Raw genomic sequence first — 131,882 nt, 5'->3', positions numbered from 1 at the left:
TTCACATCGTCAATTTTCCCCGACTTGCAACAAAGAGGTCGTGTCACATCCTGAGAATGAGTAGAATCCTCTTTAAGCAACTGCTTTTTGTTGACCGAATTTGTGAGCAAAATCTTGGACTAGTATTAGTCGAAAGTGTTTTCCAGCTACAAATGTAAGCCCCATCTTCTTTCTCCCCTTTTTGTACAACTCATGGAAGTATGATATGCCTAAAATGACAGCGGGCGCCAACAGTTCTTACTCATATGCTTCTGTATCCTCTTTCTGCAGCATCCAAAACATGTCCGAAGATCCTACAATCAGCTTCCTCGTGATTTGATGGAGCTAGAGGTGTCATATGAAATGAAAATCTCCGTCGAATCTTTAAGAGCAAATCAAGATGCTATAGGCAGTGCAATCATGGAAAACAATTCAGTCTTCTTATCTGCATTCCGGAGGAAACTGATCCAGTTCTCTGGAAACAAACCATTTTCTCCAAAATGATATATTTCTCCCAGTGGCGGCTCGTGCCTTGAAAAGGTGAGAGGGCCAGATCACGGGTGCACTCGCCTCGCCCCCCCCCCCTTTGGTTTTTGAAAAAAAAATTGAAAAATATATATATTTTTAATATTAAATTTTTTTTGTTAAATTAATAAAATTAATTTTCGCAACTAAATTAAAAACATGAAGAAGTAATAACTTTTAAGGTATATTCAAAACTAATATGAAAATAGTCTAAAAAATAATGATTACTTCTCTAAATTGTCGTTATAGTAAGCTAATTACTTGAAGACAAAGAGTCAAGAAAGGAGCAAACGGTCTAATCTTATGCAAATGAAGGCTTCTTCCTTTACTGTTGTTTATTTTACATAGCCTGAATCGCTTAAGAACATTCAAACTGTGTAAAATAAACAGCATACAGGTAGGGTAACGGTCTCTGCGAATCCTGCTGTAAATATTGAAGTTCAATGCATTGGTGTTGAGGAGAAAAACACACACACACACGCGACAACGTATAATCCGCACCTCATTAATTTTACACTTTTTAACAGATAATCTGCGGATTATATGCAGGATAATACGATACAATCTTTTTTTTTAATTTCAAGCACGAATGCACAAAAAAAAAGGAAAATAAATAAAAATTATAAATAATTGTCTTCTGAAAAAAGTGAGGGGGCCCGGGCCCCCTCTGGCCCCTTCCACGAGCCGCCACTGATTTCTCCTATTCCTCTTATATGTCTTGCATCTGTATCCTAAATAGACTTCAGATACTAAAACAAAAAAATTTCGGTCCTATTTCGTTTTATGTGAACGATGAAAGAACCATCATAGACAATAGCATCACAATGTATCTCAGCACTTATTCTAAAATTAGGATTCATAATTTTCATCTTCAGCATCCTTTCTCAAAACGTTTTCATCTTCTCCCGAGTAGTCTTCATCAGTAGGAATACTATTACTTAATTCATTGAGCAGGAATGTTAATAACTAGACTTATTTCACGTTCAAAGAGCTCCATTTATTGAAATCGATGGAGGGTGAGGTTGATTTTCATAAAGGAGAAATTCATCCAGGTTTAAATGTACGATATCGCAAATAATGAAAAGCTCTGAAATTGAATCTCCATCGAATTTTAATCTTTTCACTAAACAGACTTACTGGTTTTTCTGTAAAAATGAAAGACTAAAAAGTTTCCTTTTCTACCCGTGAATATGAAGTGACTTTTGAGTCACAATTCCTTTCTCTATGAATTTGTTGTAACTTTTTTTCCCCAACTTGCCCAATCTTCATGAGTTGCTCCACATATTCTTCGTCTACTGCTATATTCCTCTCTAATGAGAACAATTCTTTCGATGTTTCAAAAAATGGATTTCTATGTTCAGCTATTGCTCTTCAAGGCCTGACTCTTCAAGACCTTTCTTGAAAACAGACTTTGGAAACTTAACATTTCTTCATTGCGTATATACAGCGTTTCTTTAAATGAGCCAAAGTAACTTTTTCAAATTGGGTAAAAAATCGATAACTTCAAGACCAACCAACATCCATCTTCTTAACGCAGTTGGATCTGTGATAAACCAATTATACCCCCGTCTCCTTTCACCACCGCATTGTTTTGCTTTTGCATGTTAGCATGGTACAATCCAATTACAGAAAACAAGTTTATTGTCTTTTTTACAACAAACCTTCCTTCTTCGAAGGCTTTGTGTACGTCTGGAAGGTTTGTGGGTTAAAGAAGAAGATATTTCATGAAAAATGGTAACAATCGAGCATACTTACTAAAAAATATATGTACATCGTTTAGTATAGGAATAAAATAGGAAAAAAACACAGAACACCTTTGAATTGAAAAAGGGGTTCCTTGAAACCTCGAAACACGTGTATTCTGAAATCTGTTTATTTGTGCTAAACAATGTTGGATCCTGTTACACTTTAGGTATGTCTTTTTTCCCATAAAATGAGTAAAAGCTTACTAGTGATCAATCGGGTAACGGAGAATTAACAACAGCAACAATAGTAATGATAGAAATAAGAAGACATTTCTTTCTATTAAAATTATGTTGTCTTGACATTAATTTCACCTGTTTTCCTTCAAATCTTTTTTCTCTTATACTCTTTGGAATAGTTTCGATTATGACAGCTCGGTCATAAAAACGAGGTGCATCATGACCGGATAATTGGACAGTTCGGGCAATTAGAGTTCGGATAACTGGAACCCTAGTTTGATATAACCCTAATTAAATTTAGAAACCAGTAATTATGTAATGAGGGGAGAAAATTCACGTCAGAGAATTTACAAATTAAAAATATCGATTTTTTTTTTTAAATAACCACTTTTTGTGAAATTATTTCGGAAATCAGAAGTTTAATGGAGCTTTAAACGGTAAAAAATATAATTAACATCTATGGAGTGATACAAGCAATAATTTAAAAAATTATAACAATTTGTTTTTAAAAAAATCACTATTTTTGGTTTTCGATCAAAAATGGCCGCCAAGAGGGCTTTGGGGGGGGGGATTTCGGAATGCCTCCCCTTCCTAAAATATTTATATATACAATGTCTACAAACATGCCAAGTTTCAAAATTTTATCACAAAATGCAGTTTCTTCCCCCGTAGCCCCCTGACTATAGCTAATATAGAATTAGCGCAGACCAGACGAGTGACAGAAGCAATGGTTCGGTTCACCTCGAGGATTGAAGGCAAGGCATGGTATGTTCGGTAAATTAAGAGGTTTTTCCATCTCCAGCTCAGTCACTTTCCTATGCTTGGCTGATGAGTGCTAATAAGCACGAAACTGCAGTCCTCGGCTGGAAATGACTGAGCTGGCGATGTATTTCTGCTTTAGCCCAGGCTATTGGGCGGAAATTTACTGAATATACCACACTTAAACTAGGCTAACAGTGTTTTGTTCACTATCTTCAAAAGTTCATTTTTATTAGAAAACTTGTAGAAATTTGGCGATAACGTTTTTATCCCTTCTTAAATTTCAAAAAAAAAAATTTACTTCCATAACTCAAAAAAAAGAGAGAAAGAAACGTAAGAAATGAAAAACAAACAAGAGCTCTGAAAAACATACAGAACAATGAATAAATAAATTTAAAGGAAAAAAGTGTAAAAATATATTAGAAAAAAAAATAGATCTAACTGTGACAATTTTTTTTTTTTTTTTTTGCGCTCGCAATGAGCGGGGGGGGGGGGGGGGCGCGAAGTTTGTAATTCTTTCGTAGGGGCTCCGAGGAGGTCTGAAGTTTGGGAAACTCTGTTTTAGACCAAAACCAACCCACCCATAATACAGTGAAGAGGTGCTAGTTTCCCTGCATTGACACTGCGCTTGCACGGAAACAACTTTTACAGCAATTGTTTATCTTTACTTGGAGATTCAAAAAAAAAAAAAAAACAGTTATTGAGTTACGGGATTAATTTCGGGTATTTTGTAGAATAAAAGAGGAAGTTTGGGGAACATCGGAAATTTCGGAAGTAAACAAATTTCATGTTTCCCCACATTCATTCTAGGATTAAAACCCGATTATGTAAAATTTTTCAGATGGTATCATTGCTAAAAAATCTTCCCTGCTCTCACTATGGAAAAAATTATTTAAAATGAAATCGAATCAAAACTAAAAATATACTTGTTGAACAAGTTTTTTTTTCTTTTTGAAAGAAATTTAAACTGTTGGTTGATGTCCAAAAATAACTACATAATGCTGTTTGTATTAATGTGATAAGTTTTTAAAGAGAACTAAATATACAAATAAATCATTTAAATGTTTAATTACAAATTGGTATAGTGTTCATAAAAATAATAATAAACATTCAAATAAATCAAACCTCTGCGAGCACTGAGGTGCCCACCTGGGGGGGGGGGGTCATGCCGCAGACTGCGGCATTGAAAAAAAAATGGGGGAAGGGGAGTGTTTTTAGGGGTTTTTAACCCTGGCGAGCATGTCCCTCCTCCTGGGCGGTGGTGTGTGTGTGTGTGTGTGTGTGTGTGTGTGTGTGTGTGTGTGTGTGTGTGTGTGTGTGTGTGTGTGTGTGTGTGTGTGTGTGTAATATATAACAATAAACATTCGCAAATAATAAACATTCAAATCTTCCCTGCTCTCACTATGGAAAAAATTATTTAAAATGAAATCGAATCAAAACTAAAAATATACTTGTTGAACAAGTTTATTTTTTTTTTCTTCTTGAAAGCAATTTAAACTGTTGGTTGATGTCCAAAAATAACTACGTAATGCTGTTTTTATTAATGTGATAAGTTTTTAAAGAGAACTAAATATACAAATAAATCATTTAAATGTTTAATTACAAATTGGTATAGTGCTCATAAAAATAATAATAAACATTCAAATAAATCAATTAAACATTTAATTGCAATCCAATAGAAAATTCGTCGGTTAAAGGTAGTTATAATGCTCGTAAAACGCTTCTTTGGGCAGTTTTTATCTACTCCCAACGAGGAATCTAGCTGCGCAGAGTTTGTGCAGTTTTGTGACACCCTGTATAAAAAGAAATATAATTTTAAATCGTGTAGGTAAAATATTTAAATATGTATATAAAGTTTTCCTTCTTTAAATTACCGAAAAATTCCCGGGAATTTTCAAAATTTCCTTCCCAAAAAAACCCGGTTTATTCCTTCATTTGCAACACTACTTGCAATTGGTAATCAAGAAGCTTAGAAACAAAAGCTTCTTGATATAGTTTGATATAGCTTCTTGATATAGTTTGTAATATAGCCAGTACAAACGCATTAGAACTTTCTTACCCCAAAATGCGTAACGATTTCTAGAAGCTTTCAGGCTGCTTTTGTGTTAGTATTTGTTCCTGTAAATAGTTTTTGCATTATTAAGTTGTTCCAATGTCAAAACCATGACAAACATTGATTTTGTAGCTCTAAAGAGGGGAGAAAAGCTTATGACCAGTTTTCTATCTTAATACAGTAAAACCTGTCTACAACGGTACTGTTGGGACCTAAAAAAATATCGTAATAGAGAGGTTATCATTATAGACAGTTTGATTATTCATGCTGACATTTTGCTGGGGCCAAAAAAAAAAAAATATTGTTATAGACAGGTTATCGTTATAGACAGTATCGTTATACACAGGTTTCACTGTATAATAAAAATCTTCTATGTGGACGTTTATCACCATAAGGCTTTTAAACGGTTGGACCGATTTTGATCAAATTTTTTGTGTGTAATTAAGTTGTGGTGAGCATGGTTTAGTAGCGCGATGGATCGAATTGGAAAGGTTTTCATAATTAATTAATTAGTTTAAACATTGAATGGTTATATCTCCCAAATGATTAATATTTATTTTAACCTATTGTTGAGACTCGACGTTAAATCCCGGTTATCACAAATTTGCCATTTCAACTGCGCTTGCGCACGGACTTTGCTGATTTCGAAACTCTTGCTCAAACTAATGAAAAACATTTAAATTTGTTAATATGAGATAAGAACAGATAAAAATTAGAAATTACAAAGCTTTCTTTGATTTAGTTTTTACGCCTCGGTAAAGATTGAGTTTTACGTCTTAATTATTAATGGATTCGGAGTCTGATTTTTCTATCAAACAAAGGCCCTTTTCAGGGCCAAATTTTTAACCTCAGAAGAGCGTACACGATCTGCAGCATCACTTCCAATATGAAGCCGAACCCTCAACCTAAATACAAATGTATGATACTAAGCTGTTTACGCCTAACGTAAAATATCCGCAAAAGACGGATATTTGTAATATTCCGATCATTTTTGAAGTACATAACGTGTTTTACGTTTACGTTAAATAAATATTTCCAAACCAATAAATATTGAAGTGTCATTTTTCTCTTTTCTTTATAAAGATTTTCAGTTTTTCATATCCATAGTTTCATATAATATATCCCGAAATTGTTGTGAAAATACTCTAATCGCATTCATTAATTTGTTGGGACTCTAGCACAGCCTAAATATAAACAAGCAACACGAAATCTCAAAACAGAAAGCCCAAAAGTCCGTGCGCAAGCGCAGTTGAAATGGCAAATTAGTGATAACCGGGATTTAACCTTGAGTATTGTTGAGCGAGAACTGAAATAAATATTTAACCCGTTGCCAAAGGACAATAAGAAAGCCAGCTCTGCTTTTTGTAATGAAATTTCCTACTGTGATATATGTCAATTGAGAATAGATAAACGTAGAGAGAGAGAGAGAATGAAGCCTTCATTTATCTCTTGAAAGCAACTATTTTGGGTTCCATGATATATTTTGTGCGTGTGTTCTGTCGTCGTAGTTGACCCATGTGACCGAATTAGTGCTTTAGGTTTTCCTAACCAAATGATCAGAAAGTACCTAACCTAGCAACATTTGTCTCTCGTCTGAAATCCATCTGAGTTTTGGCACCAATGTCAAGAATACTTTAGGAATTATTTAACTAATCAGTACATTATTAAAGGAAAAGATGATGGAATTTAAAGACGAAACAAATTTTATTTTTGTCCAGATAAATTACAACAGGGAAGTTCTGTACACGAAAGATCAGTGCAGTGGAAGATCTTTATCTTTGGTGGAAAGAACAAATTAGACAATATATGAAGTTTAAAAAGTGTTCATTCAAAAGATCGGACTGCTAATTGGTCGGAGTTGGCTTCGCTCACTGATCGGCTGGATTACAGTAACGTGATGGTTTGGCGACTTTGGCTATAAACAATCGAGTTGCGTGATCATACGTTTTAAAGCTACTGTTAATGTAATTTATTGTATTTTTTGTTTATTTGGCGAAATATTTCAAATTGCAAAGAACTGTTTTTTGTTTGTAGTTTTTAGTCATTTTAGTTGAAGAATGTTTACTTTACATCGGGAGGGGGGAGGATGAGTGATTTTCGCTTATTCAGGGAACTGTTTTACCTTTATCAAGTTTTTAAACGATATCCTTTCGACTGTTTATTCTTTTTCATATGGGGGATGCTGCAGCGAGATTTCCCGTTTGTTCTAGATGATTAGTTTCTTACACTTAATATCTGAGGACGCTTTTTATCCTTTGAGTATGGTTGAAGGAACAAATCATCAAGTACGGGAGAAAAAATATTTAGTAAAACAACTGCTCAGTGGGCATTAGATAAATCACGTTGTAATAAATATACGCATTCAGGGCCGATCCTAGCAGGTGTGCAGAATGTGCGCCGCACAAGGGCGACCAAAGCAAGGGGCGGCCGCAGGCCGCATCGTATAGTTCTTATAATCAAGCAAAATTTCTCAAGAATTTTTCAAAAGATAACTTATAATAAATAGAATAAATATGCTGATTTTTAAATGTTCAATTGTCAAAGTATGTGTCGATTTCCTGGCAGCTTAGCATACATAGTTTAAGAAAAATAGAATGTTAGGGAACATTGTGTTGGTTCATTGTCCATTAATATTCACTCTTAACACACATGCTTCATTTGGTTGCAAAGTTTGTGACAGAACCGGTAATTAGGCATGGATACAGGGGAGGGGAAAGGCCCCCTTCTAATGCATGAAATGGTGCCGTCTAAAAGGAGCACCGAGGGCGGCCACTAATGTTTACCCCCCAAGCTTTTATAGACCTAAACAATGAAGGCATATTTTATTTATTAAAAAAACGCTATACTGATCAGATACTCTCGCAAGCATTTCAAACAACAAACTATGTAACAAACTCTGCGTTTAACAATCGTGGATGCGTGGAGAGAAAGTGGAAAATTGCGACTCCCTTGAGAGTAACAATGAGGAACTAAAATGTTGTACTTTTCCCCCTTTACGTCAATTTTTCTGATTAAAATCTTGAATGAACTGCCCGGTTTCAGATCATCTAGGAGGACAGGGCCCTTGCCCCGGGAAGAAAATTTAAACTTTGCTCCAAAACGAAGATCCAAAAGGATGCCATGACCTCCTTGACGAAACTAAAGAGGCTTAAAATTGCGTTTCTAGGACTTTACTTTCGGAAAATTTTGCTGATTGAACCATCGATCTTAAGGACCCAATTAAGTCTCTGATTCACCTCTTCCACCTTAACTTAATCAAACATAGCCTAAAAATGTTGGCTCCAAAATCCAAAACGAGTTTTCAGACGACAACCCTTCCTATCATCAAACATCATATAAAATTGCTTTGACATTTTTCTAAATTTTTACAGTGGAGGACCCCGAAATCCATTCGCAAAAATTACTACCAAAGACAGTCTCAATTAGCGTCTTTAGAGAAGCCTCTAATTCCACCCCCTCTCACTTAGCGTATTGAAAAACAAATCAAAATTGCGTTTTTCAAACAACAGTTTCAAGAGTTTTCGGGAAAAGACCCCGGATCCCCCTTTTCTCCAACGCAATCACTGTACCTGAAAATTTCGTTTTTAGACGGTTCCCTGGAGCCATAACTTCCTGCCTAAACTAGCCTGAAATTGACTTCAGTTTCATAAACACAGTTCGTGAGGACACACTGAACCCCGCCCGCTCTTAGTCCCATCGTTATCAAACAATGTTTAAAATGCGATTTTGGGACTTATATTTCTAAAGAATTCCGGAGGCGAACTGCCAGGCTTATGTAACTTTTTACGGCGCTAGGGCCATCAATCGTCGAGGTGAGGTGGACAAAAGTCTATAGTTATATTTTTCAGATATTAATGTTGAAAAATATCCGAAAGATCCGTAGAAGCTTCCCAGTTTTGTTAACGTCACCAAAGATAATATAAAATTGCGATTTTAGAAATATCCGCTTAAGCCCCAGAATCCTTCCTTCCCAAAAATAGCCTACAATGGATTTCAGTTCCGAAAAATATTTTGGTTCGGAATGTTTTCACGTTTCCTCTACTGTTTTCAAATCCAGCTAAAAACGGGTTTTTGAAAAATAAAGTGCCGAGAAATTACCGGAGGATAGCCGCCAGATCCCCTACCGTCACCAAAGACGGCCTATATTTGCGTTTTAAATTTACATTTCGAAATCTTTCGATGGGAGACGATTGAATCTCCCTCCCTCTTGCAACGTCAATAAAGGTAACCCAAAATGGCGGGTTTAAATTTTCAGTTTCGGAGATTTTTCGGGAAGAACGCCGATCCTTCTGAAGCTACGGTCTTAAAAAATAGCTTCAAATTGATTTCAATTTTGAAAGAATTTTAGGAAAGAACTGCAACATTACTTTCACCTAAAATCTCGAAAAAGTTCTTAAAATTGCGTTGTTTGACGTCAGTTTCGAAAATTTCTTCATGCACTTTGAATATACTTGACTCTTTTCTCCTTGCAACCAAACACAACTAAAAATTAACTAAAAATATTTTTATATGCCAATTTTGATAATTTTCTTGGAGCAATCCTCCTCCCCTGAACCCGACACCTCCCCCTACGCTTCCCCTTCCTCCGTCCCTTCTCTGATGTCATCGAAGAAAGACTATAAAATTAGTTTTTACGACTAGTAAATTTAGGTATCTATTACTTTCTTTTAAGATATTAATTATACCTAAGGAGTTTCTTACTATAAAAAATTTCTTCCTTTTTATAAAATAATTCTTCTGTTTCCTCCTCCCCTTTTTTTTTTTTTTTTTAAATTCGAATTTGGCATAGAAATTTAAAGAAAGATTTATATAGACGTCAAATATTAGTCAAAATATGCAAATTGCTCTTGAGGGGCGGCACATTAGGTCTTTGCACACGGGCGGCCGACACCCTAGGATCGGCTCTATACGCATTCTGACACCAAGCAGCTTAAGAGCCATTATTTTGAAATTCAGACAAAAAACGGAAATTTTGGCAGTGACCATTTTTGATTTTCCTAATTTTTTTATATGTCAAAGTAGGTCATAAGAAGTGAACATTCTGAAATTTTTAGCTTTCCAAAAATTTTAATTATTATTTTAAAATTATATATATATATATATATATATATATATATATATATATATATATATATATATATATCGATTTATCGTTTTCTGATTTACCTGCACTTAAAATGCTTAAAATACCATCGATTTGTAAAAATCAGAAAAATAAAGTATTGCTAGTCTTTTTCTCTTTCTCTATACACACATATATACATTCATACTACATCCTTTAAGTTTTAGCAGATCTAATCTGCATACTAGACACACGTTTTACGCACGAGAAAACGCATAAAATGAGCTACAAAAAAATTATTTTCTAGAAAACAAGAAGAGATCCCATGCTATTTTCTTTTTCATGATGTTTTACACATAGCCAGGTACCATAATACACTGTAAAAAAAATCCGGAAACGTTTCTGAGTATATCGTGCAGCTGTGGTTCATGAAAGTTTCAAAAACGTTTCTGAGTATTTCGGAATCCTCTTTCTGTAATGTCCAGAAACGTGTCTGAGTATTTCGGAATCCTTTTTCTGTAATGTCCAGAAACGTGTCTGAGTATTTCGGAATCCTCTTTCTGTAATTTTCAGAAACGTTTCTGAGTATTTCGGAATCCTCTTTCCGTAATTTCCAGAAATGTTTCTGAGTATTCTGTGCAGCTGTGGTTCATGAAAGTTTCGAAAACGTTTCCGAGTATTTCGGAATTCTCCAAACAATTTTCAAAAACGTTTCCGAGAATTTCGGAATCCTTTTTCCGTGATTTTTTCTAAAACATAATTCTTTATTATAGTATTGCATACCATATCAGTTTCAATTCTTTCATATCTAAGAGCAATAATACAAGCAATTTTAGAATTATTCGTGGATTTTTTTTTTTTTTTTTTGGAATTTCTAATGACAAATAGCATGGTTAACAGCATAACATATGCACAGTTATAAATTTTTGAAAAATTATGAAATAATCTAGTAGTTTCATTCCTAATCACAAAGTCGTCGGGGAAATGGAGTGGGGGTACCTTCTGAAAAGTGGGGATTGTTTGTTAAACAATCTTAAACTTCAGTTTTTCTCTCAGTATTTTCAAGACAAAACTATCAACATATTGTATTTTTAATGCAGAACTTAAAAACATATTTTGTATCAAACTTGATAGCTTTTATCTTCGGATAAAATTTGACAGGACTTACCTACCCTTCGCGTTCCGGAATTCGTTCACCTCAAGTCAATTTCTCTGACGAACAAAGTGTACCGAAAAGTACCAACAGAGAAATTGATGAATTTAAATATGACACCAAGTCCCCCTGCTGGAACCATTCGGGTTGATTCTTCTGTTCTTGCCCTTTTCCAGCTCATCACAAATATAAATACTTATTCAAAATAGGTTACTGATTTTATTTTTACAGTGTGCGCAAAATGCATTATATATTTTATTTATTAAAACATTGAACTCGATTACATGATTATTCCATTTCATATATACGAGAATAACCCCTCCCCCACCATAAAAGTGATGGTGCACCCATAAAATGCTATGAAGCGCCCCCCCCCCCCTTGAAAAAGCAACATCATATACATTATAAATCAAAGTATCACATACATTATAAATCAAAGTATCATATAAATTATAAGTCAAATACTTTAATATGGTGTAAAAATACAAAATTATTTTATTAAGTCTTTTTTTTTTTCTTTTTTCTTTTTTTTTTTTTTTTTTTTTTTTTTTTTTTTTTTTTTTGCTTTTGGTAAAATTGAGGCTCGTAAAACGAAAAAAATGAAGACACTTTTAAATACATATATGTATCTATTTGTTAAATAAATTAATACACATTTAACTAATTTAAAGCGTTTCGCTAATGCAAATATTTAAAGAGATATCGTCATTTAGATAATACTGAAGCACTATGTTCCTAATTACAAGAGATAGTTTTTTTTTTTTTTTTTTTTTACTTCATACAATCTAGGTACACTGTTTACAAGAGAATGAAAACATGCAACCTTAAAGACGAACTATCAAACCTGACAATTTGCATTTATAACATTTAATTCATAATGCTTGATACATAGCCAAATATTAACTGAGATTGACACATAAAAACAAAGTACACAATAACACATATTTAAATTTTTTTATAATCTTCAATTCATAAATTTTACAGAATAAAACTAGACACACTTGCACTTTAAATATGTGTTCTATGTAATGTAAAATATTTTCAAATTGCAATAGTTCACAACGAAAAAATAATACTGAAGAAAATAGTTTTTTTTTAACGAGATTTATATGAACTAAATCTCTTTAAAGTAATAGAGTTGCAAAGCGACTTACCTATTCGTCGGCGGTGGTCTTTTGCAGGCTTTGGTCACCAAAAAGGTGATTTTTATGACAGAATAAAATTCTGCCAACAAAAATTACCCATTTGGTAGAAAGAAGAAAAGTATCCAAGAAAAAAGTAAATTACCTACACAAGTTATGCGACGCAATGAATTTACATGGCGTCCTCTCGGTAGTTATTTGGTTTTCAATTTCAGTTTGTATTCCTTCCGCGTGCATGCGTCGAGAATTTGCACTTCGTACTTAAAAATAAGTGACATAGCTTCAAATTCAATCTTATGACGATACATATGCAAGAAAATATAAGACTTTAGAATTATCTTCAGTGAATTCATGCGAGGAACAAAACTTCTACTAATCCCCTTGATGAGTGTTACTTCGCATACATGAGTCAGCACTTGTTTTCATTGCGTGCTTTCGAAAGTTTCAGTTTAGATTTGCTGCTGGACTATAAAATTGTGAGCTGCGCATGCGTCGACTCTTACTTTCTTGCTATACGGGAAACGTTTTTGATTATAGCAGAAAACTGCGGAGGGCGTACGAATCTGTGTATTACGGAAAACTTTTTTATATATTCAGAGAGTTTTCCGAGATTTTTTACAGTGTATATAAAAGGTTTTTTTCCTAGTGATGCTGTTTTGAGTTAATTGCGATCAAAAAAGCACAATTTTTGAAAATTTAAAAACTATCAGGGCATTTTTCTCCTTAAAAAAATTAAACCTTAAAACAAATTTTGTGCTATTTATTCTCTTCATACTATAAATTTTCAGTATATGTTAAATTTTTTTCGGGGCGCGGCTTTTTGGGGGGAAATAACGCAGGTTAAACTTGCGCGAAAACGGATAAAATCCATACTTTGCGACCCCTTTTCTGGAGAAAGCAACAACCCTCAACCAAAATAACTATGAAGTCGTCATCACCAGATACAGTACAACAAATAAATATAAACATAACCGTGAGGTAGTGTTTCTGTAAAGAGCTAAAGCGCACTGAAATGCGACTTTTAGAATTTTTCTAAAAAAGCGCTGCAAAACCTCAAACTTTGGAAATTTTTAACGAGCGAAAAAATTTTTTTGGAAGGCTAAAAATTTCAGAATGTTCACTTCTCATGACCTACTTTGACAAATAAAAAATTTAGAAAAATCAAAAATGGTCACTGCCACACCTTGTCTGAACTTCAAAATAATGGCTCTTAAAACATTTTCTTTTTCGGTTCAAACACTTGGTAGTTTATTGAATTTTTTTAACTTTTCAATTTACAAAGTTTGAACAGAACAACATCCTTCGGGTTCCTCTAGTTATCCATATATTTCGATATATTCAATTTGTTTTTTAATGTTTGTATTATTTTTCTAGAAATATTTCAACATTAAAAAAGCGTCATTTGATTTCAAATGGTGCATTTGAATTTTAATTAATTTCCAATTTATGTACTTTTTTTTCCAATGACTTCAGTTTAGAGCATAAACTGTAGCGTAAGCGGCGGTGTTTTAAGTACATTTTATTTTACCTTGTCCTTCAATAAACTAGTATGTTGTGGCCATCACGAAACTTTCTTCTATATTTTTCTTTTTTTTTTTCTGATCCCTCCCCATGCTTGACGAGGAAGCAATATTCACAACAAAAACAAAATTACACATGAAAAAACTTGACGACCATCCCAATGTCTGCATTATTGCAAAAGCAAAGCAAAGAGCGAAAATTGAAAGTTATTTTAAAAGCCTTGCTTGAATTAATTACAATTATTTTATTTGTTAACAAACATAAGATGGCAACAGTTAAAAATTTTAAATCATTGAAATAATATTTCCGATCATTTCCATACAATTAAAATCACGAGAAATGAGCAGACGATAATCTATTACGATTTATCTTTCTTATTGTTGCACTAATAAAGCTACTTTTATTCGCTAAAAAATAATGATAATAAAAATAAATCAGCACCTCTTGGCGCGATTGGAGCCAAAATTGAACCAAAGCCTGTTTACATATGGATTCACATATATTCCAAATTTCAACCAGAACGTAGCATTACTTCTTGAGATAGGGCACTCACAATGGAAAAAAAGAACGGGCGATTGCGCTACCCCCTTTTTACTTTCTTCTATATCTAATATATAGAAGAAAGTATTGGATTCGTGCAAATTTTCGAATTTCGACGGATTCGAACGTTTTGAGGTGTGCTGAGTCCATTTCGACCATTTTTGGAAAATGTCTGTCTGTCTGTATGTGTGTGTGTATGTGTGTGTGTGTGTGTGTGTATGTGTGTCACGTCTGTGTGTGACCAGTTTTTTGTGGCCGCTCTACAACAAAAACTACCGCATGAAATCGAACGAAATTTAGTACACATATGTACCCCTATGTGAACTTGTGCCCATTAGTTTTTGGCGCGAATTCCTCCAAGGGGAGTGGAGAAATGGGACGTTTTTCGAGTTACGCGTGCTTGCTATTCCTCAGGAAGTAACTGGCGGAATCAAACAAAATTTGGTCCATATGTTGGTATTAACAGGAACAGGTGCTGATTCAATTTTGGTGTCAATAACTCAAACGGGGGTTGAGCTATAGAACGTTTTTTGTCGTCAATTGTGACTGCTGTTCCTCAAGAAATAATGAACGGAATGAAAGAAAAATTTATCGGCAAGTAGCCCTTAGTGGGTATAAGAACTGATTTTATTTTTGTGTCAACAGCTAAAAAGGGGGTAGCGCAATCACCCGTTCTTTTTTTCCATTTTGAGTGCCCTATCTCAAGAAGTAATGCTACGTTCTGGTTGAAATTTGGAATATATGTAAATCCATATGTGAACAGGCTTTGGTTCAATTTTGACGCCGATCGCTCCAAGAGGTGTTGATTTTTTTTTTTTTTTTTTTTTTTTGCGAATAAAAATATTTTTATTAATGCAACAGTAAGAAAGATAAATCGTAATAGATTGTCGTCTGCGTATTTCTCGTGATTTTAATTGTATGGAAATGATAGGAAATATTATCTCAATGATTTAAAATTTTTAACTGTTGCCATCTTATGTTTGTTAACAAATAAAATATTTGTAATTAATTCAAGCAAGGCTTTTAAAATAACTTTCAATTTTCACTCTTTGCTTTGCTTTTGCAATAATTCAGACATTGGGATGGTCGTCAAGTTTTTGCATGTGTAATTTTGTTTTTGTTGGGAATATTGCTTCCTCGTCAAGCATGGGGAGGGATCAGAAAAAAAAATATATAGAAGAAAGTTGCGTAATGGCCACAACATACTAGTAATTGTATGGAAATGATCGGAAATATTATCTCAATGATTTAAAATTTTTAACTGTTGCCATCTTATGTTTGTTAACAAATAAAATATTTGTAATTAATTCAAGTAAGGCTTTTAAAGTAACTTTCAATTTTCGCTCTTTGTTTTGTTTTTACAATAATTCAGACATTGGGATGGTCGTCAAGTTTTTGCATGTGTCATTTTGTTTTTGTTAGGAATATTGCTTCCTCGTCAAGCATGGGGAGGGATCAGAAAAAGGAAAAATATAGAAGAAAGTTTCGTGATGGCCACAACATACTAGTTAGCTGTTGACACCAAAATAAAATCAGTTCTTATACCCACTAAGGGCTACTTGCCGATAAATTTTTCTTTCATTCCGTTCATTATTTCTTGAGATACAGCAGTCACAATTGACGACAAAAAACGTTCTATAGCTCAACCCCCGTTTGAGTTATTGACACCAAAATTGAATCAGCACCTGTTCCTGTTAATACCAACATATGGACCAAATTTTGTTTGATTCCGCCAGTTACTTCCTGAGGAATAGCAAGCACGCGTAACTCGAAAAACGTCCCATTGCTCCACCCCCCTTGGAGGAATTCGCGCCAAAAACTAATGGGCACAAGTTCACATAAGGGCACATACGTGTACTAAATTTCGTTCGATTTCATGCGGTAGTTTTTGCTGTAGAGCGGCCACAAAAAACTGGTCACACACAGACGTGACACACATACATACACACACACATACATACATACACACACACATACATACACACACACACAGACAGACAGACATTTTCCAAAAATAGTCGAAATGGACTCAGCACACCTCAAAACGTTCGAATCCGTCAAAATTCGAAATTCGAAAATTTGCACGAATCCAATACTTTCTTCTATATATTAGATATAGAAGAAAGTAAAAATAAAAAAGTTTGAATAAATGTTCACTGCATATGGGTACTGTATTGTTCATTTTATAATTCAGAAGCATTCTTTATGAACTATGAATTTCGATTTTCATACTATGAGTTAAAAAAACGGAGTTCCCCAACTTGATTTTCAATTTATTTAAAATAATTCTTTATCTTGAAAAATATTGTTTAGTTTTTATTAACGGTCGGAAATGTGCTTCTCTTTTTCAGGAACCCAATGCAAAGATGCGACTCTATCCAAGGGATAGATTTGACTAAATGGCGGGAATGATGTGGGAGAAAAATAGTTTAGGCAAGAAATTTGGTAAGTATGGGCAATTTTATCCTCAGTTTCAAAATATACATATCCTGATATAAATAACAACCGATGATCGAGTAACCCGCGTGTTTCAACAATGAAACTCGCTCCACGGCATGATAATATGTTTTGGCCATGTTTAACATGCAGGGAAAGGCTTTATTGGACAAGGCTGAACTCGATCCGGTAACCTAACTGTTTTATTGGTAAGACAGTCATTTCAAAGGAATGAAGAAACTAACAAGAAGTTCCGTCTAGAACTAGACGAGCCTACTTTCCCGTATACCCATACTACTTTCTAGTACCTGATCAATATTCTCAAAAATAGCTAAAATCGCAAATTTTTTCAGACATATTTTTTTAAATATTTTAAGCTGATTTCTAGGAATAAAATATTCCTTACTTTTCTTCAAAAAAACGAACAAATAAAATAGCAGCAACTTTTAAACAAAGCAGCTAATACACTTCTTTCCATTGCAAAAAATTTTTTAACAGCTTTCAAAACGAAAAAAAAAATAAGTTCATTAAAATAAATACATCATATAAAAAAAAAAAACGTTTCTTTTTCCCCTGTTGCCAAAAATAATTTTTTAAACGAATTAATGCACTTACCAAAATAAAAAAAAAAACAATAAAATGTCAACTTAAAGAAATAATTTTCATTGTCAAAAAAAAAAAAAAATGTCTGCGCATATTTTTCGAGTTTATTCACCGAAAACTAAATACCTAAATTAAAAATTTAGCGTGAAAATAAAAACAAATCATATCAACAATAATTATTTCACAGTTAAAACCACAGCAGCGGAGTCGGAGTCGGAGTCAATCTCATTTTGGGATAAAAGAGTCGGAGTCGAATATCCAAGAATCGGAGTCAGTCATTTGTCCTCCGTGTATAAATGTTTGCCAAAGCTACGAAGTCAGAGTCGAAGTTGGGAGTCGGAGTCCGATTAATTGTCAGGAACAGGAGTCAGAGTCGGTGTCAGGTGCCCCTAAATTCTCGGAGTCGGAGTCGGGAGTAAGTCGTCAAGAGCTATTTCCAACAAAGTTTGTTTGAAGTAAATCCGCCTTTAAGTTCGGAATCTATATTGACTTTCAGTTTCCCCTTAGGCGCTAATGTTAAGAGATTTGAACTGTTCAAAATTGAACGAAAACTTGTTAAAATCAAAAAGATATTTTCGATACATGTTTTTTATCCAAAGTTTTTCCCTACAAAGTTTGTTTGAAGCCACTTCGCTTCTAAGTTCAAGATTTATTTTTAATTTGAATTTCCCCGTAGGCGCTAATGTTAAGTTTTTTTGAACTGTTTAAAATTGAACGAAAAATTGTTCAAATCAAAAAATGAATTATGAGAATGAGATGTCCTCGCCGAGATCTTTCTAACAAAAAAAAATTTGTTCGAATCGGACTATTCATTCAAAAGTTATTAGGGGGGGGGGGACAGACAGACAGACCGACAGACATTTTTCCCCATCTCAATACCCTACTTTCCAATTTTTAATTTTTCAATATTTATCTAACTATTTTATTTATTTTTGACTTTTTTTTGTTTTTCGGATATTTTTAAGATGTATTAAGCCTTCTTTCATGCTTTTTTCTTCTTTCTCTGATTTTTACTGGGAAAGTAGGCTAAAAAATGGTTAACAATGAACGCTATCTACTGGAGTTTCAGAGTTCATCCACTGGAGTTAAGGTTAAAATTTCAAGTATCAAAATATCACCAAACAGGCAATTGCTTCGTTCAAATGTAGAAGCAATTTTCATCCGTCATACCTTGACGGGCAACTTTCTAGCATATAAATACCAATGAAAGAATTGCTACAATGCAATCTGCCGATCTTAAATCGAATTGGTGTTGCGACTGCACTTAAACTTGCAAAATTATTTTCGGTCCAACTATGCTAAGAGCTAAAATAATAAATAAGCATATTTCAGAAATGGAAAACCTTCAGTTACGCACTTCGGACTGCTTCAAGTTAAGCATTTGGTACTGAGGCCACATTTCAAATTTATTTTTTTCTACTATTTGTAGGCAAAGATCACAAAATTTTTCTTTTATGTAATGATGTTTAATGATGAAAAATAAAACTTTTCAAAGTGTTGGGAAAGTTTGTACGTCATAAACATCGAATGAGTCTAAATTGTTATGGATTTCAGTTTTAGTCGAAAATTACTTTTCGTATCAATTGAATTTATATTACCTTTATTTTGATGAATTGAATCCTGAGGACGATCACTTTCTATTAAATAATCGCTTACCAAGGGAAACAAAACTAATGGAAATAGTTTTTTCTTTACGCATTTAATGCCAACTTTCCCTCTTTTTTAAGCGACAACATTCCAGGAACACTCCTTTTAAAACAACTTAATTTCCCTCCACAATTTATTGAGCAAACACGAATTGCTTTTGCTCTCACTTGAACGCAGTTGATGTTCCTTTGAATGCTTATAATAAAAGCTCCTCTGATCCGCGAGGATATCCCTCCTCCTGGGCAGTGGCGTCCATGTACCATGTCCCCCAGAATCAACTTTATTTATACCCAACCCTCACGAGATTACACAATCCTCTCTAGACAAAAACAGTATTCAGCTCCTGATATTCATTTGAATTTTTACACCTTGCATCCTCACATAAATAATAGCCGATGACCAAGTAACTCGCGTGTTTCAACAATTGAAACTCGCACCACGCTATGATAATTTGATAATGTGTTTTGGTAATGTTAAACATGCAAGGAAAGCTTTTATCGTGACAAGGCTGAACTCTATCTGGTAACTTAACTGTTTTACTGGTAAGACTGTCATTTCAGGGGAATGAAGAACCGAAAAAGCTGTCAACTATGAACGCTATGTACTGGAGTTTAGGGTTAAAATTTCAACTACCAAAATATCATCAAACAGGCAATGGCTTCGTTAAAATGTAGAAGAAAATCAATTTTCACCCGTCATACCTTGACAGGCGACTTTCTAGTTCAAATTATGTTTTTCGACATTATGATTGCGATAAGAGCCATTTATAGAAAAAAAAACACGAGTGGGTCCTATCGCAATTCGTGATTAACATAATTCCAATTCAAGACGTCCAAATTCAAATGAATGCCGGGAATTTCATCGATTTCAGAATAGCAAAACTGAACAACTTAGTGATAGTTAAATTCAGCTTTAGTAGTATTAGTAAATTTTTTAAGAGTCCTTCTTTCAGCGATTTTCTTTAAACTACTTGAAAATTCCCGGGAATTTATTCCCGGGAATTTTCAAAGTTTCCTTCCCAAAAACCCTGTTGGTTTTTAAAGGCCAAAAAGATAGTCGCGCATTTATGTGCGTACGCGTAACCTTTTTTTTTTTTTTTTTGTGGCAAGTATAGAGCTACTTGGCGCAGCTTTACATATTTTCTTACTTTCTTACTTTTCTTTTCTGCAAAAAAATAGTTTTGGAGTGTCACTCATTAATGTGGAAAATAGTTTATTTTCCGTGTATTTGCCATTAATGCGAGCACCATTTATTGTTACTTTATTAATTAGGATTTTAGTTTTCATTTTTTTGGTAACTTTGATAAAGTTGAATGGACACATAAAAACCTTGAGAAAAGGCTGGGGGAAACAAAAAAAATCACTAAAGTGCAAAAATCAACTTTGTTTGGAAGCAGACGAAATTACAAACGTATCTTTCATTAACTTTACACATCATTTTTTAACTTTTAAATTAAGCACATCAAAACGCTTAAATTAAATCTCCCAAAAAGTGTTAAGCAAAAATGTCTCATTTTTATTATATTTTCCAGGTAAAGAAGGTCACACAGAAAAGAAAAAAGGAGCATTTTTAGTTGAAAAAATTGCAGTCTGAAAATGAAGTGCCTCAGTGTGGAAAATAAACAGTTAAAGATCTCAGTGGAAATAACCAGATTTGGCTGAGTTAAACGCACCAAACATTGTCATTATTACATTAAATAGAATCTCATTAATAAAATGCCATAAAAATTTGTATTTTCAGAATTGTCTAGAAAATTTAATTTCAATCAATAACTAAAGGTATACAGTAAGCTATATAGTAATCAGTAGATCAACCACTTAATATTGTAGAAGTATCCATATCGACAAAAAAAAGTCGATTTTATTAAAAATTCAAACAAGAGTAATTAATCTAAAAACAATAAAAGTATTTGTTTTTGAAATATTTTTTTTTTCGGGGGGGGGGGGGAGGGAAAATTGAACCAACTTCAAAATTGCTCTAAAAAGTGAAAAATAATTTCATTCTTTAAACACAATCGATAATACTTTTAAACATAATATTTGAAGTTGGCGCAAAAACAAAAAGTAAAATCCAGTGTAACCATGCTTTGTTCATATTTTATTCAGAAAATCATCCAAAGTTAGGAACGAATCATTTATGTCGTTACTCAAATACCATCAGCTATCATCAGTGCATAATGTATGTGGTAGTGAAGAAACTGGGCCTGGTTAAATTTATAGTTGAGTTATGGCTCTGAATGATTTTATCTATCGTTTTTTTTTTTTTTGGGGGGGGGGGGGGGGGGGCAACTTTAAAAGTTATGTTTGAAAGTATTATCTATGGTGTCTAAGGAATAAAATTATTTTTCACTTTTTAGAGCATTTTGAAATCGGTTCTATTTTTTTTTTCCCCAAAATTTTTTTATTTCATCCTTTTTAGTGTAAATGTATTTCATAAATAGTAAGAAGTTACCATCACAAAACTTCACCTTATTTTTTTTTTTCATAAAAATGCACCATGCTAATAAAAAAAAAACTATAAACACACCTTAAATTTTAAGCGATTGGCACTAAAAATTTATCTTTGTTCATCTCTGGAATTCATTTGTTTGTTAATTGTAGCCATTTAAATATTACGTTTTCCCCAACTAATTTACATTTCACAGCATACAAGTTGCTTGTGATGCAATCCTGTATCTCCTTACTTAGCACAGATCATCTGTTATTGGCATAGATGATAACGATAAAAATACTACTATATATACAGTTGAGGAAAGCCTAACCTGGTAGCATTGTGAAGGCTAAGCAAGTACCTCCAACAAACTATAGGGGACGCTGCAGCCACTGTCTAATGACAGATGAAAAAGGTAAAACAAATGCATGCCATAACGTATAAATTGCTTCTAAGCTTAGTAAATGACAGACATTTTTGTTAGTATGTATGATTTTTTTGTTCTTCATTCTTTTGAAAAGTTTTTTTAAAAGTCCTTTGGTTATTCTGACGCATGTAAGAAGAGATGAAAAATCAAAAAGTATTACAAAAGTAAGAAGTTAATGCAAAACACATAGTAAGTTGTTCTGAAGCAGTCATTTTCAAGATATTGAATTTGATATTCATAAATTTTTGGCTCACTTCAAACACCTTTTTCATTTTGTAGTTTTTTTCTTTTCATTGACACTTATTATGTCCAATTTCGTGACATTTCCAGCATTTCATGACACTTTGGTCACATAGTGCACATACGTGACTGTAAGACAGTCAGATAATTTATTTCTATGACCATATGATTGAATATCAAAAGAGGAAGATGATATTTCATTGTTTTATTTACCTGGCGCAAATTGTTTTATTTATGTAATTGAGTTATTTCTTCAAATCGATTTATTTTAATTCTCGCTGTTTCACATGTTTCTATTTTTCAACTGAATGATAAAATTCTGTCATGCTATGCTGCCTAAATCATCTACAAAATGCTCTCGGATATGTAGTGGCAGTTCTGTTTTGAATCTTCACGCACTTAATTCATTCCTCATGGAAATGATTTAACTGATATGCGAAATCTCGTCAAGATACATTATTCTTTCACACAATACAAAAACAATAACCCTAAAATTCCAAGCTTTTATTTTTTATTGTTAAAATTTTTAACGTTCTTTCTGGATTTTTCAATCCGTTCAGCGATAAATATTTTCAAGAATATTTATTTGCATACTGTCCATTTCAGTTGGATGTTGTAGTAATTTATTTAAATCAATTACTTGGAATTAGGTTAAGGAAAAGGCAGTAATTTTTCAGCATGGCCCTAGTGTCCAACCAATGTTATTAAGTTCGCTTTTTTTTTTCATCGAAATGAAAAACTAATATTTGTTCAAATTTACTTAGAACAAGATAAATGAAATGTGTACTTACAGTTTTTTAGCAGATATTTTTGATGTTACGCTGTTGTGGATGACAATCCCGTATGATGAATCACGCAAATAAAAAAAATACACATAACAAGCTGCTTTTTTTGCCCAAAATGGTACACGTGGAAAGCAATGTTTTACCTTTTTCGGTAATTTTATAAATCACCGCAAGGTAGCGTATTTGAGCTCTGGAGTTGCGAATCACTGCATGATCTCGCTTTCAGGTTAGGTTTACCCCTACTATAGAGCGATGATACTGAAAAATTTGAGATTCAAAATTATCACTGCAATTGCTATTAATATTACTGTTTTATGGCACCAAACATTTGTAACAATGAGTTTCTAATCATTTAATAGGGAAATTGCCTGAAATTTACTGTTTTTTGCCCATAACTTTTTGTTTTCAAGAACAAATATGGTCAAACAAAGTAATGGGACCTAAGTTGAGCCATCCCCTATCCATTAAAAAGAGAATCATCAAAATCGGTTCACTCGGTGAGACGTTGTGAGTGGACAAAAAAAAAAACATACATATGGTATGAATTAATAAACCCTCTCCTTTTTTAAGTCGGTTAAAAATGAAGATATCGGTGATTTTGTGAGCTGAAAATTTTGCGAATTTAATATCAACACACGAGTAACAGAAAGTTAAAAAATCTGCCTTGAAAAAATATTTCATGAGGCTTGTATTTTCCCGATTACGACAGGTGTGAAAATTTAATCCAAGCGTTAAAAAAAGTGATTTTAGAGTATATAAAGACGAGGATGTTTCTTTGTGCCTGATTACCAGGAGACCCCATAGCACAACGGTTCGCAACCCGAACAGCGTGTTACTGGGTGACTACTTATATAGTGTGTAGGCGAATTAAGAGGTTAACTTAATTATAATCCTGCGCTTACGCAACAAGCAAATTACAAGGAAAATCATTCTCTTGGCACAAAAAAAAAAAGAAGTGGCGCAAGAAAAATAAAACTCAAGCAAATTACATACATGATGTCACAAATCTGTATTAATAAAAAAAATCATTACAACATGAACAAACTTTTAACAAACAAAATTGAACACATTATTTAACAAAACTTAAAAATATATGAAAGAAACAATATAAAATGAACAAAAGGTAATAACAAGACAGTGCAATGCTATTAGCAAAGAACAAATAACAGTCAAAACAAATAGTGAAGATTTGACGAACAATTGTGAAAATTTTGATGAGACTACGTATTCACACCATTTCATTATGAATTACATGTACACTAGTTAAACATGACAAAATGAAGTAGAAACCGAAGATTTTTAACATGAGTGTAGAACAGTATTAAGGAAATAAAGACAATTTCCAAAATGTTATTTACAAAGCTATGAAACTGTTTTTCATGTCTTTAGTAAAGGATGAATATTAATCACACATATTTACGTCAAGATAATTTATACTTCCAAGGAGATTCATAGTCGAGTTTGACACAATGCAAACAAGTTTGGCACGTATTGCTTTAAAAAATACTCTTCTAACCGTACAAGCACAATATGACGAATAATTTGTTTCAGATAATCGTATATTCTCGATTACTTTATGATTGAAATAAAAGTAAAAAATTGAAAGAAATAACTGTACATAAAAACAGCATTTTAAAATATATATATAACAAATGCAGGGAAGAAATTACTTAATTGTAGTGTGAGCTTTGTATCATATACAAATATAATTTTTGTCTTATGCAATTGGTAAGACTCATCCAAACCAATACACTATGTCAAAATATTGGTTCTATTCAAATTATAGTTTAACAAAAATCAAACAAAAAATAAAAGTTTAGCTAAGTTTAAAAATTTTTTCTTAAAAGATTCAAAATTATGCAAAACAGTTATACGTACTTGAAAATATCAGCAAACTAAACTATAAAAAGGGGGGGGGGGGGGAGAGAGAGACTCTTTTGTAGTCTGGACACCTTTTTGTTTGTTGCAAAACAGGCCATTTTTGCAAGTTTTAATTCATTGTCTGTGTCTTTTTCCACTGAGATATGAAACGCATGTTTTTTTTTTTTTTTTTTCATTCTTTGAAGCTGCCTGCTGTTTTTTTTTTCTTTCCCCCTTTCATTTTCTATTTATTTATTTATTTTTTGAACTGATCTTTAATTTTAAACTGAACACCTGAAGGATTCTTACGTACTATACGTTTTAACAACTTTCTGGAAGTGAATACACAGATTATGTTCTTTACCAGCAAAATATGATGAAAATGTTGTAGACTTTCCCTTTAAGTACTTTAAGAGTATCAATTACGCAATCGTTCATTGTGCTCTCACTGACAAATAATACAAAGTAAAAATTAAAGATTTGCAGATCTGAAAGAAATATGCCTGTGCAAACTTTTCTGGAGTAACTAAAAGAGTCTTTCCGCAACATATTGAGTTTTCTATAAGGTAAGAAGAAAGAATCGAGAATATACAGTTTTTAAAGACATTTTAAACTATTAACAATCCACCAAGGTATGCAAATTTTAAGTAATAGGTTGTAAAAATTATAAAGAGTTGGGACAGTTGGTGAAAAACAGCAATTATTATAGACATTTGGAAAAATGTTGTTCTTCACGAACCTTAATTGACAAATGATTCTAAAGAATACAAACAAGTGCTGAGCATGTTCAGGGGTGCCCATCCTCCCAAGTTCAATGGCGCTAATCCCCTCCTCCCCCATTTTTCTCAACCTTCTTTCTTTCTTTCTTTTTTTTTTTAATTTTTAGCTCTGTTTTTTTATTTATTTTTTAAACACATTTTGTATCTATTTACTTATTTATTTATTTTATTATTATTTTATTAGAAAAGTTCTGTGCAACACCAATGACACACACTAAGTAAATAAATGAAATAAAATATAAAAATAATAAAATAAAATAAAATAATTTAAATTAAAAATTAATCAATTTATAAATTTAAATAAAGAAATTTAAAAAAATTAGAAAATTCTCCCAAAAATTTTGATGGTGCAACTTGCGCCATAATCCCCCCCCCCCCCTGTGGGCACCCCTGAGCATGTTTACCATCAAATTTCTCTATAACATATAAGACTAATTTTACAGTAAAAACTTTTGTATAAGTTTTGCAAGAAGATCATCTATCCTACATTAAATACACCTGCCAAAGTGTCATATTGCTAAGATATAGAGTATCAAAGAGTGTTTCAAAAGCTTCATAAGCAAAATGACCAGCTGAAAAAGGAAAACAACAAATACAATGATAAATAATCTACTTAACAATAGTCATGCTAGAAAGCACTAATTACTTAAAACTCTGGTTTCATGTCTACCAGCACTAATTAATAAGGAAGAAGATAGTTAACACAGAAAAGAACATTCTTAATTATTATTTTAAGTAATATTGTGCTTTATATGCATAGATAAGTAAATATTGTTCCCACAATATTTTGTTTAAATATGCATTTTTAAATATACTTGAACTTTGTAAAAGCAAGAAAATTAGTTAAAGAATTCAACCTATTTTATCTAATGCATTAGGCATCATATATTTGTGCTTGTAATATTTTTTTTAATGACGTACGGAATTTAATCAAGTTATCTGCTATTGCTATTTATTCATGAAATAACTTAGAATTCCTACATTTTCAACTAAACTCAAATGTTGCTAAACAATCAAAAACAAAAAAAATTAACTTTTCTCCATTGCTTAAGAGTTAAAAGTTAACTAATAAAGGCTCAAATATAAAGGTTCAAAAATAAATGGCACAATAAACTTTTTAAGAGCAAAGTGATATAAAACATTTTAGCATTAAGAGTTGTTGCCGAAAACTCAAAAAATATGTGTCGTGAATTAAAAAAATTGCAACATTGATCATTTTAATGCATATTTTTGTAACAAATAGAGTTAATGTGATCTTTGTACGGTAAAATTAACTCTGCATATGAATATGAAGAAAAATTTTTATTTAGAAAATTTTTTTTTAAGATAGTTGATTTATTTTTTATTTCCATGCACTAAAAGCCCTATGTGGATTCAAAACTTCCAATTTTTTAAAAAATATTCATAAAAGCGAGGCTTAACTACATTTAGCAAACTCAAAAAATACTTCAGTCAAATCAAATTTTTAATTGAATCCAGCATGCTAATTCTGTTAAAATTTCGAACCACATAAAACAAGTTTAGATGTAAGTACTTAACCCAAACAAAGGCATCCTGGAGCCATAAAATATTTTTTGAGACATAAAATTCTGCAACCGAAAAATACAAATGGCTAAAAAATAGCATCTAAAAATATTAAAAAATATCACATAAAATGAAATGTCATAAAAATATAAAAGCAAAATCAGTGATAAGTAGAGTATCATATAGGTTTTTTTCTTCATAAATTTGAGTGTTATAACATTATGAATAATGAACAAAATATAAAAATCACACTTGTCCCCCCCCCCCATATTTTAACATTTGTCACAAACTACAATATATTTTAATCCAATACAAATAATTCCATTAACACACTCAACTTCTAAGCCAAACTATCATATCTGTTTTCAATATAACAACAATTTTTAACAGTAACACATTAAAATAAATTTTACGTCAGAAGGAAAAAATATATGTTATCAACCGCAAAGTTATGGGAAATGAAGGCAAATTTTCAAAGGCAATTTTTAACCAATGCAACAAATTCATTTTTTTTTTTTTTTTTGAACAATATCCAATGCATAAAATTAAATTCATTTCTGTAAATAGAAATTATGCTTGCAAAAAAAAACTACAATGTAACTGAACAGGCATAAAAATTTTTAAATGTTACCTGAACAAGCAATGTATGAATAGGCACAATAATTTTTAAATGTATTTTTAAAATGGAAAGAAGAGCTTTGTTAAATTTTTAGTGCTGAAGTTTTTAGTTGTAGAATTATAAATATTGTACCAAATAGTAATTATTTATACAAAACTGTTATAATCAACCCTTTCCATAACTCTGAGACCATAAAATTTATCTCCATGCTTTCTTGTATACACACACATATACATTTGTATATACAACATTTAATTATAAGAGAAACTATGGAAGACTAAGATACTTTTTCTCAAAATCGAGGTTTTAAATTTTAAATTCTTTTTGTTTTCAAATATATTATACATACTCAGAATTTTATAAAATTTAAAAGGTTCATTAAAAATTTGAAAGTTTTCAGTAGCACCAATAGGTTAATTTTATACTAAGAAAGGGTGATTTTATTGAAAACATTTTAAAATACAAAGGAGGCATTACGGCAGATAAATTTTGACAGTTAGATGGTAAAATACTACACATTATCAGAAGTATCATTAAAAATAAATAAATTTAAAAAGGTTTCTTTGGCATATTTTTCTTGATGCTTTTAACTTATATATATACAAGTAAATTATATTAATATTAGCATTATAATATAGCATTACTTAATATAGCATATTAAGTAATGTTATATTACAATGTTAATAGAAGTGCTTGAAAGTTTTAATTGATGTTCATTACAGAAATGTTTACTTTTAAAAATGCAAAGTTATATTTATTAGAATGAACAAAATGAAATATCACGGGGTAAAAATAGCCAATCCGCAAGACAGCAGCTATTTTCAAATACAGTACAAAATTGCACTAAAGTATCCAAATTGAATAGTTTCATATTTTCAGCAAAAATAACATTACTTGATATACCATTCTACTAATAAACTGACTAGGACCAGCCTAGCTGGCCCCAGTGCCTGTTGATGGTCGTCACATTTGTATTTGTATGTTGAATTTCAGTTTTGTTGATCCCACAAATATTTCATAACAACAAAGGTTTTCATAATTTGAAAACTACCAAAAAAAAAAAAAAAAAAAAACTCATACACAGTCATGCACTTAATGTTACTGTAAAATGCATTTTTAAAAAAGACAAATGGAAATGAAACACAGTTAATATCAGAATAGTAATTTCTTATAAATGATTTACTCTTATTGCTGCAATGGTAACAATTATGTCATAAGCCTGTTATTTTTTATTAGGAGGTCTCCTTATAACATGGTACTTGAATTATAGAAACATTTTTTAGTGAATTAAACATCAAAGGTTTGAAGGTTAAAGTGAGTAAGAACACTGAAGAAAAAGTTTGCTTTCAGACTGACAAAAGATTCTCAGTTTCACAAATGCATAGTTCCAAGACTTCAAAAACTATTCTCAGCCTTGAAATTTTACCATCATATTTGATAATTCCCTTTTTAGTATTCCTTTTTTATAAAATGGCTCGCTCAAGTTCCAAGAACAAGCTGAAATGCTTATTCAAATAAAAAAAGTCATTTCTTCTAGACTGAAACTGAATGAACAGGTACTACAAGACTGGTGACCGATTTAAGGGGAAAATTGAGAAAAAAGAAAGAATAACTGGGGGGGGGGGGGAGATTTTACTCAAACATAATTAATATCAGAAACATTTGATTCACTCATTTTCTTTTAAAAAATTCAATGTGCCTTAACAACTCTATCAAATGTGCTTTCAGTTCCATATACATACTATCCATACAGCATGAGTATAAATTGAAACCCAATGCTAAGTAGTCCTGATAACATATGAAAAATGATATTTCAACTTTCAAATGTTTACCAGCACATTTTTGAAAAAGATTATTCATGAAATAACAAAAATAAAAATAATAAAATTATACAAAAGTTACTGGGCGGGGAATGGCAAAAAGAGATTAAAGGAACTTATCCACTTAGTATAAACATTATAAATCATTTTATAAACATCATTGAAAAATGCAATTTAAAAGGAATATTTTTGGAGACATCAAGAGTTTTCAAATAACCTTATCAGAATCTATAAATATCCTTATAAGTGTATTCAGTTTCTTTGGCTTTTGTTGCACACTTGATGTGACAAGACTCCTTCAAAAACTTCAACCAAGTTCCCTCATTGCTGCTCGACTTGTTCTTTGAAGGGCGTTCCAGCCACTTCTTCAGTACATCCAAGGCTAAAAACAATGGTCCAATCATGTAAGCAAACATACTTATCAGTATGAGAACTCAAAAAACACTGACTAGTGGATGTCGGCGTTCTAATCATGCAATCAGAACAGAGATTCTGTTTGGACACACATGCAAGGGAAAAGAGATTCCATTTCAAAACAGGACGGATGATCTAGAATAAGCTAACAAACTATTCGAATATCTAGAAACTAAATCATAGAATGCTGAAAATAAAAGAAATATTCATAAGTTTGATTTTAAAAAAATAAAACAAAAGGTGTAACAAATAAACCACAAAATGCTTCTAACTTTTAAAAAAGTACATTAAATCATACATGCAACATAGTTTTCACTTTGCAAATTTTCAAAGAAAAGATCCACATAAGTACGGGCTGTGCATATTAGGGGAAAGAGGGGTAACCAGGAAGAGCTGAGCGGTTAAAACATCCCAGATCCTGGAGTTTTGACTCACAGTGTAAAATATAAAGTATTAAATATATTCCTAATATAGAGTAATAAATATGCATTGCATAAATATTATTATGGAACCCCCTCTGCTTTCTCCAGGGAGAAAATTCTAATTTGTAATTGGTTTTTAAAGAAAATAACTAGAAATGATGGGATGTGTAGTTTTTGCTGGACTTGGGGACAAATATTTCTTCATTTTACTCTTCCCCAAAACCAAAATTATCTGCTTAGTATGATTTATTAATTTAGTTCACTTAAGTTTTAGGCATGTAAAAAAAGGCTACTGCTACTTCAAATCCAAAAAAATAAATAAATAAGTTAAAATAAATAAAATACAATTGTTTAGAAAAAATCATGAATTAACTTACATCTGGTATTTAATCCGTAACCAAAAGTTCGGCACGTCTGCACCATCAGGCAGGTCAATGAAAGCTTGCACATGATTATGATAATACCTGGAAAGAGGAATTTGTAAATCAGATAGTTTGCTGCAATATATTTAAAATAACCAGCCAGGATATCACCTATGTAAATCTATAGACTTTTAATAAACTATATTTTAAGAAATTGTAAAATAAATTCATAGTAAAATTGAAATTTACTGTAATCATATTTTACAGGTTAAAGAAATGATTTTTCAAAATTTTGAGGAACACGTAAATATAACCTTTCAAAAACATTCTGTAATTCACAAAAATTCTGATACATCAGAGTTTTCACAGTATTTAGAGTGAAATGAGAAAATTTATAACTTATAACTCAAAGCGTGAATGTTGCGCGTCCATAAATAAAATGTTTATCACAGTATGATAAATAACTAAGGTAAATTAATAGCACTTTCGAAGTCTATATTTAGTAATATAAATAAAATTAATTATATTTTGAACTTCATCATTCTACTATTAACAATAATTCTTATGAAGCTTTTACAAAAGATGTCTTTTTTCGCCTTCAAAACTTAATATTATTCTGATGTTGCTAAATGATTCTTCTCATAATCGAGAAAAATTGCTTTGACGCTGAAAATTCAAGAAAAACTTTTGCCATACAAGACATAAATTATCAAATAAATCACCATTGCAATTATTTTAATCTTTATGTATATAAATAACTGCATTTGTATTTGAAAATAAATTATTTCATTAGGTTAGACGAAAAAAAACATTAAAAAAAATATAAAACAATGTAAAAGCAGGTTTCTAACAAGCCCTAGTAAAAACATGGCAAATATGCAGCATGCTCTATAGTAGGAAGTTATTAACTTATTCTTAATAATTTGTACATAACTATTAGCATTGAAGTCTTATGTGATCCAAAGGCGCCCATATAGGGGGCAAGACGGGCTCAAGCCCCCCCCCCCCCTTAGAAATGGAAACTTCCTTACTTTTAGTGCTTTTTTCCTTGCAAAAATGTATAAAAATTTCTTTTCCAGCCATTAATGAATAAGTTATTAAAAATGTCAAATTTTAACATCACTAATATCTCTTATCGCCTTAAAATTTTGCATATGGGCGCCCTTGATGTGACCTAATGATTAAGACTGCTGCCTTTCACTCAGGTTTGATTCCCAACATGGGAAGAATCTGCTAACTCCTTCGTGCTATATAGTAATCCTAAAGCTTTATGATAAAAGTTACAGAGCTGTTAAAGAAAAGTATAGGCAAAGTATCAAATAGATTATTTATTTAGAATTTGGTACATTTTCCAATTTACAAGCAAATATAATTTGCTTCTTTAAAAACTCTGCATACTCATTTTCAAAGTCAAAACTAAGTAGTTTGTAAGGACTTGAAAAAGTTTCTAATAATAAAACATTACAGCCACAATGCAAAAACTAAATCTCCCTGAGCAATACAAATATTGTAATCTTGAAATGGTTTAGAAATTCGTTAAAATTTTAATTAGAAAGATTAGAAAAGAAAAGTTCTTATCTATTCAAAAATGCAGCTTTCCAATCAACTACATTTCTGAAAAGATGACCCTATAAGAAGCAGTAGCTGAAAAAACAGCCAAAGTTTTGGAAAAAAAGGGAAAATGTAAGTGAAAGTTGGGGCTGTCTATAAATGATGTCACACTTTTTTCAACAAGTTTTTCTACCCCCCACCCCTCCTGCCCCTAGGACACAAAACATCACTCTCTTCTACCCCCTCCCTTTGTCAAGTCACACGGTTTTTCATAAGCACATTCTGATAATGAAATGCATGATGTAACGTGTCTTGTAATCCCTCCTTCCCCTTTATCACAAAATGTCATAATTTCATGAACACATGGGCAACCCCTTATTGAAAAATGAAAATTTCAAAGGGAAATTAACATTTATACAGGATGTCTGAAAACTCCTTGACATATTTAAAAAATTCATAGAAAAGTAACGAATTCCTGTATGACTATCCATCCTGCACAGGAATACTTTACAGGTTAACAATTCTTTTTTTCATTTGTGTCAGATTGTGTAGATGTGAAAATGCAAACTATCTAAGTAGGTGAAACACACCGCCACTCAGTCATTTCCAGCCGAGGACTGCAGTTTCGTGCTTATTAACACTCATCAGCCCGGCATAAGAAAGTGCCTGAGCTGGAGAAGGAAAATCTCATAAGGAAGCCAAGAGTGCTAATAAGTACAAAACTGCAGTCCTCGGTTGGAAATGACTGAGCTGGCGGTGTATTTCATGTATTTCTGCTTTACCCTTGGCTATTGGGCAGTAATTTACTGAATATCCAAGTAGCCTTAATTGTTACTGCAGAGCATCTAGAACAAGGGATGAACTTGATTGCTATTTACATGAGGTTTAAGCATCAAACGGTGCACACATTAAACTCTGATAATGAAAGGTATTGCTTTCTGTTTAATACAATGATTAAACACCTCACATTGCATTTGTTATCTTACTCTTGATGGTATAGTGTCCCCATTAAACACAATACGGAAGGGAGGTTTTTTAGCTTTTTTTGAGCAATCACTATTGCTAATTGTTTTCATTTGACCGTCTTTGATGTCCGGTTCCTTTTTCAACCCCACTGTCCTCTGCAGGCGCGGTTCTTCCCGGTAGCCGCTGCTCCTGGTCGATGGCGTCCATTTCCTACACACACGCACGCTCATCAACACTCATACACATCCACACACGAGCCTTTACACACATGCCAATGTGCATGCGCACAAGCCTACGCATAAACAACTATGCACTCGTAACCGCCTAAGAGGAGGGACAGGAACCGTTTCTAGAAACAAGAGAGTGAGGTAGTAACCAATGAGTAGGGTCCTGTCGCAACTCGTGATTGCAAAAAACATAATTTGAATTCAAAATTTCACAATTTAAATTAATTTTGAAAATGTGAAAGTTTTTTTTTTTCATAAAAAAAATTGGGGACCTGTAAGTGTTATTGTACAAACTGCATATTCATACTACAATTTGTTGCTTTTCTATGAATTTTTCTAATGAGTGGAATACTTTTCAGACGCCTTTTTTTTCGAAAAGAATGAGTAAAAGAAAAAAATAAAAGCAGACTATGGCCAACTTTCCAGCTGACCCTTCTTTTATATAGCATCACCACAAACTTAAATTATTTTCTTGATCTTATATCTATAAATTTAGCTGTTCTTGTGAAGAATTTTAAATGCATACTTACCAATATACTGAGCAGTTTGATGAAATTGTATATTTTCTACTACCACTTTATGATTTGACATATACATCTGCGGGGAAAAAATGAAACTAAGCACAAATTTGACAGTTATAATAAATATACGCTGAAACCTGTGTAAGTTGACCACTTGTGGTGCAGTATTTAAGTGGTCAACTTACATAGGGTTTGTTGTAAGATTCTCAGCCAAATTAAGTGCAAGTTGGTGGTCAAGATACTGTTTGACCACGGATTGTATGTAATTTGGTAATCGGCTAAGTAAAGATGATTCCATCTGAATGAATCCGGCAGGGAAGAAGGGAAAACAGCGATGGAATATTTATACACACATTTTATAATGTTACTAGAGTCTTATTCATTTATTGCATTCTATAAAATAAAATGAAAGGAAACAAAAATACTTACTATGGAAACAACAAAAAGAAAATAAAATGTTTTCATTTCGTTTGGGAATGTAAATGCAAGATGGTAAGCTCAAAATTATGTTGTGAATAAATAAATCAATTAATTTTTGCAGTTAGATTAAGAAAATATTGCTGTGAGTAACTTTTCATTTTTAGAAAAACGTAACTAATTTATAGAGGCTAAAGTGCATGTCTGTAACAAACCAAATAACACCCCTATAAACTAACAAATGTGTCCATTTTGGCCTGTAAACCGGATATTAGCCTTTTTTTATAATCGATGGTCAGACAGTAGACAGGTGATCAACTTACAAGGGTGGTCAACTTCACAGGTTTTACTGTACTTAACACATGGGTTCCCAAACTGGGTGCATTAGCAACACGGAGTGCTGCAGAAAGAAAGTGAAAGGTGCCGCAAAGTATCCATGGTATTAGTTTATATGCACGGGGTCTGGCATCTTAACCTACCTTATTTGGAGAGGGGCTGCGTGAGCTGTGGTGGGGATACGATGGTGGAAGTGGCATTGACAGATAGCAGTATATGAGCCACTTCCAGCAGTAGCAATGGCATGGTGCAGTAAGCATTATCATGTGTTACGGAGACTCATATTCAAAATGTTGGTTTTTGATTACTATTCAGCAAGTATTTCACATTTGGTTCCAGTTTGGCAGACATGATCCTGTTCCAGATAGAAAATTATGCTTTTGGGTATCAAACATTAGCGCCATAGGTACTGCACTGAAAAAAAAGGGGGAAAGGCTGGCTGATCTCAGACTGTTACAGTGCTGAAAAATATGGCACTCCTGATAGCATCTATCCAGGATCTCCAAGTGTTTAGCACATTCACGCATAAATATGCAGCTGATCAACAATTTTCTGATAGGAAAATAAGAAAAACCCTGGACAATAATCTTCTCAATGTGAAGTTTTGCTAGCTAAAAAGTATCACAGTTTAGTTGGCCAAGTAGGATCTCAATGCAAAATTCTTGCTGAGTAGTAATAAAAAAAAACACCATTTTAAATTTGCTCCTCCACAACACATGACCAAGCTATACCACTGTTACTACTGCAAATTATACATATACAGCTATTTGCTGATACCACCGTATCCCCACCACAACTGGGATGTCAATATAACTCTGTATATGATAGACAGACTAGGGTGCCATGAGAAAATTCTAGTTTTTCAAGGGGTGCTCCGAGTTGGAAAAGTTTGGGAACCCTTGACTTAACATATGATCTCTAGATAAACAAGATTGAATTAAGAAAATAATAAATTGTCAAAAATTAGTTGGAAGAATTAAATCAATTAGGGAATCATTCTACTTTTATTTATTTATTTTTTTAACACATTTATGCACCAAATTTCATTTAATAAAAATAAATTTTCAAATACATAGATCTGATAAATTCAGCAAACATATTATTCTAATGACTTTAAGTGGCAGTATTGATTTCATTCTCTTGATTTTTTGAGGCAGTGAGAAACCATATAGGGGTGTAGGTGCCAAAATAAAAATTTGGAGAAAACCATGATAGGAGAACCTCTCCTTTATTTTGGGACAAGAGATACAACTAGCAGCCCTACTAGTACACTAACGTTATACAGCATGATTTATTTAAAAAAATTCTAAGAAAGCCTACCTGGGATCTGAATTTTAAATGCATTTTTAATACAACAAAAGTTACAATGAATCGCATGCAATCAAAATCAATTTTGTGAAGAGTTTAAATTAAACTTTAAAATCATATGAGGTGTTGCTCAAAATTGCACCTGCTTTGTACTTAACACAGTTTTGATTCACATAAAATGCATTTTTCTCACAAAACAAAATTAAGACTAAAACAAACCTACCTGATATATTATTAAACATGGATAGGTAATGCAGAGCACAATAAATCCAGATGCTAAGTATTTGTCTTCCTTGCATACCTAATTTAAAACAAACAAATTATTATTATTGAAACAGTTAAAATGACTATTTTCAAGCATAATGTTGATTTTTTTTTTCTACGAAGATAGCTGTTAAATAATGACTGAAATACCATCAAATAAATACTAAAAAAATCTAAATGATCTTCATCTTAGAAAACTCCAGATGTGGTAGTGAAGACATTTCAAATTGAAAACTAGAGAAAAAGAAACAAAAATGCCTGCCGATTGGACAAAATGTTTCTACTGTGATGCGATTGGATTATCATGTTCATGTAGTGAATGGGGTTTCAATAAACTGAGAACAGAATCTATAAAATGATTCTCTCAGAAAATTTCCCAAATGAAAATAAGCACATAAATGTATTCAAAAAGAAGGGCAAATTTATGTGTGAATAAAGTATGATACACATCAAATTAATTTCAAGCAAACTTTAAGCACTTTGAATTTAAATATAAAAATAATAATGCAATCAAAAAAGCAGCAAGCACCGCAGATCCTTGGTATATCAGATTCCTGATGACTCGGACTTTGTCACCAGAATGATGCAAATATAGATGTGGGGAAATGCTTGAATTTTCAAATAGAATCACCAATCAGCTTGCTGGAGCTACTGAGCATACTTACTGGCTAAGTACATGCAGTATTCACAAATGTAAATTATCACTAGCTACAGGGTTCATACTATATTCAGATGAAAAAATTCCATGACTTTTCCAAGACTTTTTCTTGACTTCATAAAAAAATTTCATGACTTTGTTACATGAAGAGAATAGTACTATTTAATTTCAAACTGGAAATTTTTTGGAAAAGAGCATTAGCGAAACTTCTAGGCGAATGCTTATACCTCATCGAAGCACTTACTTGTGATTGAAAAAATATCAGTGTACACCTAAAAACTAAACTATTCTTATTTGTCTTCATTATATAACTTTTAAGTAAAGTTAGTTAAACTACAGTGAATGAAATATAACAGTGCTTAAATGTCTAATAATCTTTATAAACAGGTAAAATGATAATGAATGGGACAAAGGTTGAATGAGTCATTACTAAGTTTCAATAAATTTGCTTCAAAGGTTGCCTTTTAGCATCAGCAGTGCATTTAAACATACACATAGCTTTACAGTACTTTGGTTCATTATAGAAAAGCCATTCTTTAGTAAATTCATGTTTCTAAACCAAATATTTATATTTAAAAAAAGAAGGAAAAACATTCAGTAGCAAATAAATCTTCTGATTCAAATGTACTTGTTTACTTATTTGCACAATTTCAAATGCATATAAATTAGTAGGTTCAGAAATTCCTGAACATAGGGTTTGATTCCTGACATTGAACGTAGCAGTGGGTCGCATGGATTAGTTCTGCGGGCCATATGTTTGGCAGTACTGTTTTAGAGTATTAGAATTTTCCTATTTCTGTGCTTCATCATCTGACTAAAGATCTTCATTTTCTAAAACTTTCAACAAATTGAGATAAACTCTGATAAATTTAGCAATAAAGTTTTTAAAAGTGATGTAAACAAACTCGGATGCAATTGAATTGCATTTTTTATGTGGGCGTGGCAAAATCAAGAATGTGCAAGTTTGCTACTACAGAATATAAAAAGTCTTGAAAATAATGGTAAATGCAAAATGAGTGATGTCCAAGCAGTAAAATCACATTGCAAAAAAAGACGAGTGGCTGCTACAGAAGTGAATGTAATAAGATTTCAAAATTCAGAATTGCTTTTGGGATCATTCAATTTTCCAGTTTTAATATGCAAGACTGTTAAATTACTCAATATTTCTGATGCTCTTTTAGTAACTGTTACTTTCTCTTTGCCCAGGACATTTTTTCATGACTTTAAATAATTTTCCATGACTTTGAATGAAAATTTCAATTTCCACGACTTTTCCAGGTCTGAAATTCTCTAAATTTTTTTCCATGACTTTCCAGGATTTCCATGACCCGTACGAACCCTGTAGCTAACAATTTTTTTTCCCTTGTGCTTGTCCTTTATGTGCCTTATTTCAATCAATTGCAACTTTTCTGGTTGTTTATCAGTGGGGGCCCACCCCCCTAAGGGCAAAAGCAAAGCCTTTTGAATATTGTGAAGAACCTCCCTCCCAAAAAAAAATGTTAAAATTACACCTAAACAACCCCTCTAAAAATTTCATTGGCGCAATCTGCATCATTCCCTCTCCCTCCCAAGGCAGGCACCTCAGTATTTAAGGTTAATGATTCTACTTTATTCTAGTTTGATTTTATGATTTTTTACTTCACACACAATTTTGAATCACCCTGGAGAAATAAATGTTAGTAAATAAATTGTATAATGCTTTTACGTACAAATGTAAAAAAAAGAATTAGCAAACATATGTTCTGGTACAAGAAACATTTTTATCAGTGCTAAAAATTGAAAACACTGAGATAAGAGTGATTCAACTAAAATAATATTTTTCATTCCAACATTAATTATCATCACAGTGATAAAGCTTTCTATCAAAAGTTTAACAGCTGGATTTGAGATTAAATAGAGAAAAAAAAACTTTTTTGAAAAATGCTACATCTTATTTTTAACAGGATTGTCGTTGTACTTGCTTCCAAGGGTGCCCATGTGGGAGGGCAAGGGGGCTCAAGCCCCCCCCCCCTCTTCCTTAGAATTTAGAACTTCCTTGCTTTTAGTACTTTTTTCTTTGCAAAATTGTAAAAGCATTTTGTCTTCAAGCGTAAATGAATAAGTTATTAAAAATGTCAAATTTTAATAACTTTTATTTGCACTGAAATCAGTTTCAATGGGGGAAAATGTCCTGCTAAACCATGGGGAAAACATCTGAGCCCCCCCCCTTTTAATTTTGCATATGGGCGACCTTACTTGCTGCAAATCTAAAAATAATCAACATTATTTGGCAAATTTAAAATTAAAATACTATAAGTGTGTTTTACAATGATGAAAATGCTTTCCAAAGTGGGGGACAAGGAGGGGAGCTATGTACAAGACCATGAAATTTTTACAGCATATTTGTGGCTATTACATTGGTGTTTCTTTAATTCTTTAAATATACATTATTGATAATTTAAATGTTGTATCCTTCATTTAAGATAATGCAAAATGATAAACTTGTCAAACCAGAACTTGATTAAAAATGGCTTGGTTTCCAAAACATATGTATTTTTTTTTTAATTTTAGACATTTAGTTCGAAAAAATTGACATTGTTAAGAATTGTTTACTAACAGTTTGATTCTTAAAAACATGAAAAAATTTTCAACAGCAATGAAAATAGTCATTTGCTGAATGCATGTTATCATAAAAGTACACATTACTTCAAATCTCAAAAATAAGAGTTACATACCGTAACTTTTCCACAGAACCAACTGAGGAAGGAATATATCACTATTAGGCATAAAAGGATATACAGATTTGTTTTATTTGGAAAATCCAATGTTACAGGAAAACTGAACAGGGCACAAATTAACTGAAAAAGAACATGAATTACGATCAGAAAATAACACGTAGTAAAGAAATATTTTCTTATTTCTGTGAAAAAACTTTTTTGCACAGAAATGAAAAAAATTAAATTTTTACTTCTAAAACAATAGAAAAGCAGGAAACAGCATTTAATACATCAAGGTACAAAAAATGTCACTTTCTTATAGTTACAATTTGAATTTATAAAATTAATGCTAAGATTCTATGGCTGATTAAACAACCACAAGATGTTACTGAAAACAGAATTTTCAAGCACAAACTACAAGAACAGTGGAAGGCATTAATGCAAAGAGGGAAGTGGATTCCATTCTTTAGAATTCTGGAGGGTCGAAAAAAGTTTTGAATAAGGAGGCAGCTAACTAAGTGGGTCAGGAAAACATTACAATCAGTTCTAACTGATACAAACATATCAGCTTCTGTTCAGAAATCATTGAAGGTGAAAATAAAAATGAATACAGTGACATTGAAAGTCATAAAAGTCCCATTTCACAACACGACAATTTATCATAATAAACAAAGTTTACGAAACACGAAAATTTTTGTCAAGTTTAGAAATTTGAGTTTGTTACTGACAACTTCAATGTAAGATATTTATTTATTTATTCATAAAAAAGTTAACAGTTCTGTGGTAAATATTATAAAGGCTTAGAAATGATGATTACAAAAAAATTTAAGGGAATTATAGACTGAAGGGCTGTTACAGTATTTTGTCCAAACAGTGTGTTTAGCAAATTCATGGATGATACTTCTTTTTCATAAATTTAATACAGTAAAAGTTCATTTTTTTGTGTAGGAAAATGTAGTGTATGGTTGAGGAATGCTTTAAAGCAGTTTGAGGGTGTTTATAAGTGTCTAGAAAAAGTTGGTATGCTTCTAAAAAAATTTAAAGCATATGTTTTTCCACAACGCAAAATATCGACTTATGCGAGGAGTCTTGGAACGCATCCCTAGCGTAAGTCGAGACTCGACTGTAGTACTATTTAAAGTCAAACTCTCCAATTTTCGGAAATAGGCATTTTGCAAAACTTTTATGTGGATGCCACTACCTCATCGAAGCACTTACTTGTGCTTGTGATTGAAAAAATGTCAGTGCATACCATAGAAACTAATTATAAAATGTTCTTATTTGTCTTTAACATATACATTTAAGTGAAGTAAAATGAGAATGCATTATACTGATGCTTAAATATTCAATAAATAGGGCAGAATAGTAATGAATGGGCAAAGTTTGCATGAGTCATTTAAATTTTGAATAATAATTTTACTTTATAAAAATATTGCCCTTAACTGCCAACAGTCCATCCAACCATCCAACAAACTTGACAGTATTTTTGTTCTCTAAAGTAAAGCCACGGTTTTCAGTAAATTCATTTATCTAAACAAGGTATTTCAGCTGGCCACATGAATCAGTTTTGCAAGCCATATGTTGGGCACCACTGCTTTAGAATATTAGAATACCCCTATTTCAGTGTTCTATCCCTGACAAAAGTATTGATTTTCTAAAGCCTTCAACAGATTAAGATAAGCTCTGATAAATTTAATAATGATTTTTTTATGGCAAGGTTGAAATGAAATGAGGCTGAGAAGTGACTTTTTGAGTGAGCAAGGCAAAATCAAGAACATGTAATTCCATCACTACAGAATATAAAATATAAGAAGTGCTGAAAATAATGGTGAATTAAAAATTAGTGATGTCCCAAGTAGTAAATACACATTACAAAAAAAGCTGGGTGGCTGTTACAGAAGAGGATGCAACAGGATTCTAAAACTCAGATTTATTTTAGGGATCATTCAATTTTTCAGTATTAATATCTTTTACAAGCAATACTTTTAAATCACTCAAGGTTTTTAACTCTTTTATCTACTGTTCCTTTCTTCTTGCTCAACAAAATTTTCAATGACTTTAAATAAATTTCCATGACCTTTAATAAAAATATTAATTTTGCATGACTTTTCCAGGTCTGCAATTTGCTTATTTTTTTTCCATAACTTTCCAGGATTTCCATGACCCATACGAACCCTGTTCACACTGATAAAAAGTCACAGAATATAGCACAACTAATCCACTAATTAAAATTGAGAATTCAAAAAACTGTTAATAAAGTACTTACAACAAAGAGAGAATCAAATTTTAGTAGTGACAAAAATGCACACTGTTTTTTATACATAGCTAAAAAGAGAAAGAAAAAAAATTGATGAGCAATGCATGATTAAATAAAGGGAAAAAAACTGTTGGTTAAAAAACTTATCCCTTAAAAATGAAAAATAGACACACTGAATAAATATTCTGTGCAGATAACTACAGAAATAAACAGTAAGAAATATTTCATTGTTACAACACTAAAAGCTAAATGTACATTTATTCTGCTTTAGCTGTAAGAACCTGTTAAAGAGTTTATTTGATCATATAGTCATATGCCTCACAGGAATCTAATTATTGAACACTAGTGGTACCCGCACAGCTTTGCCCGTAGTAGAATATTAAAAGGTCTTTTGGTTCGCCTATATATTTACAAATATTGTACGATGAATTTCTCGCTAATTGGCTTGCCCATGTTACAGTTCCACGTTGTGATAACTTGGTAATTTACTCATCCATCATATGATAATTTTGTTCAGGAAAATGTTCTTAAAATTGGAATAGAAAAAAGAACAAAATTGAATTTTTGAAAAATTGCTTCGAGGAGCACACCCCCATGCTACAAACCAATTCTGTGCCGAATTTCATGAAAATCGGCTGAATGGTCTAGGCGCTATGTGTGTCAGAGATCCTGACAGACAGAGAGATATCCAGACAGAGAGACTTTCAGCTTTATTATTAATAAAGATTATGCTTTGAAAGACTGGCAGGGCCACAGTAGCCCCCTTAAGTATTTTATAACAAATGCAATGAAAATTCTCTTCTTTGCTGTAGAACAAAAAAAAAAAAAAAAACGCTATTCAAACACAATCTAGTTTCAAATTTACCTTTCTCTTTTTGCAGTCGGTTAGAATTTCAAATGCTAAATACTGCCAACTGCTTACCAGGCAAACAGTAGCGATTGCACATGAAAGGAAACAAACTTTATGTTTTACCTTGTAAAGGTAACATTACTATCTACCATTCAATTTTGCTTACTCATAAGAGAAGATCTGTTGGGTAAGTGAAGTAACTGAGAAAAAAATTTAAAAAAAAGCAGTCCCTTCAGTATTTCAAGGGAAATGTAAAATTTTAGCCTTTCTAGTAAACTAATGTTTTTTTTTCCAATTGCAAATTACGGACATTAGAAAATAATTTAGAGCAGAATAACTGACCCTAATTTATTAAGGGTAAAAATATTGTTGCTTAAAAACAACAGTGATTTTGGATCCCTTATACAAGATCCTATCAGCAAAACCAAGGGCTTCTTTACCAATATTAGAGCAAAAAATAATAATGTGTAGTAATTTTTCATTAGTAACATAAGATCACATCACCATAACTATTATATTCTATGAAATTACTAAAGCAAAAAGAATTAATTTGTATAGTCTCTACAATAGCGTAGCTAGGGTGAGGCGGAGGGGAGGTAGGCTCCGGGCGACACTTTTCCTGGGGCAGCAAATTAACTTTTTCGATGTGGTAAAAGTAAAGGACGAGCATGTTGCTCGTCTTCAACAGTCTCATTTCCATTTTTAAATCAGTCACACAACTTATACGCAGTCTTCAAAGTTATCACATGACCGCCATGCACCAACTCTAACATTTCGTGAGCTCTTTTGCAACTTAAAACAAAACTTAAAAGTTAATGCGTTGTTCAAAATCCATGTTGCGCCACAGGCACGATAAACTCAACCTCACTCCAGCAGTTCTGCAAAAGACTAATCACTTTGAACGTGTTACAACTTGTCCCTACTAGTCTCAGATGATCACGCTACGGGAAAAATCACAGTCTATGGATGTAGCTCCAGCAGTTGCTACAATGAAAATTCATTCACCGTATGTTTCGATCACACCTTGTATAAATACAGTCAAACCTCGTTATCGCGACACCCGGATTTCATGACACTCCGGATGTCACGTCACTTTTTCAAAGTCCCGAACCTATGCCACATAATTTTAATGTTAAGTAGCTCCGGATTTTACGACAGTCTTTTTGGTGCATCTCCGGTTACGACGACACTTCGAACAGCGCCGACTGGATCAAATATTTCTTTGCAATTGTTGAATTTTCTGTAAAATAATGAAAACATCAGGAAATGTTTGTTGTAGGAACTTCGGACTCTGCAAGAGGTTTGACCAGGCATGACACCTCAAGAATGGTGGGGGGCAAGTAGATAAGTTCTGAAAGGTACAGGTTTCATACTTTGACAAGAGGGACAATAGAAAGGAATTCAAAGCAGGTGGAGAGTCTTGAATTAGTTTCTTTCTTGCTGATACTTTCGTGGAAAAGAGGAGTGTTAAAAATGCTATTGAAAAGTTATTTAGTTAGAAAAGTTTTTAGTTACACAAAAAATAATAATAATAAGTGAAGATTTTTTTAAGAAAAAAATATTTTTGTTATATCTACCAATAATTCAAATTTACATTAGTTAATTTCTTCATTAAATCTAATTTTAATGTTAACTAATGTTTAATTATGCATTTTTAAATATTCCGGTTATGACGTCGCTCCGGCTATGACGACACTTTGTTGACAGTCCTAAAGGTGTCGTGATAACGAGGTTCGACTGTATAACTCACTTTAAAAACAATGAAAGAAATTATCTAAATATTATAACTATCCAAGGAAAATTTGACACAAGAGTAAACATTTAAAAAATGCAACAAAATTGAACTTTTTAGATCATTAACTTGAGTTACGACAAATAAATATCAGTTCGTGAGATAGGAATATTTCATTAGTATAATGTCTTTCAAAATTCAAATAATAAAACTTCATGACTTTATATGCCAACATAATGCAAAAAAATGAGAAACAATATTTTATAAAAAATGTTTTGTATCGTAAAACAGAATTTTTTTTTTTTTTTCTAGTGTCAGAATGAGATTCTAATGTTAAACGAGTGAAAATTTGAAGAAATACAAAAAAAAGCAATTCTAGTTCTCATGCAAAGCATACTTGAAATTTAGACCCTTAATTAGGACTTCCTGCTCTCTTTCCCATTTCAACTCAGGGCCATCCAGGGTCAAGGCAGGTCGCTTGTCAGTTTGGTAGACTTGCCCTCCTCTAGGGGCATGGACAGAAATTTTGGGACCAGTCACAAATGACTTTTTCGAGCCCCCTCTACCTGAGCTCTCTTCCCCCCCAGGCTCGGGTCCAGCCAACAGGTGTCTCTTCTCCCCCCCCCCCCCTCTGTTCACACCTGTGCCCTACTCCCCTTAAAACTCTTATAAAACTTACACTGCACCGATTTTGAGCCAGGAACTACCCAAGGGCCTGGGCCCCTAGTTTCTGATTAGGCTAGGATCCTGTTACCAAGATGTGCCAAATTCAACTCCTTGATACATCCTAAGTAAAAAATGCAAAAACATGATTCTCGCGTTTTTGTAGCATATTTTTCAAGATAATTTTTTGTGACTGATATTATCCTTAAAAAGTTCTTCAATTTTGTTTCTTATCAAGAAAATAAAGTATGAATTGTCCAAATGGCCAGAATATTACTCTTATGTTATTCTCTGAATCTCTACACCAGCGGTTCCCAACCTTTTTGGTTGTGCGGCCCACCAGTTTTGAGGAAAATACCATTGAGGCCCCCACTAACTATATCTTACTTGCACAGCCAAAATTAATTTGGGGGGGGGGGAGTAGGGATGGCATCTGCTCAAAACTAAGTGTAAATAATATACCGTATTCGGACTGAAAATGCGTTAAAAACAAGAATTCTGGGAGATGTTAATCCCCTTCTCCCTTCATGCTGCACCACAGATATAGATACACTGTACGAGAACAATTTTCAAAACAAAATTTAACCCTCTCGGCACCCTGAGCCTCATATGAGGCCCCTACTTCTTACCTCATTTTTCGGGCAAGTAAATACGTAATTCTTTTTTTATTTTCGTCAGTGACTTCACTTATTCATATAGATCACATATGAGGCTCCTAAATGGTTTCAGAAATCGTTCTTAGACGGCAGCATGGAGTTTTATTCCTCATAGTATTGATTTCAAACTCTGCTGTCGATGAAAATCAACTAAATCAGGATATTAGCTGCTGTGCAACATTTTCAATGGTAAGTAATTTTTTTTTTTTGTTTTAAAACCTTCCAATATTATAAGCATACCATTTAATTAGTTCTAAACCAAGTATTTTTTGTTAAAATGGAGTAAAAGTAACGAGTCTCATATGAGGCTTAACATTACTTGCGGTTGCATTTGTGTGGCTTATATAGCAACTGTTCCGCGCTAGCCTTAGAAGAACAATATGTGTTATAGACGAGTATTATTGTGTTAAATCGGTCATACTTTGAGATTGTGAATCAAAATTTATGAAAAACTTAATTTTTAAATGCATAAAAAAATTAATTTTATGTGTTTTTATAGACAAATGGATGAAGATACTAATGCTGTACCTGGTACATCCAAGGACACTAATCAGAGAATCACACCAGTAAGAAATAGGTAAATGTTGAACCAGATTGTTATTATTAGAATTTTTGATAGAAGCATTATATATAATATAACCATTAGTTTCGCTTTTTGATCACATTTACTTTATAATTAATTCTTCAAATTTTCAGTAATTCAGCCTTCATTTCAGTATTTTTTATCAAAAACTAAGATTTGAAAAAAGTAAATAAAAATCAATTGAAAAATTAGGTTCAGAATTCTAGCTTTTTGTCATTTTGGCAGTTTTGTAATATGGGTTTCTATGAATTTTCTAAACAAGATTCCCTATATCTTTCAGAAAAAAGGCCGCTACACAAGAAGAAATAAATCAAATACTCTTTGGAAGTGTCTCTGAAGATGATTTTCTATCGGATTCAGAAGATGAACTTTGATTACCAGAAACCCAAAAGGTTTCAGAAGCATCGGAGAAGGTTACAGATGAGAGTGAAGAAGAAGAAACTGATGATTAAATCAGAAGTACAACTACTCTATCTGTAAAACTAGCAATTAGACCAAAAACTAGCAATTAGACCAAAGTCGCAAAGTTTTGTGGTTTGCCGAGAAAGATAATGCTTTGAAGGAGAAAATTCCTGACTTTACAGGGAAGAAAAGAGTGAAAGTACAAGCAGCAGTCGAGCTGAGAAAGGATGGTAGCAACCATTACCCTGCAAAAACAGATAAAAAGTATGCAGCCCAATGCCACTTGCATGTTTGAAAAAAAGTAGATACATTTGTGAAAAATGTAAGGAGCCTCTATGCCCTGAATGCTTTGCAGCATTTCATTCCAGATAAAAAAAAATGTTTTTTGTTTTTTGTTCGATTTCTTTCTCTTTTTACTTATAACTTTATTTAAGAATAAAAGAATTTTTTGAAACACAAAATATAGACTTTATTTCGAGGATGCAATCAAATTGCATCAGAGTACACATACAACCCTTGAGTACGTTAAGTCTCATATGAGGCTCGTAAAAATAACTAGGAAGGAGTGCAGGTAAGAAAAAAAATGTTTTTTCAAATTAAATATAGAGGCATTTTGTATGTGTTGAGAAGAAGAAAAAATTTTTTCCCACTTTTATTATATTCTGGTGCTGAGAGGGTTAAGAAAGAAAATAACTTTATTGCACTCACTTAGCTGGCATAGCAGTAAGAAAATCGAACTTAAAGCTGCATGGGGTTTTTTTATGCTTTTTTTCCCTCCACGAGAGAGTTAATATCTGGATTGAAACTGGATAGTTTTAGTCTCAAATCTCGCAACATCAATGCATTTCTATACTTTTTTTTTTAAACTGAAATGAAAAGTCTCTTTAAGTAATCAATCCATTGATCAGTCATGCTAGTTCAACAAGGAAGGAGCATTTTTAACTTGAAGCTTGAAGCTAATGCAAGTTTCTTAGACAATTTTCTTTGTTTTATTATATTTTATTTTCAATTGTTTATTTTCAAAGTTCACAAGAAATATGAAAAGTCTTTATCCTAAAGTTCCTTATCGCTTATGAGTCATGGAGAGCTTTTGAGTGACGGTACATCTAATAAGAAAAATTTTCGCAAAAAACAGAAACTAAGACCCCAAGATTTATTTCGGTTCAGATTCTTGACCAGTGTAAACAGCCCAGTAAGAAACTGCTCACAACCCACTTGTGGGCGACGGCCCATGGGTTGGGAACCGCTGCTCTACAACGTTTCTTTTGAATTATTTTGTACAATTTCTATACCGCAGGGTATTTGATGAAAGGGGGGGGGGAGGTGGAGAAGTGATCATAAACAAACTACACTAAAAGCCTATAGGAGCAAATGACGATGTGCTACTCTTTTCTCCTCTCTCGCTTTTCCTCTATGTTTATAAATGTCAACAATTTGTCGAGCAAGCAATTTTTATTTTGATTGATCTTGATTTGCAAAAGAATGCATAACTTTTAACAGACTTCGATTGCATATTTTTCTTCATATTTTTGTAGTCTCACTATTACTCCATATAAGGCCTCAAAATACAGATTTTCATATCTATTTTCCAAAAAATTTCCTGGGAGAGAAACCCCCGGCCCCCTGAAATTATGGATGCTCTACATCCGACTTAAAGGGACACTCTCCTGTTATCCTTACCACTACAAGGTGAATAAAAAATAATAAGAAATAAGAATAACAACAGTCTAACTGTGGAATCATTAAAAATCGAGACAAAAAACATCTTCTATGTTAACTTTTTATGCGTGTATGTGTGTCTATATGTATATATATATGTGTGTGTGTATGTTAGGGCAATGTGCGAAACCGGGCCCCTCCCGAAAAAAATTCCTGGATAAGGCCTTGCTCACTGCTTCACCATTTCATAAAATACAATAATGTTTTCAGGATGCATAAACAAATGTGTTAAAAAATTTTAATTTGATAAACATTGTTTTCTATCTTTAAACAATTTGAAAAAATTATAGACTCATTTTCTCTCGTAATTTTCAATGTTAGGATAACTAAACCTGATTTTTTTTTCTTTTCTTGTAAAAAAAAAATTTTTTTTTTAAATGTGTCCGATTTATTCACCTGAATTTTGCAAAAAGATCCCATTTATAAAATTATTTCATTATGCAATCAAACTTTTAAAAAATATTTTTTAGTGTGTTTGTTGCAATTCAGTAAAAAAAATGCTACCAAATTTTTAGTCATTTTAAATATTAAGTAAAAATCTTCAAACAAACATACCCTAGTAGCACATAACGTACGACGATATCGTAAAATTTACCAATACTATATCGCTGCGTCATCGGGTCACGATATAAAACGATGTCTAATCCGACAGAGCGTGCGCTATCGTAACAACATCGTATTCGATATTACAACGATAACGGAAGCGTCATTGTGTCGTCATCGTTTTGCCCATAGTTCCGATATCTCCCTATATCGTTTATGCGTCATTGTAACGATAACGTAAGCGTCATTGTGTCGTCGTCGTTTTGCCCATAGTTCCGATATCTCCCTATATCGTTCATGCGTCATTGTAACGATAACGTAAGCGTCATTGTGACGATATCGTAAGTGACATCGTGCTGTCATCATTTGGTTGACTATTCTGATATCACCCCTATTTCGCTTTATATGTCGACATCGCTAGCTGTAATTAAGATCATCTTTTTTTACAATGAAATAATAAAAATCAGGTTTGCTCCCCCCCCCCCATCTCAACTCTCTTTCCTTTTTTTTTTTTTTTTTTTCACTTTTTCGTAACTTCATTGATTTTTTTAAATTATTTATTTGATAATTTATTTATTTTAATTATTGTTGCTATTATTATTTTGATAGAAAAGATCTGTGCTATGCCAATGACACACACACAAGCTAAATAAATAAATAAATGGAAGTAAATTAATAATTGAAATTAAAAATAAATCAATAAATTTTAAAAAATGAATGCTGCCTCCCCCCCCCCCTTGCTTCATTTTTTTTTTTTTTTTTTGTTTTTTGTTTTTTGATGCCGCAACTTGCGCCATAATCTTCCCCTGTGGGTACCTTTGATAAAAATTAATTGATAAATAGTTTAATCAAGCTTTGTTTAGTTTTAAATAGGGTTGCGGAGTCGGAGCCGTATTGATTTTGGGGTGAAGCAGAAGGAATCGAACGTTTGAAATTTCAAGAGTTGGAATGCGTCATTTTCTCCCAAAGTTTGTAATGCTGCCTGTGCTTGCAGAGTCAGAGTTTGAATCTGTCTGATTTTAAAGTAGAGTAATCAGAGAGTTGGTCATCTTTCCTCCCACTTCGCAGCTCTGGTTTTAAAGAACTATTTTTAAAAAATATTTAAACGTTAATTATAAGATTAGAAATTATTCTGATATAATTATACATGTGTAATAAAGACTGCAATGTTAAACAAAGTAGAAAAATACGAATATTAATAACAAATTAACGTAAAAGATTTCAAATAGGTTAGATAATGCAATATTTTTTATTGAGAAGTCACAATTGTTTGTGGTTTTACTTGAACGTTGAAAGACATTCTTTCCTGTTTGAACACCCCCCCCCCCCCCAGAATCCACAGACTGGTGCTCCTCCTGGGCTGTGGCATCCATGTCACCTGACCTGGAATAGATTTCATTTATGCCGGACCCACTTGACTTTATACAATCTTTTGTAGACATCCGGAACCCTGCGCACAGCATCTGGCATCCAGTTCCCTGCATTAATTTGAATTTTGACATCTTGAATCCAAATTAAGTTCTTATTAAATTATAATTACAATAGGAGGCATTTGTAAAAACAAGAATCCCAAAGAGTATGATCCTATCATAACTTGTGGCTGCGAAAAACATAATTTGAATTCAAGATGCCGAAACTCACATGTGTGCCAGGGATTGTACTCTAAATGTTGTGAGCTAAACATTACATCTTTTTTTTTTCTTTCCTTTTTTCTAAAAAAAATAAGGTAACTTTTTTTAACATGAACTAACAAAAACCTCTGAGGACCAGTCAAATTTTTCTGTGAACCAGTTTTTGGTCCTTGGGACCATTGGTTGAGAATTGCTGATCTGCATAGTAAAATGAACACTTACTTCACAAAATTTCTTTACTTTACCTGATGCACTAGTCAACAGCAATAGCTATTCTTTGGGGTTATTCAATAGCAACCAGCAAGGTCATTAAAATGACAAAATAAAATTTTGCCTATCAAAATCACCCAGCTAGTGTTGAAATTAGTTTTCAAAACTGCTGAAAACATACTTTTTTCATTTTAAAAAATATTTGACTTGCTCAAAATGCATGTTATTGCATTCAAACAACTACATGCATCATATCCCCCTACATAGTCAAACTTTGGCCAAGAGCTGAGTATTAAGGGACGGATACAAGGAGAGGATCATGGAGTCACTACCCAACTAAACATCCACAATCGCATGCAATTGTCATTTCAACCAATGCCTTTCGATTTTTTTTCCACAAGTTTTACAGCTAACATAACTCATTTATGGTTGGTAAATTTCAAAAATGCAAACAGGATAATTTGAAAGACTGAGATTTCTACAGATTAATCATACACCAGTCACCATTAGCAAACATGGATCAACTTACACCGACAGGAATTGAAACCATGGCCATCCAGTCGGCACGGATCTGTAAATTGTAAGCGGCCCTCTTCAAAAATTTTGCAGTGTCCCAGCGGCTCACTGGATTGCCCCCCCCCCCCCCCAAACGATGAATTTTTAACCAAGTGATAGTTGCTTGTTTCGACCTGTTTCAATATTTCTTCTCAAATTTTGGATTTATTTGTTCAAGTGTTTTTATTTCATTTTATTCTTATATTATAGTTTATTGATTTTTAACTTACCTGTTTAAGCGTATCGAGGTAGTTATGTGGGTTTTTTAATGTTGATTTTGTTAAACTCATTTTGTTTATAAGTTATGTCAGCAAAGAAACAAGTTTCCTATAATTTTACAGCTCTCCGAGATTTAACCAATCTTTTAATTTCAATCCAAGTTTAAGAACCTCAAAACTGTTTCGGTTTTGAAAGAATTTTTACATTACACGGAATCAGCTTAACGTAGTACAGGGTAGGGCTTTCATTCTATAAATCTTTCAAGTTAGGCTTACATTTTTGCCCGCTTTATAGGTTTTCTCCCAATTCGTGAATTTAATCATGAGTCAAACTGAACAATGCTTCATACACTCAATGGTGAGATAAATTTACTTTACCTTTCGTTAGTTGGCATTCTCAGCTTCAATGCCATTACATCTGCCTCCAGCTTGGTTATTCACTATTTTAGACTGATGAGTTCTAATAAGAGCGGAACTGCAGTCCCTGGATGTGATAACTGCAGGCTCCGATCTGCATACCCCTGGAGTGGGGGGGGGCACGTCCTTAAGAGGTTTTAAAAAAAACATCCGAGCACTACAACTTATTAACGTTGCAAATTTACACTGTTGGCCTTTGAGGGGCGGGCATACAGATTTTGTTGTAGGAGGGCCCAAAATTTATAGTTACAGGCCTCGATAACCGTGCTGTATTTCATGTATTTCTGCCTTAGCCCTAGCTTAGGAGTGGTAACTTACTGCTAAATCACTCTATATTTGTTATTGTAGCCCTGATTAAGACCACTTAAGGAATTTCGCAAAACAGTTTTAACTCAGGAGTGCCCAGCCCCCTTAAAAATTACGAAGACCCCCCAAAAACCAAGAACCTCCCTAAAAAGGTAAAAAATACCCCCTAAAACTTTTCGGACGCAGTCGGCACCATGATCCCCCCCCCCCCCCCTCAGGTGGTCATCCCTATTTAACTAAAGTTAAATCGGTTTTAACCCTAATTTTAGTTTACGGCAAAATTTAACCAAGAGCCAAAAAATTGAAATATGATAGCCTTCCTCTATTTCAAGAGCAAAAAAATCAGAATACTATACTACAGTCGACTCTTGATAACTCGAAGGCTTATAACTTAAACATTCGTTCATTTCGAAGTTTCCATTTGGTCCCAAAATAATTAAGTTTTTCTTAATACCAAGTTGTTTCTATGTCTCAAATGTACCCCTACGACTGCACTATAGTCTTTTCTTGTAATGGCAGCAAGAAAAAACAATAAGAATAGACGAAATGTTTTGATGGAAAATTCAAGTTTTTTCTCGCCCGTTGAGGGCGGAAAATATTGTTTTACATTTTTACGTCAATAATTGTTCTTACTAATTTCAAATTCATTTAAAAAATTTCTCAACAAAAATATTTGAAAGCTGATCACTATTATTCAATTACCCAGGAAAATTATTCGATTAAGCTGGAGTCTTTAATCAGGCCGGATTACACAATAGGCCACCCTAAGCCCTGGGCTAAAAGTGCAAGCCGAAAAGGGCACACGTCACGGGAAAAAAAATTAATAGCTTGTTGAAGAAAAAAAAACTGCCATGCTATTATGAAGAAGCAAAATTCAACTTTATAGATATGCAACCAGATCTTTAGACAGAAAAAAAGCTATTTGAGGAGAGCTGAGGGGGTGTATGCTTGAGTCGAGGTCCTTTTCCAGTAAAAGCAGATAATTTTCAATATCTTTGATTTGAACAATAATTTCTTCAAAGTATAGCTTTGCTCAGGGTTAGACTGGGTCCTCTCGAAGAGCTCACAGATTCAAAGGCACAAAGAAAAAGAAAAAAAAAATGTTGCACAGGTTCAAGAGAGAAAAAGTTTGGGGATGTCCCATGACACCTCCATTGGGGTGCCTCTGCAAGACATATCACCTATTTTGCACAAAATATTTGCCATAGACTGCTTAAATTCTCTACACACACATTAATTGCGTGAAAGTTTCAAATTGATAGCAAATTATATACACAGTTTTATATATTTTGTTCATAATTATATCGGTTATCGGAGTTTGCTGCCAACATATTATTTTTTGGAGCATTTTTATTCAAAATTTCATCACGAAGATCCCAACAAAGTGGATAAAAATACATGGGATGCCCCAAAATATGTTTTAAATAGAAAAAATAAATAAATTAATAAATAAATAAAATGAAGAAAGTAATTTAGAATATGGTAAGGAAGAGATACTAGCAGTTATAAATGGTCCTAAGGTAAAAAATGAATGGTGAACAAAAGTGTATCAGGAAATTCAAGAGACATATTTAAATTTAAGTAAATAAAAAAAAAATACAAAAGATACCCACCTCAGCCCAAAGTATCAATATTTCCTTTTTCAGGGGGAACAAACATTTGAGATTGAAATTTGAAAATTCCTTTACGGGAAAACTAAAAGTTAAATATTTTTGGAAAAGAAAAAGTATGGCAGGATGCTTTACAAAATATTTTTAAAAATAAAAAATACAGTAGGCTCTCTGTTTAACGACTTTCAAGGGACCACAAAAAATCATCCTTAAGTAGAAAGCGTCCTTAAATAGAATGCTTTTAACATTATAGTGGACTATCTGGGACCGTGAAAAGCCGTCGTTAAACAGAGAGCCAACTGTATATATTACGGACAAAGCAAAATACGAGGAAGGAGGCCTTTTCTGAGCCTAACCCCATTGGGGTGAGGGGCTGATTTCGATATAGTTCGGATGTGAGGTGGGGCGTCATTTCAAAGTTTGGCCTAGGGTGTATATGGAACTTAATCCAGCCCTGTCTTTAAAACTGCATCTATGGGGAAAATTTTGGTTTCAGGAGGTTTTATTCATACAATCGGTGTAGTCATTTATCTGTTACCCCATTAAGTGACAGTATCTTAAAAAATTTATTCTGTTCTCTGTAAAGTTATTTTTATTTAATACATATTAATATTTAATTTATCCAAACTATGCATGTTATAATAGTTTATGTATCGGGCACTATTCTTGAGAAACAAAATAAAAATTATACTTGAGAATGATAGGAAAGGAAATTACGGTAACTTGAACTGCTGATTATTGGAAGGTTTTAACCACGTTCTTGGGACTTTGAGTTACCGAGAGTTCACTGTATATATTGGAATTCTATTTCACTAGCTTTCTTGTCTGTTGTTGCAACCATAATGTAGAATTTCAGGCAGTTCTAGTGCGCACTAAGCCCATCATTTAAAATTTTTTCACGGGGAGCGAGGCAATGGACATATACACATTGCAAATGTTAGGAAAAAACAGTACAGTAACGCTCAATGCAATAGCTTTGGGACAAATATATTTTGATAACAATAATCGAAAAGAATCCAGAAAAAAACAACATTTTTTTCAATTAAGCATGCAATATGCTGTAAATTAAAATTGCAATCAGTCAACTAAACTGTTTTAAATTACTAAATTAGCAGAAAAGAAAAGCAGTTTTTTCCATCAATTAAACCATTCCACCGGTGCTTTTTGGCCTATTTTTAAAACAAGATCTTCTGTGTTTTTTTCCCGCAAGGACAGTGTACTGAGAAATACTAAAAAAGGGCACAGGGTCTTCTTAAAATGCCAGGGGAGGGGGGGGGACATAATAAGAAAATCAAAATTTATTGGGGAAAAAATGTCAAACTATAATTCATCTTGCTGTAGAATATTCAAAATTGCAGCATTTCTAGTAATGAGATAGATAATCCAGGAGCAGGCAAGCATATCAGCCATTTTTATTTTACCGTTTAAAAAAATACTAAACCTAGTTATATACAATGCAAGTGTTTGTTTTAATGGAATTTCATCTGAAATAAATTTACTGAAGCAGCTTTGCATAAGGAATTAAATTTGTGATTTAGTTTCAATTAGCAACAAAAAAATCATGTTTCAGCCATAACAGCGTTCCATTACCTTGCATTCAAACTCACTGTCGCTAAAACAATGTTTAAATTTTAAACACAAATTCATTATTTTAGAGTTTGACTTTGAATTTTAGAGCTTGTTGACACAAAACAGTCAAATGTCATAATGTAGATCCCGAAAATTAATTATGAAATTTTTCACGTTCGCTCGAAGCAAATGTTTGTTTACACTTGAAATTTGAATTAGAAAACAGCGCGAACGCCCTCTGGCTTCTGGAAGAAGCGAAAAATATCGTTGTCATTCCTAAAAAAAAATGAAAAAATATGAAACCTATTTTCGAACGTAGAATAAGTTATTTTTCGAAAATTCTTGTTTAGAGAGGAGTGACTATCCAATATAAATGGGTACAAGTAAAAAAAAAAGAAATTACAATGACGTACGACGATATCGTGAAAATAACCAATCCTATATCGCTGCGTCATCGGGTCACGATATAAAATGATGTCTAATCCGACAGAGCGTGCGCCATTGACAAAATCGTCAAGCGTCATTATAACGATAACGCAAGCGTCATTGTGCAGTCATCGTTTGCGATATCTGCCTATATCGTTTACGCGTCATTGTAACGATAACGTAAGCGTCATCGCGTCGCGATTAGAGAAGTGCGTGAAATTTCAAATATTTGAATTTTTTTATTAAAACTGAATTATTTTTGATTTATTCCATTTTATTCATAAAATAACTGTACAGTTTTGAAATTTGACTATTATAAGCAATTTTGTAAAATGCCGTTTCGTGTGATATCGTGCCGATGACGAGCTATACAGTAGAAACGATATACGATATCGGGTAGATGAAACGATATACGGCAATGACGTACAGATGACGCTAAGATATCGGGTGCTACTAGGGTACAGTCCTAAGTAATTTTACATTTCATACCAGCAAGAGATTCTGATGCTCCGATGATACGAAATTCCGTCCAGTCAGCAGCAGTGGTTGCTTTGTAGGCAAAAAATGTGTTAACAAGGGTCATTCCACCAGAAACATAAAAACACACCTAAAAGAAATTCACATTAAAACCTTCAAAGGAAAAAAACAATAGCAAAGAAAATTATATAATAAAATACTAATAAAAAAGCGAAATAAATAGTTACAGATAATTTTATAACTAAACAAATTAATCGCTAAAGTTGGACATAAGAATAAACTGCTCATACAATATAAAAGAATTATCTCCAATAGTACAGTAAAATCCCTCTAATGCAGACACTAACGGAACATTTTTTTTTTGTCCGCAATAGAGAGGTGTCCGCAGGACAGGGGTTTAATAATATTATTTGAACTGGAACTGGGGAATTAAAAATTGTCCGCATAAGAGGGGTGTCTGTTAGGAGGGGTTTTACTGTATCTTTATTATAATATTGTTCCATAGTTTTTATGTACATTCAAAAAAGAAAGAATCAAGTCAATCTTTTTTATCACACAGAACTTTGATTAGACTTTCTTCAGAACATGCTGTTTAGTTTTGGTTTCTTTGTCTTAAGAAAAAATATTAAATTATTGGAAAGTACTCAAAGGAGGACTACTATTAGATTAGAAAATGAGCTTACTGCTTTAGATTACAAATATCCTAACATTTATAAAGACAGATTGTGGATTTAAAATCTTATACAATTTTCAATATAGATTTTAAATCTTAATGTATATCATCTTGAGCAAAGGAGAACCAGATTGACAAGATCCAGTCACTTAAATTTATTAAAATGGAAGATGTTTATGGGCTAAATCTCCGCACAGATATCTGAACTAGTTTTCACTTCTTAAGTTTAGGAAACATTTAACTTCAATAAGGTTATTGAGTTGTACACGTTTGAAATAGTTTAGCAGTAGCAATTATTTGCGACGGGGTGTATAATTATAAGAGGGATCTTGATCTTCATTTTGATAAATTGACTAGAACCAATCGAGGTCCACAGAGTCTGTTGCCGATTGTTACTTTTGTTTTGTAATTATTTTTATTTTTAATAAGTCAATCTCTTCTTCTGGTAAAAAAGTGTGTCTTTGTTTTGATGTGTGAATCAAAACAAATCTATGACAATTATAATCATGAATTTTGATACACAGGTAGTCTGGCATTGTATATTGAAGAAGAGTTTTAATTTGGTATAGAAAAGTACTTCTTAATAACTATACTGTCCTTTTTATGATATCTTTTGCACCTATTTGACACTGGCAGTGCTTTTCCTAATTAGATTGTTATAAAAAAAACTCACAGCCACCATCAGAAAAATAAAATTGTCATTAAGAGTTGTTTATATAAATATAGATAAATAAACCAACAAATTAATAGATAGATACACATATATATACACATTCTTAAATAAAGGGTGATTAAAAAACAGTACTCAGAGGCTCATAGCTCTACAAAGCGGCTTTGGATAAAATCTCAAACCTATGTTATGTAGATCATTCAGTCAAGGTTTATAGGTAAAATAAAACCATATCCAAATGAGTAATTAATGTAATTTCACTGCACACACAATACAGATGGTTCAAAGAAATCATTGTCCTTAGAGAACCTCCCTCTGAACAGGAAAGAAAGCACATTAATAGTAAAGTTTTTTTACTGAATGTGAGCATGGATTTGCTGGCAGCAGTTCGTGCTTAATAGTGGATGATAAACTTTAAAATGTTCTGGTATGCTTTCAGCATGTTGACCAATGAGGTACGCACACAGGTGTATGAATAAATAAAAAACTATTTCTCTTTGATTTGCAAACAGTTATTTCCTTTTTGCATCTTTGAAAAACCATTTCAAATTAATAATTAACACATTTTCAAATTAAATATTTTTTGTAATTATCTCCTTGGCAAAACCTACAGGATGGGCTCCCAAGCTGGGTGCCGCAGCATCCTAAGGTGACACAGGAAAAGGGAAGGGGTGCTACAAAATGTCCATGGTATCAATATATATGCATAGATGTATTTATTGAGTTAGACTAGGGGTCCGTGAAACAATTTAAATTTCCAATTCTTCAAAGGGTGCCACAAATCAAAAAAGTTTCAGAACCCATGATCTACATAATAAAAATTTCAAATTTCATTTGAATCTGCTCAGTAGAGCTTTAACTATGAGCCTCTGAGTACTGTCAGATTAATTTTAATTACCTCACAGATAGATACATTTATGTGTGAGACTATGTTAAATAATGTGAAGTAAAATTACCTTACAGTAAATTTTTTTAAAATGAAGAGAAAACTCACTATTTTAAAACAAGAATAGCAGTTCTTAAGAGCTGCTAAGTAACTGAAGAAATCAGCAGCAAAAGCAAAAATTAAATGAAGATAAATGTCAAACTGATGCTCTTCGTGAACCCCATATACAGCAAATGCAAGAGCAAGAACTGCAAAAAGAAAAAAAAAACATATATTTTTTTTCCTAATTCAGTAACAGAAAGTGATTGAATCAGAATGCTTTTTAATATTTTATTTTCTAAACAAAAAAAAAAAAAAAAACATGAAATTAATATCCTTGAAGTAGAATGGCATTGAAGCATAATTTCAATTTCATGAAACTAAAAGCCTAGACAGACAAAATAAAATTTGATAAGTTTTCAAAATAAGTAGCCATAGATTTTTTTTCAATCAAAAATATTATTTTCTTATAAACAGTTCAAACTAATATTAGGTCATTCCATGTCAAATCAACCAATCACTCAAAATGACCATCTCAGATTTTCATGAAACTTTCAAGGATTATACTGTTTGACATTCTAAATTCAGATCTACTTTTAAAAAAAAACTATATTTTTTGCTTAATGAGTTATTAATTTTTTTAATGTGTAAAAACTCACGTTTTTTTACTCATCTGTTGTGTTTAAAAATGCTACAATTTTAGTTCTATGGGGTCAATACAGTTGGTTAACAGCTCATTTTAAAGAGAATTTCATGAGCTTTAATTTGACATGCAACTTGCATATTTCTCTTAAATTTTTAATATTTTTTTTTAAATTTTAAAATTTAAATTTTTTTAAAGTTAGTGTCCTTTAAAAATTTTGAAAAAAATATATGTTTTTTAATATGTTTTAATAAATACATTTTAATAAATATATATACATATGTTTTCTATTAGACATTTTTTTAGATTATTTTCTTTTACTGTTTTAAAATCATATTTTTTAAATTAATCTCTTACTTTTTAAAATTACTTTTATTTTAAATTTTCTTTAAAATTATTTTTTAATTTTATTTTTAACTAAGCAATTTATAATTTGACAGCATTTTATTTCAAAATTATGATATAAATTAAAATATAATTAAAAATTGAAAATGAAATGCATTAAAACCATTTAAAGAACAGGCAGATCATGCAGAAGCTTGTTTACACACGTGTTGAAACACTCCCTGACATGTTCAAACAGGTGTGTGACGCATTAAGTCCTGTTTACTGAACTTCAAAAGAATAAAAAATAACCAAAATTTAAGATTTTTTGAAATTTAAAGGTTTTTTAATTAATGGAACTATTTATAGTTTCACTACAAAATGTTTATAATATTATTAAAAAAAAACTAAAACATGTATATTTTGAAAGAAATTCAAATTGTTAAAAATAGTTTTGTGCATTTAAAAAAGTATTTTTTATTTATTTATTGTTTTTTTTAATTTTTAAACAAAAATGCTAAGTAGCACCATTGCATTATTTGCTATAACTGCTGATCCCATCATGTCCCCACTCTGAAATTTTTAGGATGTATCTATTAAATCATATTAAAAAACATATATTTTTTTCAAAACTTTTAAAAAACACTAACTTTAAAAAATTTAAATTTTAAATTTTAAAGAAATTTAAAATTTAAGAGAAATATGCACGTTGCATGTCAAATTAAAGCTCATGCAATTCTATTTAAAATGAGCTGTTAACCAACTGTATTGACCCCATAGAACTAAAATTGTAGCATTTTTAAGCACAACAGATGAGTAAAAAAATGCGAGTTTTTACACATTTAAAAAATTAATAACTCATTAACCAAAAAAGATAGATTTTTTTTAAAGTAGATCTGAATTTAGAATGTCAAACAGTATAATCCCTGAAATTTTCATGAAAATCTGAGATGGTAAATTTGAAAATAAGTTTTTTTTTTTTTTTTTGGTTGATTTGACATGGAATGATCCTATTCATTACAAAATAGTTTTCAAACAATTTAAATGAACTGTATTAAACAAACTTTAATTGATTGATACATCACAGCTTTAAAAAAAAATCAGGGTCACAATTATAGAAGAGGGTTTAAGCTCAGAGAACCATCTTACTCTGAGCTTGCAGAAGCATTTGCTTTTTCAAAGTTAAATGATATTAATATTAGATATTACTAAACTTGGGAGTTTATCCTTATAAAAGATAAGACATAAGACTGACAAATATAAGCCAGATAGAACTATTAAACTTTCTTCAACTGAAGAAATATTTTCTAGAGATTTCTTTTATTAGAATAATATGAATATGCCGTTCTAAACCTACCTTTTCACACTGAACACTAAATCAAACTCCCAAGAGTTATGAGAAATACATAACATTTTATCTTAACTACACACAAGATTTAATAAACTGCTAAAGACAAGAAATATTTTGCTTCATTTTGGCTCAATTGAAATAGATATCTTTATTGAAATAGATATCTTTATAACTCTTCATTCCTCTCAAGTAACAAAAGAAGAAGGATCTTTGAGAAATATTAGACTTTTATACAGTCTTTTTCAAAACGTTTTACAAGCTTAAAAATACACTTAAAAAGCTTTAAAGAAACATATGAACATTAATTTAAAAAAAAATAGCAAATAGCAGGCACTAAGAGTTCACTATATTGTACCTGACACAATAATGACAATGACTTCAGTCATGAATTCTGGCGATAACAAACTGTGCTGTAAGTCACACTGTGCCACTGCGATTCCAGAAGATGCAAGCAAGAGGGCCACATTCCATGCACTTACCACCAGAAAGATCCATTCCCAAATGTTATGGCCAGCAATCAAAGATACCTAAATGATTAGAAATGATGTAATAAATGAAATTTTATACTCTTTTACTCAATGTAAAAAACTTTCCAATGTGTTACAATGGCATTTTTACACTACATCTCAAAATTCAAAAACATTTTTCAGAGCCGATTCTTTTCAGATAAAGCTCAAAAGAAACATCAGCTTGTTAAATGGTGGAAAAATATAACATAAAAGACACCTGACAAAATGATCTATTTATAAGATGTGTAAGCCTCTGCAGTCTGTGGTCACCCAAGCATCGACAGATTTACTTTCTCATTCAAGTTCATTGGGTCAGTAACAGGTTAAGCAAAAAATACATATTGAAACCAGCTACAAAACTACAGCCTACAGCAGAGCATTGCATACAAATAATTGTAAAAGACTTTTAATTTAAATTAATCCTTTAAAAAACCTAAAGAAGCATCTTTTTTAAATTTCCAACTGAACTTTCAGTTCGAACATTTAACTGTAAATTTGACTGTCTCAAAAATTTGATAACTCAAAACTTGTGCGGGTTTTAAACAACAGCATACTTCATGGCTGATTTGTCTCAGAGAGTTGAGGAGTGGACTGTAATAAAAATATTTATAATAAATCTCTTACTGATTATTTGAAAATAAAAGTGAAAAATATATTCAACAAGTTGGTGCAGTAAAATCAAGAAGAAAAGTTTTAGTATTACTGAGGAGAGCATTTATATAAACGTATTGTGTGAGCTCTGTATTGACACGATGAAGTTTATGTGCTTGAGAGTTTGCTGGAAAAGCGAGAGAGGGGGCTGTCATCATGGAATCTATCTGATGAACAATATCATTTTAGAAACTCTGTTCTTGAGTCTATAATACATACCTAAAATCAATAAAAGGCTAAAAACCTTCACCTGAAAATTCTTAGAGGAAAACAGCAAGATTTTTTTAAATATAATAGTGAGATTCGATCCCTAATGGAGGGCAGCCAAGTCAGTAAAGTTGTTGTTGTCTTGTGCCAGCTAAGCTGGCAATTTGGGGTGCACTGCTTCACTTTTCCAACTGTACTGTAATTTTGGTGTGAAGTTCGACTTCTACAGTAGACACATGCCATAAGGACCCGTTTATAGGGTAGGCAAACATTCACAACACAACAACACATTCGCACAAAGGAAGGACAAGAGAGAAAGCGCATTCATGCCTGAACAGGGATTCGAATCCAGGACCTCCCAATCAGAGTCAGACTTCTCTGACCACTGGACACGGTTGTCTGTATTAAGGGAATTATAAGATTGTGTTGATACAGGGAAAATCAGAGCATTGGAAAATTTGTCATTAATGGAGATGATCCCTCACAGAAGCTTCACTAGGCATCAAATAAAATTTGTTCTCAGTGTCCTCAAAGTCTTGCCCTGATCCTGTTACGTAGATTCTTAAAAAAGTTTTCGAAATATGAAACCGATTTATAAAATATAGCTATAGTTTTGTAAAAAAATCAAAACATCAGGAATACTCAATAAAAAAAATTCAAATACAAATGAGATGACCAACAACAGGCTCTTGGCCCAGCTAGACTGGTTCTAGTCAATTTATTAGTCCTCAATGAAGATCAATGGCCCTATTAAAGCTATTTACCCCCTTGCCCTCTGCCACCTCTTCCAGTAAGCTCTTCCAAGTGCTTACGACTCTAGTAATTTTTCCAAATTTCCAGGTTAGCTTCAGATTTGAATCGCTTAAAACAATGACCCCTCGTCCTGCTTTCCGTGCAAAAATTTAATCCATTAACATCTCTCATTTTGATAAATTGAAACAACTGAATCATGTCCCCTCTATTAAGTCTGGTATCATAATTTCAATCTGAAAGTCCTCTTACTAGTCTAGTTGCCCTTCTTTGAACCCTTTCCAATAAGGAAATATCTTTCTTCAGATAAGGCGACCAAAACTGAACAGCATACTCCAAATGAGGTCTTAATAAACTCCTATATTAAGGCAGAGGAACCTTCTTAGATTTGTTTGAAATAGATCTATTGATAAACCCAAGCATTTTGTTGGCTTTGTTACTTGCAATGCTGCACTGTTTACTAAACTTGAAGTCTTGATTTATTAAGATACCCAGATCAATAACATTATCTGCCTGACTAATGATTGAACCCTGTAAATGATAACTCGTACGGTTAATTCCATGACCTAAATGTAGCACTTGACATTTCCTTACAGCAACTATTCTACTATTAAATACTATACTCGACCTACAGGTATGACAAGATGTTTGAAGAAACGTTTTTACTACTTTTAATGTTTCATAATTTCATAATGCAGTTAGCAGATGCAGAAAACAATGACTTTTTTTTTTTTGCTATATTAGAAATTTTCTAATCCCTTACCTGAAAACCAGAGGAACTGCTTTCTGCTACTGGTTCATTGCTTCCCGAAGATGAAGTTGAATCTTCAGAAGGCATACTTAGACCATGTAGAAATCTAAAATTAATACCAGAATTTAGATTCAATAACAACAAATTACTACATTCTTTTAACAATCTTTCTTCTCTATACCAGTGATCTTTAGTAAAAGTAAAATTGGTTGCCAATGAAACAGTGCAACCTAATTTAATAACTTATTCATAACTTAAATGTAAAACATGTGAATAACTTCTTATAAAAAATTGCAATATATCTAGACCAATAACTACAGAATTCAATCTAATTTCGTGATATAAAAATTAAGCACTTTTACATATTTTTAAGAACAAAACAGCTATGATGATAATAAGAAGAAATTCAGAACATTTTTGAATAAATAGAAAGCAATTACATGCATTGATGAACAAAATTAACTGTCATCCTTAAAACCTAAAGATATGAGTAACAACAAAGAAAATAATATAGGGAATTCCTGTTACAATGACACATCCATTTCAGCAAAATGAATTTTCACTACCAATTATCCTGCCATTACATTGCTTGAATAGAAGAGGATTTTTTGAAAGTAATTGGTGACTGTTTCTTAGATCAAATTGTAACTCAGGGTACTCGACAGGACGCGATTTTAGATCTAGTTTTCTGCGACATGGAAGGCTCTGTTCAGGGGTTATGTGTAGGGGAACACATTGGAGATAGTGACCACAATAGTATTAGGTTTGGGATTAAATTTGATATGCACAAAGTAGAGAATTTTAGGTTTGTGCCCAATTTCAGAAATACTGACTTTGTGGCACTTCGGCAGAGTTTGAAAGCAGTTTTTTCTTCTGGATTGGACAATAGCGATGTGAATCTTCAGTGGGCAGAGTTTAAGAAAAATCTAGCGAATACGGTTAGGGATCATGTTCCTTTTAGGAGAAAGGGTGTCAACACTAAAATTTGGCCAATGTGGTTCTCCAGGGAAACTAAAGACGCTCTAAATTACAAGCAAGCTGCTTTTCATAGGTTTAGAGAAACAGGTCACAGTGAGGATAGGCTCCAATATTGTAAGGCAAGGCGTAAATTTAAGTATTTGGTACGGATTCAGAAAAGAGAGTTGGAGAAAAGACTGGCAGATAACATAAACAGGAATCCCAAGAGGTTTTTTGCATACGCTAATTCGGGGAAAGTTCGAAATAGTCATATTGGGCCACTGGTTGATGAGCACGGAATTTTAATTCAGGACGATAGTGATATGGGGCATGCTTGGGACAAACTTTGTCGCTAGGTGGAGCGACATGTACAATTGGTATCGTTTACTTCCGGTAGTTCGAGCCAAGCGCTTTTGCAATGCGCGATGCATGAATACTTGATTAAAATATTTTTTTCAAAACATCAACAATTTTGAAGCTTATAAAAATAAGTTATGGCAGATGAAAAGATTACTGTTCCATCGTTAAAAGCTAAATTAAAAGCTTTAGGAGCAAAAACAACTGGAAATAAAGCGGAATTACTTAAAAGGTATGCATAGAGCAGTTTTTTTTTTTTTAACCAAATCATTTTCTTTCTTTTTTGCCCTACACACGTGGTAAAAGCACAATCTCATGTCATTCGAGTTAAAAACTGAAAATTTTGGATTGGGCAATCTTTTAAACCGAAAATAATGAAGAAAGTCTCATTGAATAGTACCTTAGAACTGTTTAAAGCAAAGATTTTTCTCATGATAAAGGAGAGTTATTAAGTAATTTTATTCTTTTTTTACAAATTATTGTTAGTTTCTCTCATAAGATGAAAAATGATTCTGAAATTAAAAAATTTACTGTTTCGGTGTCCATCACTGTTTCATATTTCTGAACAAAATAATTTTAACGGTCAAAAAATTATGTAAGGTTTTCTTTTTTGAGCTTTGACACTACATAACTTTTTTTTTTTTTCAAATTCAAAATAAATAAAAACCACCTAGAGTTCCAAATGTACTTCGGTAAAACCTTTTTTTTTTTTAAATTTTAAAGACATAGATATTGGCTCATATTAAAAGTACAATTTTTTTTATTATCCCCTTCTTCTGCAAACGAAAAAAGAAAACCTGTACAGCCCTGAACTAATGGCAAATAGCTTACATATTAGCATACCAATTGTTTCTTGCTTACGACATGCATTGTACATAGGCTAATATCAATAATAATTTTTAAAAAAAATATAGACACATATTTTTATATGTGTGTGTTCTGTATCAGTTAATAATAACCAATTATTCATCATTGGAAATTATAGTATATTTGGTTCTTATGATTTTTCTTCTGGTTTTTTACAATAGTTTCATAACAAATATCTCATCCCAACTCCTTTCTTTATTTAAAATTTTGCTTTACATAACTTTAACTTGATTTTTTTTTAAATGCTTATTTTATTTTTACAGTTTATTTACATGATGGCATAGATAAATGTATTAATCATTAAATAATCAATAGGTTGAAATTGTGACAGAATGAAATTCTTAATTTAAGCAGAGTATTGGTCCATCCTATCATTACATCATTATCAAAACACGGTAATTAAGCCAATGAGCATGCAGCAAAGAGAAATTTTTACTTGTGTTGACCTCATTTGCATCAATGAGCGGCTAACGGCAACAAATGCAGCCAAAAACAATGTAGGAAACAGTTCCACAAAAAAATCAAGTGAACAGAAGCATTAAAAAATGGCAGAAAATAGCAGAAAGGGGATAAGCAATGTAACATTTTAAAATTAGCAGTAAAAATGAAATGAAAATTTTCTGAGAAATATAATTGGCACTCAGTAACATTATTTAATCGTAGATAATTTTCTTTCCAATTAAAGTAAATTGATGCATTGATTCTCCTCACCAAGCAACAGATATGTATTTAATATGAGGAGCGAAGGTCAACTGCTAATCAGTGAAGTTAAAATACCCAAAAATTGCATGCGCCTAATTATTAATATTCCAATTAACTCTATAACCATAAAATACTTACCTTAGTGCATAGTATGATATTGCTAAATATTTATTCGAGTGTGAAAAAAAGGTAAACATTTCAGCCTTTGACAACTTTTTAATTACATACAAATACAATACTTAATCGAAACAAACATATGCCATATAACACCATGTATTTATTTTTTTTTTCATCCCTTTTACACATCAGTATTACAACCCAAATTCCAAAAAAAAAAAAAAAAAAAAAAGAATATCAGAACTGTATAAATAAAACTTATTTAGTGAATCGGGTGAAATGAATGTATGCAAATTAAACGAAGTAGAACATATTATTAATAAATGAGTAAAACAATTTCAACAACCTTAAATGCATTATTTTACTAATGTAAGGCTACACATTTGTGGAAATTAAAAATGTGGATTTTTTACATAGGTCGAAAAATTAGAATAATCATTTTATTTAATGTGAATTTGAAAGGTAGCAAAAATACTTGCATATATGCAAACTATGTAGGTTGGGACAAGTATAAAGCTTGGTGCTCGCAAAATTTTAAGCTATTCCTTTACTGAAAATTGGTTGCTGACGTGATAAAATTAGAAGCAAGGCTCATTGTATCACAATTTAAAATTGTCTAAAATAATAGTTTTAAAAATGCCTCTTACATCCATAAGTGTTGGAAAGAATCTGTAGTTATCGTGTCCATGCCAACTGCACTAGGTTGATTATATAAACTGCAGTTGCAATTGTGCGTCCTCGTAGTAAAACCAAAGATGAACATGAAGTAGAGATGTGCCCAACTCTCCTGGAGCAAAGAGAAACTCATCTGGGGTATTATCATGCAACAAGACTGATTAAAAGTTTTATTCAGCGATGAATCTTCATTTTAAATATCTGTTGAAGAAAGAGGTGCTCGGGTCTGGCATGAGAAAAGCGAAGCGCTTGAAAAATCTTGTGTAAGACATTCTTTCTAATTGAGACATCCTTTATGTGGCATGTTCATTTAAATATCTTTTTTGCTCTTATATTTTGTTAGATTAAGCATTTTTCCCCCCAAAATAAAAAAATATTTTTTTTTTTTTTTTTTGACTTTGGGTTGTACACCATATATAAGTGTACAAATGCATAAATAATCACATAAACAAAATTCCAATGCTCTTAATAGGTTGAAATTATGGCAGGATGAAACCCTTAATTTAGGCAGAGTATTGGTCCATCCTGTCGACATTGCATCTTCTTCAATCCAGTGTGATTACCCAACAGGTGAAACCAAACCATTAAGCATGCTGCGAAGAGATATTTTTACCAGTGTTGACCTCATTTGCATCAGTGAATGGTTCAACAGCAAAGATGCAGATGCAAGTCAAAAACAAGGAAGGAAACTTTTCCATGAAAAATTTATCAAGTGCACAGAAGCATTGGAAATGGCAGACAGGACATTTGTCAAAGCATTGTGCTCTGCACAAATGTCAAAACATGTTGATTATCAGATAGAATTAATAATTTCAAGAGAAAAAATTGTACAAGCCACATGCAGTTGTGCAGCAGGACAAGGATTTAATGCTGCCTGCAAACATGTAGCAGCATTGCTATTTTGTATCGAACAATATGCAGGCTCTGGTGTAGTGCATGAAGCGATTTCTAAAACATCAACTATTCAAACATGGAAATTACCCCCAAAAGGAAGAAATGCAGACCATATGACTGCTTTTGAATTGGGAAAGTGCTCACAACCCAAATTGGAAGAGTCTCCATTAACAATGGATATTTTTAAAAATTTCATGATTGCAGAAAACTTAAACTCACCAATGTTGCAGAGTCGAAAATGTAACCTCTCATCATATACAGTGGACCATGATTATCTTTCTAAACCTTTGTTATTCTTATTGCTTCAACAAATAAATCAAGTTTCACAAGAAGAAATAGTAAAAATTGAAAAGAAAACAACAAAACAAGCTACCTCTAAATTGTGGGTGAAGACTAGACGAACAAGAATTACTGCATCAATTGCAAAATCAATTGTGACCACAGTTAGAAGTGGAAAATTGTCACCCAACCCGGGTAAGCGACAAATTTTGTCAAAACCTATCAATACCCCAGCTATTAAATGGGGTAAAATTAATGAAAACACTGCCATAGCCGAATATGAAAAAATAATGGACGTTAAAGTTAAACGGTGTGGTGTGCTTATAAGTGACTTTAACAATAACATTGCAGCATCACCCGATGGCATTACATCTGAATGTTTAGTTGAAGTTAAATGCCCCTATTCTGTTCGACATATGTCACCTATGAATGCTAGATTTCTGACAAGAATAGGGGACACAATTCAACTAAATAAAAACCATCATTACTTTTATCAGATACAATTCCAAATGATGGTTTGGAAAATTAAAAAATGTGATCTTGTAGTATGGACCCTTGAAGGAGCCTTCATTCAAAACATCAACTACGATGAACAGTTTTGCAAAAGAATGCTTCAAGATGTTGAATTTTATTTTGAGCATGTTTTTTCTAAAACATACTTCGACATTCATAATTAATCTAGCATGTATATAAATTAATAAAATAATCATGTTTTACTGAAATGTATATATTTTTGTCAGTGTAAATTATAATTTGTTGCAGGTGGGAGGTAAGCAATATAACATTTTAAAATTTACAGTAAACATTAGTGAAATTTCGCATAGAAGCATAATTAGTCTAAAACAATAAAAAAAAATATACAAAATAAATAAAAACATTAAAATATATACAACAGTTTTACACAATGCTATTTTTTATGTTTGTTAACATTGCACAATTGTAAAACATTTGAGAAATAATAGGCAATTTATATGGTTGCACAGCTCGCTTAGTAATTTTGTTGAACTTTATAAAACCAATTACACGTTCAACTAGAATTCGTCGTTTCGCAATTGCTCTAGTTAAGAAAACATCTTTTTCACTCAATTGCTTACCATATTTGAATGGAGGAATATTTAAAGCAGCTTTACTCTGCTCAAACAAATCTGAGACATTAAATCCTTTATCTGCTAAAATTATGTCCCCCTCTTTCACTAGGGAAAGGATCCCACTTCTTTTAACAATTTCTCTGTCAGAGATTGACCCACCATGTAAATCTGAGCAAAACATAACAACACCTCTCTCAGAAATACCAATTAAGGCTTTTAATGTGGGCCGTTGTTTGTACTCTGACCAAGTAACCTGTTGATGGGTAGGGTTAGATGGCATTTCCATTTCAATTTCTGTACAGTCAATTATGCATGTATACTGATCTTCTTTCAAGTTCTTCACTGAATCTTCCCAAAAATCTAAGCTTTTTAACATAAAATACATAATTTTTGTATATTCGTTTACTAAACTTTTGCAAGAATTTCTGTTCAATGAGAATTCAATCTCAAGACGCAAGAAATCAACTGCATGTCTGTATGTATATAATGTGATAAAAACTTGTGTATTAAAATCTGTATTTACATTCAGTGTTGCAGGATACTTTTTACAATGAGTTGTGAGCATAAATAAAATAACATTGAATTGTTTTCTACTAAATCCTGTGTAGTATTTTAATTGTTTATCATTTAAAAATTCTATTGTTAAAATTGGATTAGAACTAAAAGAAAAATTTGTTTGGCTTGTAACATCAGCAGTTGTAATATCAGTAGCAACATCAGTTTGTGTTGCAATAGAATTGCTTGGTGTTTCCGTACTACTACATTCAATCGAAATTTCATTATTTACATTGAAGTCATCTAACATAACAACTTCTTCAATTATTTCTTGAGTAGGAGTTATAATAATTGAAGTTTCCTTTATCTTTGTCCTGGATACGGGAACCTGAAATGAATAAAATTCAAGTTACTTCTTAATATTACCAGTAGTACCATCCAACAGTTTACATCCATAGCAGAAATATTTTTAAATATCATCTAAGACCAGTGTTGTTTAAAATTCATGATAAATGCTATTGCATGCAATAATCAAGTTCAGTCTTAATGTGTCATATCATTTATCTAAATACAGTAGAATCTCGTTTATCCGAGCTAACTAGGGCCGTAGGTGCCTCGGATGTCGGGGATCTCGGTTAGTCAACACTTTGTACAAAAGCATGTCAGTATCTCAAATTTTTAAAATGTATTAAATAAAATACAAAAGAATATTTTTAAAGGATAAAAATGAGCATGTAAAAATAATGTTTTACAGTTAAAAAATTAAAATAAAAAAATCACTTGTAATAAGTTTTAAAAGTCGATTATTTTTTTTTTTACAATGCAAATTTAAATATTAACAGACACCTTTGAAAAACACAAAATTTCCAGAAAATAAATTTAGTTTAAAATTAAAAATTCATCATTTTATTAAATAGTACATCTTTATTGTTAAATCTGTTACCATTTTTTGCAAAAGTCCCGAATTTCTAGCAATAGCTCCCCGATCAAGCAATTTTTTAAGTAAAAAAAAGTCTATTGGTGTAGTTAGTATCTGTCATCTGCTCTAAATATGGGTATGCGTTATATTTCTTAGAAGTTAGTTTTTGAGGCAGAATAGCAGGCAGAGGAATAAAACACGTCGTCCTTTTAGAGCTTACGTATTTAGACAAAAGAAAAAAAACTTCACTGTCGGCTCGGTTAACAGAAACATCTGTTAATCGAAGCTTGGATAATCGAGGTTCTACTGTATATATATACATGTGGATGTATACATATATACATCCACACTGCATTTTGAACATAGGCGGTGATTGGGACTGAAAAGTGGGGGGAGGGTTTGGGCAATAAAAAAATACAACTAAAAGCAATAAAACTTTTAGTAGCAGCAAAAAAATGAAAAAGAAAAGAGAAAAAAACAAGGACAAAACATTGCTTGGGTTGGTTTTGACTTAACTTACGTTTTCCTTAAGATTTTGATGAATTATGTATACAATAACTTTCCCAGAAGAAACACTTAGACATGATTTAGACTTACAGTATTTACCCCAAAGTATTTTAAGAAGCCACAAACACTTGGTAATAATTTCATTAAACAAGTATGGCTTGTTTAAGTAAAACAATTGATTTACTATTTTGTAGTAAGTTACCGCCCTAAAGCCAGGGCTAAGGCAGAAATACTTAAAATACACCGCCAGCTCAGTTATTCCATCCTCGAATGGAATAACTGAGCTGGCGGTATATTTTAAGTAATTGATTTACTAATATCTAAACAATAAATACGCAAACTAAAAGTGAGTGCTTGTGCTAAATGATGTTTCGTAAACAGATACACAAAAACAAGTAATTATGTTCTGAAAAGTTTGACATTTATGCTTTTTGTATAATTTCTAGTTTTTGTTCCTATATTGGAAAATACAATAAAAAATTAACCATAAAAAATGGGAAGGCGGTTGCTCCCAGAATCGCCGTCACTGATTTTGAAGACAGTAAGGCCTCCTACACACGAGGTTGTTAGTTGAATTCCCATTTCTGAAAATTTATTGTCAACTAGTTGACCCGCGTTTTTCGTTGTCTTCATACAAGGAAACTTAGCTGAATCAAGTTTTCTGCTCAAAAGGAAAAGGTGCATAAAAAAAGTAATTTCCTGCTCCGCACCACTGGACTAAGACTAATTTTTATTCGAGCAGCTGCTCTAAAATGTTGTTAAAATTGTACAGAGTAGACTCAACCAGCTTACTCATGTCAACAGTGAATGTTCAGCAATGTTCTTATAGTTAGTTTAACTAATCGGGATGAGGATGGTACGGGCACATGAGGCGGACGTGCCTGATGAGTCGACTGTTGTGAGAAGGATGCCGGTCGATTCCTTCATTTTTCTGCCTAGTTACATTTCCTAATACCCCCCCCCCCATTCAAAAGTTGATTCAACTAAGTTACCACATGTGTAGGAGGCCGTAGCCTATTGATTAAAGGAAATGTTTTCTTTCGAGAACTTTTGTTGTAGATAAAGATCGTTTGCGTTCTTAATTGAAATTTAAAAGATTATTTTCAAAACATTTCTTTTTGGCAAAGAGATACAAAATCTTTATTTGCCCCGCAAACCCTTGCTGCATCTTCCAGATATTGACAATTCGACTTACATATATCTCCAGATAAATAAAAGTTCAGCTGCTTTGACAATAGTTTTGAAACAGAAGACAATGCAGGCAATTATAGACCTGTAATTCTGGCGTCAATGGTTTGTAAGATTTTTGAAACTTTGATCAAAAGTCAAGTTTATGAGTTTCTGAGAGACTAATAGCCTGTTGACTAGTTTGCAGTATGGCTTCAGGAAAGGTAAATCGCAAACCAAATATTATTTTCATTACTGGATTTTTATTTTATTGAAGCAAAGTTTCTGTTTTTCAGTATCAATTTATGAGTCTATCTCCAAATTTGTCATACAGTGACAAATCTTGATTTTTCATTTTGCAAACTTTAACAAACCAAGAGGATCAGCATCACGGGCTGTTGTAGGTTGGCACCACTGTACCACAGAATAAGTTTTGTGTCAAAAAAACTTATGTAGAATGATTTTAAAAAGTGTTGCATACAGCACCCAAAGGGATGTAAATAATCTACCATTGGAGATTATCCATATAATTTACATAAATTAAATTAGCTTTTTATTTCCTTGATTAATCAATCACTTACCTTACGTAATTTTGTGGCCTTTTCGAATGACCTCACTGGAAGATGTAACTCTGGAAAGGCGCCAGGCTTTAGTAGCATCCTTTTGTTTTCAAGGGCATCTAAAAAAAGACAAGTGTGCACAGTATGTAATATAAGAAACAAAACAAGATCACAAAATATAATATAGATAAGTAGTGAGAAACAAAAAAATGTTAACGATTTTGATTGTTTGAACATCTACTTAAAAATAGCACCCATTACGTAACTAACATTTTATAAATATAGTTAAGGAAACTCCATGACAGATTACAATTTAATACAATAACTTTAAAAAAAAGGAGTGAGGAGGGAGGTTAGCACATGCAACATTTTTTTATTTATTTCAGTTCATCTTTGAGATTTTATCACCAAATGGAAACAGGCTTTTCAAGATATAGAAGCATTAGGTAATATTCTTATGAATGAATCAATCTCTGATTAAAAGCTTACAATGAATGAAAATGCAAAATGCTTGCTATCAACTTCAATCCTTTTTTAATCTTTCAGCGCTAAAAATATATTATTGAGCTAACTAAACTATAACTAAATTTGAAAAATGAGAGTGCACATGCTGAAACATTTGAAGGAACACAATGTGTAACTTGGATTAACATGTAGAAACACTTTCTGAAAATACACCCAGTAGGTACAGCAGGGTAAAATGCATATTCACCAATAAATTTCTAACACACAATGAAAATTAAGTTATAAGAATTAACTTCGGATAATAGAATATTGTGTGATTTTTTTTCATGTTAATATATATATATATATATATATATATATATATATATATATATATATATATATATATATATATATATATATATATATTAATCACTAAAATAAAACATAAAATACAATGCTCAATAAAGCTCAGAGGGTATATGCTGTTTTTCAAAAGAAACCAGAAGACACACAATAGTTCAATTTAACATTACAAAATTATGTCCGTTCAAAAATTTTTAGCCAAAATTTAAGGTGGGTTTTCATAAAAACTGTGTGCTAAAAGGAGAGAAACGTGAAAAGAAAATTAAAAAAATTAGTTTTTAAAACTTGTGAAAGGGAATTTAAAACCACAAAAATATCTAGCTTATATAGCAAATGTTTTTTTTTCTAACTAAGCATTTTTACTATTGTGCTTTCCGACTGAAAATTACATTTTATCATTCTAATACTAAGTATCTAACTTATTAATACAATAGAAAAAAAAAATAGCTGTTCAAATTAAATAGAACAAATTAAATGCACTTACCTGTTTTCTTGGTAAGGAAGTCACTTTCTTTGAAATGTCGGCCACATACTTTCGCGTACTTGCTTGGGGTTTTCGAAGAACGAATAGATATAATCCACTTCTTTTTTTCTCTTGGATTTGTTGGAAATGAATGAAAACTTAACCCCTTACAAGTATTGGAAGTAGTAGAACATTGAGGGACACAGCAATTCCAAGGCATTTTAAAGTTTAAATGCTTTCGGCAGTTCACAACGACAAAATCCAGTGTAGCATTAACCGGAAGTAATTTATACCAACATCCGCTCCTGAGCGCTAGGCATGATGAGAGTTTTAGCATGCCCCATTGCTAATGTTCTTAATAACTTTTTTTCGAGTGTTTTTAACGATAACTGTATCTCAACAGTGTTTCACTTCATTTGAAAAAAATTAAAGGGACTAAGGCTCCGGGGCCAGATAATATTTATCCGAAAATTTTAGTTGAATGTGCAGAGGAATTAGCAGGTGTAATCGCAAACATTTTCAATGCTTCTTATAATTCGGGGACAGTGCCAGAGGACTGGAAGCTGGCTAACATTACACCGCTCTTCAAGAAAGGGTCTAAAGGGAGTGCGGGAAATTATAGACCTGTGAGTCTAACTTCGGTGGTTTGCAAAATTTTTGAAACATTGATGAAAATTAAGATAGTAAATTTTCTAGAGACTAATAATCTATTGACTAGTTTTCAGTACGGTTTTAGGAAAGGTAAATCTTGTGCAACTAATTTATTACATTTCTATGACAAAGTTACCATGGCTTTGGACAATAAGAAGCCTGTAGATGTTGTTTACATTGATTTTCAAAAAGCTTTCGATAAGGTACCGCATGTTGCTCTACTTAGCAAATTAGCTGATATAGGAATAGGAGGGAAAACTTTCATTTGGGTAAAAAATTGGCTGACCGGAAGGAAACAAAGAGTAGTTGTAAGGGGAAATTATTCTAATTGGAGTGAGGTCTTAAGCGGGATTCCTCAAGGATCAGTGTTAGGGCCTGTTTTGTTCATTGTCTTTATGAATGATATTCACAAAAAAATTTCTGGGAACATGAATTGTTTTGCTGATGATGTCAAAGTTATGGGGACTGTAGAAAATGAAGAACAAGCAAATCAGCTGCAAGAGGATCTAGATCATATTACGGAGTGGGCTGATAAATGGGGTATGGCTGTTAATATTGGGAAATGTCAAGTGCTACATTTAGGGCATGGAAATAAGTGTACAAGTTATTATTTGCAAGGTTCAGTCATTAGTCAGGCAGACAAAGTTACTGATCTGGGGGTCCTAATAAGTCAGGATTTAAAGTTTAGCCAACAGTGCAGCATTGCTAGCAACAAAGCCAATAAGATGCTTGGGATTATCAATAGATTTATTTCAAATAAATCTAAAGAAGTTCTTCTGCCCTTATATAGAAGTTTGGTAAGACCCCATTTGGAGTATGCTGTTCAGTTTTGGTCTCCTTATCTTAAGAAAGACATTAATGTATTGGAAAGGGTTCAAAGGCGGGCTACAAGGCTAATAAGTGGACTTTCCCACTTAGATTATGATTCCAGGCTTAGAAGGCTAAAAATGTACAGTCTTGAGCAAAGAAGAGACCGAGGGGACATGATTCAGCTGTTTAAATTTATTAAAACGAAAGATGTTACGGGGCTAAAGTTTAGCACTGAAAACAGGACAAGGGGTCATTGTTTTAAGCTATTTAAATCTCAGGCTAACATGGATATTAGGAAAAATTATTATTTTAGCAGGGTAGTGGAACCTTGGAACAACTTACCGGAAGAGGTGGTAATGAGCAAAGGAGTAGACAGTTTTAAGAGGGCCATTGATCTTCACTGGGGATTGTAAATTGACTAGGACCAGTCCAGCTGGGCCCAGAGCCTGTTGCTGGTCGTCACTTTTGTATTTTTGTATTTGTGTTTGTATTTGAATTTCATTACCAAAAAAAATTGATATCCCTTGAATTTCCATTGTTTTTTTATGAAGGAGAGACAATAACATAGTATTAATACCATTTAAAATTTTCAAATAATTTTATACTCGTTACAAACTGGGAAATCACATTAATATTAATTTAAGGTAAATATAGGAGCTAACAATTAGCGACACATAATTTCATCTATATTAATCATTTTAAAAAAATACTTTAAGTATTATTTTACCATTAAGCATACCCATAGCATACAGCATGAGTATAATTTCTCAACAACTAATGATATTTCAACTTCATAATCTCTGGTTATAGTCATTGAAGACAATGAAGTAGTTTCTTAAATACTTTTAAATTACATTTACAAGAAATATTTTAATCAAATCTGAAGAAATTTACGACAGCAGAAATATGAAGTAGAAGAAAATATTTTAACTACTATGATTTAATTCATATCTGAACTAATAAAACTTCAAAAAGCAAATATGAAATATAAGAAAATATTTTAATCATTATAATTAAATTAGCTTTCTGAACAAACAAAACTTCATGAAGCAAAATGAAAATTTTCATTTCTATATTTCAAATTTAAAACATTGAATCTACTAAAGACAATAAGTAATGTCTTATCTCTTTGGAAAAGAGAATTTTTAAGCTCTTAACACTATTGTACTAAAACCTTAAAACATTTACAGATTTGGTTTTTACGATAGCAAGAATTCGATACGCAAAAAGTGAGTAAACTAAAAACACTTTTAATTTTTCGCACCATTCAGAAAATTGTTTAACCTTTCAGAAAATACATGTGCTGAAGCATTAACTATTCTCCAAAAAAAAATATTTATAGATAGACAGTTTTCTTAATGAGTTTCGCTCCGAAACGAGAGAATGCAAACATATCAGTGGAAAATTTGCACAACTTAGCGAAAATGTGCAAATAACAATTTCATAACATTAAATGCGATTTTAAATATTGGATGCTTCATTTCACAATGAGTAACAAATGCAATTAACATTTTTTTAATCACAAAGTCAACAGAATTCTAATGTAGTTAAAAAACTTAATTGATTACAGATTATTTCTTTTGCTTTGCGCCAAAATCTGTCAAAAACATTACATGAACAGTAGAGTACAGTTGAGAAGTAACACGCTTACTAAAAGGACAAAAGAAATTTAAATCATTTCCAGCGGATAAAAATAAAATTAACACTATAATGAATTTTTAAAAAATATAATAACACAGCAGGGTATAAAAAATTGATAATACGTAAACATGATACCAACTTTCGGAGCAAGGAAGATTTCATTAGCTGAAATAGATGCTTTGTTGGTGGCATTTAGATTTTTTTTTTGAAATGTTACATTACAGCAACTCTTCAAGGTTTGTAAGAAAGAAAAAACTCGCCAGACAAGTCTCTGTTTCACTTACGTTTTCTACTTCGCGAAAATGAATTAATATTTTAGGCTTGCTCCTTAAATGGACGGTACCATCACTCGAATGGCCTTGAATAAAATCAATAGTAGAAGGTGCGATTCACGGTAGGGATGCATTAAATCGTTCAGGTTTCTCAAAAAAAGGTTCATCAGCATAAAAATAGAAATCTTATTTGTGATACTCACATTTAATGCAGGCCTTTATGATTACTGGAACGGAAATTCAAATCCCTGCTGGAAATCAGAGGATCATTTACTTGTATCACTTGCTAGAATTCATTCTAGACTTCTCGTCACAAAACCCCAATGTGCAAGAACATTTACAAATAAAGTATTTAAAGTGAAAATCGAACTCCGTTTTTAGAACAATCTATATAATCAATGATTATATGATATCAAGGCGATCGAATAAAACCGCACGTTCTCAGTTAATCAAAGGCATGCGCAGTTACTACTCCGAGATGAGGGTTACTCCCACTCCCGTATTCTAAGGGGGAATTGAACACTTTTATAAGGAGCGCACTGCTCTCCCCTTCCCCTCTCCTCACCATACAGTTTGGATCGATTTTACTCGCATCCTCTCCAAAACTAGAGTTAAAAGGAAATCTTTCATTGATGCGGAAGAGCGTAAAGTACATTTTAAAAATATTTCTTAAGACTTTTTGCAACCAAGAATCCTATGATTTTTTTTGACGTTGATTCTTATATACGAAAGTGTTTTACGCGAATCACGCCCGTCATTTCGAATTTTTCCTGTAGGCTCAAAGAGTATATATACATGACGCAAATTAATCAGCATAAAAATTTGGTATCAAATAAAAATTCAAATCGAGGAAAACTCAGGCATACTCAGGGGGTGCCTCCCCAACAGCAGGAGCACCCCCTAAATATCGCGAAGCAACCCCCCCCCCCCCGCAAAAATAAAAACACGACCTAAAAATGAGAAAAATACCCCTCAAAACAGCCTTCCTAACAATAATTTTCAATGGCGCCGGCGCCTAGGTGGTTAAGGGGGGGGGGAGAGAAGGGACACCTGTTGGCCCGAGTCTGAAGAGAGCCCAATATTTTTTAAAATATGCATGAAATATAGGGGTAAACAATATGGAAGGGGCCCGGGAAAGTCATCTGTGACGGGCCCCAAAATTTCTGTGCACGCCCATGCTAGGTGGGCACCCTTGGGCCCGCAAGTATGTAAATTCATTAATTTCCTAAAAGTCAGAAGGGAGAATGACTCTCTCCTGATCCCCCCCCCCTCCAAAAAATGATGGGCCTGATCAGGATCCGCAAACTAAAATTTTTGGGAGGGAGGGAATTCCGATTTCGTCGAATAATAAATTTTGAACATGAACACATGTCATGCATGTATCATCAGAGCTATCAAAAAAGAGTTATAAATAAATTTAAAAATTTAAAACTCGAAAAAAAAAATCTCAGTTTTCCAATTTTGTTTCCAAATTTGCCTAATCGTCAGCAAAATTTGCTGAATGAAAGAATATTTTTGGGAGGTCATTGTGACCTCTCCCACGTCTCCCATCGGCGTTCCCTGGTGAATCTGAGTGGAGCCCTGTTAAATTATCAGAGCTGCCCTGTCTCAACTACAAGAAAATAAATAAAAAAAGAAATTTTCATCATCAATCACAGTAAAAAAGTTATTAAGAAAATTAAGTCTTCTATGTAGTAAAGCGAAAAATAATATAAGAGAATTATTGTGAAATGAAGAGAAAAAATGTTGCGTACATTACTTAACTTCACCCCTGTTGAATATTCGATGCCTTTTTAGCAGCCAAGAGTATAGATAAGTATACTCAGCAGGGGTGGACTGGGTCCCCCAAGAGGGTGCCAATCTTCACTCCCAAAGGGCGCAAAAAAAAAATAAATAAAAAATAATTAATTTGAATTTTGACATCTTGAATTCAAATTATGTTTTTCGCAATCACGAGTGTGTGTGTGTATGTAGGTGTGTTGTGTGTGGGGGGAGGTATGTGTGTTTGTGTGTAGGCATATGTGTTTGTGTCTGTGTGCAGGCACGAGTGTTTAGGTAGTTGTGTGTAGGTGTGTGTGTGTTTGTATAGGTGTCTGTATGTATGCGTGTGTGGTGTAGTATATGGATGCCACCTGGAGACAGTTTTCGCTATAGGAGCAGCATCGTGAGGATCCGGTCGACGGTGAAGCTGCAGAGGGTGCTGGTGGGAAAATAAAATGATAGCACATCAAAACAGTCAAATGAAAGCAATAAGCAATCGTGATTGCTCAAAAAAAAAAAGAAAAAAAAGAAAAAAAAAAAAAAAGAAACGAAAGTGCACAGAGGGCATTCATTCAAAGGCGCATCGGCACCGCGAGCATATACGCACATTCAAAGTAATACTTCTTAAATTTATGTTATACTAGCATTCCCGTACCCGGCATTGCTCGGGTAATGGAATTAGCAAGAGTTAACAGTGTTTGGGGCACCTAGTTTCGAAAATCCCCTGTAATAATTACTTATTACCTATATTTTTTTCTAGTTTTGGGAGGATCCCGGGGCCCCTGGACTCCTTATGTATATGCCCTTGTACTTAACCGATCTTTCAATGTTATTAACGATCCTTTTAAAGTATTGATTATCTTTGCAAACACAGGCCATCCACATTTTATTGTTATACCTATGTTTAAGCAAGAACTTCTTTGTATAACACATTTTACTTTCTTCTATATCTAATATATAGAAGAAAGTATTGGATTCGTGTAAATTTTCGAATTTCGAATTTTGACGGATACGAACGTTTTGAGGTGTGCTGAGTCCACTTCGACTATTTTTGGAAAATGTCTGTCTGTCTGTGTGTGTGTATGTGTGTGTGTGTATGTGTGTGTGTCACGTCTGTGTGTGACCAGTTTTTTGTGGCCGCTCTACAGCAAAAACTACCGCATGAAATCGAACGAAATTTGGTACACATATGTGCCCCTATGTGAACTTGTGCCCATTGGTTTTCGGCGCGAATTTCTCCAAGGGGGGTGGAGCAATGGGACGTTTTTTGAGTTAAGCGTGATTGCTATTCCTCAGGAAGTAACTGGCGGAATCGAACAAAATTTGGTCCATATGTTGCCAGTAACAGGAACAGGTGCTGATTTAATTTTGGTGTCAATAACTCAAACGGAGGTTGAGCTATAGAACGTTTTTTTGTCATCAATTGTGACTGCTGTATCTCAAAAAATAATGAACGGAATGAAAAAAAAAATATCGGCAAGTAGCCCTTAGTGGGTATAAAAGCTAATTTTATTTTGGTGTCAACAACTAAAAATGGGGGTAGCGCAATCGTCCGTTCTTTTTTTCCATTGTGAGTGCCCTATCTCAAGAAGTAATGCTACGTTCTGGTTGAAATTTGGAATATATGTGAATCCATATGTAAATAGGCTTTGGTTCAATTTTGACACCAATCGCTCCAAGGTGTTTTTTTTTTTTTTTCGAATAAAAATAGCTTTATTAATACAACAATAAGAAAGATAAATCGTAATAAATTGTCGTCTGCGTATTTCTCGTGATTTTAATTGTATGGAAACGATCGGAAATATTATCTCAATGATTTAAAATTTTTAACTGTTGCCATCTTATGTTTGTTAACAAATAAAATATTTGTAATTAATTCAAGCAAGGCTTTTAAAATAACTTTCAATTTTCGCTCTTTGCTTTGCTTTTGCAATAATTCAGACATTGGGATGGTCGTCAAGTTTTTGCATGTGTAATTTTGCTTTTGTTGGGAATATTGCTTCCTCTGCAAGCATGGGGAGGGATCAGAAAAAAAAAGGAAAAATATAGAAGAAAGTTTCGTGATGGCCACAACATACTAGTTTAGGTTGGTTTTTCTTTCTGGTGCTATAAAATTATTAAGCTGCTTGATCAACAGACTTTGGAGCAAGCTACATAAAATTTGCCGTGTGAAAAAAAAGTCTTCTTTAAATTTATCCCTGCTACTTTTAATGTCTGTCCTTGTGACTTATTAACGGTTATTGCAAAGCAAACTTTTACAGGAAGCTGCACTCTTCTAAATTCAAAAGGATAGTCCGCCTATGATGATGTTCTTAAAAACTTCGTTTCTAGTTTTGAGAAAATGAAAGCAAAAGACAGAAACATTATTATTTGACTTGAGAAAAGCCTCGAAGAATCACGTGAGAAATAAAAACAATATCAAATTTAAAATTCGCTATCGAACAAAAGTTGAGATGAAGTACTGAATAATGATTTGAATGGAGGAAAGCCTCTTAAAATAAGGGATTTAAATTTCAATGACTGGTTTTAATTTCACAGAAATTAACGGGTTTTAATTAATTTCTCCCGAACTAATTGGTATTTCGAAAAATCCTTTCTTAGTGGATACTTTCATAATCATGTGGATATGCCTGCCAAATTTCAAGTCTGATGCTTCAGCCGTATTGGCTGTGCGTTGATATATATATATATATATATATATATATATATATATATATATATATATATATATATATATATATATATATATATATATATATATGTATATATATATGTTATCTCAGGACATTGATTTTTATATATTGAGATGAGAATAGGGTCGTTTCCAAAATTTTAAAAGTGTTTTTTTCTGAAAGAGTATGTTTAAAAACATAGGATCTGACCACTTTTTAAATAATTTGTTTAAGTTTAATATTTTTAAAAAATTACTTTAATCGGTGCGCTTTCATTGTTTACGCTTCTCCCAGTGACATCATTACTTACGTGTATTGGTAACGATATGGTTGATAGCAAGAGTAGAGCGCAATATTTAATTCTCTTCTTGATTATCGTAACGTGAAAACGCTGTAGAAAGATGCGCCACAAAGTGAATCATTTGGGACTTCATAAAGACCACGCCTTGTTTGAAAAATCGGACATTTTAAAAAATTAATTGAAAAATAACAGTTGGGAAAATAAAAGTATTTTCTGGGTTCATGTTTTTTTTTTTTTTTTTTTTTGCTTCTTCTATCAATTTTAGTGACTAAAAGTAGTACTTTTGTCTGAAGGAAACAACCCCATTATAAAATGTGCTAACTATAGAGTTTGGCACTTCCAAATTTAAGAATTTTGACGTGTTTGTAGCGGTACTCAAAATTTGAAGGAAAACGTTATGTTGTTTAGTAAGAAATGATATTCTCACTAACTGCAATAAAAAAATATACTGCACATCAAACACTTAAGTACAATAATTCAATGCCTAATATTTTAATTTTTCAAATGATATTGAAATATAAATAAAAAATTAAATCTTAATATTTTTTCAGCAATATTAGGGGTTTTTAAAAAAAAAAGAAAACAATAAAAATATTTTTTGAAACTTTCGGAGGGAGTTTGAACTTTTAAAACCCAACCCTAAAATACGGCCCAGCAAGCAGGAGACAAATACTATTAATTTCCTTTTTCATTTTAAAAATTAATTATTTAAAATTTCAAAACTTCAATTCAATATTAATCTAAAACACTTACTGTATTGTTTTATCGGATACAAATTTAATTGTTTAGTGTCCGAATGGAACAAAAAGGGGCAAACATGCATTAATCATTTCATTAGAATAGAAAACTGAACTGAAGCGAGTGTGATAGAAGTTAGAAATTACGCTACACTAGTGGCTCTGCCCTCTGTTCGCTCCGCGCGTCGACCTTCGTCCGCCAGCTGCAGTGGATCAATGCCGCCTGCGGCGGGTGAAATTTGATGATTTGAACGCTTTTAATCCGCAATGTCCTAAGCACATCCTGGATGTCCGGACCCGTGCGGTTTAGTGCGTAATACAGGGCGGAATGGCTTCCCCTGAACAGGGTCCAATTTCCCAATAGGCAGAGTATCAGCTGCCTAGGGCGGCAAAATTTTCAATGGCTGCAAATTTAGCTTTAACCACAGGTTTTTAAAATTAATTTTCTTTAATCTTCAAAATAAGATATCAGCATTCTTTCATTTTCCACACAGTGAGTTTTTTCTTGTAATTGAATAGTGATTACTTTCACACATCTTATGAAAATCAAATGATTTTCAATCATGGTAATAAATCAGCGTAAAAAAGTAAGTGAAGACGATAAGCGGGTGTCAATTTCAAAAAGTGTCGTTGCGTTTGGCCGGAATATATATATATATACATACATATATATATATATATATATATATATATATATATATATATATGTATGTATATATATATATATATATACAGTGAAACCTGTATAAGTTGACCACTTGCGGTGCAGTACTTTGGTGGTCAACTTAGACAGGTGGTCAACTTATAGAGGGTAGTAATGAAAACTTTTTTTTTTGTCATTTTTTGTCCCATGCATTTATTTTTTAGCTAATTGAAATACTTTAAACTCATTTCATTATTTAACATTACTTTAAAACAATAAGAAAAAAAGTTGTTTAAATATTTTTAGAGATTATTTATCAGAATGAGACGCGTAACGTATCATACAAATTTAAAATTTCTGTGAATTGATCAAAAAAAAAAAAAAAAATGCCTCATTGCTTATGAAAAACTACTTACTTGATATTAACAATTCCTAAAATTTCATAACAAGTCAAAAGTGACTCAAATTCTTCATTTGATTTTTTCTTGTACATTTGTAACCATAGTAATCTATTTTTCAACAAAATAACTCCTTATTGAAGTTTGGCTCATTTTCTGGGACTTAACATTAGCCCAATGTTTTTCGATGGAAACAAACATTCATAGGTTTTTCTAAAATGTCTGGTTACTTATTTGAGGCATAACTGATGAAACTTTTAGTACAATCTAATGCTTTTGCCTAGTGGTCAACTTACAAAGGGTTTTTTACAATACTCCAAACCAAAGCTGGTGTATATTAGTGGTCAAGATAGACAGGTGGTCAAGATAGAGAGGTGGTCAAGTTACAGAGGTTTTCCTTCATTACATAAGATAGGACTAATTCCGTTCCTGACAAAAGCGGTCAACTTAGACAGGTGGCCAACTTACAAAGGTGGTCAACTTTACAGGTTTTACTGTATATCAAATGGGCAGTTTTTAAAAGAGGAAGCTTTGGAATCTTTGCAATCTAATCCAGTAACAATTTACTAATGAAATACCATCGAACAGTAGAAATGCTAAGAACATTAGTGAGTAAACGTAATAACAGAGGAAATTATTCAAATCATTGATTTGTAGATGAAAAAATAAAAATAACAGAATAAAGATGCTGTGAAAAATAAAGATAACAACTGAAAAAATTGTTAACGCACAAGACATTAAAGTTCAGTGCAGGGGCGGCTCTAGCGACGGACAAATCGGACCCCTGTCCGGGGCGGCAAATTTTAGGGGCGGCATTTTGGTTCGAATGTCTGAAGCACATTTTTCATTTTGGTCAAATTTGTACAAAAGTGTTTTGCAAACATAATTCCTTTTTTGTAGCTTGAGAATCTGAAAAATACGTGAACGTTTTTGATCTTTTTGATCTCCTACGTTTATTGCATTGTATTTGCTGTCGCCAACGTCAGATGATCATGTGTCTAATGTGTCTAGTTGCAAAGCGAGACAGAACGGGTGGAGTCCGATTACTCAGAATCCTCCAGGCAGGGCCGTCGCTAGGTCAAAGTCAAAAACCCTGGGGGGGGGGGGGGGGTACGCATTCGGCGGCCCCTTGTTTATTTCAAACGCATGTTCCAATATGCAGAGAGAGAGAGATAGAAGATTTAGCTTCCGGTTTAGCAGGGATAGTCATATTACTAGACCTTAGTAGTACTAGCAATATAAAATTAATTGTAAGGATAATATTCAATCAGAAATAGGGGGTGTCGGAGGGCTATCTCCTGGCACTTTTTCGAAATTGAAGGTATAAAAACGCAGTTTTAAACTATATTTAAGTTAGGGAGGAAGGGGAGAGGAGATCCAAGATAGCCTCTCCTGATAATTTTTACCCAAATGTAGGTTCTCAAAACACAATCGTATGTAAAATTTGATTATGTTCAAAAGAGGGGGTTCGGGGATTCTCCACCGGGAATTTTTCAAGGTTTTTCAAGATGATGATGTTCAGGGAGAAAGAGACACGGGAGGGTCATATCTAACTATTTTTGAAATTTCAATCTCTAAGCTCGTAATTGTGAATTATTTCTGATTGTGAGATTGTGACAAGTAAAAGGGGGTCTGGGGGCTCTCCCCCAGGCAAAATTTAAAAATAGTAGTTCGAAAAATGCAGTTTTAGCCGATTTATGGTGATATTAAGGAAGAAAGAGATGCAGGACCATCCCCCAGAAATTTTTTGAAATTGGAGCCTTAAAAACGCAATTGAAGTCTTTTTTTTGTTAAAATTGAGTGCACCACTAGTTTCTTGAAATTGAAGCTTCGAAAACGTAATTTAAGCCAACCTTCGATGACGGGGGGGGGGGGGGGGGGGAGAGTTTTGAAGGGGCTCGCGCACATAAATGTTTTGTAATTGAAGCACTAAAAGCGAGATATAAGACTTTTTCGACGATGTTGACGAGAGAGAGAGGTGGGCATTCTCTCGAAAAAATTTCGATTTGTAGAAAGATTAACGCAATCGTAGGCGCTTTTCAATACTATTAAAGGGGTTATGAGTTTGGTAGATCTCCCGCGAAAATTTTTCCGAATTGAAGCCTTATCAAAGAAATTTTGAAGGATCTTCGGTAATATCAGGAGGAAGATCTCATGGAGATTTTTTAAAATTAAGTCCAATATCAGTGCTTATCAAAGATTCAACTATCTAGATATTAAATAACGAAGCTAGAGTTTCGATTTCAAAACACGGGTTTGATCAAAAGAGCAGTGCTAATACGTAACTTTTAAAAAAAGTAACAGAATTAATTCGGAATGTAATCAGTATTTTTTTGAGCAATCACGATTGCTTATTACTTTCATTTGACTGTTTTTGACGTTCCTTTGATTTTTCCCACCAGCACCCTCCACAGCATCACCGTCAACCGGGTCCTCACGATGCTGCAACTCTAGCGAAAACCGTCTCCAGGTTGCGTCAATATCCTACACACACACGCATACATACACGCACCTACACACATATACATATATACACCTACACACACATACATACACCTACACACATACACAAACACATACACACACAATCACATACACACAACTACCCACACACCCATGCCTGCGCACAGACACAAACACACATGCCTACACACACACACATATTCCCCAAGCACAAACAAACACGCTTACATATACACACACACTCGTGATTGCGAAAAACATAATTTGAATTCAAGATGACAAAATTCATTTTTTTTTTTTTTTCTGTTTCTTTTCCTGAAATCGAAATGCATTTTGAGTAAACGATGACAAATCATGAAACAACAAAGAAGTTAGTTAATTAATTCGGAAAACAAAGATGCTGTCATATGTGATGCTGTGTACAAATTACCGAGACACAAATAGTGTTCGTTAAGTTAAACAAAAAGAAAAGAAAAGGGAGTTTTGAGCTAAAGGGTTTTTTTTTTTTTTTTTTTGTAATTGCTTACCGACTAAAAAAATACCAAAATATAGTGAATAATTTTGGAAACTATTAACACTCATCGGTGAAATTTCAATTAGTATTCATGCCGAAGTTAAAGTGGAAAAAGATGGATTCAGTTTCTTCAAAATACCGGTAGTGAAGTATGTTTAACGGTAAAATACTATAACGAGTAAAACAAATCGAACATACATAAAGCACAAAGATAAATTTAAAATTGCGTCCCTTAGTACAATAAATAAATAAAAAAATAAAATAAAATAAAATCTCTTGATAAAAATATTTTACTTTTCCAAAAACAATAACGATTTAGGAAAAGAAAAAAAAGAGTATGATATAGAAAATTACGCACATTTGAACAATCGCATGCAGGGAGTATAATTTTAAGTAGTCCCCGCACTGGGTTGTAAAATGAAAAAGATAGTATCAACAACAAACCGCAATTGAAGCATGTTTCGCGGTAAAATACTAAGATTTAAGAAAAATTGAACGCACTTAAAGTATTAAAAAAAAAAAATACTGTATAGCGTCCCCAGTTTAAAAAAAAATATTATGCTGAAAATTGTTTTAGTTTTTTCTTAATAGATTAACGATAATCTAATAAAACCTAAAATAAAGTATAATACAAATACTCACATTAAAACATTGGATCGCAGACATTAAAATTTTTATTAGCATTCACACTTAAATGTTACATGAAAAAAGATGGATTTACCGTTTCATCAATAAACTGAAACGGAAGCATGTTTCGCAATAAAGTACGTACTGTAACGTGAGTGAGAAAAATCGAACGTTCATAAAGCAACAAAGGAAAATAAGAATAGAATTCCCAAGTACAAAAAAAAAAAAAGAAAAAGAAAAAATCCTCTGGCAAAAAAAAAAAAAAATCTTAGTTTTACTTTAATAAAATACGATGGTAAAAGAAAAAGAAAATAATTCTAAAATGAAGAATGATACAGATACTCACACATATTGTAAACATTGGTATGCAAACAGTAAAACTTTTATTTGGTATTTCACAATTATCTAGCATACTAACATGCTTAGCGTGCGAGACAAATCTCAGTTACTGTTTATCTCCCCATTTTCTATCATTTTATTTTCCCTTATAGGTCTATATCATTTTTCAGCAATTCATCTACGTTGTCATTATAAGGAAATGTTTTAAAACTTTGAAATAATGAAAGAGAACATGTTTTATGAAACCATAGGGTTATGAAAAAATAATAACCATGCTCTATCAATTGATAAAAAAGCAAATAAGTATACATAATGTAAATATTATTTAATTGGTCTTAGGTGAATCGTTTGATAACCTGCCCAAGAGCAGTACGTGAGCCATAAACGATGTGCAAAATTAAATAACATAAACAGAGGAGCATCAAATTAAAATTTTTGGGAATTCTAGTTTTACAGAATGATAAAACGCGAGATTACACGCATATCATATAAGGGTTGCCCAAATGAAAAGTGGACAAGTGCAATAACATTAGAATGAATGATTCAATTAGAGCGTCACTGCACAACTATATAAAGGGTGGTATGAGGTATGCATCTGAATTGTCGTTCAGCGGTTCAACCCGTTTGCAGTAGAGGAAATTGTACAAAAGAAAATTGGTGCTATCCATGGATGCGTCCAGATTGGAAAACGCGGTAGTAAGGTTGATGGCGGCACACGACATCAGATCTGCCGAGGACGGGCCAAGCAAACATCGTGATCACCAATAATTCCATTGCCTTCGTTAATGAAATGATCCGAGCTAATCGAAAGATTAAAAGACCCTTGAAATCAGTGACGACTCAACCTGAGTAAAGGAACGGTTCACAGTATCATCCACAAAGATCATCCCAGGAAACCCAGACGACCCTAAACAAATTTTCCGATGGGAAGTTTTGAAACACCCCCGTATAGTCCGAACTTGTCAACCTGTGACTTCCACATTTTTGGGCCACTTAAAAGAGCATTGCATTGGAAACGTTTCCATTCGGACGATAAAGTGAAGGAAGCCGGGCAGGACTTCCTCAGGAATCAGCCCCGATCTTTCTACAGCGAAGAGATCGACCTGCTGCTGCAACGCTGGGACCTGTGCCTCAACGCCCATGACGATTTCTTTTGATTTGCATTAAAAATTATTATTTTTATTCAACTTGTCCACTTTTCATTTGGGCAACCCTTATACATACGTACCTAACAGCTAATGAGAAAGAACGTTAGGCATTATTTAAAAACAATTTTTAAAATTAAAAAGAAGAAAAAAAGAATCCCCCTGTTGCAATATCATCTTCAAATTTGCCGAGTCGTCAGCAAATATTGACGAATAAGGAATTTTTTGGGAGATCACTGTGACCTCTCATCGGGGCACCTCTGAATCATTTCTTCATAAGCTTGACAGTTTAAACGCTTTGCGCGTTTTGAGTCAAGGAAATTTTCTTCTTTTAGGTAGGAGGGGAAGGCAGATTTTAAATCTGCCTAGGGGTGGCATGGAGCTGAATTTGACCCTACCCCTGAATGTCCTGCACCCAACGGTATTAGTATTATTGACCTGATAGACATTCACAGTTCGGAGGAGAGGGTTACAGACACACAGACAGACGGGAATAAGTTTTAATGAAACAGACTAGTAGGTCAGACCACCTGCTTGCTTTGCTCGCCAACTCCCCTGCCTTTATTATTATTATTATTATTTAAATTTAAAACCGAAATTTCTCACAAAGTTAGAACGATTCGGTAAAACTATGCAATAAAATATTTAAATGTTGGAGACTATTAAGTGCAAAAGAAGTGCTTTAAATAATGTAATTATTATAAAGTCCTTTAAAATAATTAAATACGTTTTTGAGACTACTTGAAAAAGGTTTCAATTTTATTTATTATCAAGTATGAATTGGTTGAACGGCTAGGCTCTTATTGTCTCGTTACGTATTTTCTAAATCTCCGCACTATTTATTTTGAAGAATTTTATGTATATTTTACCATTGATCATTTCACATTTAATGCAGTGCTCTGTTTGTCGGTGGGTTGGGGGAAGATCAAGAATCAACCATATACCAAAAGGAAAAAGGGGATGTGAGTCAGTGACGATGCGTTATCTTTTCTCCTCCCTCTGACAATTTGAGTCAACGATTTGTCGAACCAAAAAAACAAATCTTAGTTTGCATTATCTTTACTTGAAAAAAAAAGAGTGTATAGCTTTTAAAAAGTTTTTGTTTGCCTATTTTTTCCGGCTATTTCTGTTGTTCCAATCACCCTATATAAGACCTCGAAATGAGGTATTTTATAAATATTTCCCCGGGGCAGAAAGCCCTGGAACTTTAAAATGTTGAGGACATTTAAAATAGAGTTGTTAACTCACTCTGCTGATACCCCCTTCCCGCCCAAAGTCGATCCAACCCAAGAGCGAACAGCATTAAAAAAAGAAAGGTAAAACATATTCTTATGTATTCGAGCGTATACACGCATGGTGAGGGGGGAGACTATATAAATTGACCTGTTTTGCCACCAACATAAAAGTTGTCCGGCCAACAAAAAAGTCCTAGTAACTGAGATGGCTTAAGGCCCCCTGAAGTCTGGTCCTATATTGATTTTTGCTTCGACCCCTTAAGTCTAAATCTGACCCTATATTGATTTTCGCTTCTTGAATTTAATTTTTGTTCTCAGAATTTCTAAACAAAATCCCGCACTGTAAACTGCTACCTGGATAATTTAATTAAGTTCAATTAATTTCAAGTATATATTCACTTTATTGACAGAGAGTCGCGTTGAATATTGGTCCATGAAGGAGCTATAAAGTTTGGGAAGCCCTGACGTACAAGATTTATAATTTCTGACAAAAGAAGTGTGGTAATCCTATAAACTTCAGAACTTGTTTTTATGCTTAAATAGCCTGAATTCTGTCCAATATGTAAAACTTCAAATGAAAATGAAACGAAATGCAGGAACTGAGGTCCGGTGAGCTTAAAGACAAATTAAACACTGATGACCAACAGATAATGCTAAATTTGGAAAACTCATTCAACAACAAAGAAAGAGGGACTTGCATTTAAATTAAGAAATTAAATCAAGAACAAATATTTATATTATTCAATATTAATTTTTACAGCAGTCATTTTTCTAAAACATATATGCTCATTTCGCAATCGGAATGGAAACTATGTCAAAGAAATTTTTTTAAAAAATCACATTATTCTTGTTCCGAAGCTTTTTTACAATGTATAATGTATACATTAATTTAAATTTTTATTTTATTTATTGCATAAAACGCATCTTATTCTTAGAACAACTTTCTATAGCTACTAATTTTGTCCCTAAGCGATATAAGCACTGTTGCGTAAATATTCTTAACGTAAGTAAATGAATTCTGTAAAAAGGTTTTCTCTACTAACAGTGTGTCAATACAGAGAAAACAACAAACCTGCATTTGCCACATAACTAACTTTAAAAGATTCCATTTAAGTAATAGTAATTAATTAGCGTTTCCCAAATAACATTATAAGGAACAGAGGGGTAACTCAAATTACTGTTAAAGGATTCTTCAAATCTTTCGCCGTTCAGTTTGTAACTTATAATAGAATATTTCTGAAAAAAAAAAAAAAAACGACTTCAAAACTGCAGCTGGTTTTGCTCTGAAGAGTAAAACAACACCATCGATACCATACTGCTTTCATTTGTTAATGCAAAAACAATGGGGAAAATTATATTATCCATTCTTCGTCTACAAAACAAAACAAAAAAAAAAGATCTCAAATAAATAAAATATTTAAACAAATATTGAAAAATTAAAAATTGGAAAGTAGGGAAGGACGAAAAATAGTGAAATGGAGAAAATAAGTCTGTTATAGTTAACGTTTGGGGAACAAGGAGGTGGTTCAAATGCTCTTCCCTCGAAAGTCTTCTAAGCGTAAGTCATAAAAAAAAAGTTTAGTAAAGAAAGATGAGATCTTCCCGAAAAAAATTCCGAAACTTACGTCTTAAAAATGTAAATTTCGGCCGTCTTTAAAAATATTAAACTTAAATAAATGATTTAAAAAATGGTCAGATCCTATGTTTTTAAGCATGCTCTTTCAAAAATTTCGTTTCCAAAAAATTTTGGAAACGACCCCATTGTAATTCGCTGCTTGATTAATCATATCGCCTGAAAGGTGATAGAAAGATGCGCCAAAGGGCATCATTTGTGACGTTATAAAGACCACGACTTGTTTGAAAAATCGGACATCTTAAAAAATTACTTAAAAAATAACTGTTGAAAAAATGAAAGTATTTTCTAAGTCCATGTTTTTCATTTCTTTTTTTTTTTTTTTTTTTATTCTATCAATTTCAGTGACAAAAAGTAGTACTTTTGACTGAAAGAAACAACTCGATTGTTTTATTGACCTGATAGACATTCACAGTCCGGAGGAGAGTGTTACAGACATACAGACAGACGGGAATAAGTTTTAATGGAACAGACTAGTAGGTCAGACCACCTGCTTGCTTTGCTCGCCAACTCCCCGGCCTTAGCGAATAAAACTTCTTTGTTTGTTTTCTGCACTTCTTCTGATGAGAAAAAAATGTTGTAATCAGAATTCTGAAAAAGGTTCTTTTTTTTTCAATTATTATTATTATTATTATTATTTAAATTTAAAACCGAAATTTCTCACAAAGTTAGAACGATTCGGTAAAACTATGCAATAAAATATTTAAATGTTGGAGACTATTAAGTGCAAAAGAAGTGCTTTAAATAATGTAATTATTATAAAGTCCTTTAAAATAATTAAATACGTTTTTGAGACTACTTGAAAAAGGTTTCAATTTTATTTATTATCAAGTATGAATTGGTTGAACGGCTAGGCTCTTATTGTCTCGTTACGTATTTTCTAAATCTCCGCACTATTTATTTTGAAGAATTTTATGTATATTTTACCATTGATCATTTCACATTTAATGCAGTGCTCTGTTTGTCGGTGGGTTGGGGGAAGATCAAGAATCAACCATATACCAAAAGGAAAAAGGCGATGTGAGTCAGTGACGATGCGTTATCTTTTCTCCTCCCTCTGACAATTTGAGTCAACGATTTGTCGAACCAAAAAACAAATCTTAGTTTGCATTATCTTTACTTGAAAAAAAAAGAGTGTATAGCTTTTAAAAAGTTTTTGTTTGCCTATTTTTTCCGGCTATTTCTGTTGTTCCAATCACCCTATATAAGACCTCGAAATGAGGTATTTTATAAATATTTCCCCGGGGCAGAAAGCCCTGGAACTTTAAAATGTTGAGGACATTTAAAATAGAGTCGTTAACTCACTCTGCTGATACCCCCTTCCCGCCCAAGGTCGATCCAACCCAAAAGCGGACAGCATTAAAAAAAGAAAGGTAAAACATATTCTTATGTATTCGAGCGTATACACGCATAGTGAGGGGGGAGACGATATAAATTGGCCTGTTTTGCCACCAACATAAAAGTTGTCCGGCCAACAAAAAAGTGCCCTATATTGATTTTTGCTTCGACCCCTTAAGTCTAAATCTGACCCTATATTGATTTTCGCTTCTTGAATTTAATTTTTGTTCTCAGAAATTCTAAACAAAATTCAGCACTGTAAACTGCTACCTGGGTAATTTAATTAAGTTCAATTAATTTCAAGTATATATTCACTTTAATGACAGAGAGCCGCGTTGAATATTGGTCCATGAAGGAGCTATAAAGTTTGGGAAGCCCTGACGTACAGGATTTATAATTTCTGACAAAAGAAGTGTGGTAATCCTATAAACTTCAGAACTTGTTTTTATGCTTAAATAGCCTGAATTCTGTCCAATATGTAAGACTTCAAATGAAAATGAAACGAAATGCAGGAACTGAGGTCCGGTGAGCTTAAAGACAAATTAAACACTGATGACCAACAGATAATGCTAAATTTGGAAAACTCATTCAACAACAAAGAAAGAGGGACTTGCATTTAAATTAAGAAATTAAATCAAGAATAAATATTTATAATATTCAATATGAATTTTTACAGCAGTCATTTTTCTAAAACATATATGCTCATTTCGCAATCGGAATGGAAACTATGTCAAAGAAATTTTAAAAAAAAAATCACATTATTCTTGTTCCGAAGCTTTTTTACAATGTATAATGCATACATTAATTTAAATTTTTATTTTATTTATTTCATAAAACGCATATTATTCTTAGAACAACTTTCTATAGCTACTAATTTTGTCCCTAAGCGATATGAGCACTGTTGAGTAAATATTCTTAACGTAAGAAAATGAATTCTGTAAAAAGGTTTTCTCTACTAACAGTGTGTCAATACAGAGAAAACAACAAACCTGCATTTGCCACATAACTAACTTTAAAAGATTCCACTTAAGTAATAGTAATTAATTAGCGTTTCCCAAATAACATTATAAGGAACAGAGGGGTAACTCAAATTACTGTTAAAGGATTCTTCAAATCTTTCGCCGTTCAGTTTGTAACTTATAATAGAATATTTCTGAAAAAAAAAAAAAAACGACTTCAAAACTGCAGCTGGTTTTGCTCTGAAGAGTAAAACAACACCATCGATACCATACTGCTTTCATTTGTTAATGCAAAAACAATGGGGAAAATTATATTATCCATTCTTCGTCTACAAAACAAAACAAAAAAAAAAGATCTCAAATAAATAAAATATTTAAACAAATATTGAAAAATTAAAAATTGGAAAGTAGGGAAGGACGAAAAATAGTGAAATGGAGAAAATAAGTCTGTTATAGTTAACGTTTGGGGAACAAGGAGGTGGTTCAAATGCTCTTCCCTCGAAAGTCTTCTAAGCGTAAGTCATAAAAAAAAAGTTTAGTAAAGAAAGATGAGATCTTCCCGAAAAAAATTCCGAAACTTACGTCTTAAAAATGTAAATTTCGGCCGTCTTTAAAAATATTAAACTTAAATAAATGATTTAAAAAATGGTCAGATCCTATGTTTTTAAGCATGCTCTTTCAAAAATTTCGTTTCCAAAAAATTTTGGAAACGACCCCATTGTAATTCGCTGCTTGATTAATCATATCGCCTGAAAGGTGATAGAAAGATGCGCCAAAGGGCATCATTTGTGACGTTATAAAGACCACGACTTGTTTGAAAAATCGGACATCTTAAAAAATTAATTAAAAAATAACTGTTGAAAAAATGAAAGTATTTTCTGAGTCCATGTTTTTTTTTTTTTTTTTTTTTTTTTTTTCTATCAATTTCAGTGACAAAAAGTACTACTTTTGACTGAAAGAAACAACCCGATTATTTTCGAAATTTAGGCTCAAGCATTACTAAATTATGTAAGAGTGAATAATGAACAAAATCAATAAAATATGTTATCATTCTTAAAAAATAAAAGAGTTGAGTTGGTTGATGCTAAAAAAAGAATAATTCTGTTTTCAGGAGTATTGAAATAAATACATTGCAGCTATTTTAAAGTAATACAGAATGTCAGTCAGTTACTGTATCAAGTGTGTCAGTCACACTGCAAAAAATAAACTGTTGTTTTTACAGTATAATACTGGCAGCTCACATTCCAAAGAAAAACTGTAAAATTTACAATTCTAAACTGTAAAATTTGCAGTAATATACTGTCTTATAACAGACTTTTACTGTGAAATTTACAGTGATAAACTAAAATTAGCAGTAATATATTGTCTTTTAATGGAAATGCCCTGTAAAATTTACAGTATCAAACTGTAAAATTAGCAGTAATATACCGTTTTAGGAATGAATTGGTCTGTAAATTGAACAGAGATAATGTGTAAAATTAACAGTAAAATACTGCTTTTTAATGAAATTGCCCTGCAAAATTAACAGTAACAAACTGTAAAGTTAGCAGTAATATGCTGCGAAATCAGCTGCACTGCTCCGTAAAAGCAGTAGTATACGGTTTTATAAATGATTTGTACAGTAAAATTAACAGCAGTAAACCATAAATTAAATAGTTATAAATTTTTATGCAAAAGAATTTTCTCCCCTATCGTTCTCTCTTTTCATAGCCGAATCCACTGCTTTTACAGCTGAAGAACAATACAGAAAAGTAAAGCAATTTATTCTGTATGTACGTTGTAGAAATCAGCCTACATACGAAATCTGTTCCTTTTCTAAAGTTTTTCAACAACAAAAATAATGTTTTAGGCTATGAAAAGCAACAAGTAAAGAAATATAAAAGCATTTTACATATAAATATTTAACTGCTGCTAAATGTTTTATTGATATTAATTTCATTGTACACAAAATAAATCAATACCCGTCTTTATATTTTATAAACACCTGTTAAAGGAGGAAAAATGGTGCTTTTTCATTTCTAAAAAAAAAAAACTTTCAGCTTTTATTGCTAACTTAAAAATTTACAAATAGAAGGAAATTGCAAGATATGGTCTGAAGCTTTATTTCAAGAACAAATATAGCCTTTTCATAAAACAAAACTTTTTGATCCACGAAGCTAGTAAAAATGAGAAGTTTTTTATATATATATAACTGAAAACACTACATCGTATCTTCACTAAAAATACTTTTTTCACTTTCAACATTATTTTAATGCTAAAATGAGCAGCATGGTTTTTATTGTAAACAGAATATTATTATAGATTAGATAATACTTGATATTTATTAACTTTTTAAAGTTTACATAGATGAAAACAATAAATATGTGACAGTTCAGAATTCCAGAGCAACTAAACAGAAACAATTTTTCGCTCGGTATAGTAAAATCTGTCAGGAGTTTATATAAAGTTTAACTTTATATTCTGTTATACTGTTTTCATGCGAAAAAAAACAAAACATTCACACCATTAAAAATTACCAAAATTGTTTTATTTCCTTTACATTACCTATAATTATAGATTAGTAGTTTTTTACAGTGAAATTACAGAAATCCATTTAAAATCGAATGCAAATGTTTTCAAGTTCAACATTTTTACATCACGACCTTGATTCTTCTTTGTGACATCTTTGCCGACTTTGGTGCCATCATTAGGCCTTATATTATGAAAGCATCTGTCAAAATAAAAATTGTTAGAATCTCATAAAATTTGTAGACACCAAAAAACGTACATGGAAAAACCAAATTACGCAGGTATAAAAATACGCCCTAAAATGATTTAAATTATGACTCTGAATGATCTGAAATTAAGGTTGTCTGGAGAGTTGAAATTATTTTGAAACCGCTTAACATATACCTAAATTGTAATTTAACCGTTTATTTCAGGAACCAGTTAAGCGCTAAATAGGCTGTTTTAAGGAGAAAAACGGTTTGGCAGCAATTTGCAAACTACGCATTCATAACGGTGGTTATTAATGTCTAATTGAAATAGACCTAATCTGGATACTTTACATAAGAACTCAAAAAAGAAAAAAAATAAAGAAAATAACATATTACATTTTATTTTCCATGTAAAGAAATGCACTTATACTGGTTTCTGAAGTACAATTTAAAAAAATCCTTGTAATTTTCGGTTTTTTTTTTTTTTTTTTTTTTTTTTTTTTTTGAAGGATTTCGTAATTTATATGAGACTGTTGATTAAGAATAATGTTTATTTTTTCGATCGGATAACTGAAGTGATCGGGAGAATAACTCCTTCTATAAGTCAAGAATTCCAAGTTGTCCAAAATGGGAAAGCTAACATCTTGGCCTAAAGAAAAAAATAAAAATGTTTTAAAAATGATAAAACTTGAATCTAGTTTCTTCTTATAATAGGCTTCAGATTATTGGATTACAATATGTTTACTTCAAAACAATAATAAGGAAGAGGTAGAGAAATATTTTTTAGAAAATGGAGCAAGGTCGATGTTTAGGACAACCAATTGGGAAATATTGGGGTATTCATTTAAAACAATAAATACTCTATCCAGCCTCTTTTAGTACCCCTCCTCCTCCCCCGAGTTACTATAATAGCACTGAAGGTCGTATATAAATGTTTTTTTTTCCTTTCTTTTTTTTTTGGTAACCCATATTCCTTTTCAACACTTGTTAAACAGCTCGAACTATGTTCAACTGATACCAGCTTCATCTTTTTCTTTGACAGCTCTCCATCGTTAGAAATCTGAATATAAAACAAAGTGTGACGTAAAGTAATTACTTAGAATTCTGTCTCTACTTAATATAAAATATTTTACTTAAAATTTTTCAAAATATTTTTTTTTCATATATTTTATTCCACAAATGTGTTCCACAAATTGTTAAAATTTGATTTTTTGGAGCTTTTTTCTTAAGTACTAAGGAATCACATAAAACAGTCATTTGAGTTGAAATAAAATAAAACCTTAAGAACATTCTATCTTATGTCTTAATATTAAAGCAAATATAAGATATTTCATTTATATTCTGTGTCTTTCAAAATGGGGACGCCCTCTCCTCCCCCCCCCCCCAATTTGAACAGCTATCGATGTTCCCATTTAAACCATCAGCGACTTTTTTTTTCTTTAAGTGGCACTTCTTTTGAGAGGATTTACACAATTTATCTTAAAGTTTATCAGAATTTACCTGAAATCTGGTAGAAACAATTCTATATTCCCAAAATCAAGATGGCTTAGTTCAAGTCAATTCAGTAAAAAATGAAAATCGGTCAGAAAAGTTGAAAGTTTTTAACAAAAGAATAAATCGTCAAACATATCAAAAAATAGAGTAAATCTGGTAGTAACAGTTCCAATCGTTAAGAACTTGTAAGTCCACATTTGGCCCGCCGTCCTTGTTGTAAACAATGCTACCCTTCTTGAAAATGCTTTGCCAGAAGACAGCACCACTTTTTAACTGTAGATTTAGACATACTTACATTTGCAAAATAACTGCTTTTTATTCACATTACAGTAAAAATAATCAATAATTTTGTTTAATAAGTGTCACACAAGTCTGAATATGCGAAGAAAGTTTCATACGCTGTAATATATCGTACTTTAAACTTAAATCTTTATTGTTGCTCTCATTATGAAGTTTACTTTTATTTTTTTTTCCTTAAATTTTAACAAAAATACGTACAATACATAATAAAGTACTTAGCATTCCGTATTGGTTCCTTCGATTTTAATAACCTGTAAAAATAAAGAAAAATTCCAAAATTTACTGGAAAATTTAAAAAAAAATAAATAATGAAAGAAATGTACGTCTAATTTAGCTATAGCAACAGAATTCTATATTCCGATGATTCTTGAAGTGATAATATTCAATTACCCGTAAAAACTAATATTGAATTACAAATTTAAAACTCTCAGACTTAAATAAATCGTATGACCGATCACATTTCATTCAAAACAAAATAAAATTTTTTTATCTTGCTCCAATACATAGTTATTGATTGCAACAGAGAACCTGACAGGGGGCCACAAAAATCAGCTTTAGGGGCCCAATATGGCACGCAGACCGTAGGATAGGCTTCAGTGGCTAAGAACGCACTAAAACACGTAAGCCATTTGTGATTACAAATTACATCCGAAAACACAAAAATGTAAATGAAAAGAGATACTTATAAACTTCCATTGTCGGCATTCATGTCACTAAGTGAATCATCGCAACATCGTTCAGACTAGAGGCATCCTTGAAATTCCAAGCGGAACACAACCGCGAATTCTGGTCACAAGTTACGTATTTCTTTACATTTGCATAGCACTAAACACAAAGAAATGATATTGCATTAGTGAATAAATTTAAATGACGTAAATTCAGGCGGCTAGAATGAAATTTATAGTTTAAATTTTTCCGAAATACCGAACCGCAACCATAACCGGGGACAAATTCAAAATAAAATCAACTATAGTTTTTTCCCCTCCGTGAGCTGGAGGGACAGGAACAAAATATTCGCTAACAAATTCCCCCTTTCTTGGCACGCCAGCACACGGAAAATGGAAATACTTTAAAACATGAATGAAAAGTAAAAATATATTACAGTCCATACGTTTGTGTGCACAAATTATTACTAAAACATAATGGACTAATTGACACATTTCAAAAAAAAAAAAAAAAACACTCTAGACAATTACGTTATTGCAATTCTAAAGTCATTGCAATTCAAGTTTTACGTAAATTTTCCCTAGAGAAAGGTTTTGTAAAAAAAATCAGCTAAACTATTTTTAGTTTCAACAAATTTTATTCCAAATTCATTTTCATCAATCAAATTCCTTAGGAAATGGTACCCCATATCAATCTGCTTAGTTCTGCAATTTTCTATTGCAGAACTAGAAAAATAGATCGCAACTAGACTGTCACAGTACAGAGTACTCTATTAATCAATCTAAAATTCTGAACTCTTTTCGTGGCCAATTCATTCAAAATTCTTTTGATCCACATAACTTCCTTAGATTGTTCACTAATTGAAATTAACTCTGCTTCCATCGCTGACAGTGCTACGCATTTTTGTTCGAATGTGCCACCATATTATTCGTACCCTATCCAAAAACACTACAAGCCCCCCCCCCCCACCATTGAAATCCGGTCGTCGTGATTCGAGGCATAATCTGTGTCAGAATGACAATGATTTATTCAATTTACAGACAAAATTTAGATTTCAGGGATCGACAAACCATTCAGGTTGTCTCATAGATCTCTTCTTTTAAATCTAAATATAGATACGCATTGCAAACATCTCCTTGGAAATGTACCCAATGTAGCTTATACACAAAAATTGAAAAGAAAGTCTTAATCAAAGGAAAGGAAATTACTGTAGAGAACACTTGCGAAAAGTATCCCCCCCCCCCCATACCAGGTGGTTACCTAAAATTACCCGTCTGGCCTTAAAGCGCATTATTTCATTCTGCTCATCTGCTTTTAAATCAAAAATCCGATCTATAGGGCAGGTGAGGGTAAAGCCCCGCAGTTTATAATTTTTGTAACATTGTGGTCAATAAAGAGAAGAATTTCTCGCTATTTCAAATTAAAATCGTAGAATGGTTTGTTAGCTATTGCATCTCCTAATTCTAGCTCAGTCTGATCATTAATTACGGAGAAATTTCTAAATGAACCGAAAAAAAATATTGCGGGGTCTTACCCCACAAAATGGGGCAAACTCCCGCATTGAAGGGGTAAAGCACCGCAATGCAGATCTTTACCCCATTCAAGATAATTATGGATAAAAAAGGATGACTGCATGAAAAAAACACCTGATATAACTCTTTATAACGTTCTTCATTGGATTAGATTTTTAAAGTTGTACTTTCATGTCTTTATTTAAGTTATCGAATAAAGTGAAAAGTCTCATACTGACTCTTTTCTGTTTTTCTATTTTTGGATTCATTGGCTTTTTGGCCTGTTTTCTTCTTCTTTTCTTCTCTCTCTCTCTCTCTCTTTTTTTTTTTTTTTTTTTTTTTTTTTTTTTTTTTTTTGACATTGGTGTTGTGAAAGTTAACTTATGACGTTTTGACTACATATGATGCTCTTTTCTGTTTTTCGCACTCCTTTCCTCTCTCTTTCCCACAACAAGCTGTTCTTTTTCCATGGCTTTTCCCATTCGTCCTACTGGACCGTTTCGAAGCAATTGGGGGTTCTTTCTTTTTCTTGCATAGGTAAAATAGGGAGGGATGTTGTGCTGAAGAGGGTTCATGGCACACGCCGCAGTACTCAGCTGCAACAGTTTTGGCAACATTCTTCTTGTCCTTAGGAGCAGCGTGTAGAGAAATTTGTTTGGTATCCGTCTGCAGACCAGTTTCGCACATGTTAAATATTTGGTTGGAGCTGAGCTTTCACTTTTTTAACCGCGAATTCTATAAACTGTCAGAGTATTGTGAGAGCTAAACCCTATTTGAAACCCATGGCTCTGGCTACGCTGGGTTTGATTAGAAATCGCAGACACAATCTATTTCTCTTCATTAACTCACTTGCAAAATCCCTAACAGCAAGTTGGGATTGAACACAAAATTGAGGTTTTATTTAGTTTTCCTATGCATACTAATAAGGAAGAAACCTCGGAGATTTTAGAGTGAGATCAAAAAACCGCCGATGGATAGCAATACAAAAATTTACCAAATCTTTCTTTCTTTCTTGCTCTGCAGTAAAGGTTGCTCTAAATCTTCCAAGTTTCTCACCTCCCCGTTTCTTCAGTCAATTCCAGCTAGTTCTTTCATTGAACCCAATTTTAACGGCTGCTATGCGAATAGATGAGCATTCTTCTATTAATCTAAGTGCTTCATTGAGTTAAACCTCCGTTATTGCTCTTAAATATATTTTCCTTTTGTACGTCGTGGAGTAAATTGCAAAAATTAAAAATATGTTTTAACTGAAACGAGCGTAAAAAATGTTATTAAAAAATAAAATGCCCATATAATCCTACAAACATTAAAATTTGTTAGCAAATACGAACAAACGAATATTTTTTTTTAATGAAAAGAATTGCCCAAATCACATTCTAAAAAAAAAAAAGAAAAAAAGAACTCTAATTTGAATTCCGAAACTTTGAATTCAAATTATGTTTTTCTCAATCACGAGTTGCGACAAGACTCGACTGGTTAGAGTTATTGTTTCTAGAAATGGCTCCCCCGCCCAAGCATGTCCCTCCTCCTGAGTGCTTATGTGTATATAGTTGTGTGCGTGTGTGTGTAGGCTTACGTGTGTGCACGTAGGCGTGTGTATGTGTGTAAAGGCGTGCGCGCGTAGGCGACTGTGTATGCGCATGCGTGTGTAGGACATGGACGCCACCGCCCAGCAAAAGTGGATTCCGGGGGACAGTGCTCAGGACCAGCCGCGCCGCCGCCGGTGGACTGTGGTGCTGCAGGCCCGGTCCAAGCTCAAAAAGGAACCGTAACGTCAAGGACTCAAGTGAGAACAATAAGCAATCGTGATTGCTCAAAAAAGAAATAGGGGAAAACTGGCAATTTTGGGTCAAGTACGAATCTCTGCACTTTTGTAGCTGCGGGGATTTACCCCAAAACTCCTGCGGTGATTTACCCCATTTAGCCACTTTCTACCCCACGCGGGGCTTTACCCCCACCTACCCTACTCTTTTTTCTTTCTCAAATTTTCCGGCAGTGGAACCAATTTGTAAACGTTTCTTTCTCAGATCACCTGAATATCTGAGCCATTGCGTATTGCCTATCTTCACTTTCTTGCGTTCTAGCTTACTTGAATTATCACCTCTGTCTTCATCAGAATCTGATACTTTTCTTGAATTCTTATCACAAGTGAAATCAAAATATTTTGGGTCATATTCCATGTTAATTTCAGAACAATAAATCTCCGATTCGAACTTTAGAACCGTAGTTTCAATAGAATAATACATCTCCCTGCATTCTCTACTTTGCCTTGGTGTTTCTTTAACCAATTTAATTCTCAACATGCTATTTTATGATTTTCAGGATATTCTTCTTCTACTTCAAATTTACTCAGTAGTGAAATAAAACTGTATTCCTTTGCTTCCCGTTCCTGCCCCCCCCCCCCCCCGCCTATAATTTATTTTCATCGAATTTAACATTCAGCGTTTCTGTCACTTCGCGATTTTCGGAATTCCAAATTCTATAACCTTTCGCATGAAATGCATATCCTACCATGACTCCCTGTTTAGCTCTCATATCCAATTTGTTTATTTTCTGTTTTGGAAGTCCAATATACGAAATACAGCCAAAAATACAAGGGAGTTTTTAATAGATGGCTTTCTTCCCCGAAATAGCTCAAAAAAGGTTTTGATTTTTCTTTTTAAAAAAATTCTAGTCCGTAAGTAGTGGAAGCACGTAGCTGCTTCGGCTAACCCGATTCATTTAAAAGTGTCCTTATTCCATTCATTAATAGTGAGTTATAGTGTTCTATGACGCTACTTTTTGAACCGGAGGATTTGTTGTTTTTTTTCGATTCTTATGCTTTGGTCGCTAAGGTAATTTTCAAACCCGGAGGTTCAGAAATTCCTTTCCGTTATCGGATCTTTCCCGCAAATATCTCTGTTCTCTTTTAAAAACTGACAAAGCATTCGAAAACCTCACTTTTCTTCTTTAAGAAATAAACCGAACACTTTCTTAAAAAATCGTCTATTATTGTGAATATAATCCCCCCCCCCCTAAAGAATTAAACTGCTAAGGAACCCATAGCATTTAAATGCAAAAGATCTTACCCGGCTTTGGCTTGAATCTCCGTTACAGGTTTAAACAAAATTCTCCGATTTTTTCATTTCACACGAATAACAACCTGACATATTTTTACTTTTTATATGCAGTGAAAGACAGTGAAGTACAGAATCACACTTTTCAGTATTTATGATATAGTTTTTGTCTTCATAAACACGTTGATGCCAAACTTTAGGACTCAAAGGGCTCTAAAAGTTAAAATGTAAGGAAACTGACGAGTTCAAGGTTACAAGAGTTTCAAATTCTACTGTAGTTCTCGATTCATCTACTTTTCTAAATGAGAATGTCCTTCAAGGCGAATAAAATATGACAAACAATGCATAATAATGTAAATATTCTACTTTAAATTAAAAAGCAGTAATTTTGACCAGGATGCAACACTGCCAGATCAGAAATGAAAAGCTGAAAATTTTAAGAATATAGCCAGGCACGGCCTGAACTTAATTAAATATGTTGGGAAGACGTATAATCTCAATTTTTCGAATGGAACTTACATATTTGCGATTAATAAAAAAATGGTTCATGTACACATTAAGTACGGACAATTAAGTACAATATCTAATGAAATTTGGACATTCGAGAATTCAAAAATTGCAACATTACAATTATGTCCCCGAATTTGCCTAATCGCGAGGTAAAATTTTTCCAATACGGCAATTTTGGGGAGGTCATAGAGACTTCCCGTGACCTCCCATCGAGTATTTTTGGATATAGTTTCTAAAATTAATTTTATGTTCACACGTTTCAATGGTACTTCTGCATTTTTCCTGAAGTAAAACTTTAATTTCCTGCCGACGCAAATATAAAACTTTTAAAACACAAGGATTTCGTGTTTGTATCTACAGATGCTTAATTTTTATTATTATTATTTTTTTTTTTTTTTTTTTTGAGTGCTTCATTGATGATTTTTTTAATTATTATTATTTTAGTTTTGATCGATAAGTATGAAAGCTGGCTCCAGATTTCAGAGAATTTTGTGTCGTTCAGACATCAGAGTATTGTTTTTCCAGACTGGCAAATTCTTCAACAAAAAATATCAGTAAACTTGATACTGTTTGCATGTCTCTCGGTCACGTTGTTATTTTATTTATTTACATTTATTCATCGAATTATGTACAGGTTATAAAAGTTACTGACGCTATAACGTAAAGTTTATCAATAAAATGGTTAAACGCAAACTGTTAAAGAATTTAAAACAGAATGTAAGCAAGAAAAAAAACAGAAGAAAGAAGTCAATCGCGATACGATAAAAATTTACTAGAAAACATAAGAATTTAAATTTTAAGTTCTCACATCCTATATAACACAAAATATAATCGTAAACAAAGTCTAATGTTCTAATAACTTTAAATACGATCAAGAAAGGAATTCATTTCTTTTTAAATCAAATTTTAGTTTTAGAAAATGTTTAAAAACTATCATACGTGCAACAAAAAATATTCAGAATCACAACTACTCGGATTTTTTCTATAAAGCAATCGCTACAACTTAGAAACTAAAAGAAATTGCAAAGTCAACATCAACGAATATTGGGATACGAATTACGATTCCAAAATAAACTATTATTTTACATACGTTCTCGATGATAAAGAAAACTACATTTTGAGGAAAAGGGAATGAATAATATAACTAGCACTTACCTTTAACTAGGATTACGAATGAGCAGTCCTGCCTCAGCACTGCCGAAATGTCAACAAAAATGGCTGTCGATACCTTGAATTCATTAGTTTATCATCCCGTATAAAAAGAAACACCTTTTGCGCAATCTAAAACATTTTTACAGTTTTTCTCTGTTATTTAGCAGAGCAGTATTAAACTGTAAACAGTATCTTTATACATAAAGGGCTAATCTCTGTCCGGATGTCCGGGGTAAACTTCAAAACTACTGGACGAATTTCAACCATTTTTTCACCATAGATAGCTACATAATCGGGGAACAACTTAGGCTATAATTTATTGCTAAAGAACTTATTAGTTTTAAAAAGTTATGGTGGAAAACATTAAATTTCATGTACTTTCCCTATTTAATGATTAAATATAAAAACCATTGTTAGGAAAATTCGTTGCCTAACAACAGCAATATTAAAAGTAATCACTATTAATATTGTTAATCAAGGCTTCTCTGGACAAGCATGACATTTATTGCTTTCTTAGGAGTTGTATCCTCATCTTTATACATAAAGGTCTAAGCTCTGTCCGGATGTCCGGGGTAAACGTCAAAACTACTGGAGGGATTTCAACCATTTTTTCACCATAGATAGCTACATAATCGGGGAACAACTTAGGCTATAATTTGTTCCTTAAAAACTTAGATTTCAAAAGTTATGGTGGAAAACAGCAAATTTCATGTAATTTCCCCATTGAATGATTAAATAACGTTCGGATAAATCTGCAACGGTCTACCACTGACGTCACAACTACGTTGCCTTAAGATGTCATCGGAATGGGTGGAGCTACGTTTTCTTTAGCCGGTCTGAAATAGAGTCCCTATATGAAAACGTAGTTTTCAGAGTTGCGACAACAGCTACGCTCGGAAAGCACAACCGGTTTCAAGGGGAAGATAGGGTTGCCGCCGAGCTGCAAGATTGGCTCCTTGTTCGCTCTCGAGTTTCCTTTAAAAAAATAGTCACAAGCGGGAGCGGGAAGAGTGGGTGAAACGGGTTCTGAAGGATGTAAGCACGCCGATTCGAAAATGCATGCTGTCAAAAAAATGAAACGCTCGATTTAAATTTAAACATTAAAAAAAGACAAAATGGCCCTGTTTTAGCAGAATTAAAAGCAGATTTTTTCTTAAACCTCATTCTCTTTAATACTATTAATTTCAATTTAATAAAAAGATTCCGAGACAACGAAAATTATATTAGTTTCAATTGATTCAAAATGAATGAAGGAATAAAAACTGATTAAGAAAATGAAAATAAATAAATTGGCAACAAATAACGAACATAAAAAATTGCTTGTTTTTGCTACATTAAATTAAGCTTTATAAAGATTTTTGAACTTAGAAATATTTCTTATATTGATATCAAAAGCATTACTTATTTTTTTTCTATAAAGGGAAAAAAATACAATTTTCTGATTTAAATGGAACAAAGTTTAGCATTAGCTTAAAAAATCCGAAGGGAAATATATGCCTGGGATAGTCACCTACGGGGGGGGGGGGGTGCTGTTAGGGGTGTGGCACCCATGTATATGCAAAGGAAAGTTTGAAAGAGTAATACTACTAGACATATGTAGAAAGCTTAAAACAAGGTACCCTATCCAGGCCTGGATCTATACACCTTGGGCCTCCCTGCAACAAAATCTGTATGGCCCCTCCCCAGAGGTGATCAGTGTTTGTTTGTAATGTTAAATAAGTCTAAGTGCTAGGTTTTTTCAATTTTTTTCTTCAATTTCATAGGCTGTTGGACCCCTTAAGACGTGGGCCACCCCACACTGCGGGGATCCTATCTCGCTCCCCCCCCCCCACTCCAAAAAAGAGATTAAGAACCTGTGAATATTTCAATGGTTTAGTGGGCACGCCTAGTTAAAAGATTAATTTGTATAAAGTGGAAAACTGAAATTATATTAATTAAATAGATGCAGGTAGAAATATTCAGAAATAAATTGAGAAGCTAAGGGGGGGGGGGGCATGTATTTTGACACATTATATTTTTTCAACATTCGTATATTTATTATTACAAAATGTTTAAAAATTTTCACTTCAAAGTGTCGTTTCCCATAACTGTTAACAAAACATTAGTTTAATTAAAAACTTCAGTCACTAATGGGCTAATCTTCAAAAAGTGCAACTTTGCTGTCCATGCCTTTTACAGTTAAAACTAAGGAATAATTTATTATTTTTTAATTACAGCAAAAATATATCCATTTAAATCTGTCAACAGTTTTTTTATTGTAATAATTTTTATTTATTTATTTCTTTTTTTTTGGGGGGGGGGGGGGTCGTAGCATGTGAATTCTCACCTCCATGTATTAGAATTTAATTGATTCAAAATAAATGAAGAGATAAAAAAAGGTAAGAAAATGAAAATAAATAAATGAATGACAGATAATGCACATTAGAAATTGCTTGTTTTTGTTTCGGAAAGGCAAGCGTTATAAACAGTTTTAAATCTAAAAATATTTCCTGTAACCATCTAAAAAGCAATATTACTAATAAAAATAGTTTTTTATTTAAAAAAAATTGCATGTTTAAGTTTACCCTGTACAATTTTCTGATTTAAATGTGATTAAGTTAAACATTAAATTAAAAATTTGAAAGATAAATATGCAAAGGAAAATTTGAAAGTTCAATACTAGAAATAGTTAGATGGTAAAAACGAGGCAACCCCCCCCCCCCCCCAAAAAAAAAAGAAAGAAAGAATACCAAGAACCTCTTAATATTTTAGTGGTTCAGTAGGCACTCTTGGTTAAAATATTAATTTGAATAAAGTTGAAAATTATTACTTTAATTTGATGTAGATAGAAATATCAGAAATAAATTGAGGAGTTGAGGGGGTGTAATTTGAAACATTACTTATTTTCAACTCATATGAATGAGAAACAAATGTATCTATTGTTATTTATTTATTTCTCTGCATCACATCATGCATCTATTACTTACATTTTGAACAATATTTTCAAATCAAAACAATATTATAAAGAAAAGAAAGTAGACACTTTCTTAATGAAACAAAGAAAAAAATCATTCCCAGCACAAGTAGAGGATTTGTACTTATTTTCAATGTTCGTGAAAAAGCAATGTTTACATTTAATTTTGACAGAGATTTTAAAGCATGAAGAAAACTCATTCATTCCATACTAACAGTTCAGGTCATTACCACATAAAGATTACAACAAAAGTCTCTAATGTTCAATTTATTTTTTGGTGTTGCTACATCTGTAAACTTTATTTCAAACATAGAATTTCTAACATTTTTACACACACACAAAAAAAAAGAGAAAACAAAGACATTTTTCTCAATGAGGCAATTAAAATCAAATTCAGGGTACCAAAACAGAATTTGTAGTTTTTATAGATTTTGGGGCAAACTATTATTGTCAATAACTGCTTAAGTAACAAAATAAGCAAAGATTAATCTTTGTTTTCTGAAATGCAACATAACTTTAAAATATTCACTTGTTCAAAATGTGGTTATTATTATCAAATTTTTAAAAATTTTTTACTCCAAAGTATCATTTCCTAAAACTAATAACTATGGACAAAATACAAGTTTAATCAAAAATTTCAGAATTTCAGTCACTTATAAGCATAAAGAAAATAAATTTTGTTATAGGCTTTACTCCCATGTACTCAATTAGGGAGTTTCGATTAGACAGGGCAAAATATACTGATGCTTGTAATTTATTTTCTTTTATACTATTTGTGAAGTGAATGTTTGTGGAAAAAAAAAAAAAAAAAAAACCTTCATTGAAATAAATTGAATTTTTTGTTCAGATTTTTTCATATCGATTGCAATTCCATTCATTACCCCATATCATGGATGGATGAACATGACCTATATTCCAACATCCTGAAAAATGCTTCCAGAATTTAGTCAGAAACAGAGAAGGGGCACTGACAGTCGGAAGTGGACTAATATATCAGTTGCTACCTATCCCTTCCAAAATTGGAGTTATTTGCAGTTATTCAAATCCTGTCCTGTAGTTTAGTGGGGAGAAAAATCTCTTCTTGAGGGGGGGGGATTTCTGGATAACTACACAAAGAGAATAAGCATCAATGAACTGTTTGTTCATTTAATGCTGAAATAAACAAACCTAAATATATCTTTCATAATTTTATGTATACCTAAATTTTTTAGTCTTGCATTGAATACCAAAAAATTAATTAAAAATCTAAATTGAAAACAATATTTTTACATGACAAACAAGCATAAACCTTAAAGCATTTGTTTTACAAAACAAATTCAAAACTCTAAATTTAGAAAATCAAAACAGAATTCCAGCTATTTCTCAATTTCTGTTGCAAAATTATTGTTTGTTTTACCTTTTTACATTTCAATATTATTATACAAATGAATGATAATAAATATGATAATAAGCGTGACAAATCAGAAATACAGCACTGCTTGTATGGAGAAGATCAAAATTTCATTTAATTACACTATTTAGCATTTAAACACAGAATTTTTGTTGGTTTGTATGTCATTGTTGAAAGTCCAAAGACCATTTTGGCAACAAATTTCCTGAAGTCATCAGCATAATAAGAAGCATAACAAACATGAATGGCATATTATGTATGGAAGTTTATTATTTTTTTAAACAACTTCATTAGTTTTGATAAAGCTGTCAAGCTAAGAAAACTTGGAAAATGATTTCTGGACATCCTTGTAAACTAAATATTGGAGATCATTCTATTATACAATTCTTTAAGCAAGCAGTACAATACTATCATGAGTTTTCGAGAACATCTGCATCAGGGCTATAGTTCAGCTAGTAGTTCAGCTTTCTTCAAGTTGCAGAATATCTGGAAGAAACTTAAAAAACATTAAGGGCAAATAAATTTAAAAGCAGAAGTAAAACTCTTCAAATGTGCTAAATCATCAATACGGCTGAACACAATTGGCAGGAATGTTTTTTAAACTAGTTCATAAAATTATAAATGGAAACTAAATAAACACACTTTAATTGAAATAGAGCTGTATTTCAACTACTTTGCATTAAGTGTGTTGTAAAATTTAATTTCAAATAACAGGGTGTGTTTTAAAAACACTTGAAAAAGTAAAACACATATTACAGGGGAATATTTTATCTAATTCATCAATCTCTTGACTAGCATAGATTATTTTTCATTTAATTATGTACATATTTGTTACTGTGCATCATCTTTGCTCTTAAGAAGAGAAATCATCAGTTTATGATGATTAAAATAAGTAATGAGTGTTCGTGATTCTAAATTTTTTAGGAACCGTGAGAAAACTTGCTTGTTTTTTCTGTACCTCACTTAGGAATATCCGCAACAAAATTGTAGGGGGAGGTGGGGCACGTTGGACAGTGGGGCATGTTGTACGGATTCCAATTTTTGAATAATATTAATATTTTTTATTTTATTTTTTGACCAACAAATAGCTCCTATGGTCCTACAAATCCTATAATGAAATCACATGGTACAGTTATATTGAACAAATTTTATTCCAGAAAGTGTTATTTCAGCAGTCCTGAGTACTTTTCAGAAAACTATGAATTAATTTTTTTAATGGTTTTAGTCAAGATTACAGAAAAAAAAAATTGAACTCTTGTCTTAAACTTTTACGTGAATGCCACTACCTCATCAAAGCGCTTACTTGTGATTGTGATTTAAAAAATGTGAGTGCATACTAAAGAAATTAATTATAAACTGTTTTTGTATGTTTTTAACATATAAATTTAAGTGAAGTGAAAATATAGAGAATGCAATATACTGATGCTTGAATTTAAATTCTTTAAAATAAAGTCACATTTTTTAGTAAATTCATTTATCTATACCTGATATTTTAGCTGGCCACATGAATCAGTTTTGAAAGCCATATGTTGGGCACCACTGTTTTAGAGCATTTGAATTCCCCTTTATTTCAATATTCTATTTCCTGACAAAAATATTGATTTTCTAAAGACTTCAACAAATTAAGATAAGCTCTGATAAATTGATTATTTATTTATTTATATATTTATTTTTATGAGTGGTTGAAATGAACGCAGATGCAATTGAATTACTTTTTGAGTGGGTGAGGCAAAATCATGAACATGTAATAAATGAATATAAATAATGAAAGAAAAATTACTTTTAAAGTTGATGCATTATAATAATATAAGAAAATAAATAACTCTGATTTAAGGAAGCAGTTACTAAACACTTTATTTTGCATTGGTTGAAAACATCGATAAATATCAAAATATCCAATATACAGTCGACTCCCGCTACAAAGCGATTTGACTCAGGCGAAATGGCTATAACGCAATTTTTTCAACAGTAAAGAATTTTTGAGCTAGCGCGAATTCCTCGCCTGCATCATGAAAATCTTCGGAAAGGAACCGCGGTGAGTAAGTTGTTTTCGTGAACGGACCTACATCCCATTAGGGTCACTCAGAGCAGAAGTACATACACTATACTAGTCTTTTATTGCTTACATAAATAAATAACTACTTCTCATTTTCCATTATTTTTTTTTTCATTCTAAATGCGAAAGTTAACGAAATATAACGACAACTAGGAGCGCTGCTTTATCTAAAGTTGGTGAAGATAGAAAGAAAAAGAGAATGTTTCTGACAATTAAAGAAATGGTAAGGCTTCTTGAAAAGCTGAAGCTGAACCAAAAAATGCTTCGAAGGGTAGCACAACAATTAGGTATGACGGTATGAGTGAATCTTCCATACATACAATTAAAAGTCAAGAAAAGGAAATCCATAAAAGTTCACGGAGTAATAGTATCCAAGCAAAATGCAAAAATTATGAAAATGGAAGCTGTTTTTTATTGTAAATTAAAGAAACTAGGAAGAGGGGTAATGCCATAGATGGAAACTTTATAAAAGAACCAATGAAGCAACTGTATTTAAAAATATATTAGAATAACTGCAGCATAAATCATCATTTTCACTTTTTTTAAATTACAAATATCATTACTGAATCAACTGTACAGTACAACTATAGGGCATTTGTTCTCCTTACTACATGCCGTACGTACAGTACTGGTTTATTTTATGTCTTTCTTTCCCATTGATCATTGTTTTTGTGCATCATAGCAGTATTTTATGTTGAATAAAACAGCTTTCTTTTTAAATACAAATAAAAATTCAGTTATTTATGTAAGAAACAGTAAGGTATGGTTAAGAAAAGGTTTTTAACTGATTAAGGTTGTGTTTACACATGTCTAAAATGATTGGTTATGTTAATAAAAGTTTTTACACATACCTTTTTCCACAACGCGAAATTTCGACTAATGCGAAGGGTCTTGGAACGCATCCCTTGTGCGTAAGTCGGGACTCGACTGTATATCAAAATATTGGATATTTTCGAACCCTGATCTTTACAGATAATCTCAAAACCTCACGATGACAGCCTTTATTTTAAAATGCAATTCCACACTAGTTAAAATTTAACTCCACATTAATCGAGATAGGATTATTTAAAAATCATTTTTCCACCAAATATCGAAATTTTTACGAACTTGATGTGGGGTGAGAGCTTCTTGTACTTTATTTTTCTGCTGATCTAGAAGAGTAGAATTCTTCTAAAGTTTGATTCCAAGAAACAGGTTGTGTCATAATGACACACGATAAACGTGAAACATTTTAACTATTCATCAAACAATTTTGAACAGATTGTGTTTCTTATTCATATTTTTACATAAAGTTATACATGTGTCCACTGATAATGATCATCTTCTTCCTTCTTAAGAAGAGAAATGATCTGTTTACGATAACTAAAGTAAGTAATTACAAATGTACATATTGATCTCCGCGCTGCCTGAACGCAGTACATGCAACCATACAAAATGAGAAAGGAAGCGAGAAGAGTGTAATGTCTCACTTTTCTCCAATACCTGAAGGCAAGCAAGTCACTGCTTTCCTTCTAACCGACATTGCTTATCCCCACCACTTTTCGTCACACAAAAAGGGTGGATCATAACTTCAAAGCCCTCGCATAAAAAGTTTTACTTAAAAAATCTTTGATTCAGCATTTTATCATAAAAGTATTGATATTTCAACCCGCAAAACTTTAAACGTACCTAATTTCTGACAAACAAGAGCTGTGGCTGGGAGGACTTTTACAATCTCAAAAACCCATGATAACGGTCCTGAGATCAAAGGTAATTCAACACTTGTTAACACTTAATTATGTATCAATCATGGCCATAATTATTTAAAAATCATTTTCTCAATAAAAATAGAAATTTTTACTAACCTGAAGCGGGGTGATAGCATGCACTTTATTCTTCAGGTGATAAAGAAAGAGTAGCATGTAAAGGAAATAACTAGGCAACCTAAAAATTAGTAAACCCTAATTAGAGCATAATAAAAAGTACCAACACACTACTTGAAACGAACTTAGAACATCTCAGTTTTCTGTTTATGATGGAACACACAGCGAGTGACATGCTTGTTGAATAAAAAAGAGTAAATTACCAAAATAACCAAAACTGCCTACAATTCATTAAATTTTTAATAAAATAGTACATTTTAAATTGGCTCGCTCAACCTAAAAAATGGATAAAAACTGCCGTGTGTCAAGCAAGTGTTCTACTTCATATCCACCTCAAACGCTTTGGCAAATTCATGTGATGACATTAATTTCATAATTGAATTGACATTTTTTTTTACAATTTTTAACTAATAAATATTTGGCAGAAAATCATACAAATCGTTTTTCCTTAAATCTAAATGTTATTAAAAGATACTGCCAGCAAGCATTGAAAGTTCTATAATTTATAAGCATTTTATTTCCTCTGCATCTCCTTTCAAAAAACAAAAATTTGACACTGTAAATACTTACGTTGCATAAAGAGAAGATTTAACTTGGAGTTTTATAGCGTGAAGGAATATTAAAAACGATACATAAGTCAATTTTTGTCAATGATCACGAAAAATAAAAACCCTAACATTAAAACATAAGTTAAAATGGGTTTTAATATCAAGTCACATTTATTTAAAAAAAAAAAAAATTCTGCAACATACAGCATTTATAATACAAATCACAAGTTAAGACATCCTCACGTACATCACAAGTGTATGTTTTGTTTACTTCCACTCGTCGCCAAGCACGAAACTGATCGCGCCAAACCGAATACAGAGATCTATCGTTAAAAATATTTAATTTACACAATTTAAACTTTTGCCTTGTCTTAAAGTGTTGTTTTTCAATAACATCGTGATTGGAATAATCGATTTAACAGAAAAACTAACTATAAAAGACCCAAATAAAGTGTCAGAAGGGAATTTTAGCACACCGGAACACATGTTCTCGATATAATTACGCGATAGTTAAAGAAATAGGAATGGACTCACTCAAGTAAAGCTACACGCGTATAATTTGAACATTGTAGAACAGTAATATGAGCATTAAAATCTTGGACTCACCTTTAATTTTCCAGATTCTGGGTTTTTCCACAGCACTGTCATACGCTCCATGTTAATCCTACGGGAGAAGAAGAAACACTGCCTCAGGCGGTCTTCGACCAATAGGAAAATGATGCCGCGTTGTCGCAACTCTGAAAACTACGTTTTCATATAGGGACTCTAGTCTGAAATAAGCGGATTTACGTTGTTTTCTCGCTGTTATTTTTTTCTTGTTTTTTTAACTCATTCTTTTCCTTTTCCTTTTTCTTATACTTTGGTAATTTTACTGGTACGACAATGATGTGACACCTATTATTTCCACAGGAAATAAGAGATGTGCACATGGGTGCCGGCAAGGGGGGGGGGGGAGGTTCAAGGAGGATTTCTTATACCTAACGGCTTTTGAAAAATAAAATCAAAAAACAATTTTCAAAAAACATTTTTTTTATATTAACTTTTTTTACTAGTTATTTATAAGAAATTTAAACATATATCACTAGGTTTTCTTTTATATTTAGGTGTTTATATTATTTTTAGAGGCATTCTTCATCCTTGACTTATAAAAACTAAATTGGATTAATTAAACATATTGAAAAATTACAAAATATCTTAAAGAACTGCAAAATGCATCACGATTAAAATTATTCCATCGCTTAGTTTACCTGAATTGGCAAGAAACCCCCCTCCCCCCCCATTGACTTTAAAAAATAAAGTTGCAATAATTTAAAAACTTTTTAATACTTTAAAAATATTTTTAAGCATGTTTTTAATGATACTAAATAAGAAAGAAAGTAACTACTTTTACTGAATAAGAAAGAAAGTAAAAATAACTGCATTTTAAGCAGGGTTGGCAAGTTTCTGCCGAAGCGGTTAAAACCACTGGTAGAAACCGGTTAAAACCGGCATGGCAAAAACCACTTTCTGCCACATTTGTGGCAGAAACTGGCAAAAACTCACAAAATGACAAAAAATTAATTACTGACATACAATAGAAAATGCATGGAAAAACATAATTAGTTGTAAACCCCAAAGCATACTTTAATTACAATATCTTCTCAGTTAAAGCTTAAATGTGACATTGTCTTGACTCTGCTGTTGGCTCTTAGAAAAGGTGTTTTCTATAATCTAAACAGTTTCTCAATTTAACGTGCACAAATAAGAAATTTTAGAATAGTCTTGCTACAGAAGAGCTAGGAGGCAATGCACCAAGGAACAAGCAATGTTTGTGAAACTTTCATCTAGTGCATATTTTTCTAAACTGGTCTACCATGCAGTAACTATAAAAATGGTACAAATTTGACTGGAAAAATAAGTTTCGAGAAATAGGGTCAATTTATTTTGCAAAGCTATGACATAAGGGCAAAATATCGTACAATAATATTGGCAAGTAAAATTCGGGCACTTTCTTCTTGAAGCACACGATAATTTCAATCACAAGCAATTTAGATGAAGCTTACATAAGCATTCAAATTACAATCAGTAATGCCTGTTTAATTCTGTATGTCACTCTTCTTTCCTGAGCACCCGAATTATTTCTCGTCCTTTCTAATATTAATCCAAATTTTTCGGGCATCTGCAATTGAAAAGTTCCCTTTCTGAACTAAATTAAGGGTACTAGCATAGGATTTTATTTTTTTAAATGATGAAATAAAGTTTAATTTCTTAGTTGACTTAAACAAATATCATTTAATAATTACTTTAGTTATTAAAGACGCTTTTAAGTTTTTGCCGGTTTTTACCAGTTTCTGCCGGTTTTTACCGGTTATAACCAGTTTCTGCCACTGGCACGGCAAAAACTAGTTTCTGCCGGCAGAAAGCCAACCCTGATTTTAAGCAAAGGGCAAATACAAAACTGCAGAAATACTGTGATCAGAAAAATGTAACTTTTGAACTGAATAATTAAATAGAAATATGTCTTAGAAGTCGTTTTAAGATAAATTAAATGAATAAATAATTATTCACATAATTTTTTAAAAATTGGAAAATCAATAAGTAAATAAAAATTAATTTTAATTGTGACTATGTCTTTGGCAATCACGAGTTTGTGCGTGTAAGTCTATCTGCAGGCATGTTGTGTGCAGGAGGCGTTTGTGTGTGTGCAGGCGTGTGTGTGCGTGTAGGCCTCTGCGTGTGTGTAGGATATGGATGCAACCTGGAGACGGTGTCCGCTGGAGTAGCAGTATGGGGACTGGGGAGGGGGGGACCAAGGTGGAGTCCCTCCAAAAATCCACCGGTGGTGGCAAAAATAAAATCAAAGGACGGACGGACGCCCAAAACGGTCAAGTGAGAACAATAAGGAATTCACAATTGTTGAATTTAAAAAATATATATAAAATAAAAAAGTTTTTCTTCTTCTTCTTCTTTCCGGCGTTTCCACGCAAATAGATAGGTGATATGGAAACAGATTCCTTCCACCCCAAAAAAGTTTATATCAGTATGTTTTTGAGCAATCGCGGTTGTTTATTGTTTTTACTTGACAATAATTGATTTCCTTTGATTTCATTTTTCTATGCTTATGATGCAAACTTCTCTGGTGCACGGTCCTCCATGAGCGTGTCCATCTTCTTCAATGGTGGCGCCCATGTGCTCTGGTCCTCGGGCCTCCGCGAGCATGTCCCTCCCCTTGGATGGTAGCGTCCATGCACCTCGAAATCGAATTATTTATTAACGACCTTTTCGATTTCACACATCCTTTTTAAGCGAAAACATTATCCAACACGCAACATCCAAAACATAACATCCAGTATCAAGCCCCAGGCAATCATTTGAATTTTGAAGTCAAGAATTCAATTACAGCGTTGCGGTAAAATCCATTAGTGGAAAAAAGGAGCCCATTGAGTAGGGTCCCCAGGTAAATGATACAGCGACCTTTGCATGTTCGTAACATGTGGCCATATTCTTCTGATCGGTGGGTGTTGGATTCGCAACTGCAGGATCGCGGGTTCGATGCGGCTGATCGGAGATCCTCCGTGTACGCTAATGGTGACAGGTTCACGCCACGTTTAATCATTCGTGATCACGAAGACCTCCAAGTTTACATTTCAAATCGATATCTCCGAGGGTGCTGGATCAGGGATTGCCCGGCTCCTGCTCTGGATCAAGAAACTTAACTGTTTTCAGGGTCCCATCTGACCAATGAAACATGTGTAAACTGTAGGTACGGGAACATGGGCGCCCATATGCATAATTTTTAAAATGGGGGCGGGCGCTCAGATATTTTTTCATGGTTTAGCAGGATATTTTCCCCATAGGAACCGATTTCAGTGCAGATTAGACTTTTTGAAGTGTGACATTTTTAATAAATTATTCATTGGTGGCTAGAGAAGAAATGTTTTTACATTTTTGCAAAGAAAACGTACTAAAAGCAAGGAGGTTCCAATATCTAGGGGGGGGGGCTTGAGCTCCCACTTTCCCCCCTATATGGGCGCCCTTGACGAGGGAGCCTGGAGTATAGGCTAGTGTTATTTAACACGTTGACTACGGAGGTATTGCTATTTCTGTTACTTTAATCTGCTGTTAATCTATTACCAAGTATTTGCTAGAAAAAAAAAGTTACACTTACATCTCATTTCATTCCCCCTCTCCCGAAATTTTAAACTTTTTTAATTCGATCCTATATTTACAAGTTGATTCATTTAAAAAACGTATTGCTAGCTTTATATCCTTGAAATTAAAATCAACAAAACTTATGAACTAACATTTGGCACTGGGGTGCTAAAATCAGATGTTCCGGTCAGCCGAACGCGGAGCCCCTAGTGTTTAGGTTCCAAGCACGCTTGGTACTCGTTTTATCGACCCACTGAAGAAATGAAAGGCCGAGTTGACCGTGCCGAACCTTGGCATAAAACCCGGGTCTGCGGCGTAGCGAAACGAGCAGGGGACTCTTATTCAAGTCATCTTAGTTTATTCCATAAAATAATTTAAAAAAAAAAAACAAAAAAAAAAAAAAAACGAAACTTAGTCAAAAGCAGTCATTTAAAGGAGTTGGGATGCCTGAGCACAAATGCGCTAAACTTCAGTAATGTATATTTTTCGTTTTAATCCATGCCTCTTGTTTCCTCTTATTCCTTAGAAATAATTTGCCCCCCATTCTGCTCTTCCATTTTCATTGTTTTTGTCAGCTGTTTTATTTCACGAACTCTTAAAACCTATTGTTCCCCATAAACTTAGCTATTAAATTATCCCATTTAGCTATTAAATTTTATTTAATTGCTAAAATAAAAATATAATGGTTGAGTAACTTGATAAACTTATTTTGACAATCGTCACCCCCTATTTTAAACTTTAATAATATTATTAACAAGAAATAACCAATGTTTTTTAGTACAAATAAACAGATTTTTACCGGATGTCTTTACATCCAAAAGTTCACAACTTTGAATTGAAAAAGGGGTTCCTGGAAATCCCGAAACACGTGTATTCAACACTGTATTTATTTGTGCTAATAAACGTTAGATAATTCCTGTTATTTCTCGGCTCAAAGGAATTAAATTATTTCTTAACAAAGAAAATCGTGATTTTTTTTTTTTTCATTTTTTTTTTTTTTTTTTTTTCGCATACCGTTTTATTTTACAGAGAAACTTAAAATCTATTTTTCCCCACAAAATGTTTCCCTTAAATAGCTAAAATAAAACATATTTTGGTAAATAACTTGAAAAACTATTCTTGATATCTCCTCCCCCCTCCCGTTTTTCGAATAAAATAATCATATCTTTTATAACGCCAAATTTATGTCTTAAAAACAAATAATATTTTAATTAAATATGAAGTAAAACCATTATTGCTTTAAAAAATAAACTCCCTCTCTGTTTTATAACAATGATAAAAAGGAAATAAAGATAAAAAAAGAGAAATAAATAAATAAAAAAATATGATCGAAAAGCGAAAAGAAAAAAATTATCAAACGCGAAAATCAACTGCAAAGAAAACGATGTGACGTCAGAAGGTTACGTAGCTCCACCCATTCTTGTGACGTCAGAGGTAGACCGTTGCAGATTTATCCGAACGTATTAAACGTAAAATCCATTGTTGGGTAAATTCGTTGCCTAACAACAGGAATGTTAAAAGTAATCACAATGTAAATTTTGAATCAAGGCCTCTCTGGAGCAAGCATGACATTTATTGCTTTCTTAGGAGTTGCATCCTTATCTTTATACATAAAGGTCTAAGCTCTGTCCGGATGTCCGGGGTAAACTTCAAAACTACTGGAGGGATTTCAACCATTTTTTCACCATAGATAGCTACATAGTCGGGGAACAACTTCTTACTAATATTATATATGCGAAAGTTTGTCTGTATGGATGTATGGATGTTTGTTACTCTTTCACACAAAAACTACTGAACGGATTTTGATGAAACTTTACAATAATATAGCTTATGCATCAGAATAACACATAGGGTATTTTTCGTCCCGTTATGGAGGGCAAAACCCCCTTAGGGGGCAATAAAACACAATTTTTGTATAAATTCTCTAATATTGGGATGAAAAAATACTTGCACATATTTACATTATATGTCCATCGAAAGCTCTGATTTTTCTGCTGAAGATGGCACCTGTTCGAAATTTCTAAGTAGAATAAAAAACGAGTTATGAGCTTTTTAGATCCATGTTCGAAGGCTTTCCTCAACTCAATACAGTATTTAGTGTATCATCTCAACTCCCTGTCGATAGCGACAATTGTTGTATTGTTGACTATCTTTGATTTTCGTGACTATTCAAGGCTTTTCACAAGTCAAATCTTGAAGTAAGATTTTTGCACAAGATTGGCAAATAATACATGATTTGGCTGATCATTTTCCACTTAAACGGAACTTCAATGTAATTAATGGTTTTTATTATTATTTATGCTGATTGAACACTTACTCATTATCCAATCAACCAGCAGATCGCCAAAATTTTTGCAGAAAGATTGCCGTAGCTGATGCATTTGGCAGTTTTTTCAACGTCGCTGTTTTTGAAGCCGAAGACTACGTCATGTTTCTCAGCTTTCACCATGTAAACACAATATCGCCAATCAAAGAATTTTCAAAAGATTTTTTTTACTGTGTTAAATAATCCAGCAACTAAATTAGGCAAATCCATCAACAGCACAAAAACTTCCATTAATTTTCCTTTTTGAAGAATTTCAAACAATCACCAAATTTTACTACTTATTTTGGAACCATTTCGGATGAAATTGTTTAGCGCCATTTTATGGTGACCAAAAGTATCTCAGCATCTGGCGACGATATCTCTGTAACGAAAATTAATATCATATCGTTTTACAAAGTAAGGAAAGAATGGGGGAGCATCATCGAAGGTACCCCAAAATGACTTTCGCAAATTCGGTAAAATCGCATCAAAAGCCCACAATGATTGAAATTTCCCAAAATAACTAAAGCAAGTATAAGGGGATTACGAGCGCAGTTACTTTTTTTTAATCACTTCGTACTTCATTAGCCATACAGAGAAGGTTTTAGACTCCATGTTAAAAACAAAAGTATCAGCAGATTAATCTTTTTAAACATGAGAAGATTAATTTCATGTTTTGGAAATTTGTTTATGCTTATATATAGTGCTTTCGTTTCTAAATCAATACTATTTCGTTCATTTTACTTATTGCTATTTTAGTTTTATGGGTAAGGAAGAAACTCGATTTTTAATCACGTCAAAAAGATGTGTTTTAAATTCTTTCACTTGAAACAGAAAACAAAAGCAAGTAACGATTTTTTCTCATAATTATTACTGACCCAGTCAACGCCAGGTATTTTTGCTAGTTATACATAAAGGGCTAATCTCTGTCCGGGGTAAACTTCAAAATTACTGGACGGATTTTAACTACATTATCAGAGTCATCTTAGGCTATAATTTATTGCTAAAGAACTTAGTTTTAAAAATGTCGCGATGGAAAACAGTAAATTTCATGTAATTTCCCCATCAAATGAGTAAATTCGCAACTTTAATAAACTATTGGGGGCGCAGCAGCCACTATCTAATGGCGAATGAAAAAGGTAAAACAAATTTTTACACAGTAACAACAGTAATTTTTCATCGTATTTGTGAGGAGCTTTCTTTTCTATTCTTCTGAAATTACATTACATTATCACAAACTGCTTGAAGCCTGTAATTTACCCCAAATAAAACACGTGGAATGGAATGTTTTACCTTTTTCTTTCGTATTGGTAACCACCGCAAGGTAGCGTATTCGAGCTCTGGAGTTGCGTTTATAATACCCATTGTTACAAAAATTTGTTGCCTTACAACAGCAATATTAAAAGTAATCATAATGAAAATTTTGAATCAAGGCTTCTCCGGAGTAAACATGAGTTTAAAGTCACTTAAACATTTGGAAACACTACTTTTTGCACCCTTAAAGAAACATAGCAGATAGCTTTTTTTCTTTTGTGTGTGTACTATATAATTCGGAACTCCAGCGCTCGAATACGCTACCTTGCGGTGATTTATAAAACTGCCGATGAAACTAAAACATTGCCACGTTGCGTTCCACGTGTGTCTGTTGACGTAAACACAGGCAGTTTTTCTGAGTATTTATTGACGCAATCGATGTGTCTTAGTTTGCTTTCAGCTACAGAAATTAATTCGTCCCTTAGTAGTATTCTCGAGCTTCTCAAAATAATGTTAGTTTTCATTATTTCCTTAATTGGTAAAAGCGAAAATACTGGATTAACAAACTTGGATAACGTTATACAAGGTAAAAATTTTTATTGTTTTGTATGAATTTGTAAGAATATGGGGGGTTTTTTAATCTTAAATTAATTAAACTTACCATATTTTACAGCAGCATTTAGTTGGAATCAGACGTGGCTCCAAGGGAGGGGCAGAGGGGGCAATTGCCCCCTCGTCGGAAGCGTCTTGCCTCCCCGTCGGGGAAAATTTAGTATTTCGTCGGGGAATCTGTTTGCTTTGGCGTTTATTGTAAATGATATAATTTTCTCATATATGAACTCGAAAAAAAAAATTGGTAGAAAAAAGTAGAAGTATCTTATATATTTGTATATATATATATATATATATATATATATATATATATATATATATATATATATATATATATATATATATATATATATATATATATATATATATATATATATAAAAGGAAGCAAAAAATCAATCCCCTTTGAGGCAAGGTTAGCCCGAGTCCGTATAACGTCGTCCAGATGGTGACAAAATATAGCTATTGCTTCGGGGGAAATGGTGTGTTTTGATCCTTGAAATTTCTGTTTGTCGATGCAGGGTGTGGATGAGCTGGTTTTGACCTCAGGGTGTCCACTTAGACTAAAAGAGTACCATCGATGGTTGTGGTACCATCCCCGTCCCTGCAGAATGTAGTGGTGATTACCGGTCAGACCTAAGGCGTCGTCATCGGGTTACGAGACAAATACGTACCGAATGACAATAGCCAGGACGAGACGAGAGGGGGGGAGGGGGTTGTCATCGGGGAGAAAAAACATGCTTCGGAGATTTTTGCTTTCCTATTACATTCGCTAAACAGCTCTAGCTCTTCATCGGCATGTCAAGTGCTCAGACGCAGACCGCACTCATTGATGCGATTTAAAGTACTTTATAATCACTCAGAAGAGAAGTTACAAGTAAGTTATTACTATAGTTATATTTACGACTTTTCTGATTATTTTTGATTATTCTGCAACAAAACATATCGATGAGTAAACGATCCTTTTACCTCATACAAGGAAGTGTACTTAAGTATGTAGATTTAATGTTTTAATTTTTTAGTGCAATGATGTCTTGTCGGCAAATGCTAAATGCAGGAAAAAAATTCTTTGGACTAATATAATAAAAGCAAATAAATGTTTAACATTTTAAATACATTTTTCTCAAAAACTGATATTGATCTTGTTTGTAGGCTGCATAATAGTTTTGTTGGGAATGGAGAATGATTTACTAAACATTCGGGCTTGGCACAACTAAACAATCATTGGATTATTAAACGTCGGGTTGATAATGCATCGGGTTTGGGTTCTTTTTGAGAAAAATGTTTGGGGGAGGGGGAGGGGCGAACCTTTTGGAAAAGGCAAAATTAAATAAATAAATAAGTCATATGTTAAAAGCAATTGAAAACATACATTTTGCTTCCAAATTTATTTTTTTTCAGATGTTATTTTGTAGTCGAAACACATGTTTCTAACTTAAAGTAGAAGCTGCGCTTAGTCCAGAGCGCTGTAATCATTTGATCGGACCAAGTCCAATTCAAAAGTCAACATTGCTCCTTCGAGATCGATCAAACCAACTTACAGACTGATACCAGACTCAATCTTGCTTAAGTTTTCTTTTTTTTTTTTTTTTGCAAGCTATATTCTTTTTTTTTAATATGCTTTTTTTCAAGTACTAAAATAGTGTAAAAAAGCAGTGTTGCGCAGTCGGAGTCGGACAGATTTTCGAGACAAGGAGTCTGAGTCGGCATTTGTAGGTTAAAAATTCCAAGAGTCGGAGTCATTTTCCCTCAACGCCTGTAACACTGCCAGTGATTGCGGGGTCGGAGTGAGAGTTGGAGTCGAACTGATTTTAAGGTAAAGGAGTCGGAGTTGAATTGTTTGTCAGTGAATTAGAGGGGTGATTAAAAACTAATTGTATCGAAAGCCAATGTGAGCACGAAGCAATGCGTTGTCTTTTCGCTTCCCGCGCTGTTTCGCTCTGTAGACTGTTGTCATTGGTTTTTCGAATCAAAAACAATTTTGACTGTGTATTATCTTAATTTTTAAAAGAGTTTATAACTTAAAAAAAGTTTTGTTTGCCTATTTCTGTCCTGATATTTTTGTAGTTCCAACTACATCTTATAAGCAGGGGCGTAGCTAAGGGGGGGGTTTTGGGGACAAAACCCCCCCCCGAAAAGTTAGTCTCAAAAAAAAAAGAGAAAAAGAAGAGAGAAGCGAAAGAAGAAAAGGAAAAAATTCCAAGCGATTATACATATATATATATATATTATATATATATATATATTATATATATGTATATATGTATATATATATATATATATATATATATATATATATATATATATATATATATATATATATATATATATATATATATATATAAAAGAAGTAACCCCCCCCGAAAGTCGGGTCTAGCTACGCCACTGCTTATAAGGCTTCAAAATGCGGAATTTTATATCTATTTTTCAAAATTTCCTCCGGGGAAGAAATCCCCGGACCCCCTACAATTGGGAATATTTTGTACTCCACTTAAAGCGGAGTCATGTGTGACTTTCTTGATAACATTTCCCCTCTTAAGGTCAATCCAACACAGGACATCTGTGAAAACACATTAAAACACGATCATCAAAAATTAAAGTATTGCTGTATGTATCAGACGAAAGAGACAGACATAGTAAAGGAGAAAAAAAATCATAAAAAAATGCCTCTCTTACACCACCGAGAGAAACGTTGTTAAAACTGCAAAAGGGGCCCCATACCTAAAATAACTTAGGGCCCCGTTAAGTCTAAATCCGGCCCTGAGTTGGAGTCGGCCATTTTCCCTCCGACTCCGTAGATCTGCAAAAATGGTCTATGTAGATAAATTTTGGGGTAAGACTTTGAATTTACATTTTCCCCTCTTAGTCTGGGAAGTGAATTAAAACTTAAAATTTGAAATTATGACCTATTTCAACTGGCATGTTCAATAAAAAGTTTGAAACTAATGGTTATGCATTTTCTAATTATGAATGCTTCAAAAACTTTGAAAAATAAACAAGTTAGGTATATAGTTAATTTAAAAAAAAGAAAAACCTTACACAAAAGAAACTAGTGCAATTAATGTTAATCACTTTGATACTTAATAAGTTTGTTTATGGCGTAATATCGTCGGCACTATGCTGAACTACCGAATGTGAAAATTGGCTCTTTTCAGGCGAGCCGAAACAATATTTTTGTCCACCAGACGCTTTAGTTATTTTCAATGTTTTGATTTTTATAAATAACATTAAGTGTAAATCTTATAGTTTGAAGTACAGTAAACTCTCGATTATCCACAAGCGGATTATCCGCGAAAGTCTCGGAAAAAAATAGTTGAAAAATTTTGTTCTTCAAAAACGCGGATCTGAAATCAATTCGTCCCAGATTTTTTTTCCCTTTCCCACAACAAGTGCTCCTTCTCAAAAAATGTGAAAGTCGGTATGCACGTGCCTCAAGGGAAAGCGTTCAGCTGATTTCGGTAAAACACATGTGTTTACTGAAGACCCCTAGTTTATCCCCCAAGGAGCGTACGACATTATCCTTATCATCTGTTCTGATTGAGAAAGGTTAGGAAAACGCCTACAGGTCTTCTGGGAATTCTCTGACGGGGGTGGTCTTTTTTGTTGTGGTCACTGTTTTCACTTCTGGGCTGTTGAATGTTTTAGGTTGACGGAAAGTTCCTACTCATGATTTAAATTTTAGTTTATTTTAGTTCTGTAGAGCTTGAAATACAAATATTTTTTAATGTTGCCGCATCTCTTTTAAACGTTTCACGTTTTATTTACAATACAATCATTCGCAAGCAAAAGATAATTTCTGTCTTCTTTACCTCTGGTTTTAAACCTTTTTCGCATTATCCGCGACTTTCGTTATCCGCGGTACTTGGGCCACTAATTCCGCGGATAATGGGGAGTGTACAGTAGTAATAGCCCTTTTTGAGTACTACGGCAAACCATTGAATTTGAAAAACGAGATTCGCGATTTTTTACCTTCGTTTGTACCGAGTTTAGCATAGTGCCGATCATATTATCAAGTTTCGTTTTTTTTTTTTTTTGGATTACACAAAACACACACACACACACATTACTTTTGTTTAGTACATTTCAAAAACTTAGAACCAACGGAGAGGAGTTGAAGTCGGACTGATTTTGAGGTAAAGAAGTCGGAGTCAGGAGTCGAAGGTTTAAAAATTCAACAATCGGAGTCGATCATTTTCCCTTAAAATCTGCAACCATGCCAGTTCTTGTGGAATCAGAGTCGAAGGCTCTTTCCCGAAGTCGGAGTCGGTCATTTTTCTTCCGACTCCGTAGTCTTGCTTAGAGCTGCTGGTGTGACAATTCATTTCAATAACTTAAATCTCGCTCACTACATTTTAACTTTTATTTTCTATTTCAAACATGCTTAGGCGGCCCACACATTTTCCTCCAAATAGCTGTGATTTGTACGATGATATTTAAAAATCTAGGAATGAAATATGTTTGCGGCCCCTATGAAACTATCATAATTATTTATCTGATTAGCCCGGTTGCCCGCCGGCTCCATCCACCACCAGCTAGGCCTAATCGATGTAGACCTTTTATTACCATACAAATTAATTAAAAATCGTAAAAATTTGCACCTTTTCCAATTTTTTTAGCGCAAAATTTTTACCCATTTCCAGTTTCTATTTGTTATCAAATAAAATACTTGTAATGGGTTTTAGCAAAATAGGCTCTTCAAAAGATTTTCAATTTTTTCTCTTGATTCTGCTTTTGCGCTAGCAAAACTTAGTAGTTGTAATCGTTTTCCCTTTTCCATGCTTTCCCAAGTTATCCCGGAAAAATAACATAATGAAAGAAAATATAAATAAATTTAATTTTATACATGTTCTGACTCGCGAGGTTCATCTTAATATAAAGCTAGGTATCGGGCTCAAGTTTCTTTTGAATTTTTTAACTTAATATTAGTTGCTCTTCTTTTGTTTGCTTAAGATGTGGGTTTCTCTGCTCCTCAATAAATATTTTCAGCTAGTTGATGAGCACAGGCCCGTGTCCAGATTTTCATAAAGGGAGGGGTTTTAATCTTATCTGAGGGAGGGGGGGATTCAATCCCCACAACCTTTAGTTTTACTACAAATTATCGATCCCAGTATGGCGTTTATGCACCTGTAAGTACTGCTGTACCCCCCCCCCCCTTCTCCTAGAAGAATAATTCTGGCTGCTCAAGGGACCAAAGTATTCCTTCATTTTACAGGTTCCCTTTTATCAAACCTTGTTTGTTTCTTTTTAATTAAATCTGTTACCTATGCGGTTTATTGCAACAAGTATTTAAAACTCTCCACGAATTCTTTTTATGTAAGAGTCTCTAGTAGCACATAACGTACGACGATATCGTAAAATTTACCAATACTATATCGCTGCGTCATCGGGTCACGATATAAAACGATGTCTAATCCGACAGAGCGTGCGCTATCGTAACAATATCGTATTCGATATTACAACGATAACGGAAGCGTCATTGTGTCGTCATCGTTTTGCCCATAGTTCCGATATCTCCCTATATCGTTTATGCGTCATTGTAACGATAACGTTAGCGTCATTGTGTCGTCATCGTTTCGCCCATAGTTCCGATATCCCCCTATATCGTTTGTGCGTCATTGTAACGATAACGTAAGCGTCATTGTGATGATATCGTAAGTGACATCGTGCTGTCATCATTTGGTTGACTACTCCGATATCACCCTATTTCCCTTTATATGTCGACATCGCTAGCTGTAATTATGATCATCCTTTTTTTACAAAGAAATAATAAAAATCAGGTTTGCCCCCCCCCCCCCTCAACTCTCTTTCCTTTTTTTTTATTTTTTCACTTTTTCTTAATTTTATTGATTTTTTTAAATTATTTATTTGATTATTTATTTTAATTATTATTGCTATTATTATTTTGATAGAAAAGATCTGTGCTACGTCAATGACACACATACAAGCTAAATAAATAAATAAATAGAAGTAAATTAATAATTTAAATTAAAAATAAATCAATAAATTTTAAAAAATGAATTACTGCTCCCCCCCCCCCCCCTTTAATTTTTTTTTTTTTGATGTCACAACTTGCACCATAATCTTCCCCTGTGGGCACCTTTGATAAAAATTAATTGATAAATAGTTTAATCAAGCTTTGCTTAGTTTTAAATAGGGTTGCGGAGTCGGAATCGTATTGATTTTGGGGTGAAGGAGAAGGAATCAAACGTTTGAAATTTCAAGAGTTGGAATGAGTCATTTTCTCCCAAAGTTTGTAATACTGCCTGTGCTTGCGGAGTCAGAGTTTGAATCGGATTGATTTTAGAGTAAAGGAGTCGGAGTTGGTCATTTTTCTTCCCACTTTGCAGCCCTGGTTTTAAAGAACTATTTTTAAAAAAATATTTAAATGTTAAGAATAAGATTAGAAATTATTCTGATATAATTATACATGCGTAATAAAGACTGCAATGTTAAACAAAGTAGAAAAGTATGAATATTAATAACAAAATTAACGTAAAAGATATCGTATAGGTTAGATAATGCAAAATTTTTTATTGAGAAGTCACAATTGTTTGTGGTTTTACTTTAATGTTGAAAGACATTCTTTCCTGTTTGAATCCCCTCCCCCCCCCAGCATCCACAGACGGGTGCTCCTCCTGGGCTGTGGCATCCATGTCACCTGACCTGGAATAGATTTCATTTGTGCCGGACCCTCTTGACTTTATACAATCCTTTGTAGACATCCAGAACCCTGCACACAGCATCTGGCATCAAGTTCCCTGCATTAATTTGAATTTTGACATCTTAAAGTCCAAATTAAGTTCTTCATAATTATAATTACAATAGGAAGCATTTGTAAAAACAAGAATCCCAAAGAGTATGATCCTATCATAACTTGTGGCTGCGAAAAACATAATTTGAATTCAAGATGTCGAAACTCACATGTGTGCCAGGGATTGTACTCTAAATGTTGTGAGCTAAACGTTTATCTTTTTTTTTTCTTTCCTACTTTTTAAAAAAAAATAAAGTAACTTTTTTAACATGAACTAACAAAAACCTCTGAGGACCAGTCAAATTTTTCTGTGGACCAGTTTTTGGTCCTTGGGACCACTGGTTGAGAATTGCTGATCTGCATAATAAAATGAACACTTACTTCACAAACTTTCTTTGCTCCACCTGATGCACTAGTCAACAGCAATAGCTATTCTTTGGTGTTATTCAATAGCAACAAGCAAGGTCATTAAAACGACAAAATAAAATTTTGCCTATCAAAATGACCCAGCTAGTGTTGAAATTAATTTTCAAAACTGCTGAAAACATACTTTTTTCATTTTAAAGATATTTGACTTGCCCAAAATGCATGTTATTGCATTCAAACAACTACATGCATCATCTCCCTCTACATAGTCAAACTTTGGCTAAGAGCAGAGTATTAAGGGACGGATACAAGGAGAGGATCATGGAGTCACGACCCCACTAAACATCCACAATCGCATGCAATTGTCATTTCAACCAATGCCTTTGGGTTTTTTTTTTTCAAAATTAATCCACAAATTTACGGCTAACATAACTCATTTATGGCTGGTGAATTTCAAAAATGCAAACAGGATAACTTGAAAGACTGAGATCTCGACAGATTAATCATGCACCAGTCACCATTAGCAAACATGGATAAACTTACACCGACAGGAATTGAAACCATGACCCTCCAGCCGGCCCGGATCTGTAAATTGTAAGCCGCCCTCTTCAAAAACTTTGCAGTGTCCCAGCGGCTCACTGGATCGTCCCCCCCCCAAACAATGAATTTTTAACCATGTGATAGTTGTTTGTTTCTACCTGTTTAAATATTTCTTCTCAAATTTTGGGTTTATTTGTTCAAGTGTTTTTATTTTATTTTATTCTTATTATATTATAGTTTATTAATTTTTAACTTACCTGTTTAAGCGTATCGAGGTAGTTACGTGGGTTTTTTAATGTTGATTTTGTTAAACTCATTTCGTTTATAAGTTATGTCAGCAAAGAAACAAGTTTCCCATAATTTTACAGCTCTCCGAGATTTAACCAATCTTTTAATTTCAATCCAAGTTTAAAAACCTCAAAACTGTTTCGGTTTTGAAGGAATTTTTACATTATATGGAATCAGCTTAACGTAGTAGACGGTACGGCT

At 32.7% G+C, this 131,882-nt stretch overlaps 1 protein-coding gene across 1 annotated transcript; it reads right to left on the bottom strand.

Annotated features, from left to right (window-relative positions):
• Positions 1–29,853: 29,853 nt before the first annotated feature.
• Positions 29,854–78,211, bottom strand: LOC129233481 (uncharacterized). Its single transcript, XM_054867500.1, has 11 exons — positions 78,133–78,211; positions 64,259–64,352; positions 61,734–61,905; positions 59,130–59,269; positions 56,805–56,922; positions 42,235–42,293; positions 39,987–40,109; positions 36,574–36,651; positions 34,299–34,365; positions 31,040–31,126; positions 29,854–30,208 (listed from the first exon to the last, which is right to left on the bottom strand). Exons 2-11 carry the CDS (start codon positions 64,331–64,333, stop codon positions 30,048–30,050), a joined length of 1,080 nt encoding a protein of 359 aa, XP_054723475.1. The 5' UTR covers positions 64,334–64,352; positions 78,133–78,211; the 3' UTR covers positions 29,854–30,047.
• Between the last annotated feature and the right edge of the window lie 53,671 nt (positions 78,212–131,882).

This window comes from Uloborus diversus, unplaced genomic scaffold, assembly GCF_026930045.1.
Source record: "Uloborus diversus isolate 005 unplaced genomic scaffold, Udiv.v.3.1 scaffold_448, whole genome shotgun sequence".
In the NCBI taxonomy this organism is placed as follows: Eukaryota; Metazoa; Arthropoda; class Arachnida; order Araneae; family Uloboridae; genus Uloborus; species Uloborus diversus.
This window is presented reverse-complemented; position numbering and strand designations above follow the sequence as displayed.

Bases quoted from the DNA above. Each gene is read 5' to 3' on its own strand.
- LOC129233481 (XM_054867500.1), bottom strand. From the start codon at position 64,333: ATGCCTTCTGAAGATTCAACTTCATCTTCGGGAAGCAATGAACCAGTA. The intron at 56,923-59,129 runs GTGAGTTTTCTC...AATTTCTTTTAG, and splicing joins GCTATTCTTGTTTTAAAATA to GTGTGTTTTTATGTTTCTGG. The intron at 40,110-42,234 runs GTAAGTACTTTA...GTTCTTTTTCAG, and splicing joins AATTTGATTCTCTCTTTGTT to TTAATTTGTGCCCTGTTCAG.